The sequence below is a fragment of the Rhinolophus sinicus genome, linkage group LG07 (assembly GCF_036562045.2).
Source record: "Rhinolophus sinicus isolate RSC01 linkage group LG07, ASM3656204v1, whole genome shotgun sequence".
Taxonomy (NCBI): domain Eukaryota; kingdom Metazoa; phylum Chordata; class Mammalia; order Chiroptera; family Rhinolophidae; genus Rhinolophus; species Rhinolophus sinicus.
Window position 1 is genome coordinate 55,953,905 of NC_133757.1, and position 144,179 is coordinate 56,098,083.

At 44.9% G+C, this 144,179-nt stretch overlaps 1 protein-coding gene and 1 long non-coding RNA gene across 3 annotated transcripts; both read left to right on the forward strand.

Moving 5' to 3' along the window:
- Positions 1–13,412: 13,412 nt before the first annotated feature.
- LOC141572950 (uncharacterized) lies at positions 13,413–14,732 on the forward strand. The gene is made up of 2 exons (XR_012498538.1): positions 13,413–13,971; positions 14,192–14,732. It is a non-coding gene; the product is annotated as an uncharacterized LOC141572950 (long non-coding RNA).
- Positions 14,733–15,392: 660 nt separating this feature from the next.
- Positions 15,393–114,048, forward strand: SH2D4B (SH2 domain containing 4B). Of its 2 annotated transcripts, none has more exons than XM_074339693.1 (8): positions 15,393–15,659; positions 41,316–41,475; positions 42,954–43,101; positions 56,835–56,982; positions 77,570–77,786; positions 82,744–82,871; positions 109,607–109,827; positions 113,551–114,048. In XM_074339693.1, exons 1-8 carry the CDS (start codon positions 15,476–15,478, stop codon positions 113,641–113,643), a joined length of 1,299 nt encoding a protein of 432 aa, XP_074195794.1. In that variant the 5' UTR covers positions 15,393–15,475; the 3' UTR covers positions 113,644–114,048. The 2 variants fall into 2 exon arrangements, with proteins under 2 accessions (XP_074195794.1, XP_074195795.1); XM_074339694.1 differs by having other exon boundaries at positions 82,747–82,871.
- Positions 114,049–144,179: the final 30,131 nt, after the last annotated feature.

Sequence of the window (144,179 nt, forward strand, 5' to 3'; positions counted from 1 at the left end):
TCCTGTACCCTCCTGCCCATCACCTCCCAGGGCTTTGCTATATTATTTTTCCCACTTCCTCTCCATCTCACCCCATCACACACATCCCCATCCCCAAAAGCTTGCCTTGGCTCTCTTGCCTTCCCCACTTTCTTTCCCAGGCAGCTTCTGGTCTAGGCTCTCTGTACTCTTCTCACCACAACCCACCGCTTTCCTCACTTGACTGAAAGCTGCTCACTCCCGTCCCCAAACTCAGGGCCTTTCTTGACCTCTTCAGTGCCTGACACTTTGGGCCCTCCCCTCAGAATCTTCTGCCTCTTCGGCCCAGGCACACACATCCTTGTCGTGCCTCCAGCCATACCTGCCGCTACCTGGCTCACCAGTCTGCAGGGGCTCCCACTGCCCACAGGGCAGGGCTGGGAGCCTGGCAGGAGAACCATCAGCGCTGGTGCACGAGAAGCCGGGGCTTGGTTTCCCCACATAAATAACAAAAATGAATGGATACAGAACTTTTGGAACATAGGAAGAGCTCAAAATACCTAACGGTAAAATAAACTCATCCAGTCACCAGAACAGCTCCGAGGAAGCTATTTTTGTGCCCCAAAGCTGAGGCACTAGGAGAAAGGTAAGTTACTGTTGAGGATTTGGAAGACCGGGGTTGAAATTCTGGAAGCCTTGGCCCAGATCCTGTCCCTGAAAATAAAATAGAATGTTTGGTACCTGCCAACCCTGAATTCTGAATCTCTGATAGGCTCCTGCTGCACAAAACCACAGCAAAGGCAAGCCTGGGAGGAAGTGTTTTCCTGAAGATTGTCCTGTTAATTGGGCTCTGTGGCAGGTGACAGGCATTTAAAGAAAGCTGGAGGGTCCTGATCCCCACCTCTAGACCTGCATCTGGGTGCCGGGTTTTGTTTGACAGCCTGTGGGGGAGAGCATGGTGTGCTCCCTAAGGAACTCAGCCCCACGCTGCACGGGGGTCCTGGTCGGGACAGCACTCACTTCTCTGCAAGGCCAGAGGGCTTGGTGGTGGTGGCAGTGCTGGTGGGGCACTGAGGACTTGGAAATAGCCTTTTCTCTGGGAGATACTATGCAGGGGCTGCCACTGGGACAGTAATGGGTGTGCATGAGTGTAGGCCACTATGACCTTAGGGACCCCAGGGGAGAGCACCCCAAAAGAATCTGGGGAGGGCCTGAGTCCCGGCAGCAGGGGCCACCTGATTGCTTCTTGGCCAGCAGCCTCAGCCTGGACTGTAAAGGCACAGAGAAAGAGGAGGATCTGGTAGTAGTCCCAGCACCCAGGGACTGTCTTGGGAAGGGCCTGCCCAGGTGTCAGGCGCTTGACCCCACCCAGTGGTCTAGTGCTCTTAGCTATACCCAGTGAGTAGGATGGTTGTGTGACCTTCACGGGTCGGCCTTTCCAGCTCTAGGGTCATATGCGGGGTCTGTGTCCACAGGGCCACAGGGATTTTAGGTGATCTGCCCCTAAACTGTGGTAACCTGTCCCCAGGGATGGAGTTTGGTGGAGGTGCTCCCCTCCGCTTGTGTCTGTCATCCAAGAGGACGCTACCCGACCTTCCAGGGCACGCTGGTCTCTTGCAGCACTGCTCTCGTTCATTTGGGCATGCGCTCTCAAAATTGAGAGACCTGTACACTTTTAGGCCCTTTTTTGCTCCTCGTAAGTCAGCATGACCTGGCTTTTCCTCCTCGAAGACTGCAGTGAAGGTATGTTTATTCTCAAAATGCTTGTGGGGTCCCCAAGGTGCCTCAGAAAATCCTGAAGGTGAGCACTGTAGAGTGGGGACTGTTTACAACTTTAGGAGGAAGAAAAAGGTGAAGGGTACATTTAAGTGGATACTGTTCTGGTGAAGTTGACAATTTTAGAGATCCCAGTTTTGGAGAACAAGGAAGTAGTATTCCTGATGAGGTTCTGAGGCTATTATTTCTTCACTCTGATTTCTTCCTGTGCTCTGCATCTTATATTTTAGCAGGGGCCTCAAACGATGGTTTAATAACTACCAAAATAAATTATCACCTTGGACTATAATTTTATCACCTCAAATGACTTTTAAACTAGTCTCTTTTTGTAATTTGTAAGTAAAGGCAATGTAAGCATAGGAGAGTGTAAAGTAGGTCTTCTGTTCCCCAGCGGCAACCACCATTAAACACTCTTCCAGAAAATGTCGACGCATATTCAAATGGCTTTTTCGCACAAATGAGAATCATAGTTTACGTAGTATTCTGCAGTTAATTTCACTTAATGGATCTCAGAACTACTCCATTGGTGCGTACCTGCCCATGGGGCATTTTCATGGCCACGCTATCTATCGTGGGACTGCCACGAGTGAATGGACCCTGGTCTGTACAGGGGAGTATGTTTACAGTCCCAGGTAACAGAAACCAAGTTCAAACTGGTCTAAACAATGAGGGGAGGTTTTTGGCTCCTGAAACTGGAAAGTCCAGAGGTGGGGTGAGTTTCAGGGTTGGTTAGATCGGCGTCGCTCCGTGACATCAGCAGTATCCAATTTCCTTTGTGCTCTGCCTTCCCCAGTGTTCCCATCACCAAGGCAGCGGGAGGGAGACCCTCCACGGACAACCCCCGGCCTCACTCTGATGCGGATGGCGTGGTGCTGAAGCCATTGAGGGAGGGCCCCTCGCTTCCGCCCTGAAGCGCCTGTGCTTGTCCGTCCCACTGACACCCAGTCTCCTGGGGGAGGGGATGAGCACTGGGCAGGCCGCCAACACCCGTTACACTTCTGTAGATGGATGTTTTACTTGGTGTGGTGTTTTGCTCCTAGAAGGGCTTATGAAAACCCCACGGTATTTTATTATTTGAATTACTTCCTAGAAGGGTTTGTAAGAAAAACATGTTTTTTAAAGGAGTTCTCCAGGAAGGTGGGCTAATACGGTAATGAGTGGGCATTTGGGCCTGGGGTGTGCCCGATGCTGCCAGGCCATAGCTGGTGTGTGGGGAGGGTACCCCGAGCATCTGCAGTACAATAGCACGGAAGCTGTATAACAGCACAGGTTCTACAGGGAGCCCGAGCACCCCCCTGTGCCTGGGGACAAGGCTGGTCACGTGAGAACGGAATGATTTTGGGGAGCATCCTCGTGTGTAGGTAAGGACATGCACTTGAGATCCAGTGCAGCCCCCAGGGTTGCACAGGGAGTAAGCTGCAGAGCCTGGGCAGATGCCAGCTGGCTGTAGCTCTGGGATGTGGCACTTGTGATGTCAGGAGCAGCCTCATCTCACTGAATGCCCTGGTGCCCTGTGATGGGTGGGGCTCTGGGGTCCAGACAGCCCACTACCTGATTGCCGCCCCCAATGGCTGGGTTGTTTCTGCTTCTGGAGAAGGGCAGCACCCACTTGGGTGGGCTCTGCCTGCTTGCATGGCCACTTCCCCAGTGAGCCAGGTACATGTCACATGTCAGGTGGACCCAGGGTAAGTGGGGAGGGAGCAGGTCTCGGCTCTGGGGAGTGGCTCTGCGGTGGAGATGGGTAGGGCTGTGGTGGGATCTTCCATTTCCTGGTGCCAGGTCATTCCTGTGGGTTAGGACCTGTGCTGTGATGGGAACAGTACTGAGCCTGAGTTTGAGCTTGGGCCCAAAACAAAGGAAAAACCCCAATGCCTTAGTGCCTCAATTCCTTCATTTGTGAAGTGGAGATAATTTTCTTTATTTCACAGGGTTTCTGGGAGTATTGAATGAGTGTAGATGAAAGCTTGGGAAACTTGAAAGGCGCTATTGAAGCCCCAGTCACCATACCCACCAGCCCTATGGCCTTTGGCATGTTATTTAACTTCTCTGAACGCTTATTGTAAAATGGGGAGAATAATACCCCCATGTGGGGTTTCACGGATTAAATGAGATGAGGTGGGTCAAGCGTTCTAACACAGGACCAGATTACTTAGTACATATCCCTAACATTATCGCTTCCATAATTGTTAAAGACGTTTTATCAGTAGCTACTTGTCCCCACCAGGCTGAGTCTCCTGGGTTACATGTGGCAGCTCCATCTCCCAGCCAGGCTGAAATGAAACAACCCACTTCCTTCTCCTTTTAGGAACGAGGCTTTGAGGCCTTCGGGAGCCTCAGCAGGCATTTGGATTCAAGACCTATTCGCTTTCTCTGTCGTAGGGGTGGGGAGGCAGGAGAGGGTTGCTTCTTGCCTGGAGTTGGATCCTGCCAGAAACCAGCACAACCCAAGAAGTTGCCCTGGAGCCCCCAGAAGAAGCAAAGTGGGCTTGGCTGTCTATAGAGGCTGGCCCGAGAGAGCCGGCTGAAGGGCCACAGGCTGCCTTCGAGGAGCCCAAGAAGTGTGGTCTGTGGGAGAAACGGGGTTAGAGTATCTTGGAATGGAAAAGCATTGCAGGTGCTTTGAAAATGGCAGGACCTCATGTTTGGATGGGGTGGGTGGTGGTGGTGGTGGTAGAGTGTGTGTGTGTGTGTGTGTGTGCGCGCCCATCTGGTCCCACTGCTGGTAAGAAGAACAGGCCCAGGGAAGTGCTGGGACCCACCTGAGGCCTTTGAGTGAGAAGCTGAGGCCAGAGGGGAGGCCTGAAGCTGGCCAGAAGCTAAGACCAGGACGCTCTTTGTGCCCCTCCCATCACTGTAGTAGGGCGGCCTTAGCAGGACTGGGAGCCGGGTCAGTGCTGTGTGTGTGTGTGTGGTGCATGAAGTCCGCCACCACTGTGCTTGCCTGTGCCTCCCTCCACCTTCCAGGAAAAAATCTTTATGTCTAAAAAGTTGCTCAAGGTGAGGAAGGCAGCCAGGTTAACAGTTCTGTTCTAAGGCAGTGTGAGCCCAGCCATCGCCCCTTGGCTGCAGAGCTGCCCAGCCTGCGTGTCGTCTCCTCCTTGTGCCTGTGCAAGGAGCCCAGGGTTGTCGGCCCTGTTTGCAGGTGATTCTTTGGGCACAAGCAGTCATTCATCTGTCTTGGTGGTGAGGTGGGAGTGTTGTGTTTTATTTCACTTTTGGATCTGTTTTTCTTTTGTTCTGTTTTTTAAAATCTGCACAGCTGTGGTCCAGTATGGAAAGAGTTGGAGTGGCCCCTGGGTGTGCAAACCCAGGATACCCACCCTGTCCCTGGAGGTGTGCCAGACACCTCCTGCTGTGGGCGACATGGATGGGTCTGGGAGTGGGTTTTGAGCTGCATGGAGCACGGCAAATCTTTCCTTTTCTGAGACGCAGTGGTCCTTCCCATTCCTTGTTGGAGAAAATTTTCCGCAGAAAGCCATCGCTCATATAAATATTATACATGTACACATCAAAGATGTTATTTAAATCATTGATTAAATGATGGAGCTGGTAAGATTAACAACCAGCTTAAAGGAGAAATCACAATGAACTGTAAGTCTACATGGAGGAAAGGGGTGTTGAGATGGGCTTTTTTTTCAGGGGGAGCGGGTAAATTGAGCCTTATTTAGATGTACTATATGAAAGTCCATCGACAAAAATATTTTGCATGAATTCTGCAACTTAGAGAGTTGTAGGACAGCTCAAAGGCAACGACGGTTTAGAAGCAGAATCCGGTAAGTGGTGTGCTCAAATAATGCAAGTTTTCCACTAGAGACACTCAGAATCTTTGTGGCCTATCCAAATTTCCTTGCACCTCTTGTCCACTTAGCAGCGCTCACTTTTTAAAATAGGATTCAGGCAGGAGATCCAAAGGAGCCAACCTCATTGCAAAATGGAGCTTGGGGATTAGGGTATCTGCCAGGGATCCTAGGTAAGAAGTAGACACTGTGGGAGGCCTCCTGGGGTTATCGGCTGCCCTCTCAGTGAATGGATGGCTCAGGCTGCTGCCCAGAGGGCCCAGGTGTCAGCAAACCTGCTTTAGACTGTATCCCTGCCCATTCCTATGGACACTTCAGTCACCAGATCCAAAACAATTTGTCTTCCCTAACCCTAAATTCCACCCACACCCCAACCTGCTCCTCCCGGTCTTTCCCCATCTCAGTTGAGGGCACCATCATGCACCACCAGTGGCCAATCTAGGCGTGTGGGCATCACCTGGCCTCTGAGGATGAAATCAACTCCTCAATAGCTAGCAGAGCATTAGGTCACCTCTGCTAAAAGTTAAACCTCTCATCTGAGACCCTAAAGCTTCCCTCCCTATTACAACTGTCATGACGACTCCGTGTCATTCTCCCCTTTTTTCTTCTGAACAATTCCTGGGACTTCTCTTGTTTGCAATGTGTGCATTTGAATTTCTTTTCAAGCATAACTGCATTTTGAAGTGAGTTTGCCTCCCCTGTCTGGATATCTTAAGTGGTTCCAGGAAGCTACAGGGAGTAGGGGTACTTGGGTAGCATTCCCATATGAAAGAGAACCTATAACAGATATTCTAAGAAATGGGGGTGTGGGGTCCCAAGGCTGCACTAAGATAGTCAGCCACTGGTCTTGGAGGCAGCAATATGGGTGAATGTCACTGTGGTTCTCAGGGGTGAAGCTGGAACAGGGGCATTTGGGACCAGGATTTTTTCCTTCACTCAAGTAGCTGCTACTAAAGCGCAACAGCCTGACAGCGTCATAAAAATCCTCCTGTGGGCCCAGCATTGCTGGGCTGGTGGGATGTGTTTGGAATTGAGGGAGGGGAAGAGAACTAACCCTCTTTTCTCCGTTTTACATGGGCGGAAACTGAACTTGCCCAGTGTCAGAACAGAACTTACCTTGCCAGAATAGCTGCTGAGTGGCAGAGCTGGGTTTAGAGCTCACGATTTCCACCCCAAGGAATGTTCTCCCTCCCTCTGCTGACACTGATTCACAGGACACTGTGAGCAAGAAAGTGGGCAGGTGTGGGGCGTGCACTGACAGCACAGTGAAAGCAGCACAGTGCAAATGAAGGAGTCAAGAACTGGTACCGTTTCCTCAGTGATATGGGGATGGTAATTCCAACACTGCAGCTGAGGCAAAAAGTGCAGTGGTTTTCAAAGTGTGGTCTCTAGACCGAGCAGCCTGGTAACTTGGAAAACGTGCAAATTCTGTGGTCCCACCCCAAGCCTATGGAATCAGAAATTGTGGGATGGAGCCCAGCACTTTGTGTTAACCAGCCCTTAGGGGATTCTAATACATGCTCTAGTGTGAGGAGTATTGCATAAGGGCAGAGTCAGAATAGACTGACCACTATTGCAACACCCCCTAAATTTTGGTGGCTTTGAAAATTAAAGGTTTATTTCTTGCTCCTGTCACAGATCTGGTGGGTTGCAGGGGGGCTGAGGTGGGGAATGCTCTGCTCCACACAGTCTTTCAAGGACCCAGGATCCTTCTGTGTTGTGACTCCAGCCTCCTATAGGTCCTTGAAGTTGACTCTCGTCGGCTGGTGGTTAGGAAGAGGGTGAGGATCGAGGTAGAGAGAATCAGGCATGAGGCCTAGATGGCCTGCACACCACTTGTGCTCACATTCCATTGGTTAGAACTCAGAAGCCACACTGAACTACAACAGGCTAGCAAGTATCTAGCTGTGTGTCCAGGAAGAAGAAAAGAGGTCAAATGTTGGAGGACACCAGTGGTCTGTGCTGCAAGTCCCACAGCTTAGGGAATTGAAGATGAACTGGATTTTCTGACTTCCAGAATCTCGCTTTGTAGAAAAACTGAGGGTCCAATCTGCAGTGGGCTGGTTTGGCAGCTTACAGCCTTTGCTCAGCCTTCTCATGCTCCACAGAGCGAGCGGCATAGAGGTGGTAGGTAGCTTGTCATGTTGAGTGGAGGTGTGGGCTCCCACAGGGCCAGAGCTGTGGTCTGTGAGCAGTGGGGGGCAGATGCCACACTAATTCCTATCAGCACCTTCCAGGTTGGACATAGGGGAAGCGTGGGCAAAGCTGTGTGGCCCTGGAAGGACTGTCCAGATCAGAACAAGAGCCTGGGGGTTGGGGGGGGGCGGGGCGGGGTGCAGAAACCCATCAGGGCTCAGCAAGACCTGGGTTTAAGTCCTGGATTCATTAGCAGCTGTGTGACCTTGATAATAAAATTGACCTTGGGATAGTAAAATTGCCTCATAATTTTGTTCCGAGAATTAAATGAGATACAAAAAAAGAAAGCTCTTGGCACGGTGCCTACGACCACACAGTAGACAAGTCAGAAATATCCGCAGTTCTCTGGTTGTTTCCGTGAGGAGGGCATGGGGATGGGGGCCCAGGACGTCCCTGATGTTTGGGAACCGGGCTTACTTGGGTTCTCAGCTGCTTGTGAGGCCAGGGTACTGTTTCTCCCTTCTACTGGTCAGGACGGCCTTGGGGCCTGGTGGAGCCGGGCCTGTGGTGTAGCTGTGACTGCAGCTGAGAGGCAGCCAGCAGGGCTGACAGACCATGGTCTTTGGTAAGTACCAGAGGACCTTTGGAGGGCTTTGTGGGTGGCTGCCCCGCTTGCCCGCCTACCAGGGACTAAGCCTGTTTGCCACATAGGGCCCCAGAGTTGCCTCCCACCCTTTGAATTAATAAGACTCCTGGGCTGAGACAGTCAGTCTGCTAGACTGCTGAGCGGCCTCGTTCCAGGGGAATTTGGACGGAGTAGAGTGTCTTCTAATTAGTAGGACTGGGGATCCAGGAGAGGTTTACAGAGCCAGGGTGTGGGCAAGGGCAGGCCATCAGTGTCAGACGGAGGATGGAGAGGCGGCAGCGGCTCAGCGCTGCCTCGACCCTGAGGACCCAGAGCTTCCTACACCCCGAGTGTGTGCAGGCACAAGGGACTCAGCATGCTGTGAGCAGGGGACCCTCCTCTAGAAACTGCCTCTGTCTTCACTGTGTCACTGACTTCCCAGAGTGAAGCTGAGGAGGGGGCTGAGGCAGCGAGAAGGTGGCAGGGCGGCATTCAGAGAGAGGCGTGGGGCGTGGGAGGACTTCCTGTGGGAAAGGCCCTGAGAGGTGGTCTGGCCTGGGGGCTTCACCTTCTCAGGGTCCTGTCCTCTCCATCTCTGCAGCACCCTCGGCAAGATAAATAGAGCCAAGCCACGGGGTTGGTCAGGACACACCAGTTGGAATGACCTTAACTCAAACAAGTTTAAATGGAAGTGGGTGTACCTGCTCCTGTGACAGGGAGGGACAGTGGCAGATCACAGATGGCGGGAGGAGCCAGGCCTCGGGGGCTGTCAGGGTGTTTTCTCTCCTTTGGCATCTCTGCTTCTCTCTGCATGTTGGCCCTGTTCTCTCCTACTGCATGGGGACTCTTCGCTGTGGGGGAAACACTAGTGCCAGCAGCCCCAGGTTAGCAACTGTAGTAGAAAATTAGCTGATTTCTGCCAGTGTTTGTGTACAATGCCAGGCCCAAGTCACATGACTGTCTGGTATTCAGGACTTTTCCATTTAAACCAGAGGAGTCCAGAGAAGCTTACGGGGCAGGCAGAATTAGCTACCACAGCCCACCACCCCCACCTAATATTTTGATTGATCCAGTTAGTGAGGAACCAGGTCCCAGTTTAAAGGAGCTGGGAAACAGAACTCACCTACTGTGTTGCTGGCCCACGCTCACGTAACTTACTGCTTCCATTTACTGCTGACAAAAGCCCTGTGCAGCGAGCGTCCTGAAGACAATGCAAATACAGAAGAGGTAAACGAGTGGTGGAAACGCGGACTACCCTGGTGGTCAGGCCTGGCTGGCTTCAACCTTGGGCTCTGAAGCTGTAATTGTAAATGCGTGTGTCTGTGCTGTTGTCTTCTTCTTTACAAATGTCACCCTGCCCTTTAGAGTTACTCGGATCCCACCAATTCCACAGGGGTCAAAGCCCCGAACCCTCCCTATGAACTCTGCCGGTTCTGGGGACTCATGCCCCTCGCAGCCCATGTGCCTCCAACTCCTGTGCCCCTTAGCAGTCCGTTTTGTCCCTCCTCTGTTCTGGTAGAATTGGATAAAGTTCACTTTTTTTCCTCCCTAAATAAATCTACTCACAATAAGTGTTTTATGAGTTATATCACTTTGGTGAAGATTTGGTGGGAACTAAATTAGTGCAGCCACTATGGAAAGCAGTATGGAGGTTCCTCAAAAAATTAAGACTATAATTACCATATGACCCAACAATTCTACTTCTGGGTATTTATCCAAAGGATATGAAAACACTAATTCGAAAAGATAACATGCACCCTTATGCTCATTGCAGCCTTATTTATAATAGTCAAGATATGGAAGCAACATGGGTGTCCATCGACGGATGAGTGGATAAAGAAGATGTGATATGTATATATAAAATGAAATGCTACTTAGCCATAAAAAAGGTGAAATCCTACCATTTGCGACAACAGGGATGGATCTTGAAGGAATTATAGTACGTCAGATAGAAAAAGACAAATGCCATATGATTTTGATTACATGTGGAATATGAAAAAAAAACAACAGACAAAAAACCAAATTCAGAGGCAGACAACAGATTGGTGGTTACCAGAGGGATGGAGGGAGGACAAAATGGGTAAAGCAGATTTATTATATGGTGAAAGATGGAAACTAGACTTTTGGTAGTGCGCGCATGGCATGGTATACACAGATGTTGAATTATAATATTGCACATCTGAGACTTGTGTTACAAACCAAACGCCTTAATTAAAAAAATAAAAAAAGACTTGGGGCAGGGTGGTCCACAGCCTCAGGTTGTGTGGCTGTCTCCTGCTCTTCTTCCTCTTCTATCTCTGCACTCAGGAATCCTAACTTCCAGCCCTGTGTTTTGTGGAGCAGCTCAGCTCACCCCAGGTTGGCCTCCCAAAAGTGCGTATCCAAACCTAGCAAGGTTCCTAGGTCACAGGCCTTTCCTTTTTATAGTTTCAGTGAACTGTTGGCCAGGGCGGCAGCCTCACCTGACCAGACCCTCTGCCAATCTCACTCGTGGCTGTGGGTGGGAGGCTTCAGTTCCTCACCAGGTTGGAGTCTCACAATATGGTTCCCCAGAGTGAGTGATGAGAGGAAGAGAGAGAGAGTGAGAGAACGCAAATGGAAAGCAGGAATATCTTTTATCACCCAATCACAAAGTGACAGATCATCACTTCTGGCATATTCTATTGATCGCACAGACTAACTGATATGTTGGTCTGTGCGATCAACACAAGGTCATGAACACCAGGAGGCAGGGATCATGGGAATGTCTTGGAGGCTTACTAACACAGAGATGAACTGCACATTTGACAGTATTAAGTATTTCTGATAGTGAATGTGCTGTGTTCCTATACCCACTTAAATCTTAGGTATTTCTCCTTAGTGAAGATTTTTTTCCTTTTCTTCATATGGGTCCCCACACTGTTTATTGCATTAATTCCCAGTATTTCATATCCATTGTGAATGGGATCTTTTTCACATTGCATTTCCTAAGTAGTTTTTGCACTCATTCAGAGACACTATTGATTTTTATGGCCATGATTTTTCAGTAGAGCTTAACTGGTGACAATGCAGAAACTACTCTAGACTTTCACTGAGCCGTTGGATTACAAAACTGAGACCAGGTGAGATCCTAAATGTGCTCTTGGGAGGAGCTTCCCCAAGTGACTGCAGAGGAGGGGGTGAAACATAAGGAGAGGCTGCCTACAGCTGGTCCTTGCATGGTGGCTGTGCCCAGGCATTCCCAAAAATGAAATGATGGGGTTCTCTGGCCATCACGTGACCTTGCCTTTGAGGGAGCCTATGGTTAGGACATGGGGGACAGCCAGGGCAGGTAGCCCACGGCAGGGCCATCAGACCACCTAGTGCCTCACAGATTCAGCCCTTCTGCCCACGATTCCAGGTCCACGTCTCTAACCACGTCTCTCCAGAATCCTGTGCTGGATGCCTCCACAGCATTTGCACAGGCTCTAGTTAATTCCTCCTTGAAAAGTCCTTCCTTCCTTCTCGTTTCTAGTAGGTATTTTTCTAGCACCTGTTGCATGCCAAGCAGTGTTCTAGGCACCGAGGACATCAGAGAAGCCCCTGCCCTCGTGATATTTTACAAAGTAAGTAATACGGGGAAAAATTGAGCAGAATAAGGAGGGTCAGGAGTACAGAGGAGCTAAAAGTTTGAGCCAAGACGTGAAGGAGGTGATTGCGCTGTAGGGATTCCAGGCAGAGGGAACAGCCAGTGTAGGGCCCTGGGGAGGGAGGGTTCCCGGTGTGTCTGTGAAAAGCCAAGGTCAGCAGGATGAAGTGGTGATGGAGGGAGAGTGGCTATCTTAGGAGGGGTGTGTGTGTGTGTGTGTGTGTGTGTGTATGTATGTGTGATGGATAATGAAGGGCCTTGTGGGCCCCTGTAAGGACTTGATCTTTGAATAAAATGGAACCTATTGCAAGGTTAACAGCAGAGAATGGCATGATCTAAGTTTTAAAAGGGTTTTAGGTGGAAGCAGAGATACCTGATACGAGGCTCTGGGATGAGGAATATCTCCCAGTTCTGCCCTCCTTGGTCCCCACTGGCAGCTCCTGTACAGTCCTTATCACCTACCTCCTAGACTTTGGCCAAAGTCCACTGACTATTCTCCCTGCCTTCTGCTCTTCTGGTCTCTCCACACCAGCACCAGAGCTGCCTGAGAAATGCCTCCAGGCCCTTTTCCAGTGACAAGAACATGGACACTTGATCTCTCCCAAGTCCAGCCTTCCTGGTTAGGGAGGTCGGGCTTTGCCTGCGTGTGTCCTTTCATGGAGGTGGGTGCCCGTGTGGACAAGTCTGTGCACGCGGGCCCCTGCCCCACTAGCACTGACCTCCAGAGGCCAACTTTTGGGAGTCACATTTTTTTTTTTAGGATTTTTAAAATACACTTTATTTCAGAGTCATCTATAAGCGTATGTTACTCATTGTATCGAACAATCGCAATTTTCTAAAGTGCTTTTCCTGCCCCTTCCAAGAAAACCATGTGTGTTCGTCCATATTTTTTACTTTGTCTACACAAAAGTAATCAAACATACCGACTTAAAAAAATGCTTAACATTCTGCATGTCACCTTTTAATTTTATCTGCCGTGGGCATTTTGCCTCGTCAAACAGCCACATCGACCCCTTTCTGAGTGACAGGTGTAGTGTTCCACATTGCGCAGTTCCCCAACCCAGAAGGGACGTTCAGGTGGTTTCCAGTCACTTGCACAACACTGTGTGCGCGCACCCACCGCGCCAGAAGGAATTACGTTAGCATGCAAAGTTAAACATACCACATCAGCCAACGCAAAATGAAAACAAAACAGTCAGTTGGAAGGCGGCAGAAAATTGTGTTTGAATACCCCAGGTTCTCCCGGCTTTGTTTTCACCAGGTATTCCCCTGGCGGAACCACCGAGGTCTACTTTCGTGCGCTGCGCCTGCCACTGGGGCTGGGGCCATTAACAGCCGCTGTGTCCTCCTCGCACCTCGGGAAAGGGGTCCCCCTCCACCTAGTAGGTCCGGCAGCGTCCCGGCGAGCTTAGCCACCGTCTCCCCGCATGCTGTCCTCCTCGCGGCCGCCAGGGGGCGCCCCAGGCCGGACCGAGCGGCCTCCGCCCCCGGGGAGGGTGGGTTAGCTGGCGGCCGCCAGGCGGGAGGTGGCGCCTCGCGGGGCCGAGCAGCTCCCCGCCGCGCCGGCTCGATCGCCTCTCCGGAAACCGGATCCAGCGCGCGCCTGGCTACGCTGCGCGGCTTGGCCTCCTGCCCCACTGACCTGGGATTGCAAGGTAGCTGTAGCACAAAACGGAGCGCTAGCGGAGGCAGTTCGCGTCCAGCCTCCACCCACCCTCTGCCAACGGTGTCACTACCGCAAGGATGACACCATCCCCACTCCGCCAGAGAACCGGACCTCACTCCCGCAGGCAGCCTGCCCATTCCTGCTGCTCTGTACAGTGCTCTCTCCTCTTCTTCATGTAGGCGACCGGGGGACCCAAAAAGAAGAAAGCAAGCTGCCAGCAGGAGGCTAGCCTCCCTTCGTGTCCTTTCTACCCTTGTCTCCTCTCCGGCTCCGGGCTCCCTCCCAGCCGCAGTTAGGGCACCAAAGAGAATTGTGCGGGAGGCGAGAGGAGGCTGGGGAAGGCTCTGAGTCCAGGAACCCGAGGGGGCCAGGACACCGGATGGGGGAAGCCTCTGCAAGGCCTGAGGTGGGGAGGACAGAGAAGAGAGCGTGTGGGAGCCCAGGGTCACAGCACTGTGAGGCAGGAGCCTCTGTGTGGAGGCTCCAGGGTCTGGGTCACAGTGGGCCATGCCAGCTAGACCTGGGGGAGGGGCAGCCTGGCCCTCCCCAGTTCTTTTTCATGCTGTGGGCTTAAAGCTCATCTGAATCCACTTAATTCTCCTTCCTGCTGTGTATTAACCTTGCAGAGGGAGAAGCGCGCCCACTCACACCTGCGTTCCTTCACTCTTGGATGCCTGCTCCACCTTTGGTCCTCACCGGGAGGGAAGGGGACATGATCACCAGGCCACAGTGCCAAATCCTGCTTGTTTCTCCTGGTCAGGTTGCATTTTTAAAACATTAAAAGACTCAAAGTTGCAAGTGAATGTCAAATTTGAAAGCTGGGTAGTCCCAGTGTGGCAACATACCTTTTCCGAACCCCAATTTCCTTACCGGGGTACACGCGCAGCTGTGAGGAGCTCTGAGCACCCATGAGGCGGGGTTTTGGCCTCACAACAGCAGCTCCCAGGCAGCACCCCGCTCTGTCCAGGTTGCTTCAGATTCAGGGCACAGAGAAGACGCAGCTTCATTCTTTTTGGTCATCTCTAGACACCTGCAACAAACAACAAAAAGGTCACCAACAACCTAAATTGAGGATTACTCTGTCAGCACGTGCATAGCTTTAGAATCTCATTATAGGGAAAGGGGAGATGTGTCCTGAATTCTGCAATAAAGCCGCTTCAGTTATCCCTCCTGATTCTATTTTGTTTTCTTTCTTGGCTTTAACACAGTTAGAAGGAAAGCTCTTTTCCTACCCTCAGACAGAGTTCTAAAAACATTACCTGAGGGTGCCACGTGTTCTGGAAAAGAAGGTTGGAAACGTGGAGCAGGTGGAGGAAGAGGCTGAGGAGCCTACAAGCTGCTGGCTGGCTCTTCTGGCCTCTTTGAAATTGGCTCAAAAGACATGGAATTAGTAGGCAAAGCTGCCTTCTGCTCCTCTTCTTACCTGTGGAGGAGCGATCGGTTCCTGGCTGGCCGGGGCAGTGTCATCGATACAGCTGGTGTCATCGTTACCTTACACTGACAGATCACTTGACACCTGCGGCCCAGGCAGGGCTGGGCCTGGGCATTGCCCTGCAGAGCCAGAGGCTCTGACCCTTCCTATTGTCCCCGAACCCCAGGGGAGGCCAAGACACAGGCGCTGCTTGGATGCAGTGCTTGGTGACCCAGCGTGAAAACTAGATCGCTCCTGGTGCCTGTTCCACCTCGCAGGGTCCTGGCTGCCTCTTGGCTTCCTGCTGCCTGGCCCCTGGTGCTGTGCTGGGCAGAGGAGATGAGTTTATTGCTGGCTGTGAGCTGAGGCAGAGCTCTACAATGCTCCACAGAGAAGTGGCTCTGGGAGTGGCCCTGGAGTGAGGAGCCAGGGTGAGGAGTAGCCAGGGAGTGCTGCCCGGCTGGCTGCCCCCCTCTGGTGTGCACACCCAGGTGACACCATGCTGCAGCAGATCCTGCATGACATGTACATCGATCCCGAGCTCCTCGCTGAGCTCAGCGATGTGCAGAAGCACATCCTTTTCTACAAAATGCGAGAGGAGCAGCTGAGGCGCTGGAGGGAGCGTGAGGTTTGGGAGGCCCTGGCCCAGGCGGAGGGCCTCAGGCCCCCGAAGGTCAAGCGAGGTACGTGCTGGGGCGTCACTGAGGGGCCGGTTATTGGTGCCGGTCTGGGTTTCTTTAAAAATGGGCACTGGTGTGATGTGGGCTTGGGGCTCGAAACCCTTGTTCTATGAGTGTCCGGTCCTATTACCCCAGGCCTCTGTCTTTGGACCAGGGCTCCAAGGGACCGTGATGGGTCAGCGAATGGGGGCTTGTGTTATCTTGCTGTGGGAGGCCAAGTTCTGGAAAGATACCATTGGGCTCTCAGATTGTCTCAGACACAGTGGGTGATTGCCCGGGGAAGGAGGCTCTTTTTGACCTTTGCCAGTTCACCAGGGGTTCTGGGACAGAGGCCAGGGTACAATGAAGACATGCAGTTGTTCCCCCCTTGCGTGCGGCTCAGTGGTTCTCAGCGAGGGCCAGCACTGTGCACCAGGCACCTCCTTTCTATTGTCGTGTGAGAGGGTACCCCATTGGGCATCTGGAGAGAGGGTGTCAGGGAATTCCTGCACAATGAATGACCAGTCCCAAATGGCAGTAGCAACTACAGACAAGAAGCAAGGCCCCAACCTACTTTTCAAGTGGTGTCCATGCTGCCACGTGCCAGTCAAGCCCGAGGACTGGTGCACTGGTGAATGACGGTGCCCGGAAGCAGGCAGGCTGCTGAGGCTTGGGGCAGGAGTCAGGGTCCTGCTGGGCCTGGTCCTCGGGGGGGGGGGGGGGGGCTGCACATGAGGGTTTGCAGAGCCCGTTCATCTTCTCTCTCGTTTGCTCCCCACAACAAGCCCCCTCTCTCCTCCATCTGTTCTCCAGAGTGAAATGCAGACTTGATGTGTTTGAGGTTTTCAATCTGAGACAAAGTCCTGTGTCTGGACAGGGCTTCCTGGTCCCTTGGAGACCTGCTCCTGCTCTTCCCTCCAGGATCACTGCTGGACAGTCCCCACCGCGTGTCACCGGCCACACTCGCACCCATCTGGACATGCTCGCTCTAGCCTGTCTTTGCACATGTAGTTCCTCCTACTGCAATGTCCCCCTGCCTTCATCCTCCTGACAAACTCCTTTAGGACTAGCCCCCACCCCCTGGAGTATTTGGGGGTGCTCGTGGCACAGGGCAATACGGTACTTGCTCCTCTGCAGCTGCTTAACATGTGGGACCCAACCCGGCCCTACACTTGCCACACTGTCATTGTCACTCATCATCTGCTTGCCTGGCTGTCCCAGGGGACTCAAAGCCACTGGAGCATGAGACCATACTGCATTCTGTGTTCCATCCCTGCCTGGATCTCGCACAGAGCTGGCACAGAGTGTTAAATCAGGACACAGCTGGACCCCAAGGGGGCAGCGCGGTGACTTGGCTGTGTGTGGGGTGCAAAGGCTGGGGCCTTCCAGACCAGGCTGCCTGGCAGCTGCATCGCTGGCTGGTGAAGATGACAGGCTGCCTTTCCAGCCCCACCCAGCCTGAGCCCTGGGGCCTCGCATTGTCTGTACTGTGGCTCTTCTGGGAGGAAGACAGATGCCTGAAAATTTAACTGCAAAAATATTTTTACGGCGATTTGTCACACATTGACATCTACATTTTCATGTATAAATTATACATTAAACTCATTTGGGTTCTAGTGCAGATGACTCTTTTCCGGGTAATTAATTTTCTGATTTATAAAGAATGGAAAAGAGGAGGAAACACGCTGAGCAATATGTGTATTCCAGACCAGAATCCCATTCAGATCTCAGCTCTTTGCTTCAGTCTTGCAGGTGGAACAGTCTGGGCAGATAAGAGGAAGCCCTGGGGGGCTGGCTCTGCTCCAAAGGCTGACGAGCTTCTTACCGCGGGGTCCAGGATGCACAGTGCCTGCTTCCCATCTTTGGGTCATGATGAGGGGTTTCAACAACCCCTCACCTTGTCTGTGAGCTTCATATTTACCAGGCGCCTGTCCCCACTGAATGCTCCCAGAGCCCCATGACCCCACTGCAGACGAAGAAGCCTGGCTCACAGAAGTGACACAGTTTATCCAAAGTCACCTAGATGCTAAGAAATGGAGTCCGGACGCACACCCTGGCTTTGATCTTGGGTCCAGTGACTGATGTTTTCCATTTATTTACTTCTGAACTATCACTTCAAGTTAACAAATGATCTGGGTGTGCATTCATTTGTTTATTCATTCACTCTTATCCGACGTCACTAAGTGCTAACTTTGGTGAACTGGACAGAGCCTTGGCCCCCTTGAGACAGTGGGGAGACAGATCACAGGGAATGCAGCCGACCCGGATGCCAGGAGTGAGGCTTGGGGCAAAGCAGCTGCAGGGTGGCTAGGGCAGGAGTGTGTGGGCACAGGTTCCACTGGCTGGATGTTTTATATTCCTTTCCTTCAAAGGCACCCCTTTCCCAGTTTTCCCCCCTCCCCACCCAGTGTGTCCTGAAGGAAGCATCTGCTGTGCCCTGTTGAGCTGTGTGCCAGCCCCTTGGGGTCCCTGAGCACAGTTTCGTCCTGGTCAGCCTGGAATGGAGCCTCGCCTCCTCCTGCCCGTTGCCTCCAGTCCTGCTTGTGCCCTAAGGTTTCCCTCCTACCCTCTCTTTTCGGGGGACCTTTTCCAGCTCCTAGCAGGCCTGACCCTAGGATGTTCCCTGCCCTCAAGAATCTGTCTGCTTTCCAGCTGTGGCTGCAGAGGATAGGAGTAAACACTGATGACACAGGTTATCCCAGTTTACAGAACCTTGGGGCTTTTATTGGTCCTGGAACACACATTTGGGAGCCACACAGAAATAAACTGGGGTGACACACGTCACGCCCCTGAGGATGCAGGAATGTCTTTTCTTGTTTCCACTTGATACTTTGGTGAGAATCTTCTGCTGTTCTACCCTGTTGTGGAGACACAGACCTTCAGCTTAGGTGGTTTTCTCATCTGCCATCATGTCTGCTGTTTTGTCACATTTCTGACAACACTTGATGTTTGACAGGAATTGGTATTGTTATGTTGAGATTCTGGGAAGGTCTGTGACATGATGTTCCTGCTAGATTTAAGCCAAGCCTCCCCCATGACTATGACCTTGGCAATCTCTTTCTCGCTTACTGCCCACCCCACACGTCAGGAGTTGCTGCCTTCACAGCCTCCCATCCCCTTCTGTGCTTGCTCAGTTATCCCAGTTTCTTGGGGCTGGAGCTGGGTGTTGCCTGGGACTCAGGAGTCAGGACACATGTGTTCACGCTGCTGTCATGGTCCCGAAAGCTTCCCCACCTGGGGCTGTCAGTTCTGCCGTGATTGGCAATTTCTGTCAGTGTTAAATCGGATCCTCTGTAACCACCTCCTTATCCACTGGGACATTCTTTACCTGGAAACCAGACATCTTCCCCCCACCCCCTTCCCACTTTCTCCTTTAACGTCGCTGACGCAGGCCACACTGTGAACCAGGCCTGCACACTCAGGGAGCTGGCTTATTGTCCCCTCTGGTTTTTGCCCACACAAGCAGCCACACAGTCAGAATCCTCTCACGCCTCCTGTGCTGGCCCCCAGGCCTGCCCCTCACTGCAGCCTGTGGAGGGCTCCAGCCCGCGCTGCCTCCATTCCCCACAGCTGCGCTCAAGAAGTGGCTCCTACCTCCTAGAGCCAGTTCTCTCTGCCAGTTCAGCCTGTACAGCTCCCAGAAGCCCTGACATGGGGCTTGAGGGAACCACCCTCCTTAGCATCCTCTCTGTCCCAGCATTAAGCCCCTGCTGCTGCATACCTGCTCTGGTCTTGGTGCCTCAGGTGGGCCTGGTCCGTGCCCTAACGAAGCTGTGGGACAGTCTTTCTAACTGGGCATCTGCCTTCTCTCTCTTTCCTGGGAACGTTTAGTAACCATGGCAACCTTGCCTGGGGGCCTGAGCCTTCCTAGCCTCAGCGCGTTCCCTCTCCTGGCTTCGAAGTCCCAGAGTTGAACACCAACCCTGGCTGCAAACCTGTACTTGCCTGCAGACATGCCTAATGCAGCTGTGTTCTCAGTGGTCCCCTCCCTCACGCTCACCCTCTACATCCCTTTCTCCACACAGCAGCCCAGATGCCCCTTTAACACAGTAATTAGGTCATGCAGCTCCCTGCCTCATTGGCTTTCATTGCACTCAAAGAAAATACAGATGCTTTTCACTGGCCTCTGCCCACTCTCCAACCTAATTTCCACCCATCTGTGTCCCTCTGCGTGGAATGTTCTTTTCCCAAATCCTCATGAGGCTGGTTCCATCTCATCATTCATTGCTCAGTTAAATGTTGAGTTGGTAAAATCCACACAACATAAAAGTTATCATTTTAACCACTAAAAAGTGTGCAATCCAGTGATATTTACTCCATTCAAAATGTTGTGCAACCCCCGCCTCTATCTTATTGCAGAGCATTTTCATCACCCCAAAAGGAAAGCTTGCACCCATCGAGCAGCGCTCCCCATCGCTTCCTCCCCTCACCCCCTGGCAACCACTGATGTCCTTTCCATCTCCTCCTTCTCCTTTTGCTTCCTTCTGAATCTGTTTGCTGGGCTGTGGTTGGTTTCCTCCATTAGCTTGAAAGTGCCATGGGACTGACGGTGTTGCTTGCATTGCTCCATCATGACATCGGGAACAAGGTGTAGGGATACAGTGGGTATGTGTGGGGGGTGAGTCGCTGCTAAGACCGTTGCATGCGTGGTGTGTCAGAGGGCCTTGATTGACAGGGACAGGTGTGAACGGATTTCTTTTTGAGTGAAAGACTGCTGTGCAGCGTGACCCCTCCCCTCGACCTTGTAAATCTTCGGTGGAAGTATAAAAAATCACAATGTGCTTGTGTTTTGGGATATGTTGCAGAAGCCAAAATACAATCTATAATATGTAAGTAATGGCAAATCTGTCACCTTTTCAGTCTTATAACTCATTTCATGTTCATTTCTTGTTTTAGGATTTTGATGTAGGTTTTAGTTTCACCAGTCTTGCTCTTTGTCTTTGCATCTGCTTAATGTATATTAGCCTGAATCTTTTCTTCCCTCCGCCTTTTGTCACCATTTTGTTTTAGGAGTGTCTCTTAGAAAATGTATAGTACCTACTAATCTAAAGCGTATTTAAAAAAAGTGCTCAAATCCATTTTCTCTATCAGGAATGAAACATTATTTACTGAAGATGGGACACGTAAGGACTTCCTAAAGATTCTTCTTCGTGATTTTGTTGGCATAATCGAGGATTTTAGATTGATTTTCTTTCCATTACTTACTTCATCCTTCAAGGTTTATTAATACCAATAATTATTTGGACATTAACTCTACTTTGCGCAGGTTTCATGGCTCCCTACATTGTTTTCCCCTCTGAGGGGAAAGTGATAAATATTTTGTTCCCCCTTTGCCCCACTGTGGGGGCAGAGCCCCAGAAAGTAGTTTACAGGCTCTCGGCCTCACGTGGAGGGGTGCTGGCTCGGGTAGTAGATGGCCATCAGCTGGGGCTGGTTGGCCGTCAGCTGTAGCCATTGAGCCATTAGCCACTAATATAACTGCTGCGGCTACAAAGGAGAGCCGAGGAGAGTGGAGGAGAGTGAAAGAGAGTCGCCGGTGGGTTGCAGACAAAACGGACAGCAGGTCGCACGTCCAGTGAACCCAGCCTCCAGTGAGACCGTAGTGGTGTGGCTCCCCTACCTATGGCTTCGTGGGTGTTCCTTTTTGGCCTCACCATGTCCTGCGTTCTTGTGTGGGGAGCGGGAGCAGAGACCCCGCAGGCCTCCCTGCACGACAAATGGCGCAGCGAGCAGGGTATGGTGCCGGCCAAGGCTCTCCCAAGAGTGGTGGAGCAGTTTGTGTGTATGAACACTCAGTCTCAGGAAGACCAGGAGGAGCAGCTGCCGGAGAGCTGGACCCCCGTGGAGGGGTGGGAGGACGTGGACGGTTCTCCCACCAGCACAGGAAAAGCCATGCAGCTGCTGGAGAGATGGAGCCCCGTGGAGAGGTGGAAAGATGTGGACGGTTCCCCAACCAGCACAGGCCGGAGAAAGCGAAGGTTGTTGCAGCCCTGTGGGCCGGGGAAGTTCCTGCTCAGGCAGCCCGGATGCAGGACTTATAGTCCCAGGAGGTAACGCTGGCTGAGTCCTCCATGGGAGATAAGGGTGAGGTCAAGGTTGTCCTTCACCCCAGGACAGCCCTGGTGAATGACTATGGACTATGGGGAATTGCCTTCCATCCCTAATTTAATGGACCGCTTGACTGTTTGTTTGGGAACAGTTGTTAGTGGAACTGGGGGATATTTGCTTTTGTCTCTTGACTGGCCGCCATTGAGAGTATGTAAGCACCTTGATTGTGAGTCGCTGTTGTTCCAGCAGGGTACCCTGAGAGGCACAGAGAGTGGCAGTGCCCTGAGAGCCCTGGCTGTGTCCAGGAAGTGTGGCTGTGCCCACAGAGAGTGGCAGTGCCCTTAGAGTCCTGGCTGAGTCCAGGAAGTCTGGCTGAGCCCTGAAGATACCCTGGCTGTGCCCAGGAAGTCGGGCTGTTCCCAGAGAGAGTGGCAGTGCCCTGAGAAACCCTGGCTGTGTCCGGGAAGACAGGTGGTACCCTAAGAAGTCCAGGAAGTCTGGCTGTGCCCAGAAGTACTGGTGGTGCCCTGAGAAACCCTGGCTGTGCCCAGAGAGCCTGGCTGTGTCCAGGATATTGCATTCACCTTCAGGCTCCTCGCACAGGGACCCTCGCGGAAGACGCTTGTCACGTAGATTGTGAGGCGAGAGCCTGTAGGGGTGGAGTGTGGGGGCAGAGCCCCAGAAAGAAGTTTCCAGGCTCTCGGCCTCACATAGACAGGTGCCTGGCTCAGGTAGTAAATGGCCATCAATGTGATTAGATGGCCGTCAGCTGTGGCTGATTGGCCGTCAGCTGTAGCCAGTTAGCCAATTAGCCGCTAATATAACTGCTGCGGCTACGGAGGAGAGGGAGAGAGAGAAGAATGGGGGCTAGCAAGAAGATGGCGGCTGGGCTGGCTAAGCGTGGATGGCGGTTTGCGGACAGTGTGAATCCAGCCTCCATTGAAAGTATAGTGCCGCCAGAGAGAATATAGTGGTGTGACTCCCCTACCTATGGCTCCATGGGTGTTCCTTTTTGGCCTCACCATATCCTGCGTTCTTGTATGGGGAGCGGGACCAGAGACCCCGCAGGCCGCTCTGCATGACACCCCGCACGACAAATGGCGCTGTGAGCAGGGTCTCCCGCATGACACCCACTGTATAAGTGATTTGGCCAGCACACCCCACACTGTTAGGATTTTCAGCACGCCAAACAGAAGTCATCAAACACTAAGAGAAAGCCATGCTTGAAGCTGTCTTCTGCCCCAGCCCTATTCTTGCTGCCATAATGTGGTGGGGCACCACTGATTTTGGCGTGCTGATTTTCTTCAATGTCCTTCTTGAATTTTTCTGTTGGTTCCAACAGCTTTCCAGTAGATCGACTTGGATCTTCCAGTGGCCAATGACTGCATAGGAACACTGGGGAGTCAGGGGCGGGCGTGCCCCGATTTCTGGACTGTAGCTCTTTGGGCACTGGGGACAGTGCTTCTAGGACATGGCCATGTGGGGAGGGGTTGGGGGGGCACTAATAGAATCTCCCACCTTAGTTTATCTTGATGCCTTGCAGGCCTGGGTGTGTCCGAGGTGAGGGTACAGTTTTCTTGGCTATGTGGAGAGAGCAACCTTGTGTGGAGCCCTTAATTGCCAGCTCTGAGCATTCTGTATCTAGAAGGAGAGACTGAAGGCGTGGCCTCATCCAGCTGAAGGCTTTTGGTAGGGGGAGTCTGAAGGGGTTCTCAGAGAGGGGCCCCAGGTTCTGGATGCTAAGAGGAAGGGTCAGGGTGGCAGGAAGAGCGAGGCCCAGGAAGTCACTCAGATGGAATGCCCCTCTGCGCCTGGCCTTCCTGGGCCCTTTACGTGCCTTTGTTTATCTCTCCCCCTGAGGGACCTGGGAGTTGGGTCCTTTATAGTTCATAAAATCTAAGACACCATAGCTAGAAAGACACACTATTTTTATATACTACTAAAAGAACTGTAAATTAAACCCAATACACCATTGTTTTGTCAAATGAACTCAGAAAGGTCTGGAGGCTTTGGTTAGAGATAAGTGACAAAGATTTTTCCATGGGTCTTAGAGTTTGCAAACTGGAAATATAACTAGGAGCAAACCCAGGAATGTTCCAAGGAACAAAGGAAAATCATTTGTTTGTATAATGTAACTGAATCACAAGAGAGAAAGGAGCCCTGCATTCTTAGCTATTGGACTGGTCCAGGACAACGAGTTAACTCGTGTTGATAATTATGATGGATTTCAGGTGGTTGTCAAGTGGGGCATTGGGCAGTCTGGTCACACAGAGATTTTCTTTAAGGAGGTCTTACGCTTGACTGGAGTCCAGGTACCGATGCATAGCAGTCTGATGAGAAGGTGTGTAATGTCTAACGCAGGCCTGTAGAGTTACAGGAAAGTTTAAAAGTTTAAGTGCCAAGATGAATTTATTGTTTTTCCTTAAGCTCTAAGTTCTGTTCATAATTTAGGAGTAAGGCTGGGAAGAGACCCCATTATTTTCCCCTATCTTCACTCTTTTTTCATTTGTAAGACACATCCTGGTTTCAGAAACATTAAAATGTGTCTTCAAATCAATGAAATAAGTTATTATCTCCATTTGAGTTGAAAGATAAATGTGACTAGATTAAAAACATCCTCTTGATAAAGGACACCAAACTGAGTTTAAAAAAGAACAAAACAGGAGTTAAAAGAGAGAAAAACATTTGCAACACGTATCACAGACAAAGGATTACTACCTAGAGAACATGAGGACGCTCTGCAAGAGAGTTTGTGAAAGACGAACAACAGCAAAGCGGGGCGAAGAGATGAACCAGCAGTCCAGGGGAGTGAATTGTCAAATCACAGGAACCATGTGGAGAGGTGTTCCACTTCACTAGTAAACCACATCACTGCAATTAAAACAGTGAGATTGGCAAAGGTTAGAAAAGTTTGATGGTAGTAAGATTGACAACCATTGGGGGAGAGTCTCTCCTGCACTCCTGAGGGGGAGATGTGAGAGGGACAGAGTGCTTGTATTTTTCCCATGTTTCTGTAGGTTTATGAAAAGCTTGGGCACTTGGGGATGGAGTAGACAGCAAAGGCCTGTGCCTGGGGCCACACAGCTGGTCATTGGTCAGTGGCCCAGCCAAGAACTTGAGTTTCAGTGTGCGTAGTTCCTCCTTCCTCTCCTGTCCCCCACCCTGACTTTCTCCTGGCTGCTGCCCAAAGCCCAAGGGCTGTTTGAACAGACTGTGAGTTTTGCTCAGCTCCGGGTGGAGGGAAGTACCTCTCCTGCCTGCTGGATGGCCCCAGCTGGGGGATGCTGGGCTGAGCTGCCCAGGGTTAATGTCTCTCCCCTTGCTTCAGGGGAGGTCATGCCTGCCACCTCCCTGCTTCCCCTTCCAGCTGGGAGGTCAGCCGGGGCAGTTTCTGAGAAAGGCCACCAGCTGGTTATCTCCTGACTCCCTGTAACCCGACCCCAGGCCCCAGCTCCAGCTCAGAGTAGCTGGTCTGAGGTAACAGGTTGCAGACAGCTACCTGTCCCTCTGCTGTCTCTCCCACTGGCTAGTGTTACTGCTTTCCAGGTTTTTCTCACATAAAAATTAGCAAAGCTCCTTAGGATTTTCCCACTTGGAACCAGATTTTGCATTAGACTGGGGGGTCTAAAATCTTTGGGTCCATTTTCGCACCTATATCCCCCAGTTCCTTTCAAAATTACGTATCTTTAGGCCTCAGGGATCATTTAGTTTTAGCCTGTTATTTCACTGATGTGCTTATTTTCTGGCCACCATGATTGGGTCCTCACATTCAGACTCTGAGACGCTAAAGATTTCATACATCTGGTCCGTGCCCCCAGTGCATATGCAATCCCTTCGTTTTACAGATTAAGCTACTTGTGCTGCACATGTTCCAGATGAGAAAAGTGAGCTGGGAAAGAGCAGCAAGACTAGAGTCCAGAGGCCCTCACCGGCCCTCACACCGATTCTGCTGTCTCAGTACTGAAAGGAGTCAGGGTAGGAGGTGGGGTGCTGTGGGTTTCCCAGTGATAATTACAGCAAGTCCAGCATACGAATGCATGGGGCATTATGGCCCAGGTGGAAGACCTTGGGTTTTTCCCTGTTCTGTTCGTAAGAGAGGCAAGGCTTCTGCAAGAGATGTGGCCTTGAGCTTGGGGAGCTGTATCCAGAGCGTTGTACAGTCAGTGCTGGAAGGAGTGCTGGGAGGATGGTTAAGGTGATCAACCCCGTGTCTGTGAGCCGACGAGGGGTTCTGAATACAACAGAAAGCTGCCTGGCATTGCTGAAAATGTACCTTATGCCCACCCCAGGCCGGCATTCACATCCTTTGTGCCAGACGCAGTTTGTACGATGGTCAGAGAGTGCCTGGGTTCAAATGGTGGCTGCGCCCTCTCCCGAACTGTAGCCATTTTCCACTTACTAATTTGACCTTAGCAAGTTACTCAAGCCTCTCTGAACCTCAGTTTCCTCTTACGTAAATTGGGGATGATGATAATAGGACTTTATCCCAGATTTGTGGGGAAGATGAAGTGAGATTGTCTCTTCAGTAAAGCCTGGTATGTTGTAAGTACCTGATAAACATAAGCACATTTCTCATGCCCAGTTGAGTTTTTTTCTGTTTTTCTTTTCTTCCAGAAGATTAGGGTTCACAGCTTAGAACAAAAGGCACCTACGTTAAGAGAACACACCAGCTATTGGGGGCAGCCACCTCCCTGCAGGACTGGAGGGGGCACCATTACATCAGAAATGTCCCATCCCTTAGGAGATTATCTGTTCTCTCTCTCTCTCTCTCTCTCTCTCTCTCTCTCTCTCTCTCTCTCTCTCTCTCCATCTATCTCTATCTCTAGATTTATTTTAAGGAATTGGCTGTCATGATTGTGGAGACTGGCTACTTCATAATCTGTTGGGAGGGCTGCTGGCTGGAAACTCAGGCAGAACTCTGTGTGCCAGTCTTGAGGCAATTCCCTTTTGGGGAAATCTCAGTTTTTTGCTCTTAAGGCTTTTAACTAATTGGATGAGGTGCACCCACCCTATGGAGGGTCATCTGCTTTACTTAAAGTCAATTGATTCTAAATGTTAATCTTACCTACCAAATACCTTCCCAGCAACATCTAGATTGACCAGACAATTGGCCACCATAGTCTAGGCACAATGACACGTGAAGTGAATCATCACAGCCTGTGATTGATTCTACCCGCAAGTCGTGAGTGCCTGTTATGTGCGGTGTGCAGTGTGTGCTTCTACTGTGAGAGATGCTAGGAGTCCGCTCATTGGACTGCTACGATGTGGCTGGGGTGGCCAGACATTTCAGTGAGGACATGCCAGGCAAAGGCGGTTTCTTGTAAGCTGTCTCCCAGAATCCAAGAGCAGCAAGTACGGTCTGAAATCAGAGCGGTGTCTACAGCCAGAGTTGTTTTTGTCCTGGTTTCTTTTTGGTGCTTCTCTCTGTACCCTTGCTGCTGCAGGCCAGCTCTTAGCACTGTTCTTCTGCAAACACAGCCCCCCCCCCCCCCCAGTATTACCCCAGCTCTGAATCCGTGTGACCTTCCACCTCCAAAATCCATTACTGTCAAATGACCTCCACTTTTCCCTCCCTCAGTTTAGATTCCGTTCAGTGGGCATCTGATTGGCCCAGCTCTGGTTCATAGCTGCAAGCAGAGACTGGGTCATGAAGAAGGTAAGGCTGCCGCCTTGCAGAGTTATGAGCTATGGGAGGCAGAGCTAGAAGGGAGGTTGGATACAATGGGTAAACTGATAATATCTGTGCTCAGGGTGAAGCATCTTGTCTTGGTTGACCCAGACTATCCCAGTTTTAAAACTGAAAGTTGTGCGTCTTGAGAATCCCCTCAGTTCCAGACAAACTGGGACTGTGGCCTGGATCTCTGGTCCATTAAACACACTCACGTGGAAACTTCAAAAGAAAAAAGTGGGTTTAAGGAACAGGACACTTGGGGCCATATAAGTGCAGAGGAGGAGGTGTCAAAGCAAAGGGAAACCTTTCTGGGCTGTTTCTGGCCCATGTGTGGGTTTTTCTGGACTCTATTTGGTTTCACTGATGCACGTATCTACCTTTACACAAATACCATGCTAGCTGGAGCTTCATAGTAAATCTTGAAACTAAATTGTGTGAGTCATTCAAATTTGTTATTTTTTAATATTGTTTTGGCTATTCTAGAACCTTTGCATTTCCACATACATTTTAGAATCAGCTTGTTAATTTCTATAGAAAGCTTGCTAGGAATTTGAAGTTGCACTGAGTCTATAGATTAATCTGGGGTGAGTTGACATATTAATGTAGGTGAGTTTTTCCAATCCATGAAAAAGGTGTATTGCTCCATTTATTTTGGTCTTCATTTTCTCTCAGCAATGTTTTAGAAATGAGAGAGAACATTTTGTTTAGTTTATTTCTAAATTTTTAAATTTTTTTTGATGCTATTGTAAATGGTGTTTTAAATTTTAATTTTTACTTGTTTGTTAATAAAAGATAGAAAATACAATTGACCTTACCTCCTGTGACCTTGTTAAAAATCACCTATTAGTTCAAATAGGCATTTTTTTTGTAAATTCTTTGAGATTTTATATGTAGATGATTATGCCATATACACACAGAAATAATTTTATTACTTCCCTTCCAGCATGTATGCACCTTTTCCTTCTTTGCCTTTCCTTATTGCCTTGGTTAGAATCTCCAGTACAATATTGAGTAAACATGATGAGAGCAGACAACCTTGCCTTGTTCCCATCTTAAGGGGAAGTAGTCAATCTTTGATCATTAAATATAATGTTAACAAAAGATTTTTCATAGATGCACATTATCGGGATAAGGAACTTTCCCACTATTCCTAGTTTGCTGAGAATTTTTCTTAGGAATGGATATTGGATATGTTAAATGTTTTTCTGTATCTTTTGAGCTTATCATAGTTGTTTTCTTTTTTGTCTGCTGTTATGCTGAAAAGCTTTGATTTTTAAATTTTGAATAAACCTTGAATTCCTGGGATAAACTATATGTAGTCATGATACATTATCCTTTTTATATATTTCTGAATTCTAATTCTTTATTGAGAACTTTAAAAATCTGTGTTTGTGAGGGATTTTGGTCTGTAGGTTTCTTGAAATGTCTAATATCAGGGTAATATTGACCTCACAAAAATAAGTTGGAAAATAGTCACTCCTCTTCCATTTTCTGGAAGCGTTTGTGTAGAATTGATATTATTTCTTCCTTAAATATTTGATAGAATTCACCAGTAATGTCTTCTGGCCCCAGGTTTTTGTTGCAAGTTTTAAACTACAAATTTTAATTCTTTTGTAGAACAAAGCTATTCAGGTTGTGTATTTCTTCTTGAATAAGCTTTGGTATTTTGTGTTTTCAAAGAATTTGTTTATTTAATCTAAGTTACCAAATTATTGGAATGAAGTTGTTCATAAATTCCTTTGTCTGTAGGATCTGTAGTGTTACTGCTCTTTCATGCCTGATTTTGGTAAGTTGTATCTTCTCTTTTGCTATTTTGATGAGTCTGGGTGAAAAATTTATCTGTTTTTCTAATGGTTTCAGAGGACTAATTTTTGTTTCATTGAATTCTTCTCTGTTTTCTATTTTATTGATTTATTATCTTTATTCTTTCTTTCATTTTTGGATTTAATTGGTTTTTATTTTCTTATTTCTTAATGTAGAAGCTTAGACCATTGATTTGAGATGCTTCTTCTTTCTTAATATAAGCATTCAGTGCTATAAATTTCTCTCACTCCACTGCTTTAGCTACATCCTATGGATTTTGTGTGTTTTATTTTCAGTTTTCTTTAATTAAAATATTTTTAAATTCACCTTGTGATTTCTTATTTTATCCTTGGATTATTTAGAATTGTGTTGTTTTATTTCTGAATATGTGAAGGGATTTTTTTCCCCCAGGTATCTTTCTTTTATTGATTTCTAGGTTTATTCCATCATGGTCAGAGTACTTACCTGATATCAAACACTTTAAATTTGTTGAGATTTTTTTTTAATGACTGAGAATATGATCTATTTTTGTGAATGTTCTGTGTGCACTTGGAAAAAAAAAGTGTTCTGCTGTAGTGTGGAGTGTTCTATAAATATCAATTAGGTTAAGTTGGTTGATAGTATTATTTAGACCTTATATACCCTAACTGATCTCCCCCTCGCCACCCCACTGCCCTGCCACCCACTTATTCTATATATTACCAGGAGAGAATTAAAAAAAATAATAATTTTATTGAGATAATTTATATACCATGCAAGCCACCCATTTAAAGTGTACAATTAAGTGGTTTTTAGTATTTTCACAGGTACGTACAACCATCATTGCAGTCAATTTTAGAATATTTTCATCACCTCTGAAAAACCCCATATACTTTAACATCACCCCCCAGGCTCCTCTCTCCTTGCTCCAGACCTTAGCAGCCACTAATCTGCTTTATGTCTCTATAGATTTTCCTTTTCTGGACTTTCGTATGAATGGAATCATAATATGTGGACTTTTGTGACTGGGTTTTTCCCCACTTAGCACATTGTTTTCAAGGTCCATCCACATTGTAACATGTGTCAGTATACCATTCCTTTTTATGGCTGAATAATATTCCATTATACAGATATACCACATTTTGTTTATCCATTCATCTCTTAATGGGCATTTTGGTTCTTTTCACTTTTTGGCTATTACGAATAATGCTTCTATAAACATTCATATACAAGTTTTTGCATGGACATGTTTTCATTTCTCTTGGGTGTGTACCTAGGAGTGGAATTGCTGGGTCATTTGGTAATAACTTTATGTTTAATCATTTGAAGAACTGCCAGACGGTTTTCCAAAAACAGTCTCACCATTTTACATAGCACCAGCAGTATATGAGAGTTCCAATTTCTCCACATCTTCACCAACACTTGTTACTGTCTATGTTTTTGATTAAAGCCATCCTGGTGGGTGTGAAGTATTATGTCATTGTGGTTTTGATTTGCATTTCCTTTGTGAGTAACAATGCTGAGCATCTTTTCTTTTTTTTTTTTTTTAAGATTTTATTGGGGAAGGGGAACAGGACTTTATTGGGGAACAGTGTGCACTTTCAGGACTTTTCTCCAAGTCAAGTTGTTGTCTTTTCAATCTTAGTTGTGGAGGGTTCTGTTCATCTTCAAGTTGTTGTTCTTTCAGTCTTAGTTGTGGAGGGCTCAGCTCAGCTCCAGGTCCAGTTGCTGTTGCTAGTTGCAGGGGGCACAGCCCACCATCCCTTGCGGGAGTCAAACCGGCAACATTGTGGTTGAGAGGACATACTCCAACCAACTGAGCCATCCGGGAGCTCAGCAGCAGCTCAGCTCAAGGTGCCATGTTCAATTTTAGTTGCAGGGGGCGCTGCCCACCATCCCTTGCGGGACTCGAGGAATTGAACTGGCAACCTTGTGGTTGGGAGCCCGCGCTCCAACCAACTGAGCCATTTGGGAGGCAGCTCAGCTCAAGGTGCCGTGTTCAATCTTAGTTGCAGGGGGCAGAGCCCACTTCGAGGAATTGAACTGGCAACCTTGTGGTTGGGAGCCCACTGGCCCATGTGGGAATCGAACCGGCAGCCTTTGGAGTTAGGAGCATGGAGCTCTAACCGCCTGAGCCACCAGGCCGGCCCTGAGCATCTTTTCTTATGCTTATTAGCCACCTGTGTATCTTCTCTGGAGAAATATCCATTTAGATGCTTTGGCCATTTTTTCACTGGGTTGTCTTTTTATTATTGAGTTGTAAGAGTTTTTATATACTTCAGACACAAGTCCCTTATCAGATATACAATTTGAAAATATTTTCTTCCAGCCTTTGAGTTGCCTTTTTACTTTCTTGATGGAGTTCTTTGAAACACAAAAGTTTTCAATTTTGATAAAATCCAAATTATATATATTTTCTTTTGTTGTTTGTGCTTTTGGGGTCATATCTTAAAAAATAACCAATTATATAATTTAAGGTCATGAAGGTTTATGCCTATATTTAGGTCTATATTTTCAAATTTATTAATACATGATATTCTCGTGTAATCACTTTTGTTTTACATTGTGTTTATCATTCCTAATGTATACATTTTTGTTTTATTTCTTTTTCACTTAATTAGGCATGCCATGGTGGCTTTTATTACATTTTCAAAGAACAAATGTTTGGCTGTATTTATAATGTATATATGCATTGCATTTCACTCATACTAGATTTTTTCTTCATTAATTTTTTCCCTGTTTTCTTTTATCTGATTTTATTGTTCTTTTTTAATGTCTTAGATTGAAATCTTAGTTTATTCATGTTATATCATTTTTAAATAAAGCTTTAAAGTTTTCTCATTATAAAATATTGAAACATATAAGCAAAATAGAAGAGAATATAATACTAATGGACCCATAAAGTTTTTCTTAAATGTTCACATTGTGCTTTCTTCATTTCTACTTAAACACTTCATATACAGTTGAGACCCACTTTAATGCCTTTCTAAAATTTTACACCCTACTTCTCTCCCCATATGTAACCCTTATTATAAATCCAATGTGTATCATGCTTATATCTTTTTCATACTGTAATATATATTTTATAAGCAATGTGTTGCTTAATCATTATATGAATGACATTATACTATCTGCAAACTGAATTTAATTTAGTTTTGTGGTTCTGCATTTTAAAAGGAGATATATCTGTGTTGTTCAAACCTATTTATTTTTCTTGGGTATTTATGTTGTTTCTAATTTTTCATATTTTGAACAATGTTTCCATGAACCTTTTTGTTCAGGTTTCTTTGGGTACATGTGCAAGAGATTCTATAAATTATGTATTTGGAAGTGCTATTCCTTAGTAATAATGTATAGCATTTTCAACTTTATTAAATATTGCCAAACATCTTCAAAACAGTTGTATCAGTACCTTCTGCCATCAGCAATTTGCAAGAATTATTATTATTCCATATCTTTTCCAATACTTGCTCCATTATGCTTTTTCATTCTTTCCAATCCTATAGGGATGAAATGATAGTTCATTGTTGTAACGTGTTAGTTTAGTATTTATAATTCCTCTCCTGTTAAATGACTATTCATATTAATAATCTAACAGGAATGCGGTAAGCTGCAGTCAACAGGAAATCCAATTATGAGAGACTTCCATAAGTAGTTTTGTTTTTTTTAACCTAACCAAAAGAAATCTAGAAATAAGCAGTCCTGCAGTGGGATGGTGTCTCTATGATATCATCAATGTCTCTGTCTCTTCTTTCATGATCTTCAGATGATGGCTTAGTATTTTGGGTCTTCAGATGGTTATTGTACTTAGCATCACAACTGTGTTCCAATTGTGAAGAACAGAGGAAAGAAACACTCGGCAGTGTCTGTATCAGGACAGCAAACAATTTCTTACAACATTCTACTTATATTCATTGGCCAGAACTTTGGCCACCTTTACCTGGAAGGGAGACTGAGAAAATGAGAATTTTAAACAAGCATATTGCTGTCTTGATTAAATTCAGAGTACTGAAAGCAAGGAAGCTGTGCCAAGAGGGTGGAGAGATAACTGGTTGGTAACTAATAGCATTTGTAACACTATCTTTTGCTCTTTTTTCTATAGGGCTGTTCATCATTTTCTTATTGATTTATAAAGATTCTTTGTATATTCTAGATAATTTTTTTTCCAATCAAGATTCTGTGACAATTAAGCTCTGGTGTCTTAGCAGTGATTCTCAAATTGTGGTCCACGGATGCCTGGAGGTCTGAGACTGTATACATGTCCACAAGGTCAAAACCATTTTCAGGATAATACTAAGATGTTATTTGCCCTTTTCACCATGTTTACACTTGTACTGATGATGCAAAAATCAAGAGTGGATAAATCTGCTGCTATCTTAGTAGCAGGAGTCATTGTATTTTTTCACCGTCACACACTCACAGTAAAATTGACGTTGGTCTCTCTCCTTGATGAAACAGTAAACCTTATTCATTTTATTGTATGACAAGGTGGAAGATATGTATAAAGCATTTCTGCTGCATATTGAAGTATGATGAGTGTCTTGAAGAAAAACACTACGATTTTTTGAGTTGCATGCTAAGCTAGCTTCTTTATTCATGGAATACAATTCTTACTTGAAAGAAGACTGACAAAGTATGTCTTTTTTCAGACTTGGGTATTTGAAAATGATTAAGCAAATCTGTCACTTCAAGGAAAATAACTAATAGAATTTATGCCAGTGATAAAATTCCAGGTTTCAAGCAAAAATTAGAATTTTTGAAAAATTTGTGTTTGTCACACTGCACTTATTATAGTCCTAATACGTAAAGGTTTTTCTCATGAGATTCATAGTGACATTAAGAAACATGATTTCCTGATATTGTAAAATAAAATGGGTCAACATTGTGAAGATCTGCTTGACTCATGAGCCAGTATTTTCCAAAGAACCAATGAATGACATTGAAAAATCATGTATGAGTAAAAGATCCTTTCAAAGTGCAAAGTAAACCTATGGATTTTTATTTTATTTTGATTTTTCAAAATTTAAACTTTTTATTTTAAAGTAACTTTAAACTTATAGAAGAGTTGCAAAGTAGTTCAGAGAATTCCTGTATACACTTCATCCAGCTTCCCCTGATGGTAACATCTTATGTCACCGTGGTACGTTGGTCAAACCTAAGAAATGAACATGATCAATGAATTTTGATATAACAAAGTGCAATAAATTCATTGATATGGTTTCAGATTCGACATCACAACTAATCTTTAAGAAGATTAAACTCACTTGTTTGTTTGGTGTAGTATCAAAGAAGATTATTAATAAATATCTGAAAAACTATTAAATTTTCTCTTTTCTCCTCTTTCCCAATGCATATTTGTGTGAAGTCAATTTTTTTTAATAGACTTCAACTAACATTACATATTGCAACAGAGTGAATGTAGAAGCAGATACGAGAATACAGGTGCTTTCTATTAAGCTGGACATTAGATTTGCAAAAATGTAAAAAAAGGCAACTTTTCCAATTGAATATTTTTGTTTTGCAATATATAGCTATTTATCATTAAAATGTTATGTATGTTAATGTGTAATGGATTTGCCATTATTTCAAATGAATATTCAAAAATTTCTGAGTTTTAATTTTGAATATCCTTAATATTGCTACATAACCCACATAAACAAAACTCTTTGAGATGCTCAATATTTTTAAAGACTCTAAAGGGTCCTGAGAGCGAATTATTTGATAACCACTGCCCTAAAGGATACATTATATGTAATGAGTTAACTTTTCTACAGTCTAGGTTAGTGTTATCTATATATACTATCCTTGGGAGAACTGAGAAAAATCATCATTCACATTAGTTCTGTAGGGCTTATTCCTCTGCCAGGACCCCAATAAAGAAAGATTGTTCTAGACAGTAATAAGTTAATACATGTAAAGTGTGTTGACTGGGATTGGCAAATAAGCCCTCTGTAGATGTTAGCTGTTATAGCTTTGATTAATTATTACGATCATTTGACAGTTACATGTATTCAAATATCTTTTCTCACTTGCTCGATTTTAATTGTCTCTCTGGTGTGTTTTTCTGTGTAGAAATTTTAAGCTTCAATCTGTATTAAATTTATCAGCCTTGTCTCTTATAGTTTATTTGTTTTATGTCTTGTAGAACAAATACTCCCCTTCCACAAAGTTATAATGATATGCTTTTATATTTCCCTCTACATGTTCCCAAGCATCCCTTTTCACAAACTCATGCAACCAGTCTTGTCAACATCACCAGTGACCTCCATGTTGCTGAATCCAGTGATCACTTCTCAGGCTTCCTGCCATCCACCCATCAGCACCTTTGACAAGTTGGCCTCTCCTTTAATTTCTGAAATTCTGTCTCCCCTGGGCTTCTGGGATACTGCTCTCTTTTGGTTGTTCTCCTACCTCACAGGCTTTCTGCCCTTGTCTCTGGCAGGGTCCTCCTCCAGGCTAAGTATTGGAGTGTCCTGGCCTTCACCCTTGGGGCTCTTCTCTTGTTTATCTATTCTCACTCTCTACCTGCCTTCATCCAATTTTGTGGTTTTAAATATCCACACATTGATGACTCCAAAATTTTATGTCTTAGTTCCAGCCTCTCCTCTGAACTCTCTTTTATCTTTCCAGCCTATTGGATGTCTAATAAGCATCTCAAACTTCATTTTTTTTTTTTTTAACATTTAACCCGGTTCTGTGACTTGGTTTTGTTTTGGGGGGGAATACTGGGGAACAGTGTATTTCTCCAGGGCACATCAGCTCCAAGTCGTTGTCCTTCAATCTAGTTGTGGAGGGAGTAGCTCAGCTCTAAGTCCAGTCGCCATTTTCAATCTTTAGTTGCAGGGGGCGCAGCCCACCATCCCATGTGGGAATACTGGCCACCTTGTTGTTGAGAGCTTGCACTGTAACCAACTGAGCCATCTGGCCGTCCCTCCGGAAGCTAAGTGGCAGGTTGTTGTCTTCAATCTAGTTGTGGAGGGCTCAGCTCACTGGTCTATGTGGGAATCGAACTGGCAACCCTGTTGTTCAGAGCTCACGCTCTAACCAACTGAGCCATCCAGCTGCCCCTCAAACTTAATTTGACCAAAACAGAAACATTATTCATCTATTGCTTAAGTTGAAATGTTGCAGTCTTCTTGTTGTTTTCCTCTCACAATTCATATCCAGAATTTAAGTAAAAGTTGCTTTTCCCTTTAGAATATGTCCAAAATCTTGACCACTTTACACCTCCTCCACCAGTATCACCTTGATCTAAGAAATGGTTGTCCTTCACCTGGACTATTACAAATGCTAATTAGCCTGCAGGTTTTCCACCTCTCATTGTTTTCCCCACAACAGGGAGAGTGAGCATTTTGAGATGTAAATGAGAGTATGTCACTTTCCCCACTCTCCACTTCTGATGGCTTCCCATTTTACTCAGAGTAACATCCAAAGTCCTTATCAGGGCCAACAATGTCCAACGTGACTGGGTCTGTTGCTGTCCTTCCAACTTAATTTCCAGTTCTCTTTCTTGCTCACTCTACTCGTACTGCAGCTACCATGGCTCCTTGCTGTTTCTTGAACTTGCCAAGTATATTACCAGCACCTGGCTTCAGTAATGATCCTGTTCTGGTCACTTTATTCCCTTTTACACTGTAGAGGTCACAGTCCTGTTGACTGCTTGCTTTGGGACCCGTGTAGAAGCCTGGGGCTTCCACCATGCTCACTACTTCACACTCTGGTATAGATGCCATAGAGGTATTTCTTGTATATCTATGCATTTTTTAATTGGTGTTTTGTACCTACTATTGTTACTGTTTGGAAAAGAGAGGTATATCTTCATGGGACATCAAAAAGAAAAGCCCTTGAACCTATAGTTTTTCTTTTGAGCTCACTGTTACTTGTGCTCATATTTTTTCCTACATTTCCCCCCCTAGATAATTTCAATTTGTAGTTCCTGTAAGATTCATGGGCTATCGGGGAAGTATTTTCTTGATCAAAGAGCAGTGAAGATTTTAAATGGCTCTTTCCCCCCATTGATTTATAATTTTTGTATTATTATTAGAGAATATGGCCTATACATTTTTTCTCATAATTGCAAGATCAAAAGAACAAAGATATTCTCAGTGTTTAAAGAATAAAGCTTCTCTAGTTGTTAAACAAAATTTGTGGACCATATTATCTAAATCCTCTATATTATTAATTTTTAAAATCTATGTGATTCACAAACTTCCGAAATAAGTACAGTAAAACTCCCTGCCATAAGTAAATATACATTTTCAAATTCTCCTTGCCTTGTTAGGGATTTTTGTTTTATGCAGTTGTCTGCTGTGTTGTATGTTGTGTAAAGTTTTATGACTTTATATCTTTTTTGTGGGTTGCATCTTTTATTATCACATAATATTCTTCTTTGTTTTGTTTTACACATTTGTCCTTGATTTTGCTTTGTTTGACATTGTCACTTTCACTTTCTTTTTGCTTGCCTTTGCACCATCTATTGTCTGGCTCTTTATTTTTAAACTTTTTTCTTTTTTTTCTATGCGTGTTTTATTTAAATAATATACAGTTGGATTTTAGTTTTAGATCACATCTAACACTCTCAGATTTTTGTTCACATTTCTGTGTTAATGAATGTACTTAGGGTTTAGGGCCTCTCTGTTATTTTGTATTTATTATCTGTATCAGTTATGAATGTGCTTGACCACAAATAACAAAATACATGACTAATCATAGTTGCTTAATGAAATATATGTTTCATATTTATGTTATCATATAATAATTACAGAGCTTTATTCCTTGAAGTTCCTTATTTTTCTCAACTGAGACATCTGGAGGTGAACTGCGATGGGTAATACTGGTTTAGCTGCTCAACAAGGTTATCAGGCCCCATCTCCATCTGTCTTTCCATGTACCCATCTTAGCACGTGGCTTTCTTCCTCATGTTTGCAATAGTCTTCCAGCAACTCCTGGCATCACTTCTGCATTCGAGGGAGGAAGGAGATAAGGTAAAAGAGCAAAGGGTGAAGCGGTTTCTCCTAAGGAGTCTTCACCTTGGTTTGGAGGAAGAAGCCCCTTCAGTGGGACTTTGGCCTACATCTACTTTGTTGGAAATGGGAATATCTGGTCCTAGATGAATCACTTGCCAATGAGAATAACATTACATGATAGGTTTAGACCAATTTGATTTTCCTTTGAGGCTGGCATGGAAACTTGCCTCTCCTGAAACGGAGGGGGTCTCTGCTACTTCTTGAACAAATTGGGGTTTTCTGGTAAGGGAGGGAGGTAGACTGGAATGGTGAGTAGGTAATTGACAGTGTCTGCTGTAATAGCTACACATTTTTTGTTGTTTTCTCTTTACTTAGTTTTGCAAGATTGGTAAGCCTATTATCATTTACTTTCTCCCACTATTAATTTGGAAGTTTTATAATTCTTGTAGTGGTTGCCTCCCTGTTTCTATCCATCATAATTAAACTGGTGTTCCTCTGTTGTAATATTGCTTTTAACATGCTAAAATAACAATGCCTTCCTATATTAGTCAGGGAAATGAATGCTGCCTTCTGCAATAGATAAACTCTGAAATTCCAGTGGGTTAATACAATGGAGGTTTATTTCTTGAGTACATCAATTTGAGGTGGATTGGGTAGCTTTTCTGTGTGGCTTGCTTTCAACTATTGACTGGTGATTGCTTTTTTCTTACAATTCCACCATCTTGAAGTAATTTATTTCCAGCTGGGTAGATGAGATAGAGAATGTGGAAAAGGCACACCAGCTACAAACAGCCTCAGCCTGAAAGTGGCACAAATCACCCCCCTGACATTCGATAGACTATTAGGTTGGTGCAATAGTAATTGCGGTTTAAAAGGTTAAAAATAACTGCAAAAACTGCAATTACATGTGCACCAACCTAATAGAATTCTGTCATCTGACCTAAGGAACTGGAGGGAAGCTGAGAAGAGTTGTTGTCTGGCTCAGGAAGAGGTCATGGGGTGCTGGACATGGCAGGTCACTGCCACAAATTGTCATTCTAGTCACTTAGACATTTTGTTCTCCATATAAATACACTTACCACCTCGTTAAGGTGGTCATCCTGATGTCTCATCCAGTCACTGCACGCAGCCCAAGTCTGCAAGGGTTCTGCATGTGTCTCTATCAGGTTCAGATGTGGCTAAAAAGACATGTCACCTAAACACACCCTACGTTTAAGACACAGTATGCAGTGGTGGGGCAGGGTCAGGATATCCACTGGGGAGAAGGGGAGAATGTTGACTCCACTCGGTCAGTAGTCTATGGCCCTCCTTAAATCCTCTAGGGCAGGCTCTATGAAGTTCCCTGGCAGTGATGGGGTGGCTTGAGTGGACATTGACTGCCCTTGAGGAGGCTCCTCCTTGTTCATCGTTCCCCTCGGCCTCATTTGAAGTAGGTGTTGAGGATCACGCCATCCTTGGACCTGCATGGCTTTTGAAACCTGCCTCCTGCTTATTGGTTGAGTGCCCAAGACTTGCTGAAGTCTTGAACAATCAAAAGCTTTTCCAGTTCAGACTCAAAAACTTAGGCGGCTTCTGATCTGTTGGCTTCAATATCCTAGTAACAACATCCATAATTCATTTCTAGTCATTCTTCACAAATTGTCTGGACTTCTTTGCCACTTGACCTCTATGCCTCGCCTGTCCAACCTGAGAACATCCACCTTAGGGTCTTTGTAAAGATAAGTGTGAGAGATCACACTCTTACAGGGCCTGTGTTAGCCTGGCTCCTCTGAGGAGCAGAGACAAAGATGGGATTAAACACACACGAACGTTTTACTAAGGCAATGCCCGTGAGAGAAAAGGGCAGGAGCTGGAGGAGGCTGGCAGAGCTATCACGCAGCAATGCAGGTCTGACCTTGAGTGAAGGAGATGGAAAAGGTAGGCTGGGGGGCGGGGTATTCTAGGCAGCCATGAAATCCAAGGAAGGTTTGTCAAGGCTTCTGGGAAGTTGCCCATTGGAAGAGTCCAGTGTATCCTAGGAACGAGCCTGCCGTGCTTAGTCAAAGGCTGGGAGCTACCTCTGGGAAGCATGACCTTGGGCAAATGAGCACGGGAGATGGAGTGCTTCGTCAGTACGTTCCCTGTAGTTGGATGTCTGTGGAGCACATTCTCATGGCTGCCACAGCGCTGAGTGCCGAGGTCACTTTACTCACCTTAGAAGTTTTACTGCATTCTGTCATGCAAAACCTTTAAAAATCCCATCTCTTGCAATTTAGGTCCTAGAAGGAGCTGGTTTTTCCAATCCTACAGAGTCCCAAATTTCTGTATTCTCTTTATTCCCTTTCATTTCTACTCGCAAAGCTCTCAATTTTTTCTTGAACTCATTTTTTTCCCGTCGCACCTTGCCAAACACAGCTGCCAGGAACCAACACACACCACCGATGTTCTGCTTTCCAATCTCTTCCCTTAGAGTGACAAATTCAGAAGGCACAAGGGCCTGCTTTTTAAGTTACAGTGTCTGACAATTTTACCACATGTTTTACTCCTGTATAACGTGCAGCTCCAGCCGTTCAGCCTGCTCAACATCACTTGCCACCCAGTTGCTAAGGCAATGACACCAAGTTTATATTTCTGTTTCAGCACTACCATCTTTGGGATAGATTTCCATTTTAGTCATGGTAACCAATGGAATCTATTGCAATAGGTGAACTGAAAAATCTCAGCGGCTTATTTCTTGCTCACGAGGCAGGTGGATGTGTGTCAAGGAGACTCAGGGGCCTCGCGGCTTCATCTTGCAACTCCACCATCTCCAATTCCTTGTTTCCAGCCAGTGGACAGGAGAGAGACACACAGAGAGGAGGCGGCTCTCCGGCTCCTAACTGCCTTGGTCCAGGAGTCACACCAGTCACTTCCTTCAGAGAGTGTGGCACTGTCATCGGGTGTTTTCTGTGTTGCTGATGTCAGGGCCACTTGGCCTCAGACACTAGTCCCAGCCTCGGCTGCCCGCTTCAGGCCGCTGATTTGGCTGCTGTGTTGCTGCCTAGAGGGAGTGGGAAGAAGAGATGGCCGTGGGCCTCACTTGGGCCAACATCTCTCTGGAATCCTTGTGGGTCACAGTGTTCTGTAGAGTGATGTGATGGTCCTGCACCATCAGCCATCCTCGGTCGTTGCTCACTAATTACAACTCAGACCTGTTGCTTCTTTCTTCCTTCTTCTTTTTTTGTTGTGAGGCAGCGAGTAACAAGCACATCCAGTGGCTCCAGGGGGAAGATGGTGAGGTCTGGGTCTGGATCATGGGAGAAGGCCCTGGTGACAAACCCTATGAAGAGATCTCCGAGGAGCTGATTGCAGAGAGGGCGCGCCTACAGGCACAGAGGGAGGCCGAGTTGCTCTGGTGAGAGTTGCCATGGTGTCGGGTGGGGTCTGAACATGGGGCCTTGGTCCAAGCTAAGGATAATAGGTTGTGGGTGGGAGGAAGGAGGTGCCAGGTAGTTGGCTGGCTGTTTTGTGCTCTGTTGAGATTCCATGACCAAAGCATCAGTCTTATATCAGGTAGACCTTGTGGGTTCAAATCCTGGCTCCACCAGTTAGTGGTGAGCTAATCTGGGACCTCAGTTTTCACACCTGTGGTGTGGAAATAACAACACTGGTACAGATACAGCTTGGATTCACTGAGACAATGCATATGCCATGCTTTTGCTTTTACCCTCACTGAGTTGTCCCTGAGACAGTAGAGCAGTTTGGATTCACTTTTGTTATCTGTTTGTTCCTTTTCATGTTACCTACGTTTCTCACGCAAGATGGACAGTTGAGTCCCCAATGAGATTTGGAGTCAGACTTCTTTCATAAACAATTTTTAACATTTTTTTGCCAAACTTGGAAATCTGTATGAAGTTGACTTCAACATTTCCCCCCCAATTTTTAATGACAGTGTTTTAAGTGTAAAATTGTAACAACAAACCAACACCTACCACCTAAGGTAAGCATGGTGAACCTTTAGGTAAAAAGATGCCCCTCAACTAGGGATGGGGTTGCATCCTGATAAACCCATCATAAGTTGAAAATATCATAAGTCAAAATGCACTTAATATACCTAACCTACCGAACATCTTAGCTTAGTCTAGCCTACCTTAAACGTGTTCAAAAGACTTACATTAGCCTACAGTTGGGCACAATCTTCTAATACCATGAATACACTGTGGAGTATTGGTGTTTTACCCATATGACCTGGCGTGGCTGACTGGGAGCTGAGGCTCCCTGCTGCTGCCCAGAAGCACGAGAGAGTATTGTACAGCATGTTGCTAGCCCTGGAAAAGATCAAAATTCAAAATTTAAGGTACGGTTCCTATGAAATGCGTATCTCTTGCACCATCGTGAAGTCAAAAGATCGTGAGTCAGGGAGCATCTTTGCATACTTTGTAAACAGCTTTATTCACACCTCGATACATTCATTGATTAATGTAGATCCACGATGTTATTGAAGACTACTAATAATGCTATTCCGTTGCATGAGAACCTAACTGAATGGTTCTGTTTCTGGACATTTAGGTAATTTGCCTTTTTTTTTTTTTTTGGTTATTAAAACCCTCTGATGAACATCTCTACCTAAATCTTTGTAAACTTGAGTGAGAAATGAGATTTTGGAGTCTTTTTTTCCAGGCTTCCAGAACAATTCTGCTGCTCTCCACTCCTATCTCTACAGGAGAGTGTCTATATTTTCCCCACCTTTGCCAACATAGAGTTGTGTTGATTTTAGACATTTGTCATTCTGATAGAGTAAGAAATACTGGCCAGAGTTTTTGTTTGAAATTCTGCTATGTGGTCCTTCAATTTCCCACACAAGCTTTTTACCTGCTGGTCTTCTCTTGGAAGGAGACAGAAGGAGGCAGAGATCACCAAGAAATTCCGGGAGGCTCTGGCCAATGAGAAAGCCCGGATCCTGGCGGAGAAGTGGAAAGTGGAGATGGAGGACCGCAAGGCTGCCAAAGTCCTGGAGGAGCGCATTCAGGAGGAATTCAAGGTGAGCCAGTGCACGGGGCATTGGGTGCAGCCACCTACTCTAGCTCCCAGGCCACTGGGGCTGGTGTCGGGTTTGGACCAGTCCTTGGCCATTGGTTGGTACTGAATGCTTAATGAGAACAGAAATCTGGCATATCTGAGCAGGAAGGAACTTGACACAACATTTGGGCCAATCCACTTCTCACTGTACAGATGAGGAAACTGGGGGGTCAGACAGGGGAAAAGACATGCCAAAGCCAAGTGTGGTTGGGGGCAGAGCCATGATTAGAACTCAGGCCTTTTGCTTCCCAAACCAAGGGTCCTGAAATGAGGCCTGGAAAGAGCTGAATTTGTGGTCAGGCCAGACTGGGATGCAGTTCCCACTTTACTGCTTACTGCTGTATGACCTTGGGAAGCTTGCTGGACTTCTTTCTCTGAACCTGCACTTTCTTGTTCGTTATATTAGGGTAATAACAACACCCAAATGTGGTTTTGGGAAGAGTCAAGGAAATGAAAAACGTGCATTTTCTGGCCTTGGATAGGGAACTGTTGGTGACCTTACATGCCTACTCATTCTGGGAGAGTTTGGAGTTGGTAAAGGAGCTTTATAGTCCTTTGTAGGAAGTTTAGGTAGCCTAAAAAAATATTATTCCCTGATCCCTATTTTGAGATTTTTTTTTTTCTACAGGAATAATACCTTTTGGGGGGCAGGAGCTAGAAAATTTAGAAAATATGTATACACAAAAAGAAGAAAATAATAATTATGCTGAATCTCAACAATTAGATTATTTTTGTGAAGTGTAGATTAATGGAATTTGCCCATTAAAGACTTTTTTTTAAAACCCTTTTTTCCCATGATAATTAGATAGTGAGGACATTAGCCCCTTATGGTCATTTATGTTGCAAGTGTTTTTCTCAGTGTTGTGCTGTTTTTTTTTCTTAATTTTGGTTATAGTGCTTTTGGATGTAAAGAAGTTCAAAAATTTTATTACTCAACTATATCAATCTTTTTCTTTATTATTTGTTTCATGCTTAGAAAGATCTGTGCTTCCGCAAGCTTATAAAAATACTAATCTATGTCTTTATTTTATTTGTTTGCACTTAGTTTTCCTTCACTTTGGAGTGTGGTATGATATAAGGCTCTCACTTTGTTTTCTTCCAAGTGGTTAGCCAGTTGTCCCAACATCATTTGTTGTGTAATCTATCTCCTCTCCTCTCATTGGGCGTGGTGCCTTGATTCTTACTTCTTGATCTCTTTATGGATTTTTCTTCTTTGATCATTCCTGAGCCTGATTTACTTCTTTAATTATAGTAGCTTTAAAATACTAAATCTTAACATCTGTTAGAGTAAGAACCTATCATTTCTCTTCATCTCCAAAATGACCTTGACTAATCTAACCCACTTTTTTCTGCTAGAGATACATTTGAATTATTTTGTCCCTTTCCTCCTCTCATCAACAACAAAAAACCACATGGTGATTTTCACTGGAATTGCAACGTTATAGCTGTATTTGTGGAGGATGGACGTTTTTACAATTCTGAATCCCTGAATCTTCTTGTTCAGGAATGCGGTATGATTTTCCTGTTATTCAAAGCTTCTTCTTGTCTTTGATAACGATTGCTGTTTTTTTTTTTTTTTTTTTAAGGATGGCGCAGCTCACAGTGGCCCATGCGCTGGCCACCCCCATTTATTGTTGTTTTTTTAACACGTATTAATGCACTGGCCACCCAATACCAAACCCTTCACAAGAACATATGTACCTATGTGTTTCTATTTTTAGACTTTAGTAAAATTTATTATTTTATTTAAGTGCTTCACGTTTCTTTTTTAGTTAAACCTTAAGTTTAATATTTTTTGTTGCTACTGTGAATGAGATTGTTCTCATTACCTTAAAACCTACTACAATTGCTTATTATATATTTATATTGTTATTGGTCTTCTTATTCAATTTTCCTTTGAGTTACATATTTTTAGGAGATTCTCTTGAGTGTTTAAATGAAGCAATCTATGCTTTCAAAGCATTTTATTTAAAAAAATTTCAAACTTGCAGAAAAGTTGAAAGAAAAATAAAATGAATATTCACATAGTCTCCACTTAAATTCACCAATTATTACTATTTTGCCACATTTGCATTCTCTCCTCTTTCTCTACACACACAGGTGACCCTTGAACCACACAGGTTTGGATTGAGTGGGTCCACTTATATGTGGATTTTTTTTCAATAAATGCTGTAAATGTATTTTCTCTTCCTAATGATTTTCTTAATAACATGTTTTTCTCTAGCTTACTTTATTATAAGAATACAGTAGATAATAAATATAATATTAAAAAATGAGTTCATTGACTATTTATGTTATCAATAAGGCTTCCAGTCAACAGGGGGCTATTAGTAACTAAATTTTTGGGTAGTCAAAAGTTATCTGAGGATTTTTGACTGCGCAGGGTGTGGGTACTCCAACCCCACATTGTTCAAGGGTCCGCTGTATATGTGTTATACACATATATGTATAAAAAGGTATATACACTCACACACACATATACACATATACATTTTTTTGTTTCTGTTGTTTTGCTGAACAGTTTGAAAGGAAGTCGCAGATATCAAACACCCAGGGGTTAGCACTCTGTTTTCTATGAAGAGTCAGATAGTAGATAGTTTAGACTGTTTCTGTCACAGCTACCCAACAAGGCCATTGTGGCACAAAAGCAGCCATAGAGACCATGTAAACAAATGGGTGTGGCTGTGTTCCCATAAAACTTTACTTTAAATAATAGATGGAATCCAGATTTGGCCTGGGAGCCTCAGTTTGTTTACTCCTGATCAAACCTTAAGTTCTTCAGCAGCATCTCCTGTGAATAAGGACATTTTCCTGTACAGCCATGATAATCATTGTAACACCTGTTGAAATTAACAATAATTCCATAGTAGTATCTGAAATCCAATCCACAGTGGAGAGATGTTTATGTTGCTGGATTTTGCATGTGATTCCTTAAGTCTGCTGGGGAAGAAAACCAATACTTTTTATATATCTTCAACAGTGAGGGTCACCTGTTCCAATCTCTGGCTTCCCTCCTCCCCAGAAGAGGGCTGAGCCCCAGATGCTGGGAGGCTGGCTCCGTGGAGCTGGGGTGCTGAGATCAGTTCACAAGAAGATTACGGAGGGATTCAGTTCCCAGCGGAGATTTTCTGGTTGCTGGTCTCCTTCAGAATCTCAGTGCTGAGGGCTGAGGAATTGTGGGTCGCTCTGTGTCGGGATTCATAGAGGGTTTAGTAAAGCCATCTGGCCAGGCCCTCAGGTTCATGAGAGACCCAAATGCAGCCTTTTGGTATCATTTCCAAAGAAGGTTATGGTCACTCTGTGTTTGTTTCTGTTTTAAAAATTAATTTGCTAAATGTGAGTGTTCAAACTTTAGTACAATAGTAATCCTGATTTGATATGTATGTCTGCATTTGGGGGAGCCTCAGAAATGCAAGTAATGTCTGTGAGGCCCTGGAGGGGCTGATCAGGGCAGTGTCTGTCAGGGACATTAGATCGCGGACTCGAGTTGTGTGGTGCAGGGATATTTTCTGTCGGAGCGGTCTGTATACGAACTGCTCTTGTGTTGTGACGAGCCCTTCATCACAGGAAATAGTTAAGCATAGGCTAAACAGTATGTGAAAAGGTTTCTGTGGTGGATTAAATATGATGGGTGGCAAATTCTTTGCCACTCCTTCCTTTGAGAGGTGGGGTCTCTTTCCCCTCCTGGGAGTCTGTGTCGCCTTGTGGCTACTAGCTTTGATCTGTAGAAGGTACTTTGATCTGCAGAAGTGACTCTGTAACGTTTGAGGACAGGCTATAAGAGATTTGCAGCTTCTACTTTTGTCCCTCTGACAATGTTCACTTTTGGCAGCTGCACATAAGAAACCTTCTACATTAGATTACCATGCTGGAAGGAAACCCAAGCCAGCCAAGCCGAGAGAAAGAGGCTACGTGGAGGAGAACCAAGGCACCAGAAATGTGAGGGAAGCCTTCCTTTTTGGTTCTCCAAGTGAATGAGCTCAGCTAAGCGCTTGACCTCAGCCAACACCATGTGGAGAGGAGGACCCTCCGCCAAGCCCTGCCCAAATTATTAACTTACAAGCAAATGAAGAGTTGTTGTTTTAGAGCACTACATTTTCTGGTACTTTGCGAATCAGCAATAGATACCTGAGACAGCTTCACCAAAGGAATTTATGCTTCGGGTTAGAGATTGGCTTAGATCATTTTTATTGGGTCTTTCAACATCCAGATTCTAACAGAATGTCAGTCTTGCATACAGCAATGCACCAACAACATTAATTTAATACTTATTTTCCCCCTGAGAGACTTAGTGCAGGTTGTTTGGGGAGAGGATGGTGGTGGTAGCAATAGACTCCCTGATCTCCAAAGGCTTCCAGGGTGCCCGGGGAGAGAGGGACACCTCTCTGAGCAACGCTTAGCCCCAACCATGCCATGAGGATGGCAGCGGAGGGCAAATGAGTACCTCCAGGAGTCTGGATGCAGCAAAGGCAGGAAATGGAAGGAGATATGTGGAATGATGAATGGTCAGCTGCGGGGAGAGGAACAAGCACATAATGGCTGGGGCCAGACATAAGCCTCGAAAGCTTGGCTGTGAAACCCTTGGCTGCTACGTTAAGAAGTGGACTCTTCTCTGTGGACAAAACAGAGCTGTGGGGGTATCAATACAAAGAGGGTCATGGCGGGATCAAGTTTTATGAGGACAACTGGTAGTGGTGGTGTGACTCAACTGATGAAAGTTTAGGGGGAGGGAGAGACCAATTAAGAGATTTTTGCAGTGGTCAAGGTGGGAAATGATGAGCCGGTGACTATGGAAAGAGCTAGAAGGGGATGGACGTAGAGAAATGGTGGTGGTGAAATCAACAAGGCTTGACATCAATTAGATGTTGGGATGAGGGAAAGCAAAGAGCAAAAGCGACTGAGCCCCAGGCTGAGGGGTGGGTAGATGGTACCACTCTCCTGCCACGGGGAGCTGGGAAGGAGATGCAGACTTGGAGGAAAGAGAATGTGCTTGACTGGATGTGCTGGGGATTTTACCGCGCAGAAGTGGGAGATGGATGGGGGCTGGAGGAGAGGAGAGAAGCTGGTGAGAAGCTGGTCGTGTAGGGAGTTTGGCTGGGCAGCCTGTGTTGAGGATGTGAGTCTGTGAATTCTTAGTCATAGGCAAGATAACAGTGGGAATTCCTTTTAGGAAATGGGGGTGGGGGTGGGGGAGGGGCGAGGAGGGGAATTTTCAGAATCTTGTGTAGGATTAAAAAGGGAACTTCAAAATAGAAGACACAGACAGCTGGAAACCTGTTTTTAAAAACCATTCTGTTGTGGCTGGTGCTATTTGAATGCAATTTGCGTGCATATAAAAGTGTTTCTTTAGAAGAAAGGGGATCATGAGGCCAGATAAAATTTGCATTTTATTTTCCTGCTTTCTTAACTCATGAGACTGCTTTTGGGGGCTTTCTCCTCTGTGTAAGGGCACGGAACACAGACAGTAAGGGTCCTGGTCTCTCCCTCCACTCCAGGTCCTGTGACCTCCTTCCTCACCTCCTGGTTTCCCTCCTCCTTCCATCTCCTCCCAGTTTCCCCACAGTGGATACAGTTAAATTGTCCTTTGATTTTTCTCCATTTTCTCTTCAAAGACATTTTCTTTTTGCTTTTTCTCCTTTAAGGTTGGAGTTCATTTTGGCCACATAATGACATCCTTACAGCTATAGAAACTGTAGGGACTAAAATGAAATGAATACTTTTCCTCCCACCTTCTCAGTTCTTCTAGCTGGGCTAATAATCAAACTAACAGAGACAGATTAACAGGAGAAAAATCAAATGTTTAATAGATGAGCATGGGGAATTCACATAAGCATGAAAATTGCAAAGACAGTGAGGCAACACTGGGTATGTATGACATTTTTGGACAAAGGAGAAAGGGGGAGGATGGGATCTTAGATTTCAGAAGTAAGAATGGGCGATTTACAGGTAGTTGAGGAAGAGAGAAACATACATGGCAGGAAATTTCTTGCTGGGCATCTCAGAAACAATGGGAAACAGGTGATGGGCAGGAGGGTGTTGTATCTAGCTAACAGGCTTAAAGTCTTCCTGACTAATGCTGGGGTAAAGATTCTTAAGGTGATTCAGCCGAGGCTCCCTTCCTGAAGCAGGTTCTTCTGTCTGAATCTCTGTGGTAAGAAAGGGGTGGGTGGGGGATGCCAAAGGTTCTTTCTGACTCTTGCTTCTTATAAACAGCTTAAAATTATTGTCCCCAAAAGGCAGCTTCAGGGTGGCAAAATTTGGGTTTCCTTCAAAACTGCCATCTCTGCCTTATTCCCAATAGGATTATAAATGGTGGGAAAACTTTCCATGTTGTGATTTTCTCTTGAAAATTATAGACTTTATCTGAGCTTCTCTTGGACAAGACTGGCACCATCAAGACAACACGATGTGGTTTACCCTTTCCCTGGCGCGGATCGTCACAATCCCTGTCTTATCTTCATCTGTTCATGAATTCACTCAGTCCTCTGGGTGTGTTTACGGAGCGCCCACTATCTGCTAGGCCCTGCGCTGGGCACTGGCAATGAGGTATAAACATCTCGGGCCGGGCCCTGCCCTCTTAGAATGCGTCACCTCACAAAGCAGGGTGGTGTTACTGGGGCCAGGCTAACAACAAAAATGACTGTGCCTTCCAGAAAAAGCGTCTATGTCGGTGACATTTTCCACTGGGGTGAGGCAGACGCAGGCGTCTTGGGCCACTGCGGTGTGCTGTTACTGATGGGTTATCAGGAGAAGGGGGATTGGATAAGCTGGACAGCTCAGAGGGCTCCGGGCTTGCCAGAAAAAGGCGATTGATTCCTAGGGTAGAAGGGGCGTGTTTGCTGCCTTTTGGCTGCATTGGCCTTTGGCTGCTAAACGTAAGAAAGATGACTTTTCTTTAGTGATCACAGATGGGGCAAAGGATTCTGATTGTAGCAACAAAAATGAGAGTTTTCAGGCAATTTCACCTGTGAGGGTTGAGCATTTTAGCAAGACTGCGGAGAGTAAGAGGCAATGCTCTCTATTTGTAGTGGCAAAATGTGCGCTTTTGTCTTCCTCCTCCGTGTGAAGAGCTCCCTTTTGTCATCATAAGTGGGCAGTCATTGTCCTTTGAGATGAAAGTTGCTGGGGGTTCTGTCTCCCTGGGTGTTAGCCCAGTCTCAGGTGAAGAGGATTGAGTAGACACTGGCACTGCCAATTATTTATTTGTTTATATATTTGTTTGGGGGTAATCCCCCCCCCAACTTTATTGATCCACAAATAAAAATGGTATATATTTAAGGTATACAACATAATGTTTTGATATGTGTATACATTGTGAAATGATGGCCACCATCAAGCTAATTAACATATCCATCACCTCACCTACTTACCATTTGTGTGTGTGTGTGTGTGTGTGTGTGTGTGTGTGTTGAGAACACTTAAGATTTACTCTGTTAGCAAATTTCAAGTATACAATACAGAATTAACTATAGTCACGATGGTGCATGTTAAAGCTCCAGAATTTATTTATCCAGCATAACTGAAACTTTGCACCCTTTCACCAAATACAACCTAAGTGTCTGCTGACTGATGAATGGATAGAGAAAATGTGGTACATATACACACAATGGACTATTATTCAATCTTAAAAAAGAAGACAATTCTGCCTTTGCCACAACACAGATGAGCTTGGAGTATATTATGCTAAATGAAATAAACCAGAAACAGAAAGAAAATACATGATCTCCCTTATATGTTGAAACTAAAAAAGTTGAACTTGTAGAAGCAGAGCATAGCATGGTGGCTGCCATGGGTTGGGGGTGGGGGAAATGGGTGCTTCCATTTAACTCGCTGCTTCATGTTAACCACCGCTGGTGGGAATAGGAACACTGCGTAGTACTTTGAGGTGAGTGGTCGAATGCCACTTATCCACTGTCTGCTAGTCATGACCCTTCCCTGGGGCGTGGTCTTATTATGGGCTCAATATTACGTCCCTCTAAAATACTTACCTGTGTTAAAGTCCTAGTCCCTGGTATCTCAGAATGTAAGCATATTGGGAGATAAGATATTTAAAGAGGTAATTAAGTTAAAGTGAAGTCCTTAGGGTGGGCCCTAATTCATTGTGTCTGGTATCCTTATAAGAAGAGAACATTTGGACACAGACACGTGTGAGCACAGAGGAAAGACCATGTGAAGATATAAGAAGACAGTCTTCTACAAGCCAAGGAAAGAGGCCTCAGAATGAAACCGACCCTGCTGACACTGTGATCTTGGACTTCTGGCTTCCACAGCTGTGGGGCAATAAACATCTGTTGTTTAAGCCCCCTGGTCTGTGGTACATTGTTGTGGCAGCCTGAGCAAGCTGCTAGAACACTCCTTATCTGCACAAGGGTGTTGGACCAGGGGATAAAAGCCCCACTGGCTCTGACAAGTCTCGACTGTCTGGACTTTCCCTTACACGTGTACCTGCCCGAAAGACCCCTGAGGGCAGGTGATAAATGTGAAGTGCCTGGGTGGAAGCTGTTTTGGTTGGTGCCCTGTGTAATGAATGATACAGTGAGACAGCCAGAGATTAGGGAGCCCTGGGGGAGGAACGGAAACCCACCGCGTAACCTGAGGAATGCTGTACCAGTGTGAAGGGTGATCTCTGAGCTATTGAGATGCTAGTGACTGATGAAAGTAAATACAGTTTTGGGGAAAAACTCAACTGATTCAACTTTGGAGTCAGACTTTGGTTTTAATTTTGCAGTAGTCATTATCTTTCTGTTCTAGTATTTCCCATCTTAAAATCAACCAGCTTATCCCATTTTTATCTTCACCCCACATACTCCCCTGGCTGCCACTTCCTGTTTCTGTTCCTTTCCCCAGGAAATGTCAAAAGGGTTGTCTGCAGTGACTTCCACTATCCCTCCTCACCACGTGGTCAGCTGTCCCTCCACTCCACTAAGGCAGCTCTTGTCAAGTGCTGCCATCACGTCCTGTGGCCATGCCCCTCAGTCCTTTGTGGCTCCTTTGTCCTTATCTTTGCGATGTCTCAGTGGCCTGCAGCTAAGTTTACGCCCTTTTACTCAAAATGCTTTCTTCTCTTGGCTTCCTCTACAGACATCGTCCCTTCTAGGTTTTATCTTTCTTTGGCTTCCTTCTGAAGCTCCTTTTCTGACTCCAACTCTCTGTCAACTTTTAAATAGTGGAGTGTCCTCAGACACTCTGGGTGATTTCTCTTGATTTATGTTCTGTTTCTCAGTGACAGCATTAAGTCCCATGGCTGAGACACATCATCCTTATACAGATGCCTTCTCAGTCAGTATCTTAGCCTGAACTTGCCCTTAAACCCCAAGCTCACACATCCCCCTGCTAATGGCAGGTCTCTTGGCTGTCCGGTGGCATCTCCAACTCATCAAAAATAGAATTTCAACTTTTTCCCCTCCAGCCACAGTGGATAATTGTATACTTAAACATGCGAAACCTATTATAGTTCTGGGGACATTGCGCTTGTGGTTCCCTCTGCCTGGAATTTTCTTCTCCCTGATCTTCACTTACCGGTCTCCTTCTTATTGTTCAAGTCTTAAATCATGTCACCCTTTCTGAGAGGGCTTCTGGTCAAATAGCCCCAGTAGCCTCCCAGATTCTCTCTATCACTTACCTTGTTTGAATTCTCTGCACACTGTTTATTACTTTCTGATATTTCTTGATTTTTGTTTCAGTGTTTTTGCCCATTGGAATGTAGGCTTTGAGAGAGTGGAGCCTGTGTCTGTCTTGCTCACTGCTGTCTGTCCAGTGCCTAGAACAGGCTGAGACTCTAAATGCTCAATTAGTAGGCATTTAGTGAATGACTCGATGAGGCCACTTAACTTCTTTAGTCCTTAATCTCCCCCTCACCCCCAAGAGTGGGCCATTAGGAAGTTGGAATTTTGTTTTTTAGAATTAAAAATTAATCATTGAATGGAGAAAAATCCTCAATCTATGCCATTCCAAAAGAAAAAGAAACCTTGTCTTTTTTTTTTAATGAAGGATTAAAAACTCAGTTAGCTCCTCTTTTTGTTATTGATCTATTAAAATAGTGGCAAAGGACTGAAAAAGTTATAAGCCACCAGGAGGAGAAAATGAGAGGAGAGAAGAATAAATGGGAAAATGTCCACCAAAGTTTGGCAGCTGGGAGATAGAGGGGCTCAGTGGGGTGCCTGCAGAAAGGGGGCTGATGGTATTGAGCTGGCTGCACCCACAACCCCCACAGGCTCAGGACTGTGAAGGGTGGAGCTGAGATTGGCGACTGGGGACAAGTTACTACATGGAGTGATTGGACCCATATGTCCCCATTGTCACCTGTTTCTTCCAGGCTACTACACCCTCCCTCTGACCAGAAGGAGATGGAGAGTTGAAAGGGAAAGGTTTGAGGCTCAGTGAATCAAGCCCAGTGGTGAGAACAGGGGAGGGGCATGTGGGAAAGAGGAGTAAGTAAATGTCTGAACTCTGAACAGTGAGAACTGCAGCCAAAGTTGCCGCTGGGTGCACAAGGCTGGCAAGTATTTTTTTGTGGTACCTTTGTCAATAGCAAATTAACAGTTTGAGCCACATAAAAACCAGCCTGTTAGCTCCATTCTGGTGACTCAATCTCATGCGATCCTTCGATAAAGATGCTGTGCTGGCCAGTAGGATTCATCTGCTTGCTAGGCCACCCTTCCGGAACCATGGCCTGGCCACTGGGTCCCGGGATGACTCATAAATATGAGTTCTGGAGCTCCTTCAGGCATTTGGTTAACAGCTTGCATGGAGGAGAGGGTCCAAGAGCACCCTGCAGGGGAGAAACAGGGACGAGGGCTCATGTGGGGTCTGGTCTGGGCTTGGGATGTCTTACCTAGATAGCACTGCTGCCCCTACCAATCCTGGGAAGACTGTTTCTGGCCAGTATTGGGGGGGTGTGAGGGGGAAATTTGCAAGGAAGGCACTTCAAGGCATAGTGTTCCCAGAAAGGGGTCCTGTTTACTTGTGTCTACAGGCTGTCCCTCCTGCAGCCTGCCTCCACCACGGACTCCTGGAACGCTGGTGTCAGACGCCACCCACACTGAATAGTCTCAGAGACAGGACTTCTAGATTCTTCCATTTGAGTGTTCCTTAATGAAATTGCTGGCTCCTCAGCCAGTCACCCTAGAGTGAAGCCTGCCTTTCAAGGAAGCCCTATGTACACGGAAGCCCTCCTGTTCAGACACTTACTTTCTCTCTTGAACATGAACAGTCGGGCAACATCAGACAGGTGAGGAAAGCCTCCAACATGAATGACGGGCAGCAAATAAAAACAACTTTAACATAAAACCCAAAGGCAAAAAACAGACGCACTAGACCTGAATCAGAATATGAGGAAGAAAAAGACTCTAAAACCCTGAGAGATGAGCTATTGCATTCGTGAAAAAAGTATAGGGTACAATGAAGCAAAAAGGCACATCCAAAGGACAAGAAAGAGTGCTTGGGAATTACAAATGCAATAGCGGAAATAAAAAAATTCAGTAGAAAGTTTGGAAGATAAAGTCATAAAATCGACCAGGAAATAGAAAAAAAAAAAAGACAAATGATGGAAAATAAGAGAAAAATGATAAGGCTCTTAGAAGTCAATTCAAGAAGTCCCATATTTGACAAACAGGTGTTCCAGAAAGCAAAAAGAGAAATGAAAGGAAAATAAATTATCAAAGAAATCCTAAACCAAGACATATTAGACTGGAAAGACCTGGGATTCTAGGTCAAAAGCATTCTGAGTGCCTAAAACAATCAGTGGAAGAAAATCTACAGTAAGGCATATTATTTTAAAAAGTACAGAACATCAGTGATAAAGAGAAAAATTAGTGTCTTATGCAGAAGAATGAGAATCCTAGTGGCAGCAGTGGATGATAGAAGACAAGGAAGTAAGGTCTTTTACATTCTGCAGAAAAATGATTTTTAATCAAATTCTATGCTCAGCTAAATTAGGAGTTATTTGTGAAGGTAGCATATAGATGTTTTCAGACAAGACTCAGAAAGTGTCTCTGTACATCCTTACCTGAGAAGTACTGTAAGCTATGTTGCTGCAAAACGAGGAAGTAGCCAAAAAAGAAAACATGGAACAAAGAAACAAGGGCTTCAACTCTGGGAGGGCTAAGAGGTGCGTCCTGGGTAGATGGATGGACAGGAGACCCAGATAGTAACCAGTGGAGATTGGAGACAAAGGAAAGATGGCAGCTGGGGGCAGAGCGTCCCTTTGGAAAAGATAACTGCTGTATTACCTGGTATAATAGAAAGCACTTGGTTAAACACAGAGAAAGATTTACTACAGATATTAGATAAGTTTGGGAAAAGACAATCTCCAACTTTGAGATAAAACAATTATTAACTCAGGAAAAAGCAGCAAAAAAAAAAATTTTTTGAAAAATAAGCCACCATACTACCATACTTTATTAAATTTAAGATGACATTAATTGTAAAATGTATCATTATTTTAAGAAGAAAGAAAAAAACCTGTTGCCTATTTAAAAGGCAAGTTATAAGTTATGAGACATACCCGTAGTTCAGAGATTATGTTAGAAAGTTAAAAAAATGTACTTCTTAGAATTGGTAGAAATAGCACCCTATCTGGCTTTGTAGTGAGCTGTATTTACAATGATTATTGGTTTAACCACAAATTGTGATAGAAATTTGTTGTGCAGAGGAGGAGAGGAAAGGTACGGGCATGTATCTGTGTGGGAAATGTAAGTGCTAAATACTCATGTACCAAAAAAGAAAGGCAGTAGGTAACTTATCTAGAATTGATAAATCAAAATTAGCAGCATTACTCAGACATAGATATAACCACATGAAGGAACAGCTGAAATAATTGAAAATGGTGGCCTTTGGTCATCGACTAGGGTGGGGTCAGTGGGGATAAAGTAGTTTGGAGAGTTGTTTTTTTTTTATAACAAGTGTTTTATATTCCATGTTTAGCATGTGCTTGTTACTTTGATGTAAAATAAGGTAGCGGAAAATACACACACACACAAAACGACCTTTTTGGAGCTTAAAAATGGGACAAAAATTGGAGACTTGGGGCCCCCTAATCTGCTCTCTTTTTGAAATATCTTATCTGGACATAAGGTTAAGATATGATCATATCCTGCTAAATTGGCCTCCAGGAAGACCTGCCCCTCCCCCTCCCCCTGTACCTACCCTCCCTTTTCCCCCAGGATGGAAGTGTGGCCAAGGATGGCCCAGAGTCCTTTTATCTTTGCAGAAAGTTTTAGAGTTCACAGATTGTTCCACATATTTCAGCCCATTTGATTCTTACCACAGCCTGACTACTGTGTTTCCCCAAAAATAAGACCTAGCCAGACCATCAGCTCTAATACGTCTTTTGGAGCAAAAATTAATATAAGACCCGGTCTTTTTTAAATATAATATAAAACTGGGTATAATATAATATAATATAATATAATATAATATAATATAATATAATATAATATAGGGTCTTACATTAATTTTAGCTCCAAAAGACACATTAGAGCTGATGGTCTGGCTAGGTCTTATTTTCGGGGAAACACGGTAGGTGTAACTATTGTCATTTCACGTGTGTAGAGACTGAGACTGAAGTGGCCACTGCTGAGCCGACCCATCCTGAGACAACTCAGCCCTCCCCTGCTGCAGAATCACAGAGGCACTTCTTCTCCCTCATGAACTGTCACTGTCACCTAACATTATTCTGTCCCAATGATGTTTTAGAGGAAAGAGGAAGAGGAGAGGAAGCGAGGAGAAGAGCAGATTCGCCTCCAGGAAGAACAGAGAGCAAAGGAACTGTACTGGACCCTGAAGCAGGCCCAGCTGCAGAGTCACGCCAGTGAGAAGGAGGAGCGCGAATGGGAAGAACAGTGTGAGTACAGCTTGCTTCTCAGGCTCCCGGAGACCAGCCCACCTTCCCCAGCCACCCTCCTCCCACCTGTTTATTTGCTCAGTCATCATTCCAGTTCACTCACGCAGCCCAGAAGCCTTTACCCAGGGCCAGCGGTTGCTAAGGACCCAGAGGGGAAAGGCTCCCTCAAGGAGCTTCCATTCCTATAGGTGAGATTTCTTACACTAAAAAAAGAAAACCCTGCATTTCTGGAGTTACTGATAATATTCTGGCTCTATGCTAAGCCCTGGGGATCCAGAGATGAGGGATTATGGTGCTTCTCTTGGCGGCACTCACTGGCCAGGCAGGCCATAGACACACAGGGTAAGGGCTCTGTGGGAGATCGTACCATGCAGCATTGTAAAGTGAAGCTTGATGGTGGCATAAGAATAAGTGAGGCAAAGAGGCTGGAGAGGGCACTCTAGATGGAGTACCCAGCATGTGCAAAGGCAGATGACAAAGGAGTGTATTGTGCTTAGGAAATTGGAGATGTGTGGGGTGGCTGTAAAGCTCCAGCAGCATCAGCGGTGGTGAGAAGGTAGGTGGGAAAGGGAGGGTGGAACTAGGTTGGAAGGGTGGTGTTTTAATTCGTACTCAGGCTTGTTTTTATCAGGTATGATAAGACTTGCAGACGTGGAAATGACTGTCTTGAAGGAAGAAGTTTTTACTCCCATATTCCTGGAAATAGAGGGCATGGCATGCCACACAGGGCCAAATGGGGAAGTACCAGGGCCAGTCAGGGGGAAGAGGAAGTGAAGGGAAAATGTAGGCAAGAGCCTTCATTGTGGTTTCTGTGGGACAGGTAAGGCAAGGTAGGGTAATCAGGTTTAGGCTTGGCTAGTTAGAATAATTTCAGCAGGTTTTGGGATCCAGGGGCTGTCTCTCATTGTCTGATACCTGGCCCCGGGGTGATTAGGGCAGATGGATTGGGACACAGAGTATAAGAACTAGATAAAGGAGGTCGTTGGGATATGGGCTTTGGATTGGTTGGTTTGCATGTGAAAGACACACTTTCAGGAGAGTCCTTTATAATCTTAGGAATCAGCTAGCTCTGGGAGGGGCAGTCTCTCTAGGATCAGCAAAACATCAAAAAATATAGAAAATAAAAAGGCATGTAATACAGGTGGACAGTGGGAAAATTCTAAAGGTGAGTGACAGGATTCAGGCTGGGTTTGGAGTGTGGAGGAGGAGGAAGCTGTTGCAATGATTTACTTCAGATATAATTGGAATCAGTGCCACAGCCAGGACAGCAGAGATATGAGGTGACTTCTATGGCCAGCCTTTCTGATCCAGATGTCAGATTGATTAAACAGACTTTCAAAAAAGGTGAAATATAATACACACAATATAAAATTCATCCTTTTAAAGTGTACAATTCAGTGATTTTTAGTATACTTACAAAATGTGCAACCATCACCACTACCTAATTCCAGAACGTTTTCATTACTACAGAAAGAAAGCCTGTACCCACTGGTTTCTCCTTCTCCCGCCACACCTTTGGAAACCACTCATCTAATTTTGGTCCCTATGGATTTGCCTATTCTGGATATTTCATATAAATAGAATCATACATTATGTGGCCTTTTGTGACTGTCTTTTTTCATTTAGCATGTTTTTGGGTTCATCATGTTATAACATATATCAGCACTCACTTCCTTTTTATGGCTGAATAAAATTCTAATGCACTCACATATGCATGTGCCACATTTTTGTTTATCCATTCATAAGTTGATAGACCTTTGGGTTGTTTCCACTTTTGGTCTGTTATGAATAATGTTGCTTTGAACTTTTGTGTGTTTTTATGTAAACATATATTTCCAATTCACTTGGGAATATACCTAGGAATAGAATTTCTGGGTCATATGGTAACTCTAACATTTTGAGGAACTGCCATACTATTTTCCAAAGCAACTGACTGCACGATTTTACATTTCCACAGGCAGTATATGAAGGTTCCAATTCACATTCTTGCCAACACTTGTTATCTTTTATCTTTTCGATAATAGATATCCTAACATGTGTGAGGTGATAAATAATTGTGGTTTTGATTTGCATTTCCCTGATAGTTAAAGATGTTGAGCACTTTTTCGTGTGCCTATTGACCTGTTGTATATCTATTTAGGTCTTTTGTCCATTTTTGAAATAAAATTATTTGTTTTTTACTATTGAATTATATGGGTTCCTTATATATTGGGGGTGCCAAAAAAAGTACACACATGACTTGTATTCATCTTTTGTTATTGGTATATATTGAGTATTACAATTTTAATACAGTTGTTTTCCTTTCTTAAAATGTGTATACATTTTTTGGCACCTTCTCTATTTTGGATATTAACCCTTATTGGATATATAGTTTGCAAATATTTTCTCCTATTTTATAGGTTGCCTTTTTATTTTGTTGTTTCTTTTTCTATGGAGAAACATTTTAATTGGATGTAGTACCACCTGTTTATTTTTGCTTTTGGTGTCATATTAAAAACAATCATTGCCGGGGCCGGCCCGGTGGCTCAGGCGGTTAGAGCTCCGTGCTCCTAACTCCGAAGGCTGCCGGTTCGATTCCCACATGGGCCAGTGGGCTCTCAACCACAAGGTTGCCAGTTCAACTCCTCCAGTCCTGCAAGGGATGGTGGGCAGCGCCCCCTGCAACTAAAATTGAACACGGCACCTTGAGCTGAGCTGCCGCTGAGCTCCCGGATGGCTCAGTTGGTTGGAACGTGTCCTCTCAACCACAAGGTTGCCGGTTGACTCCCGCAAGGGATGGTGGGCTGTGCCCCCTGCAACTAGAAAACGGCAACTGGACCTGGAGCTGAGCTGCGCCCTCCACAACTAAGACTGAAACGACAACAACTTGAAGCTGAACAGAACCCTCCACAACTAAGATTGAAAGGACAACAACTTGACTCAGAAGAAAGTCCTGGAAGTACACACTGTTCCCCAATAAAGTCCTGTTAAAAAAAAAAAAAAAAGAAAAAGCCATCAATTTAAAAAACAACAACAACAAAAACAACAACAATCATTGCCAAGATAAAAGTGAAGGAGTTTCCCCCTATTTTTCTTCAAAGAGTTTTACATTTTCAGGTCTTACATTTAAATCTTTGAGTTTATTTTTGTATAGGCATGACATAGGATCCAATTTCATTGTTTTGCATGTAGATATCCAGTTTTCCTGTTACAGGTGTTTCGGTTCTTTTTGCTGATGCAGTGAAGAATCAAAGGTCAGCAAGCTGATTAATATGCAAGCAGGGTTTATTAGGTTTATTAGTGATATGTTCTCAGGGAAGAGAACAAGCCAGGCCGAGCTGAGGTGGGAGAGAGGGAGAGAGGGAGAGAGAACATGTGGGCGAGAGAGCTGGAGCAAAAAATGGTGAGAGAGCTATTGTCTCGAAGACTTAGAGTTTGCTGGGTGGGTTGAGGGAGTGACATATTGATTTGGCAGGAGAAGTGGTGCATGTTCTTCCACGGGAGGGTGTGACCTCCTAAGATGGGTGGATGTCAGTTGCGTTGACTCAGATCCTTATCTTGCTCCAGACCACCTCTTGTCATCTGTTGTTGTAAAAACAGATACGTGGCTGGAGGCAGTAAATTAAAGCTAGTTATGAGCTTTTTCTGTAGGCACTATGGACCCCCTCTCATCCCTTCTCCTTCTACGTTTTCTAACTTCTACCTAACATTCCCAACACCATTTATTGAAGAAATAATCCTTTCCTTATTCAGTATATTTAGTGCCTTTGTTGAAGTTTAGTTGACCATATATGCATGAGTTTATTACTGGGCTCTCTATCATGTTCCATTAGTCTATGTGTCTGTTTTTTATGCCAGTACCATACTGTTTTGGTTACTATAGCTTTGTAATATTATTTGAAATCAATAAGTGAGATGCCTCCAGTTTTGTTCATCTTGCTCAAGATTGCTTAAGCCATTCAGAATCTTTTGTGGTGCCATACGAATTTTAGGATTGTTTTTTCTATTTCTGTGAAAAATGCCATTGGAATTTTGACAGGGATTGCATTGAATCTGTAGATTGCTTTAAGTAGTATGGATATTTTAACAATATTAATTCTTCCAATCTGTAAACACAGGATATCTCTCCATTTATTTGTGGTTTCTTCAATTTCTGTCATCAGTGTCATGTAGTTTTCAGTGTATAGGTCCTTTACCTCCTTGGTTAGATATATTTCTAAGTATTTTATTCTTTTTGATGCTATTGTAAATGGAATTATTTTCTTAATTTCTTTTTTAAAGATTTTTTATTAAAAAATAGTTAGCATACAATATTTTATTAGTTTCAGGTGTACACAATAGTTATTCAACCTTTATATACCTAAAGAAGTGATCACCATGATAAGTCCAGCAACCATGTGACACCATACTACACTATTACAATATTATTGACTATATTCCCTATGCTGTATATTACATCCTCATGACTTATTTGTTTTATACCTGGAGATTTGGACCACTTATTGCCCTTCACTCCCCCCCCTTTTTAATTTTCCAGTTACAGTTGATATTCAATATTATTTTATATTAGTTTCAGGTGTACAGAATATGGTTAGACGTTTATATACTTTAAGAAGTGATTCCCCCTTATTAATTTATTATCCACTTGACACTATGCATAGTTATTACCTTATTATTGACTGTATTCTCTATGCTTTACTTTACATCCCCATGATTATTTTGTAACTACCAGTTTGTACTTCTTAATCCCTTCAACTTTTTCACCCACCCCCTCAACCTGGCAACCATCAAAATGTTCTCTGTATTAATGAGTCTGGTTTTGTTTTTGTTTTGTTTATTTTGTTCTTTAGATTCCACATATAAGTGAAATCACATTGCACCTGTCTTTCACTGTCTGACATACTCCACATGCCACCGTAGATGACAAGAACCCATTCCCTTCCATGACCACACAATATTCCACTGTATATATGTATCACCTCCTCTTTATCCATTCTTCCATCAACAGACACCCAGGCTGCCTCCACATCTTGGCCACTGTAAACAATGCTCAATGAACCTAGGAATGCACACATTCCCTCAAAGTAGCATTTTGGGTTTCTTTGGATAAATACCAGGAAGTGGGATTACTGGGTCCTTCTTTGCCTCTTGTTACAGCCTTTGTTTTAAAGTCTACGTATTTTGTCTGGTATAAGTATTGAAGTAAGTGTCTTGTAGGCAGCATACGCATGAGTCTTATTTTCTTATCCATTCAGCCACCCTGTGTTTCTGATTGGATCATTTAATCCACTTACATTGAAAGCAATTGTAGATATATAGTTATTGCCACTTTATTATTCATATACTTTTTAAAAAAAAGATTTTATTGGGGAAGGGGAACAAGACTTTATTGGGGAACAGTGTGTACTTCCAGGACTTTTTTCCAAGTCAAGCTGTTGTCCTTTCAATCTTAGTTGTGGAGGGTGCAGCTCAGCTGCGGGTCCAGTTGCCATTGCTAGTTGCAGGGGGCGCAGCCCACCATCCCTTGCGGGACTCGAGGAATTGAACTGGCAACCTTGTAATTGAGAGCCCACTGGCCCATGTGGGAATCGAACTGGCAGCCTTCGGCATTAGGAGTGCAGAGCTCCAACCTCCTGAGCCACCAGGCCGGCCCCTTCATATATTTTTTTGAATTTATTTTTATTTTATTTTTTTTTAAATAATACGACCACATTTTCTTTCTTTCTTTCTGCCTGACCCACTGGGCCGGCCAATTTTTTTTTTCCGTTTTAAAGTAGTCCCTCTCTGTGCTTTCTGGGCTTGTATATCTATTTTCTTCAACAGATTAGGAAAGTTTTCAGTCATTATTTCTTCAAATAGATTCTCAATCCCTTGTTTTCTCACTTCTCCTTCTGGTATGATGCGAATGTTGTTATGCTTGATGTTGTCCCTGAGGTCTCTTAAATTATCCTCATTTTTTTGGGATTTTTTTTTCCTTTTTGCTGTTCTGATTTGGGTGTTTTCTGCTACCTTAAAATCTAAATCGCTGATTCAGTCATTTGCTTCATCTAGTCTGCTGGTGATTTCTTCTAGTGCATGCTTCATTTCAGTTCTTATATTCTTCACTTCTGACTGGTTCTTTTTTATGGTTTCTGTGTTCTTTTCTTTGCTTGCTATCTCTTTGTTGAAGATCTCACTAAGTTCTTTGAGGATCCTTATAACCATTGTTTTGAACTCTGTATCTGGTAGGTTGCTTGCCTCCATTTTATTTAGTTCTTTTTTGGGAGTTTTCTCCTGTTCTTTTATTTGGGATGTATTTCTTTGTTTCCTCATTTTGGCTGCCTCTCTGTGTTTGTTTCTATGTATTACGTAGGCCTGCTATGTCTCCCAGTATTGCTGGGTAGCCTTACGTATTAGGGGTCCTTTGGGGCCCAGTGGCACAGTCTCCCTGGTCACCTGTGCCAGGTGCTCCAGGAATGTTCCTTGTGTGGGTTGTGTGTGCCCTCCTTTTGTAGTTGAGCCTTGATTGCTCCTGGCATGTCAGTGGGTGGTATTGATCCTCAGGCTGACTGGCTCTGGAGTTAGGCTATGTCCACAGCTTATGGGATTCTGTGCAGGGGCCTTACCCCTATGGAGTGGGATTTGCCCCAGCAGGCTCTGGTGCTTGTTGAGATCACCCTTTGTGTGTGCTGCTTATGGGACTAATTGAGTGGTGCTCTGCTGTGGTCTGAAGCCAACTTCCAAGTATGGTGGTTCTGGGGCTTCTTGGGAAGGGCTATGGGGCAGGCCCAGGTTAGCCAATGACTGTGGCTGGCTGGGGACTACCTCATAGGAGCTACAAATCGATCTACAGTTGGTCACTGCCTACAGTTGCTCACTGTACCTGGAGGTGCGTGGAAGAGGCCCCACTGTGAACTGAGGATCGCTGACCCCTGTACCAGGTCTAGGGTAGCCCTGCAAAAAGCCAGGACACTCTGAGGCCTGCTGCCACCTGCCAGCTCCTGTAAGATTCAGCCACTGATTAAGCCTTCTGAGGTGGGCAAGTTGGGTGAGGCAGGGTCTCAGTGAGTCAGCAGGATGGAGCAGTGTAGCTCACCAGGACAATGAAATTCAGATTTGGCCCACGGAGGTAGAATCAACATAGGAAAGATGGCGCCCACCTATTGGCTGCACAGGAGAAGAGCCCCATACAGGGAAAAGGAGGACTATCCCTCCAGTCCTAGCTTTGAAGTTACACAACTCAGTCTCTTCCCATGTGTCTCCAATGCATCTAGAGTCACCATCCCTCCACTGGAGCCCAGGGTGAGTGCCTGCTCGGGCCCTTTAAAAGGATGTCTGGATTTCCCGTAGCCTTCCATCCCACCTGGACAGTTGGAATCCCCACTGCTTTCAACAGCTAGAAGTTGAGGGGGCTCCTCTTCCCAGCACCAGTACTTTGGGCTTGGGAACCTGGTGTGGGGGTCTGGGGTCCCTTGCTCCTTCATGGAGAATATCTGTGGCTGAGATATCTTTCCCAATTTTCAACCACCACACTTGGGTGTGGGACCAGCCTATCCCATTTTGCATCTCCGTTCCTCCTACCAGTCTCGACATGGCTTCTTATTTATATCCTTAGTTATAAAGCTTCTGTTCAGCTAGACTTCAAATGGTTCTCAAGGTTGATTGTTCTATAATTAGTTGTAATTTTGATGTATTGATGAGATGAGGCAAGCACAGTGTTTATCTACTCTGCTGTCTTGGATCTCCTCGACCCTTAATATTTTTTTGGGCAGTTTGTTGGTAGTGCATAGGAAGACAACTGATTTTTGATGTTGTTTTTGTATCCTGCAACTTTACTGCATTTGTTCATTCTAACAATTTTTTGGTGTAATATTTGATTTGGATGTATGTTATTTCTTTTCCTTTCCTAATTGTCCTGTCTAGGACTTTCAGTATTATTTGAATGAAAGTGGAGAGAGTGAGCATTCTTGTCTTACTCCTGATTTTCAAGAAAAAGCTTTCACCCTTTCACTGTTGAGTATGTTAGCAGTAGGTTTGTCATATATGGCTTTTATTATATATTATATTGAGATACATTTTTCTTTACCTGATTTGTTTGAGAGTTTTTATCATGAAAGGATGTTGAATTTGTTAAATGCTTTTTTGGCATCTATTGAGATGATAATATAATTTATATTCTTCATTTTGTTTTAATGTGGTGTATCACATTGATTGATTTGCTAAACATTGATTGTTGAGCCATTCTTGCATCCCAGGAATAAATCCCACTTGTTTATGGTGTATAATTGTTTTAATGTACTGTTGACTTTGGTTTGCTAATATTTTGTTGAAGATTTTTTTAAATCTATGTTTATTAAGGATATTAGCTTACAATATTTTTTTTTCTTGTATTGTCTCTGGCTTTGGTATGAGAATAATGCTGGCCTCCTATAATGAGTTTGGAAGTGTTCTCTCTTCAATTTTTCAGAAGAGTTGAGAAGGACTTTTAAATATTCAATAGAATTCACTAGTGAAGCCATATGGTCTTGGACTTTTCTTTCTTGGGAGATTTTTGGTTACTGATTCAACTTCCTTACTAGTAATTATTCTGTGCAGATTTTCTACTTCTTCATGATTCAGTCTTTTTAGGTTGTATGTTTCTAGAAATTTATCCATTTCTTCTAGGTTACCTAATTTGTTGGTGAAGAATTGTTATAGTAGTTTCTTATGATATTTAGTGTTCTTGTGATACTAGTTGTAATTTCTCCTCTTTCATTTCTGATTTTATTTATTTGTGTCTTCTCTCTTTTTTCCTTAGTCTGACTAAAAGTTTTTCAATTTTTTTCATCTTTTCAAAAACACCAGCTTTTAGATTTGTTGATCTTTTCTATTGTTTTTCTAGTATCTATTTCATTAATTTCTACTCTGATCTTTATTATTTTCTTCCTTCTGCTAATTTTGAGCTTAATTTATTCTTCTTCTAGTTCTTTAGGGGCTAAAGTTAGGTTATTTGAGATATTTCTTTTTTATTTATGTAGGAATTATACTACAAGCTTCCTTCTTAGAACTGCTTTTGCTGCATTCTATGTTTTGGTATACTGTGTTTCCATTTTTATTTATCTCAAGGTATTTTTTAATTTCCCTTTTGATTTCTTCTTTGACTCATTTGGTGTTCAGGAGGTTTTAAAAAAATTAATGATTTAATTTAATTTTTTATTTTTCAGTGACAGTTGACATTCAATATTATTTTATATTAGTTTCAAGTGTACAACATAGTGGTTAGACATTTACATAATTTAATAAGTTCTCTCCCTGACTAGTCTAGTGCCCACCTGACACTATACACATTTATTACCATATTATTGACCATTTTCCCTATGCTGTACTTCACATCCCATGACTGTTTTGTAACTACCAATTTGTATTTCTTTTTTTTTTTTTGGGTGTTTGGTTTTTTTTAAATTTATTGGGGTGACAATTGTTAGTAAAATTACATAGTTTTCAGGTGTGCAATTCTGTATTACATCATCTATAAATCCCATTGTGTGTTCACCACCCAGAGTCAGTTCTCCTTCCATCACCATATATTTGATCCCCCTTACTCTCATCTCCCACCCTCCACCCACTTACCATCTGGTAACCAATTTGTATTTCTTAATCCCTTCACCTTTTTCACCCAGTCCTTCAAGTACCTCCCATCTGGCAGTCATAAGTTTATTTTCTGTATCCATGAGTTTGTTTCTGTTTCTGTTTTGTTTGTTTACTTTGTTTTTTAGATTCCAAATATAAGTATGATCATATAGCATTTGTCTTTCTTAGTCTGACTTATTTCACTTAGGATAGTACTCTCTAGGTTCATCTATGTTGTTGCACAGGAAATTGCTTTGTAACTTCTACATATTTTTGAATTATTTAATATTCTTCCTGTTATTGATTTCTAGTTTCACACCATTGTGGTCAGAAAAGATATTTCATATGATTTCAATCTTCTTAAAAATTTTGAGGCTTATTTTGTGACCTAACCTCTGATCTATACTGGAGAATATTCCATGTGGGTTTGAGAAGAATGTGTATTCTGCAGCTGCTGAATGGAATGTTTTGTAGGTGCATTTGATTTTAAGTGAAGTCATATCCAATGTTTCCTTGTTGATTTTCTGACTGGATGATTTATCCATTATTGAAAGTAGAGTAGTGACATCTCCTGCTATTATTGTACTGCTGGTTATTTCTCCCTTCAGATCTGTTAATATTTATGTCTTTAGTTGCTTCAATGTTGGGAGCATATATATTTATGTGTATGATTGTTATATCTTCTTAATGAATTGACCCCTTTATCATTATATAATGGCCTTCTTTTCCCTTATTACTGTTTTTGGCGTCATGTATGTTTTGTCTGAAATAAGTTTAGCGACTGCTGCTCTCTTTTTGTTTCCACCTGCATGGTTATCTTTTTCTATACAAGAAGGGGAGAGCATTTCCAAAGGCCCTGTGGAGGAAATGACATTTGGTTTGGGAAAAGTGGGGAGGTAAAAAAGGTGGGGAAGGGCATTATAGCAGAGGGAACAGCACTAAGCAAAAACAAAGTCTTTGTGTGCATAGTACATGGTATGTGTTTTGATGTGGCTGCAGCCTGAGATTCATGTGAACAATGAAAATGAGGCTAGAAAGATATGGCAGCAGGAGCTGAGGAAGGATTCATTCATTTAAATTCAGAATGGAATAAGAGATAGTAAAAAAAAGAAGGTAGGGTGTAGGTTTATACTAAAAGAACTAGTGACCAATTACAAAGTGAAGTCACGTGAGACTACTACAGTGGAGGGGAAGGAAGCCTGACTTGGGGTCCTGTCCTAGCTCTGCCACTTACTAGTGTGACCAGGAGCAAGTTCTTGCTTAGTTTCTTCATTTGTAAAATGGGGGTGGTCATGTTGAGTTGAGGCTTGTTGGAAAGGTAAAACGAGAGAAGAAGCAAGGTTCTTTCTATGTTGTGAAGAGCTATCATGCGTGAAGTGTTTCTCTTTTCGTAGATACACGATGAGATGGAAAGTTATGGGCTGGGCTGGTGTTTTGTTAGGGAAGGAGAATGGAAATCATTTGGCCCGAGTGCTGCCTGATTGCTAATTAATGTACTGTGTGGCAAGAGAAAATGGAAAAACCTCCAAAACACAGAGAAAAGATATGATAATTCAGGCCTCATGATTTTGGTTCCTCATTTTATGCTTTCTTAAAGAATGAGGAGCTAAACTCTGGAGCCTGTCATTCAAACCCAGCAAAGCCATTCTGCACTCAATTCATTTAATATGAAAGATATAGTAGGCCATTAATCTACTGAGAGCAGCAGTTTTTGATAAAACACCTAAATTAAATCCTCCAAGTTAGAAGAAAAGGAATTGTTCCCTTTAGTATCACTTGAATACAGACTTAGTTTTTCAGTTCAAACAGCAGAGCATGCTCTGGCTTCTGAGAAACTCTGACTATATTAGGCATTTAATTAAATTCATTTAATTATTTCTCAACTGTAAACCTGTCAGAGTGTGAAGTTAGGTAACATCTAGTTGCCCAGGGATTTAGAGATGAGCCAGCCTGACTTGGTCAGTGATATTATTTACAAAAACTAGAATGGTATTATTGTAAACCCCTTCCTTCCCTCCTTGAATTGTGTGATTCTGATTGTGGCTCCTCACTCATAATCGGAGAGGTAGTTGTCTCACCCCTTGCCGGGCAGTTGTCAGAGCTGAATGAAAAAAATGTGTGCTCAGGCCCAGTATGGAGCCCAGTTATGTGGGTTCCATTGTCTTCCTTCCTTAGAGAGGAGTGTGCTGTGGAGTCTGGGTTTAACATCAGTGATTCTAAAATGCTGTGTGCTTGAGATGGACAGACCCTGAAGGGGCCTGTGGAGATGAGGTGTGGTCTGGAGACAGGGCAGGGCAGAGCAGAATTTGGGCCTGGAAAGAAAGCTAAAGGATAACACAAAAGAAGGGCTTTCTATCCAGTGATGGGCTGGGAGATTGTGCAGTTTCTCCTTGGACATAACCTGTCTGAACTGCTCTTCAAACTCCAGGTGCCACATATCTTTGGTTTTACAACTCAGAACAATGGCAGGCTGAGTCGCCACATGCCCAGTTCATGTCCTGCTCAGCGTTCTCTCTCCTCTTGAACTGCTCAAGAATCCGCGGGGGCCCTATGTTGTCCCAAAGTGAAGTCGTTCCAAGGTTCACACTGGCGTGGGGAGCATTCTGGTTCTAAGTTGCTCCTTGTGGCCACAGGGGGTCGCTGTTTGTAGCCATAAGGAAATGCTGGCAGGACAAGGATGGCTGACGGGACTACAGAAGCCTTGGAGTCCCTGCCCTTGGCCTGCGTTTAGGTGTGGGTGCACTTCACTTGCTTTCCCTGAGGTGCATCTCTCAGGCTCACCATCTTGGTGCCAAACCCAGCCATTCCCCGGGTGATGGCTGCTCCAGCAAGCTGAGCTACCCGAGACCTGTGTGCACATCCTTCGATATCTAGTCTGTCTGTTTCCCTTTTCCAGGGGCCAGGAAACCTCCCCTTTTCACAAAGGTTTCATTTTTCCCATTCCCTGACAAGAACTTCTGACTCTACCCAGCCCCATCTGACACTTCTTCCCTGCCACCACTCCTTTGTGCCTTGACAGGGAGGGGCCCTTTCTAAAGGTGGCGTTCCGGTCCGCTTATCTCACAGCAGATATATTTAATGAATCTCTATCATGTGCCAGGAACTGTCCAAGCCCCTTCTATGTATGATCTTATTTATGTCTCAAAGCCACCTATGAGCTCCCATTTTACAGATGAGGAAATAGTGTAGCTATGGTGCTACAAGTTGCCCAAGGTCACATGGAGCAGGAAATGAAGCAGACTTTAAACACATCGGAACCTATATGCAATTTAAATCTTTATTGGTGCTTTTTCCTGTATATAGGATTATTCACTAATTTTCGGAAACATTATACTACTCATGCAAGGAGTTACTACAAATTGATACTGCTTTGAAGCATTTGGTTTCTCTGTAGGATGTAATTGGATCCTCTGAGTTCTGTAAAGCACTGAGTCTTTTCTGTCTGGGCAGAGGCAGGGGGAGGGCCAGGGGATGTGAGTACGTTCCCCGCTGTCATGAAAAGCAGCAATGAATGCTCTTCCAGGACCTTGTCCCCACTGGACCTTTCCTCCCGGCACCTCAAGGACACCTCTACCTCAACACGTCCAAACTCAATCCTTCTTTTCCTGTTCCTCCCAACCTGCGTTTCAACTGGTTGTTAAAGGCAGACACTTAGCTGTCATTCTGATCTCTTCCTTTTTGCTCACTATCAACCCCAAACTACCAAGTTATAAAGATTCAGCCTCCTTAATATTTTTTGCATTTACACCCCTCTACTCCATTCCCCTGGTGCTATCTTAACTTTGACTCCCATTGCTCTTTGCCTAGATTTCTCTTTTCCGAGCCTTCATGCTTGTTCCTGTCAGATTCATTCCCAACACAGGAGCCAAATCAGTCTTTGAAAAGTCTCAACAGCATCCCGCTCTCCAGCTTAAAACCTTTCAGTGGCTACCAATCACCATTTGGTAAAGCATTCACATTCATTAGCCAGTGTCTATTGGTCTCCTAAATTGCCCTTTTTGTTTCTACACTTCACCTCTTGCCCCTCCCTCTGAAAGCTTCCCTCCAGCCACACTGACCTATTCTAAGAGGGACACCTGAGCTACTGCTTGCTTCTTGGCCTCTATCCCTGAGCCTAGAATACTCTGTGCTCAAGCTCTCTTGGTTGAATCCTGTGTGTCCACCAGGCATCAGCTTAGAGATCCTTCTCCAGAGGATTTCTCTGCCTGATCAGGTGCCCCTTCTCTGGGGCCCCATAGCACCCCATGCACACCCAACCACAGCTCCATTCACCATTTGTTGGAATTTTCCCCTTACTAGACAGTAAGTTCTCTGAGGGCAGGGAATGTGTCTTGCTCATTGCTGTGTCCACATCCCCTAGCACCAGCCTGGTAGCCAGCTGATATGGTGCCCTTGTGAAAATTAGAAAAAGGTACTCATTCCTCAAGACCTGCACTGCCGTCTGCCAGAAAATTGTTACATCTGTGCAAATATATGATGATCGTGTGATTACCTCTGGACAAGTGTATGATGACCCTGCTGTGACTACGCCCCCTGCAGTTGTGCAATGCACAGCTTTGTCCTGCATGGCACAGAGCTGGCACAAAGTAGCCACTAAACACACCTGTGCTGAATAAATGTGCACACCTTTGCCGAGTGTGTTACTTAAACTGTTAAAAACCCTGCCTCTTGCAATGATGAGCCTGGCTATATTTCTGGAGCTATGTAAATGCTCACAGAGATTCTGCCAAGAGGAAAACCAACTCCTGTCATCCGTTCAGTGTTAGAGAACTGGGCGGGAGCCTTGAGTACAGATAAGGACATGATTCCAGAACAGTCTGGTAGTTTTGGCAGCCCTTAGACAAAGGATGGTAGTGTTTCTATTTTCCGTGGATGGAAAACTAAGACCCAGAGAGATGAAAACTTGTCCTAGGCTAGACAGAGAATTAGGAGCCAAGCCAACCAGAATGCTCAGCTTCACCCTGCCTCCCAACTCCTTTAGTGACTGGCTTATTGCACTCAGCATAATGCTCTCAGGGTTCGTTCATGTTGTGGCATGTGCCAGAACTTCCTTCCTTTTAAGGTTGAATAATATTCCACTGTATGTTCATACCATATTTTGTTTATCTGATGGATACTTTGGTTGTTTCCACATTTTGGCTCTTGTGAATAATGTGGCTATGAACATGGGTATACAAATATTTGTTCAAATTATTGCTTTCAGTTCTTTTGTGTATGAGGTATGATGAAAAACTATAGTGGATGTTTAATTAAAAAAATTATTACAGTAAAAGACACATTCCCATTAATCCCCCTCAAAATACTCCCCCTCGCTTTGAACACCCTTATCCCAGTGTACTTGCCACTTTCTGAAGCAGTTCTGGAAGTCCTCTTTTGTAAGTGTCTTTAGTTGTGCTGTTGTGGCTGTGTTGATATCCTGAATTGATTCAAAACGTTTACCTTTCATGGTTATTTTGACTTTGGGGAAGCACCAGAAGTCGCATGGTGCCAGATCTGGTGAATAAGGTGGATGAGGACACAGCATAATGTTTTTATTTGACAGAAATTGCTGTACCAGAAGCGATGTGTGACACAGTGTTGTCATGATGGAGGGTGATGTAAAGACACGAAAGAGGACTTCCAAAACTGCTTCAGAAAGTGGCAAGAATGATGGGATAAGTGTCTTTGAAGTGAGGGAGAGTATTTTGAGGGGGATATATCTTTAACTGTAATAAAAATTTTTTATTTAAACATTCGCTGTATCTTTTGATCACACCTCATATATATCTAGGAATTGAATTGCTGAGTCCTATGGTAATTGTATGTTTAATTTTTTTATGGAACTGCTATGCTGTTTTCCACAGCAGCTGCACCATTTTACATTCCCCACCAATGTTGCAAAAGGGTTCCAATTTCTCCACACCTTTGCCAACACTTGTTATTCTGTTTTTTTTTTTTTTTAATTAAATGCATTTTTAAAATAATAGCCATCCTAATGGATATGAAGTGGTATCTCATTGTGTTTGGTCCATTTTTTTCAATATCTAAATTCAGCCTTTCTTCTGAAGTCCTCAGTGTTTTCATGCTCTCTCAGTCGTCGTTAGAGTATTTCTGTGAGGTGAGGCTTATTCTCCTGTTAAGATATGAAGAAAGGATACCCCGGAAACTGCCTCAGAAGTGGGAGTGCCTGCCATCCTCCTTTGGTCGCTTGCGGTGCAGGCCCTCGCAGTGCCTGCTGGGTAGGACTGTGGGGAATTGTCTTGGGCCAGAGTGTGGGCTGTGGGAGGAAGCAGAGGTGAGTCAGTCTGAGCCCTCACCTTTGCAGTTGGTCCCCTGGGGTGTAAGGACCGTCCAGTACTTGCTGGTTCAGGGCAAAAGCTGCTTGTGGCTGCTTCCAGTATGGCTCTTAATGTTCGTTTTGGTTCTTTTTACTGGGTGAAATAAAAAACAAAACAAAGCAAAACTCCATGAATTCTGGCAGAGGGTTTCTCATGGAAGATTCATGGGATGAAGTCCAAATCCATCCCTGATTCTGAGAAAGAACTAAAGCAAACTTTTAAGATTTTGAGTGTCGTTTAGGAGAAGCTGCTCATAAATTGATCCAAGGCAGATTCCAAGTGATGGGCCAACAAGGGTGCCCCCTCCTGGACTGACTAAGAACTGTTCACGGCTCCCCTTTGGACCTGGCAATACCAAGGCTAGTGAAAATTAAAATTTTAACTAACACTTAACATGGTGTTTCGTGGTTCTAAGTGGTTTTTGTTATTAGCTTTCTTAATCTTCATAACAATTTTATGAGGTAGTGACTATTATTATCTCCAATTTACTTATGAGGAAATGGACACCCAGGGTGATTAAAGAACTTGTTCAGTGTCACACAGCTGATAATTGGATTGGGATCTGAACCCAGGCAGCCTGGCTTCAGATTCGGGCTTTGGGAACTTCGGGAAATTTGAAGAAAGGGTCAGGATCAGATGCCTGATTTAATAAGACATTGCTTTTCCAAAGTATGTCATAATTTCTAGTGTTTTTATTTTTATTTATCTATTATTACTATTTTTAAAGATTTTATTGGGGAAGGGGAACAGGACTTTATTGGGGAACAGTGTGTACTTCCAGGATTTTTTCCAAGTCAAGTTGTTACCTTTCAATAGTAATTGTGTAGGGCATAGTTCAGCTCCAGGTCCAGTTGCCTTTGTTGGTTGCAGGGGGCGGAGCCCACCATCCCTTGCAGGAGTTGAAGAGTCAAACTGGAAACCTTGTGGTTGAGAGCCCATTGGCTGATGTGGGAATTGAACCAGCAGCCTTTGGCGTTAGGAGCATGGAGCTCCAACCACCTGAGCCACCGGGCCAACCCCTCTAGTGTTTTTATATTTCATTTAATCTTCATAGTAACTCAGTGAGGCAGGCATTCATGTCATTGTCATTTTGACAGAGGTGGAAACTGAGGCCTAGAGACATTCAGGGACTTTCTTAGGAAAGTTGTGGGGTGTTGGTGAGGATGAGGAGAAAAGGTAAGCATTGTGCACTGTTGGTGGCATTGTATACTGGATAAGCTACTATAGAAAACAGTGTGGAGATTCCTCAAAAAATTAAAAATAGAACTACCACATGATTCAGCAGTCCTTCTGGGTATATATTCAAAGGAAACGAAAAAAGGATACTGAAAAGATATCTGCACTCATGTGTTTATTGCAGCATTATTCCAAATAGTCAAAATATGCAAGCAACCTAAGTGTCCATCACTGGATGAATTAAGTAAAGAATATGTGACACACACACACACACACACACACACACACACACACAGAGGAGTATTATTCAGCCACGAGAAGGACATCCTGCCATTTGCGACAACATGAATGGACTTTGAGGTCGTTATGCTAAGTGAGATAAGTCAGACAGAGAAAAACAAATACTGTACGTTCTCACTTATATATGGAATCTAAAAAAGCCACACTCATAGAAATAGAGACTAGAATGGTGGTTACCAGGGACTGTGGTGGGATGGAGAATGGGGAGGTTTAATCAAAGGGTAAAAAGCTTACAGTTAAAACTTGCAGGAATAAATCCCGGAGATCTAATACACAGCATAGTGATTACAGTCAACAATATTGTAGCAAAAAGTTGCTAAGAGACTAGATCTTAAATATTCTGACCACAAAAATGAAATGATAATTATGGGATGTGATGAAGATGTTAGCTAATGGTATGGTGGTAATCATTTACAACACGTAATTGTATGAGACCAACACATTGTACTCCTTAAACTTACACAATATGTCAATTATATCTCAATTATAATTGACATATAATTATATCTCAATTATATCTCAAACAAACAAACAAAAAGTAATGCCTGGGGAGGAAACAAAAGAAAAAAGAAAGCTGTCATGGAGCTGCTCTTGTCCCTTCTGACTCCAGGTTGGTCCCTTTTCCATCACCCAGGCTGGGCAGCAGGGTTGGCTTTGCTGATGCCCGGGCACAGACCCCACGTCCTGCTTGCAGCCTTGGCAGCATCCTCATCCCTGTGCCCTCAGTGCTGCCCCCTGGCATTTCTGAGCAGGTCCGGCTGCCTGGTCATCACGGTTGGTCGGAACTGGTGAACACAGCTGAACAGAGGAGAGTTCACAGAAGGGGAGGAGGGTTCCTGGGGCCAAAGCCAGAGTGTTGGAGGAGCTCAGAAGCCCACTGGGCTGGGAAAGAAAGTGGGGTGAGCAGGACCTTCTTATCCTGGGTGCAGGAGGAGTCACTGACAGCTTCTGAGGAAGAACACGGCAGGGTTAGAGCTGGGCTAGGAGGCTAGGTTTAGTTTTCGTGTGACCAATGGCTCAGGGCCTCACCTTGCTGAGTCCAAAGAACCTGTCTTCCTAGTCCGCATGTGACTTCCTTCTGCAAACTGTCTGCCTGTCACTGAGTGTTGCTATCTCTCAGCAGCTGTAAACTCTCCAAGGTCACTCCCTTGTAGGGCACCAGTTTCTATGTTTAGTTTGCAGCCCCGTGACTGCAGAGTCTATACTGGGCCATTTGCCTTGTTTGAGCCTCTGTCCACATGCGTGGCAGGCATCGAGGTGTCTTAGCATCTGGAACTTACAGATGAGCCGACTGGGCACCGAAACCTAGGTTTTCTCCCTAGATAACGTTTCCTCCCTCTTCTTTCTCTGGAAAACTCCTATTGACCTTCCCAGACCCAGCCAGGTGCTGCCTCTCCTGGGATGGCTCTGGCTCTCTGTCTGTACGTGAGTGCTGAAGCCATTAAACTCTGACCATACTTTATCCACACCTGTTTTCACTGTGTGAGAGATATTTGTCTTATTTTCCCAGCTAGGTTCTGAGTGCCTAGAGGGAAGGGTCTGGTTTTTGTTGTCTCTATAGCTCTGGCACAGGTTAAATATTTAATCGGGCACAGTCGTGCAAGAATATGTATCACCTGCTGATTGGTGCAAATGTATTCTAGGCACTGGAATACAGCAATGACTAGACCAGAGGCAGGCACTGGCGCCTCTGCACGTGACCCCCCACTTCTGTAATTACCATGTGAGGGGTAGACTTCATGCTGCCTTCCTCAGGTCTGGGGGATGTCATGTTTTGGGAAGGGGTCTTCAGTAATATGGGATCAGAAGTGCTTTCTTTCAGGACCAGGGCTATTGTTAGTATTCTCCAAATACTAACAGAACATAGTTCTCTGACATCGGTAGGTTGTAGGTGCTTGCTGCACATGGACTGAATGGAGTGGGAGTAGAAATAGCTTCTGGGTAAGATTTTACTCCAGTAGGGGAAGGTGCCCTGCTTGGGCGAGGGCTCACGAGTTGTGCACGATTGCAAGAACATGGCCAGCTTCCACGAGTTCTCTACAAAAGGATCAGATTTTAGAGGCAGAGGGGGGCCTGACAAGATGTGATCAGATGACAAAATAACTGGTTTTAATTTTAGACCTTGCCTCCAACAGGTGTTGTTGCTTCTCGGCATTTTCCCAGTTCCAGGATGCCCTTTGGTGTTTTGAAGCAACAACACACAGAAGTCTTTGGAAGGCCGCTTGGCTGGGCCAGGACCCCACCTTGAGGAACACAGAAAGCTGGGAGGCTGGGAAAGGGCGTCTTGGGGTTTTGTAACCTGTGGAGTGACAGAGCTATCAAAGGATCTTCTGCCCCTTCCCCAACACTCACCTACCGTCAAGGCTGCAGGAAACCAAAGAGAATGGAATCCAAACGGGAACACCAGTGTTTCCAGCAACTCATCCCAGGAGCAGAAAAGATGGCTCCTGGCCCAGCTTGGCCACCGACCCTGCTGGGCGAGTCACAGCCCTTCCTTGGGCCATAGCTTCCCATGAGTAACATTAGGAGGTTGGACTGGATTGTTTTAAATGCTTTGTTTTTGGTTTTTTGTGTGTAGGAAATAGCATGGGCTCTGGTATCAAATACACCTGGGTTGAAAATGAAGGCAGCTTGAGAGGTGGGGTCCATGTGGTAGGAAGTGCTGCATGGGTTTTAGAACCAGACACACCTGGGTTCCGGTCCTGGCTCTGCCCCTTATTAGCTCAAATAGTGTAGAAATAGTGATGTGCCCTCCTCTCTGGGTGTGTGGGTGAGTGTCTGTCATGAGACACTGCATGCAGCACTGGCTGGGCACAGAGAAAGCCTGCAGTCAGTGTGGTGGTGGTGGTGGTATTTGGAGAGGCGGGGCATGTGGACACAGAGGTCGAGAAGCTGCTCCTAAGCAGGGTCTGCCCAGAAAGAAATACACGTGGAGATGTCGATTTCCATCGAAAGGTCGATTGCTCATTCTGGACAGGAACACAGGAATAGCCTGACCACCCTAAACTGTCATGACTGTTATTACCCCCACGGGGACAGGCTAGCTCAAAGCGGTCGGCTAGGGCGGGCCTGCCCTGCCATTCCTGGCCCACGTGGGTGAATCCGGCTGAATCCGGCTGAATCCTGGGACTCTGGATGAGGCCTGGGGCTCCTGGCCCCGTCCTGGCTTGCTCAGTGTACGGCCTTGGCTGTGGGTCTGGGCGAACGTGCTCTCTATCCTTTTCCAGTGCGTCGGTCCAAGGCGGCTGATGAGGAGAGAAGCCGCCGAGCCCAGCACGCCCGGCACGAGTACCTGCGCCTTTTGCTCCGCCCCATCCAGAAGGGCACCGTCGCTGGCCTCAGCTCCATGTTCCAAGAGCTTGGACAGAGCCACGAGCAGGAAGCCAGACTCTACCACCACCTCCCAGGGCCAGAGCCGCCGCCACTCCACGGGGTGCCTGTCAGGTAGGTCGTGTGTGTGTGTGTGTGTGTGTGTGTGTGTGTGTGTGTGTGTGTTTGTGTGTATGGGGCGGGGGCTCCATATCGGGAGGTGTGGCTGGGGGGCAGGGCCTTGGATAGGGGCCGAGGACACCTGGGGTCCAGTTCTGGGTCTGCCTCCAACTTGCTATGAAATCTGTGAAATCTGGGCCTAATCATTTACCCTCTGTGGGCCTCAATGTCCCAGTCTGTGTAGAGGAGCAGGAGGAGGGGGTTAGGGATTTCTAATAACTCTGGAGTTCTGGGAGTCTTAACCTTTTCCGGGTCTAGGATCCCTTCGAGAATCTAAAGAAAGCTCTGTACCCTCTTCTTTCCAAAATGTGCATATATAAATACCCAACAATATTTTCATCTAATTTCAAGCTCTTAAAGATCCACAGATCCCAGGTTAAAAACTTGTAACATAAAAATTTGTAAAGTTTAACTCAAATGGGTTAAGTATGGTCCAGTGGCCTGGAAACCAGGGCTGACTGCTTTTTGTAACCAGCCATAGGCAGTGCTGGTCCATCCTGGGTTCTCATAGCAGGTTTGCAGGTGAGCGTAGTGGAATGCAGGAGGGTCACACACATTGGCATCACTGGAGGGGTTTAACAAGGGCACTTAGGTGACTGCCCGTGATTGCCACGATCAAGGGTAAAGAGATTACCTGCAGCCTCTCCACCTTCCGCCTGTGCCTACCTTAGGCCAGCCCAAGATTTGTGACCCCATCAGTGCTGAGCAACTACTGTGCCCAGTGAGGGCTCAGAGGCTGGATGGTGAGTGCCTGCTGGTTCTCCTAATTACAGTTAATCTGCAGAAGAGTCCATTCGCCACGGACGATGGTAGGCTGAGTTTTGCTTTGATTGGGATTTAGGATTATTCATAACTCCCTTCTTCTTCTCCCTGCAGTCTAGGGAAGAGCTGACCATGTATGAATTTTTTCCTTTCTTCCCTTCTTTCCTTTTTTCCTTCCTTGTCATTTATGTGATTCAGAAACCACAAAGTTTAAAAAACCAGAAAGGAGAAAAGACTGACTCCCATCCTTACCCTCCATCTGCTCAGTTCTCTCTTCCCCCAGCGGAACTACTGTTCTTAGTTTATGTATCCTTCCAGTTCCTTTTTGCAATTGCCAACATAAAAAGTCATATCTTCCCTGCCTTTTTTTTTTTGCATAGGTTGCATATTCTACATAGGGTTCTGCATCTTCCCCCCCCCATTTAACTATATTTTGGAAATCTTTTCATATCAATTCTTAACTATTTGTTTATTTAAATTTAGTTTTTTATAGCTGCATAGTATTCCACTGCAAGGATGTGCTATAATTTATCAAAAATTCTATTAATGGACAAAGGTGTTGTTTGAAATCTTTGGTTATTACCAGCAATGCCCTTAATGAATAATAACATTGTAGTCATTAATTTTATATGCATACAACTAATACCTACAAGAGAGATTCCCAAAAGTGGCATCATTGGGTTACGGGCTGTGTGTATTCACAGTAATGATAGTTATCACAACTTGCTCTTCACAAGGGTGGCACCAATGAACACTCTTATCCTTTAGCTGTGTCAACAGCATGTAGTCAAACTTTAGTTTTGTCTAAGAAGTAATATCTCAGTGAAAGTTTAAATTTGCACTTCTATTTATAAATAAGATTTAGTATTTTGTATATGTTTAAGGAACATTGGTATTTCCGTACCTGTCCATTCCTCTACCTGTTTTCATTGTGTTACAGTCTTTTCTTTATCTATTAGGTCTGATAAAAATATATGGTAAATATTTAAATAAAAAATTATTATAGTAATAGACATATTGCCGTTAATCCCACTTGAAATACTCCCCCTTGCTTTGAACACACTTATCCCATCATTCTTGCCACTTTCTGAAGCAGTTCTGGAAGTTCTCTTTTGTGAGTGTCTTTAGTTGCACTGTCATGGCTGCCTTGATGTCCTGAATTGATTCAAAACATTTTCCTTTCATGGTCATTTTGACTTTGGGGAAGAGCCAGAAGTCGCATGGTGAATAAGGTAGATGAGGACACACTGTAATGTTTTCATTTGACAGAAATTGCCGTACCAGAAGTGATGTGTGACATGGTGCCTTTCCGTTGTGATCACAAAATATGATGAATGCTGCTGCCAAGTGCCAACCGAGCAAAGGCAGGGATCTTCAATACAGGAAGTGGCACATCGAACCTTAGTAACAGTGTGTGACAAGTTACAACTCTTTTGGTGCAGTCAGTATGGTGTGAGCTACGGTTGAGAGAAGGTGTGTTTTAAAGTGTGACGTAATCATCCTCCATCATGACCGTGCTCTATATCACACATCGCTTCTGGTATATGGCAATTTCTGTCAAATAAACACATTATGGTGTGTCCTCATCCACCTTATTCACTGGATCTGGCACCGTGTGACTTCTGGCTCTTCCCAAAAGTCAAAATGATTCAGGACATCGTGGCAGCCATGGCAGCAACAGCGAAACGAGACACTCACGAAAGAGGACTTCCAGGATTGCTTCAGAAAGTGTGTTTGAAGCGAGGGGGAGTATTTTGAAGGGAATTAATGGCAATGTGTCTTTTACTGTAATAATTTTTTTTTATTTAAACATTTACCATATTGGTTGATTACACCTCATATTTCTAGGAACTCCTTAAGTATTAGAGAAGAGGATCCTTTTGTTTGTGATAAACACCTTTTGCTTTTCCTGTTTGTCTTTTGCAATGAATTTTATGTCATGCAGAAATTCTTGATTTTTATGAGGTCAGACTTTTTTTTTTTTAATGTTTCCTGGATTTGGAGACATATGAGTAGTTAGAAAAGCCTTCTTGGCATTTTCCCATGAAGACGATAATTTGTCATTTTAAAGGAAACAGATAATTTGTCCTTCAGGCCCATGTGATGGAGCTGCATGGATTGTGGTTCAGCCTGGCTCCAGACTGGCTGTGGGTAGTTGTCAGTTGGGGAGCAGTGACAGCCACAGTGAGCCATCATGTGACCAGGGGCCATGCAGATGGAGCAGCAGACCCAGGCACCGGAAAGGCCGTGCTTCAGCCTCCCTCCTGTGGCTGCCCCATGGGACTCAGGTCCCCATGGCCTCATTGCTCTCAGTTCTGTGGCACCAGCACTGGCCATCCCACCCTCATCTGGCTGTGCTGGGAGGCAGACGCACATTGTGGCTGGCAGAATGTTCCAGGTGCAGGATGGAGGCTTCTGGCCAGGTTGCTTCTTGGAGCACCATCCTAGCATTTACATTCTGATGAACCAGATTCCCTGCTTAGAAATAGAGGGACAAGAGTGAACAAATTTTTCTTGCTGTTATTTATAACCTTCTCTTGCCTTGTAAGGAAAAGGGGTCCTAGAAACCAGAAGAGGTTTTTCCCCCTGAGCGGTTTTTTTACTGGGCAATGTAAGTGTGAAGGAAGAGGCTGGGGCAGGGATACTGTGTGCTGCTTAATAAAGAAGAAAGACACCTGAGGTTGCTGAGATGGGGGGACCACAAAGGGTGGGTACGGGAGGAGCAAAGCCAGTTGTGGGGGGTGAAGAAGAGCCCAGGGAGCAGCGGTGGGAAAGAAGGCATTTAGAGAGCCAACTCCACAACTGATGGCTTCGAGCCATGCAATGGAACCTTGACATCTTTTCTAAAACCCACAGTTCACTACTGTGTGTCTCTGTGTATGTGTACATGGGTTCATTTTAGGGCAAGTCAAAATATGCACTAATGCCGGGGTTTGCAAGCAAGTGCTGAGCTCTACCTCTCAGTGTTGGTGCAAGGCAAATACGGAGACAACATGAGGGGCCAGCTGACATTGCTTTATGAAAAATGATGACAACAACAGTGGTGAATTCTAAATGCCATTACTATTAGGTAGATGCAGTAGCAAATTAAGAATGTACTAGGTTTCTGTCACTCAGATGGAAAGGTGAAAAGGCTGTGGTTATTGAAGCTGGGCCAAAGGCCTGCACTCCACATGCTGTACCTTCATGCCCTAAATTAATGCAACGTGATCTTGCTGCATATTAATTCAACAAATGGTGGGTGCGTCCTTGTTATATGTCATGTGCTGTTGAACTCTAACTGTGTTTCATGTTATTGTAGCTCCAATATAACAGGGGTCTTATGTGGCCCAGTCTCTGTATGCATTCAAGAACCACAGTTCAAACACAAAAACAATCAAAATCTTGGCTTCCTTGTGAGAAAATATCAAAAAATCTCTAATTCATTACCCATTCAAGCGCCTGTACCCATCTCATTCTCAGTATGTTCAATCCGTCACCAGCTCCCCCATCAAATCCATCAAAGGTCAACCAGTGCAGTGTTCCACTCCCTCCTTTCTCTCTTTCCTCTGTCCTTATCCTTTTGATTTTGTGGTGGCAAATCTCAGCCACCCCCAGAGCAAATCGAGGTTCTCTGATTTCTCTCTGGTCGCTGTCCTGATTTCTGCCTCACCCAAGTACGGAAGGAAACTAGCCGGCAAAGGCCTGTGTCTCCTTAGGAGGCCAGGGAAGGGACCACACCGAGGGGCCACACCGAGGGACAAAAAGAATTCTCTTTAGTGGGGGTGTGGGGCAGTTACGTTACAGTCCTGCTTCCTGGGTACTGATGTCAATGCCCTGGTCATTCTAGAGGGAAAATGTACCTTTTCTTTCCCTCAAATATCCCTTCCTACTCTCTTTTCTACTCCTACCTGTGGGCTCTTTTTCAAAGCAAGTGATAACAGTTTTCTTCTGGGAGAAATAATAACAGCTGGTGCATTATAGTCTGCAAAGTGCCTCCGAGTACCTGGACTCGTTTAATCCTCTCCACAGGCACGAGTGTGGGCGCCATCCTTATTCATTCTCACAGTGGCCTCCCTCCCTCCCTCCCTTCCCCCATCTTCCCCTCCCACCCCTTCCTTTTCCTCTTCCTCCTCCCTCCCTGACTCTCCCACACTCCGTCTCTTCTCAGCAGGACTTGGGAGCGCCCCGTGCGTCCTGTCTCCAGAGAAGTCATAGTCCGCTGGTTTAAGGAGGAGCAGCTACCTCGCCGAGCTGGCTTCGAGAGGAACACCAAGTCCATTGCCCCCTGGTTCCATGGTAAGATGGCTGTCTGGGTCGCTGGGGCAGATAATGCCCACCTGTGCACCTCTTCTGGGGCTAGGAAGGAGGTCCTGAAGGATGGTTATCATCAGGGGAGTAGAGGATGTTTGACTCTGCTAATTCTGCTCTGTCCCATAAAGACTGGCCAATCTCCCAGGGTTATAGAGCAGCTTTCCTGGCTCACCTGGGTGAGCCTAGAGTGGCCAAATGTCCCATGCCTGTCATGTCCTTGCTCATTCAGTGTGCTGAGTTCAAGGCACAAGTTTTGATTCCCTTGGGGAATGTGCTGAAATATGGAGTGACCTTTATCGAAGCCCTTGGAGATCAAGGCATGACATCTCTGAGCAGGAGCCCAGAAGATGGGAGGAACCAGGGATTCTGAATGTGTATTCTCTCTTTCTGTTGGGAAGGGATGAACATGACTCTCACCTCTCAGCCTCCTTGGCCATCAAGGGCTACTCAGAGGCATCTTCTCTATACTCACAAGACAGTGAGCTCTCAGTGGACCATAAGCTCCTGGTGTGCAGGGCCACATCTTGTTGTCTGAGCCTGTCTCCCCATATCCTGGCCAAAGCCTGCCACACAGCAGGCTCTGAGCAAATACTTGTTGATTAGATGACAGAATGTTTGCATGAAGAGGTCAGAGTTATCCAAACATAGAACCTTAGAGTCTGGGAGGCTCTCTGGAAGTATCTTATTGCTTCATTTTTACAGGTAAGAAAACAGGCCCAGAGAGGGGAGGAAGTATTCCTAAGGTCATCAAGAGACTTGCAAAGTCAAGTTCAAGAATGCATCTCAGGGCTCATGACCTAAGTCCGGTGATCTGAACAAGTAGAGGCCTCAAACAGGGAAACAGGATTGTAATTGCAGCAGAGACATGCTACAGGGAAGTAGGAGGGGCTACTGGCCATCACACCCTTCTGTATCAGTTAGTGATTGCTATGTAATACATCACCCCAAATCTCAGGGGCTTAAAACAAATAAGCATTTATTATTTATTCATGAGTTTCTGAATCAACTAGGCAGTTCTTTTGGAATGGGCCAGCCTCAGGTGATCTGAGCTGAGCTTGCTCATGTGTCACCAGACAGCTGGCAGGTCAACTGGGGCTGGCTTATCCAGGACAGACTTGGCTGAGACATCTCCTCTCTGCTCCATATGGTCTCTCATTCTCCAGCAGCCTGGCCAGACTGTCAGGTTTCTCTGGATAAGCTGTATCTTGGCCTTGCTCTCTGAATCTCCCTCCCTCATCAGTGTCAAGTCCAGGTTTGCCTGAGGACTCCACTGGTCAGAGTTGATCTCTCTTACTACAGTTAGCACCCATCTGACCCTTACCTGTCTGTTTCCCTTCTGTGGGCCTCCTGGGAGCTTGACTGGCCTCCACCATGGCCTGTATTTCCCCCACATTTGCCCTGGTGATGTGAACTGCCCACCTGCTTCCTGGCCAGCTTCCAGGTGTTCTCAGTTCATCCAGAGGGAGAGGTGAATCCAGTGTCATGGTGGGCACTGGAGACTCTGGGATCTTGAGGACTGATTGGGCCAGTCTTGGGCATGGCGCTAGTCCCCGCACACCTTTATCCCCACCTCCAGGAGCCCAGAGTGTTTGTGAACTATGTATGAAGTGCAGGTAGTAGGCATACTCTACAGGTGGGATGGCAGAGACATAGCACTGGTAAGGCACTGTCCAAGGTTGCAAAGGTCACAGAGGCACCACCCAGTCCAGGCTGCAGGAGCGTCCTCACTGGTCTCTCTTGCACTCTGTCCCCTGTACAGTTCTTACTCCACTTGAAACCTGAGAATCTTTTAAATATAAATCCGATCCTGTTGAACTCCCCTGTTCAATACCCCCTGCTTTCCTTTATACGTACAATGAACTTCAAACTCCATGCCAGGGCCCATTAGGCCCAGGTGATGGGTCCTGCTTCCAGCCTCATGCCATGGTTCTTCCCTTGCCCACCTTGCTTCCATAGCTCTGCCTTTTTACCCTGTTCCTCAAACAAGCCATTTCCTTTTCTGCCTCAATTCCTTTGCACTTGCTATTGCTTTTCCCCTACCTTTTTTCATCTAAAATATCTTCTCAGAGAGACCTTTCCTGAATCTCTTACCTAAAGTAGCCTTCACCAGTTTCTCTCCCTTCACCATGTTTATTTCTTTAAGAGTACTCACCCAGTTGGTGTTTATCTTATATGTTGAATGTCTATTCTCCTACCTGAATATAAGCCTGTGAAACTAAGGCCCTTGTCCATTTCCCCCAGTGCCTACCACAATAAGTCTCCATGGGAAGAATGGATGAAAGCAGAAATGAAGTGTCAGTGTTGGGATCAGACCCCAGTCTTTCTGATTCCAAAGAATAACCATTGCTTCTCTGCACTGGTCCCTGGTGGGTGTCTGAGTGCCCTCAGGGCCTGATGAGTGAGGTTGAGCTGGGAGCAATCAGCAAACCCAGAGCCATACATGGGAGGTTAGGGTTGCCTTCCCAGTTGGTCCTGTGCCCCCAGTGGGGCTAGTGCTGTATGCTTTAGGCATTTCTGTAGTCACCACTCACCTCTGCTTTTCACCTGCCCAGGGATTCAGTGCAGAAACACATCCAAGACAAACTCAACGTCTTTCCGTGTGGCCACTGTTGTTGTGCTCTTCACCTGAATTAATCGCATCCCCACTGTGTCAGTCAGATTATGCTTAGTGATGCCCCAGTGATAAACGATCCCTAAGTCTTAGTGACTTTCACCAATCGAGACTTATTTCTTACCCATGTTACATACCCACAGGGGGTTGGATCTTCATCTGGGCCTTAGACAGAAGGAGCTGCCCCTATTGGAAACCCTAGTGGTCTCATGACAGAGGGAAAAGAGAGGCATGGCCAGCCATACACTGGCTCCTGAAGCTTCTGCCTGGAACTAACACATACTCAGTTCTCACATTTCCCTGTTCAGAGGCAGCCTGGCATCTGTGGCATGGGTGGGTAGTTTTGAATGATAGTAGGGCCTATTATAACTACCATCTATTATAGACCCCTTCCTATTCCCCAGCCTCCGCATATCCAAAGGAAGATGGAGTGGCTCTTTATGGCTCAGAAAGAAGGCAGTCACCACCATTCCTGGGAACTGAGCCATGTGTCCCTGGAGCTGGTCCCAGGGATTCCCTCTGCCTTTCGCTTCTGTCCCAATTGTGTGTCCCTGGAGCCTCTGAGAGAGCTTCCGTGTGTACCACTGCTTTCTTTTTCATTTATACATTAATACAGTCATGGGAGCATAGCACTAGCATCTCAGGCACCTGTGCAGTGCCACCCAAAATTTGTGTAGAGATGTGGTTTTGGCAGGGGATGTGTTGCTCTGCCATGCTTGTGGCAGCCAATGAGACAGCACACCAGAAGTGCTCAAATTTATCTTTAGCGTCTATCCTTGTGGGGAAAAAAACACCACACACACAAAAAACACCTAAGTTTTATATTGTCACAGAACAAACAGAACCATGATTTCAGTCTTGCAATTTATGTAACTGATATTATGTTCTTTTGATAGTTCTACCATAAAGCACGCTGAAAAGTTGCTAATACATGGACAGGAGCTATTTAATGACAAAGTTTTCATTGATCTGTGACTGAATGAAAGAAAAAGGCTCACATATGGAGGGTGGCCAACTGTCTTTGCTTGGAAAGGGCCGTGTCATATTCTAAGATGATATCCTTTTCTCAGTTTTAGTGTCAAACTGTCCTATCTTTCAGGACGTAATGGTGATAGTAAGCAGTAGTTATTTTTATATATTGCCTTTGCTCAGAAAAGCAAAACGGTAGCATTTCCATGTTGGTTTCCAAACTCTTTAAAGTAACTTTACTCATACCTAAAATCCCAATGTCTGGAATGACAGGTGCGATCCAACTTCTTTCCCAACATAGGCATTCCCAGACAGCGTTCCTGGTAGGACTGCTCTATACTAATCCCCATGGTGAGACGGAGCTCCCTGCCCCCCAGGCAGCCTGCACCAGTCTAATTGTTAGGGAGTCTTTGCTGCAGGTTGCCTGGGAGCTCTGCTGCCAGCTGGGCTTGGTGGCTGGACATCTAGGTTGGGGCAGCTGCTTCGCGTATCTCTCGTGCTCTCCTGGGAACAGCAGGCTAGCCCAGGCATGCTCTTCTCAGGGACCAGAGAGCAAGTGGCAGCATGCTAGCTTCTTGCAGTCTAGTCTTTCAACAAGCACATTGTCACTTTCACCTCACCCATTGGCTACGATATGTCACAGAGTTGGGAGCAGGGGGATATATTCTGCTCCCTTCGTATGAGGAACTGCGAAACCGAATGTCACAAGGTGTGAAGACAGAGAGGAGAGGAGACTTTGAGCCAATAATGCAATCTATCACAATCCTAATATCAATCTTTTTATTTCTCCTGCGTAAAAAAAAATTCCTAATTAATTAGCTGGATTTTAGATGCGGGTTAGAAATGAACTGTGACTGCTATTTCCTTCCCTTCCCTCAAACACATTTGGATGCATTGTGGTCAAGGGCAAGGTGAACAAGGAGGCAGAAGATATATATCTAGAATTGAGCAGCTCTGTGACCTTGGGTGTGTCCTTTAAACTCCCCATGTGTGAAATTGGGATTATAACGTTGACTTCACAGGATATGTATGAAAATCAAGCCAACAAACGTGCTTTGCCACCATAACGAGCCACGTCGAAGTGACTGCTGATGTCTTCTGGGGTCTGAGATCAACACCAGAGAAAGAGAGTTTAGGGAGACGAGCTCAGAGCACGGAGGAGCTGGCTTCTTTCTGCTACCACGGGGTTCCTGATAAAGTCTCTTTTGTTAACAAGAGAGATGACGTGGTAAAGTCATTCTTCCTTTCTCCTCTGTTCATTGTTAAGTTTCAGGGGTTACAAGAGACTTCTAGTTATCCAAAAATACTTCTGAGGAAAGCTAGTGCATATAAGCTTGGCTGTGAGAGAAAATATCTATTTTTGGACTTTGACATGTATCTAAAATTGTTCTGAACACCTTTGGTCTGCACATTGGCTCGTTTAGAACCTGTTTCTCTTCCTGAGCTTTACTTTTAGAAAACAGTCACAATGTGGTTACTCTCCTGGCAACGACCCGCTGGCTGTCTTGTGGCTGGCTTGCCCGTAGGGCTTGGTGGAGAATGGGGCCGCCCCGTGGATGATGTGGTTGGCATTGATAAACTTGCTCAGGTGCTGGGAGTGGACCTCAAGCATGGCCTCACCCGCACACAGGTGAGGTGGGATTGTCATGCTCTTTCTGACGAACATGAAGGGGGAGCTTAATCAGGGAGAAGGCACTCCCCCTCCACACAGACCGTGAGATCAGCCGGGACCCCAGCAACTGAGGGTTACTTTCCATGCAAAGCGAGAGCTCCCACGTGGCATGGACACTGCTTCCTGCCTTCCCACACTGCGACTTCAGAGCATATTTACACAGACTGGTGTTGAAGGTCACAGAGCTGTGAGGTTCTAGAACGGGCCCATACCTTCCGACTCCTTGTCCACCTTGCTCTTGACCACAATACATCCAAATGTGTTTTTTTGGGGAAGGAAATAGACATCGGAATAGTCGTCTTTAGTGATTACTTGGGAAATATTTCTCTTGGACAAGAGGAGCCTTGCGGTGGGGTGCATGGGGGAGCAGAGCCACTAATTCTCAATCTCTGGAGTCCTATCTTGAGAAGGGGAGATTGTTAAAGAGGATAGAATCAGGGTTCAGGGCTGGGAGTTCTGAAGGGACACATTTCACTACAGTAGAATGAAGGGCTTTTTGATGGTTGCAGCTTACCGTTTCACAGTCTGGATGGCTCGTGGACTCTCCAGATGGGAGAGTGGGGGCCTTGAAGCTTTGTCCCTGGCACCTGTGATGCAGTGGGACTCCGAGAACATGTTCTACTGTCATCGTTCCAGGGTTACTGGCACTGCCTTTGCCGAGCCTCCAAGGTTTTCTCAGGGGTCAGGAGCAAGGGAAAGTTTGGCCAGGGTATGGAAGTCTGTGGGCTGAGGATTGAGGGTATTCCTCTCCTGACAACTGTTGGGCTTCTCCCCCTTGCTAGTTTTTCTATTGCTGGAGGTGGTTTTGGTCCAGGAGCTGAGGTACAATGGCGAACCACACTGGATGGCCCTTCCAGGAGTCCTGCAGGTGAGGGTCAGACACCAGGCTGTTTTGCAGGGAGGCAGCTCTTGGAGAGGTGGCAAGGAGTGTGTCCTGGGAGGCAGAGGCTGTGCGGGAATGGAGTCCAGGCTCCGCCCCTCTAACTGCATGCACTGGGAGGTCACCTCTTCTCTTGGCTGTGCAGAACGGGAAGGGGTTGGACTGGCTGGCCAGTACTGACCATTGGTGATTCTTCCACATGACGCTGCCATGCAGTCTTGTGTTTACCTGGCTGTGTGGATGTAGAGTGGTTTTATGTGCACCATCCCATAGGCACTCCCCGCTGCTGCCGGAGCTGGGCATGGCTGGCCCTTTATAGGTCACCATACTGGGGCCCAGGGAGCTTGAGAAGCCAACCCCTGTTCACCTGCAGTAAGATTGGGAGCTGGGACAAGACACAGGGCTTCTGACTCCTAGTTTTCCCTGTTTCTTTCTGGTGCCTCCTGGAATACATGACTATCTAGGAGGGAAATAAGGACAAAAAATTATCCTCTCTGGATTCACAATCCCCTATTGTATATGCATTTGAACTTCTTTTATGCACAGCGTGAGTTCTTTGTTTTAAACTCAGCCCTCCTTGTTCGGTGACCTTGCAGTGCAGAGCTGCCCCTGGGTTCCTGGCCCAGCTGGAGCTGAAACTCTGGGAATGCCCTGTTTGGTCTTTGGGATGACTCGCAGGAGCTAGGGTGTCTGGGGCTGAGTTGGAGAGAGTGACCCGGCTCAGGCCCCTGTCCTTGGCTTCCCAGGTCAGTGGGAAGGTAGCAAACTATGGTGAGGCTTTGGAACGTGTGAAGAGGTGGTAGCCAGAATGGGGGACCTGGCAGTGTGGACGCAGGCCTAAATCCATGCACAGCAAGGAATAGCTGAGGAAACCAGAGATAGAGAAAGTAATAATATCAACTTTGTAGTGGTGTTATGAAGATTAAACATATTAGTAAAATGTTTAGAACATGCCTGGCATGCAATAAGAGCTTCCATTTATTACATGGAATAAATAAATACGGTAGCCCTTGGAGACGCATATCAGGATGTGAAGCTTGTGAATTGTGGTTTAATGCACTGCTCTCACTTGGAAGTAAAGAAAAAGTCAACTTCAAATGACTCTCCATAAAAGGAGGATGACACTTATTTAGCCTTTCAAACCAAGTGCAAGTCTGAATTTTCTTTCATTATGAACATGATGCTCATCTTGAAATGTTTCTTAAAAGCTGTGAGGAGTAACACAGGGGTCACTTGGAAGGGTGGTTGGCATGTCACAATCCATCATGTCAAGTCAGATTGCTAATTTTCCTCTCCTGAGCAGAATTTGGAATGGAAAATTTCCACCAGCTTTGATCCCAAATGCAAAAAATGTCTAAAGAAGTAAAAAGTAGGTCAGTTGACCTACTTTCTTCTTAAGCTCTTGCTTAAGCTGTTCCAAGTGAAAAATAAAGAAACCTTTTACCTTCTCTTTAAAAAATCGTGCACTGGCTGTAAAGTCTCAAGTAAGGATTACAAAGAAGAGCGAAATTATTTTTTGCTTTGAGAAAGTATCGATGGTAATGATGTTTGCAAGATTTTAACTCTTTCCTTTCAGCTGGCTATAGTTCTGTGTTCTTGATTTCAGGCCCTCTGTCTCCTGTCTACCTAGCACTTGTACTTCGGATGTTCTCATGACATCATCTTGATTTCTGACCACAGTTTAGGTGTGGGTAACTAAAACGTGGGGTAAGGCACAAGGGTTGGGGAACCTAGATGACTTGGATTTGATAGAACTGATTTTTTATTTTCTACCTGGATGTTAAAAAGCACAGGGTAACAATAAACAAAACTGTGATTTCTGATGATGTAATTGATTCAGTCATCTTCTGATAATCCCATCATATTTCTGGTGATTACAAAAGACTCTTTCTATCTCCAGGGTTCCAGGAAGTTTGTATCATAGGTTGGACCCTCCTTCCACTCCAGGAAGCTGCCTTTGGGTTTTCTTTGTTCCAGGCCCTGGAGTCTAGTTTCCTATGGATGCCTAGCCCCAAGCCCATCCCAGCCCTGGCACCCAGGGCCTCAGCGGGTCCAGAGCCGTTGGCCTCATGATTTCATGAGGGCAGGCATGGGGTAGAGAAGGAAGACTTGGGATGGGGGCCATAGCCACTGTCTTCAAATCCCTAGTGTCCCCCAATCTGTAAGGGGCCTCAAGGCTAGGACACGGAGCGCTTGGTTAATAAGCACGAGGGGCTGACTTTGTTTAGTGGGACTTTCTAGTAGCTGGTTATCCTGAGATGGAATAAGCTCTCTCTAGGAGTTGTGAGCACCCACCGCTGGGTGTGTAAACGGAGGCCAGGCAGACGCCGAGTCAGGACTGTGAATGTGTGGATGGTCCTGTCTGATGGGATTCAATCAGGTTACGTGATTTTTCTCCCCAGCTTCCCACCACAAGCCATTCTTTCTCTGTTTATCTGAGAAACAAATAGGGTGGCTTTGACATTTTCTAGGGAAAAAGTCCAGTCACTATAGCAGTTGAGAAGCCTTTCTGAAAATGAAGACTCATGAAATATTTATACTTAATTATTAAATGTTTGTCAGACTCAAATTACCTTCTGTTTAGTAATTAAGTTCTTCACAGATTCACATGCCAGAGCCACTCGCTTACAGGCTTCATGTACAATAATGATGCTTTGGAGATGCCTTATGAGTGATAATCCCTCTCACCAGCCCCCAGGGATACACAAGGTAGGAGGGAGTGCCCTCCCCTGCGGTGCTTCCTGCAGGGGGTCAACATGGCTTACATATGCAATTTCTCCTCTAGGCATCACAAATGCATTGTCTGCCTCCTGCACTATCAACATTTGTGCAGCCATGTTTCAAACTTATTTAAGGGCACACAGAAAAATGCAGTTCTACAATTTTTCTACAATTTCTCCAATCTCATGAAGTTATTACCACCCTTCTGTCCCCTCCAGTTAGTGGAGGAAAAAATAAACCCGAGTCCATTTTAACTTCTTCCTGTTCAATGGTTTAGTCTTTTTAGTTAACTCAGTCCCATTGGGGAAGACTAGGTCTTTAGGATTTCCTCCCCTCTGCCTCCGCTTCTCTCCAAGAAGGCATCTGAGTATGTGGGGTTCCCCTTCACTTATGGGGAGATGGTCAGGGGCAGGGCTGCCATGCAGACGTGCAGACTTCATTCTGCATGAGGGGAGGAGAGAGGCTGAGATCCGGGTCCCTGTTCTGCTTCCAAGTCCTGCACCCTACCTGGGGCTGTGTCCGTCTGGCGGTGCACACTCAGATTGGTGGCATCTCTGGGCAGGAGTCACCTGACCTTGTTCCACTCCTCAGGTGTACACTGGTTGGTATCCATGAGCTGTGCTTGGTGGGCCTCACCTGTGGGGGTCAGCCTGGCTTTTATGTTTTAACTGATCATTTATTAAACATTACTTTGTGCTGTTTTTTGTGTGTCATGTAAACATCAAATATCCAGTATTTTATTTACTCCTCACACCACTCCCTGGAAGAGATCATGATACTAGCAATTAAGTACCCAGTGCTTATAGTATGTGGGCACTCTTCTACGCACTTCACATAAGTTAACTTATGTCATTGTGCTCTTGCTACTAGCATTAGCCCCATTTCACAGATGAAGAAGCTGAGGCACAGAGAAGTGAGGCCACTTGCCTGTTAATAGGCGGGGGTGATGGGATTCAAAACCTGGTGGTCTGGCTCTAGAGTCCATGTTCTCATCCGAGCCGCAACGCAGCCCCAAAGGTTAGGTGACTGCGGTGGGGCATGCAGCGCTCAGGCAGGTCAGTTTCTTTCAGTCCAGGACGTCTTGGGGATGATGAGATGGCTGTTCCTTTAGGAGACATCCAGCCATCTCTAGATCATTCACGGCTGGGGCAAGTGTCTGCTCCTCCTGAGGCCGGCCCCACCTTCCCATGGAATTCCTGAAGGTCTCCATATAGTCTGCAAAGCCCTCGATCAATAAATGGAGTAAAACAGGAAGTGGTCAGTGTTTGGGCTTGTTGAGTTACCTGGGCAGGGATATTAGGAAGCAGCCTCCCTATGTAAGGTATTTAAACAATGAATTTGCTGATTATTAATGTTACACTGTGTTGTGTGCTAGGTACTGTGTTAAGTACAGGGCCTGTGATGGTGAACAAAACTGACAAATTCCCTGCTCTCATGGAACTTATATTCACTTGCAATTAACAGAAAAACCAAACCAACATAGCAAAAAAGATAATTTACTGGCTCATAGGACTGAAAAACCCTCCAAGCAGTGCCAGCTTCAGGCTTTGCTTGATCCACGTACAGGACCTGGCCTCTCTTCATCTATCAGCTCTGTTGCTCTCCATGTTGTTTTCATTCTCAAGCAACACATCAGCTGTGGCTGTATGCCTGCATTCTCCTAGCTCCAATCCAGCAGAAGAGAGGGCACACTTTTCTCTCAAGAGTCCTAATATTAATTCCAATAGTCTGCCTTATAGGGTCTGGTTTGGTCACATGCCCATCCCTGAACCAATTACTACAGTCAGAGGGATGAACTCTCTGATTGGCTAGGCTTGAGTCACATGACCAACCCTGGAGTGGGGTAGAATCTATTCCATTGCAACTGCATAGACTGAATGAGAGCATGTGGCTTCCCCAAAGAAATGCAAATGGTCCTGAGTGAACAAGACCGATCAGTGTCCACCATACAGAGGAAAATAACCTGTCCTCTCTCCTAGTGAAACTGTCATCACAGTCAGCATGACTGGCATGGATCAAATAATAGATTTGTACTTCTGGTTGAGGTTAGTGCTACATAGGATCTTGCGTAGCCGGTTTCAGAAATCATTTTGCTGTGCGGTTACAGCCCTCTGTCATGAACTGCAGCATTAGATAGATACCATGTCAGCTTGGAGCAGACAGCCGTGGGCATGGGCTATCCTCTTGTGCATAAATATATCTGGAACCAAGAAGCTGGTCCAGTCAAACCCTTATCTCAGCCGTTAGCCGTGGTTAAATTTCATTTGGAGTTATAAAAAATGAAGGCGTTTGAACTCATTCATCACAATCTCTGTGGCTTTAGGATGCTTTGAGAAACTCGAGAATGAAGAACTTAATAATGCCAGCCTCCTTAATGATGTCATCTGGAAAGCATGGCAATAAGAAAGGGAAGTCACAAAAAGGAATGAGAAATAGCTAAGCGGTAATGGAGGAGTTGTCAGCTGGTGAGGCGTAACTGCAGTGAAAGCTTGAAGAAATATGCACATCAAATAAATTGAGACCCATAAAAAGTAAAAGGTCATGTCTGGCCTGCCTGCATTTTTTTCTTTTCAGGGAGAAGCCCTAACAGAAATAAAAGGAGCCCACTTAGTTACTCAGGTTCGATTCTGAGCTAATGATTTCAGGAACTGGTATGGAGTTGGAGGAGGGGCCGGAAACTGAATCGTGGGTTTGCTGTAGGGTTTATTAACACGTGGATTTATGGATCCATTATAGCAGAATATCTTTTGAAAGAATGCTTAGAGTGCCTTTTCTTTCCTGGGGCTGCTGCTGATTAGCACTGATGAAATAAATATTTTGATAGCAAACGTGAAGCTGTTGGCGGTGTTTGAGAGCATCTGCATGGAACGCAGGGGGATGAACAGGCAAGGTGTCAGGAAGAACACACCGTGGCTTTGTGCTCACGGTGCAGAACGGAGAGGAGTCGGGAGCTGCTGGCTGCAAGCAGCCTGCCCGTGATATTAATGTGCAATATTGGGGGAGTGAAAGCAAACCTGGACTTCTTTGCTATGCTGGCGTACATCTTCCCTTCTGTGTCCCCTGCCCCCTTACCCTCACCCAGTGCTACCATGTGGACGGGGGCTGCTGCCCTGAAGGGCCTCTGTCCTCTGACCTTGGCCTTGTCTTTTTCTTCAGAGGCCCACTAGGGGGTGTGCTGCATTATTGCCTGTGACACTCAGTGCCCAGGGCTCCTCTGTGGGCTAGCTTAGGTGCAAACCCTCCCCATTGCTTTAGTCCTTCAGGGGCCCTGATCTGTGTGCTGGCCTTCTGCCTCAGTTTCCAGGTTATGGCTCTCTTTGCTTCTGCCTCTGACCTGCGACTTTTGTGGCTTAGGCCAGACTGGGCTCTGTTTGTGCCTAGCCTGGCAGTAGTAGCCACCCTGGTTGCAGCCGCCACTGTTTTCCTGGCATTGTTTCACTTGATATGGCCAATAACTTTGGATAATACTAATGTGAATCCATTTTACCTATCAAAGAAAGAAAGTCCAAACCTAGAGAAACGTTTAAAGAGTTTATTTGAGCCAAAGGCCGAGGACCTAGCCCAGAAGCAAAGTCTTAAAGGATTGCGAAAACGCTCCAAGGAATAGCAGTGTTGCAGTTCTTTTTATATATTTAGAATCAAAGGAGAAAATGTAAGGAAACATGAAATCTGTTGGTGGACTAATGAGGCAGGCAGGAGAAAGCAAAGTGTTGAAATATCTAGGACTGGATAAAAAAGAAAATGGAGAGCGATGCATACTTTTTATTTTTTTGATAATTTTATATTTTTCAATTACAGTTGATTATATTAGTTTCAGTTGTACAGCATAGCAATTAGGCATCTATATAACTTAAAAAGTGATCACCTGATAAATCTAGTAGTCATCTTAAACCATACATAGTTATTACAATATTATTGATTATATTCCCTATGCTGTACTTTACATCCACATGACTATTTTGTAACTACCAATTTGTATTTCTTAATCTTTTCCCCTTTTTCACCCAGGCCCCCAATCCCCCTTCCAGCTGGCAACTATCAAAATGTTCTCCGTATCTATGAGTTTGTTTCTGTTTTGTTTCTTTCTTTATTTTGTTCTTTAGATTTCCCATATAAGTGAAATCATATGGCATTTGTCCTTCTCTGTCTGACTTACTCCACTCAGCAAAATACCCTCTAGGTCCATCCATGTTGTTATACATGGCAAGATTTCATTCTTTTTTATAGCTGAGTAATATTCCATTGTAGTATGTACCACCTCTTCTTCATCCATTCATCCATTGATAAATACCTAGGCTGCCTCCATATCTTGGCCACTGTAAATAACGCTGCCGTGAAAATGTTGATGCACATGTCTCTTTGAAATAGTGTTTTTGGGTTTCTTTGGCTAGATACCCAGACGTGGGTTACTGAGTCCTTCTTTGTCTCTTGTTACAGCCTTTGATTTAAAATCTATTTTGTCTGGGATAAGTATTGCTACTCCAGCTTTTTTGTTTGTTTCCATTTTCATGAAATATCTTTTTCCAATTCTTCTACTTTCTGTCTGTGTGTGTCTTTCAATCTGAAGTGAGACTCTTGTAGGCAGCATATGTATGGGTCTTGTTTTCTTATTGATTCAGCCACCCCGTCTTTTGACTGGCATTTAATCCATTTACATTGAAAGTAATTGTTGATAGATATGTAATTATTGCCATTTTATTATTTATATTTTTGATCTTCCTCAACTTAAAGGAGTCCCTCTAAGATTTCTTGTAATTCTGGTTTGGTGGTGATGCACTCTTTTAGCTTTTTATTGTTGGGGAAGCTATATTTCCTTTGATTATAAATGATAGCTTTGCTGGATAGAGTAATCTCAATTGTAGGTCCTTGCTTTTCATCACTTTGAATATTTCCTGCCAATCCCTTCTGGCCTGCAAAGTTTCTGTTGAGAAATCAGCTGACAGTCTTATGGGAACTCCCTTATAAGTAACTAACTTCTTTTCTCTTGCTGCTTTTAAAATTCTTTGTCTTTAACAATTGACATTTTAATTATGATGGGTATTGGTGTGGGCTTCTATGGGTTCATCTTGTTTGGGATTCTCTGGGCTTCCCGGGCTTGTATATTTATTTCCTTAGCCAGGTTAGGGAAGCTTTCCATCTTTATTTCTTCAAATAGGTTTTCAATCTCTTCTGGTACCCCTATGATACAAATGTTGTTATGCTTCATGTTGTTCCAGAGGTCCCATAAACTATCCTCATATTTTTGGGATTTTTTTTTTCTGTTCTAATTGGGTGTTTTCTGCTACCTTATCTTCTAAATTGCTGATTTGATACTCTGCTTCATCTTATCTACTGTTGATTCTTTCTAATGTACTCTTTTTTTTTTTTTTTAAAGATTTTATTGGGGAAGGGGAACAGGACTTTATTGGGGAACAGTGTGTACTTCCAGGACTTTTTTCCAAGTCAAGTTGTTGTCCTTTCAATCTCAGTTGTGGAGGGTGCTGTTCAGCTTCAAGTTGTTGTTCTTTCAGTCTTAGTTGTGGAGGGCACAGCTCAGCTCCAGGTCCAGTTGCCATTGCTAGTTGCCGGGGGCACAGCCCACCATCCCTTGCGGGAGTCGAACCAGCAACCTTGTGGTTGAGAGGATGCGCTCCAACCAACTGAGTCATCTGGGAGCTTAGCGGCAGCTCAGCTCAAGGTGCCGTGTTCAATTTTAGTTGCAGGGGGGGCTGCCCATCATCCCTTGCGGGACTCGAGGAGTTGAACCGGCAGCCTTGTGGTTGAGAGCCCACTGGCCCATGTGGGAATCGAACCGGCAGCCTTCAGAGTTAGGAGCATGGAGCTCTAACCACCGGCCCCTCTCTAATGTATTCTTCATTTCAGTTATTGTATTCTTCATTCTGACTGGTTCTTTTTATGTTTTCTATCTCCATTTTTGTGTTTCCTATCTCTTTGTTGAAGTTCTCTCTGAGATCACTGAACAGTCTTATAATCAGTGTTTTGAACTCTGTGTCTGCTACATTGCTTGTCTCTGTTTTGTTTAGTTATTTTTCTGAAGCTTTGTTCTGTTCTTTCATTTAAGACATGTATTTTTTTTTTTTTGTCTTTCCATTTTTGCTGCCTCCTGGTTTGTTTCTATTTATTAGGTAGGGTTTCTGTGTCTCTTGGTTTTAGTAGCGTGACCTTATGTAGTAGGTGTCCTGTTGGTACCAGTGGCGCAGTCTCCCTGATCACCTGGGCTGGGTGCTCCAGGTGTGTCCCTTATGGGGATTGTGCATGCCCCCCTGTTGTAGTTGAGCCTTTTTTGCTGTTTGCACATCATTGTGAAGGATTGACCTAAGGCTGATTGGTTGTGAGGACTGGCGGTGACTACAGAGGAGAAGCTGTTGGGCAGGAGCTGACCCTACAGAGCAGGATTCACTGTCCTGGGAGGTGACCAGGTGGGACGCTGAAACAGGAAATCAGGTGCGCCCGCCTTGGGGCTTCCTGAGAGGGGGCCCACCTCAGGCCAAGATCAGCTGCAGCCTGTCACTGCCCAGGGCCACCTAGCTTGAGCCACAAAGCAACCTGCAGATGGTCACCACTTGCACTGGGCTTGAAGATGCCTTGAGAGGCCAAGCCACGAACCACTGAGGTCAACTGCCACTGGTGCCAGGCTTGGGACTACTCATCAAGAGGTACAGGGCACACTGAGGCCAGATGCTTCTTGTCTGGGGTTTGTGAACCTTTGAGATATTTTAGAAAAGTCCACAGCATGAGCCAAAACAGGCTATTTGTATGGAAAAGCCACTGGAAACAGCTTGGGTGGGCCTGAAAGTTGGATGGGGCAGGGTCTCAGGCAATCACCAGGGCAGGGAGACCATTCTTGGCTAGGCTGATAGAGACTCAGATACGGACTGCTCTGCACATAGAGGGGGGGAGGGTTCAACAAAGAAATAGTAGATTCTGCTAGCACTTTTGTCCGGGAGAAAGATTCCCCTCTAGCCTTTGCCCTGAAGCCAGACGATTCAGTTCCTTCCTGTAAGTACCTGGCGCCTTTCAAGCTTCTGCCGCAGCACTGGAGCTCAGAGGATGTGAGTCTGTCAGCAAGGAAATCCCTTTGCAGGCCCTTTAAGAGGAGCACCTGGGACTCTAGCTGCCTTCCATCTCACTCAGCCACCATCTCCACTGGTTGTCATAGCCAGAAGTTGTGGGGATTTCTCTTCCTGGCACCAGAACCCTGGGCTGGAGAGCCTGGTGTGGGGCTGGGACCCCTCACTCCTCCTGGGGGGGCCTTCACAGACAAGATTTTCCTTCTGATTTGTAATCACCACATGTGGGTGTGAGACTAGCCCATTTTGCATCTCTGCTCCTCCTACAACTCTCCATGTGATCTATTCTGTATGTCGTTAGTTGTGTGACTTCTTTTCAGCTGGATTTCAGGCAATTCTCAATGATAGTTATTCTGTAGTTTAGTTGTAATTTTGATGTGGTCATGAGAGAAAGTAAGCATAGCGTTTACCTACTCTGCCATCTTGACTGGAAATTGATACATCTTTTACATTGGTGGGTGCAGGACATTTAATATTGAACAACTACAACAAATAGAGATTGTATGTGGGAAACAAGATAACAATGCGAAGTTTTAGTGTTGTGCTCTGTTGCCAGTGGATCTGTTTCTGAGGGGTCTGGAAAAGAAAACTACTCTGAGATTTTGAATGTATGTTATTCTAGATGCCCAAGAACAATGGATAGGTCTCCCTTAAGTTAAAGATTAACTTTTTACTAAGGAAGATATTGGCCTGTGATGTGACCACTCACCATGATCTACCCAGGTAGGAATTAATGATCAGAGTGTCTTGTGTGGTTACTTTTGGTCATTGAGCTTGTCAGGTATCCCTCTTTTTGGTCACATACTGTTGAGAAATTTACTTCCTCAAGATCAGGCCATAAGTGGCAGACATCTGAGTGGAAATTCAGATTTGTCTGATTTGGTGTTGCTTTCAACAGGATAGTATACTAAATCTTTCAGCCCCTGGAGACAGGCCTATCCAAACGGAAAGGTCCCTGCACTGGAGACTGGGCACAGTTTCTGTTTGCAGAGGTTTGTGATTATTCCCACCCTCATGCCATGTTGGGTACAGTGCTTGACAAAATCGGACATTCTGGGCATTGCTTTTCCCGCTCTGCCACTTACTAGTGTGAAACCTTGGGCAAGTAACTCAATCTCTTTTGGCCTAATTTTCAATTCTGTAAAATAGGAAGAATAAAAGTGCCTGCATCAAAGGATTATTGTGAAGTTTGAATGAACTAGTGTGTGTGAAGCCCTTAGCACAGTGGTTGGCATAATGTCAGCATTCCCTAAATGCTAGCTATAGGATTATAGTTCTAGTTAATTAGTGATTTATTCAACAATATTGAGGGCCTAGTGAGCTCCAGACATAAGAATATAGTAGGAACAAATTAGACAAAGTTCTTGCACTCATAGATCTTATGTTTACAAAATTATGATAATTTATATATAAACTATTGTAGAAGCTACCTTTCTTGCATAAATTACATTATACACTACTATTTTTCTACAACTTTTTTCCCCCAGTTACCAGTTAGAGATCTTTCAGGTCTATCTCCTTGTCAGTGGTTCTCAAGGTGGGAGTGATTGTTCCCCAGAGGACAGTTGACAATATTTGGAGACAATTTAGGTTGTGAAAGCTGTGAGGTGCTATTGGCGTCTGGTGGGTAGAGGTCAGGGGTACTGCTAAGCATCCTGCAATGCACAGAACAGCCTTCATGACAAATACTTATTTGGCTCAAAATGTCAATAGTGCCCAGGTTGAGAAACCTGGGTCTGGTCTGGATGTATATCTATATCTCATTTAAACTTTAACTTGTTACTAGAAGGATATGCAAAAGATATAACTTTATTCATTTTTATAAGTGATTTCATCTTACTCTTGATCTCTATTTCCTGTTAATGCTTTAAACAACAACAACAACAAAAATCAGAACAAACCTTAAAACTTTCAGTTAAAGATAATCCTGCCTTCTCTGGTTTAAGTCTGTTTCAGATTAACTTGGTTACTTTCTAGCAAATATTCAAGCATTTTAAGCTCAAAGTCCAGCCTCTCCCTGCTTGAAGTTTCTTTCCTTTCCCCTAACTCATGTCTGGGTGCAGGGAAAGCTCATGACCTTGGGAGGAACCTTAGGAAGACGCTGGTCTGTAGCTCATCTCTGGACCTTGTCCTCTGTTTTTGCTAATCCCCCGATGGTCATGGCTGCTGGGACCACCTGTGACTTTTAGATACTAGGCACAGCTGGGGTCTGGGGGGCCCTTCACCCACATTGATCATCCCCCGAATTTGACTTGGCCCTACCTTGACTCCTGCTGGGGCTTCCGAGTTTCAGCAACTCCTATCAAATACTGTTAGCTGAGGCTGCCCACCCCTCAAGCCTAGATTCTGGGGTCACCTTGCCTCTTAGGGAGCTGGACCATACTCTTAAAGATCTCTACTTGTTAAAAACAAAACAAAACCCTAAGTCCTGAGGGTTGAGTTAACTGGTCACCTCGTCCCTTCCCTGCCTCCATAGTTTATTATCATTATTGGAATAAATAAGGCTATCCCTTGTTTCTTTATTTACTTACCCTCCTTCATCTCTACTCTCCACTCACATTCGCCTTCCTCCTTAATAAGCAGCCTTTCTGATAAGTTTCACCTGTATCTGTTGAAAGGGTTCTTGTGTATTTATTTATAGGAGATATATATCGTATATGTACCTCCCATAGGGACGTTATTCTGCGCTTTCTTTTCTTTTTTTTTTTCCCTCTTGAAAATGTTTCATGTGATTTGACCTTGATGCTTTTCTGTGGCTAATTTTTATGTGAAAGTAGTTTTCCTGAACTCTTCAAAGAAACAAGGGCCTGGAAAGTATTTTACTCCATAGAGCCTCCTCCTCTATTGTGGTTGGGACGTCTTCACAAATCCAGCAGCCTGCCTCTTGGGACAGCCAGGCTTGGTCCCCTCCCACACGTGGGTCTGGAACTTCTTTCTTCTTGTTGCCCCTGTCTTGCTCAATTAAGATTCCATTCCCAACAGTAAAGGTGCCCTGGAGGGTCTCACCATGGGCTTCTCATACTAACCAAGGGTTGGGGAGGGCACATCCCTCCTTCATTTCAGGTGCCGTTCTCACGTTGGTCCTCTGCTTTCCAGCCAATTCCTGTTCACTGCTCTCAGGTCCATTGGTCACCCTTGTTTCTTCTTCGTCCTGTGTACACACAATACCAGGGAGGTCTTGTACTAATCGTTTGTTCCCACCACGATTTGTATTTGGGGTTCATGGGGATACCTTGGCACCTCGTTTTGTTGTAAACATAGTCTGCACTATTGGTTTTCCTCTTTAGTTGCTCAGCTTGTTTTCATTGGGGAATTTGGAAAGATTGATAAATGCTGCCGCTGATCCCAGAATCTAGCTCTCCTGCCCTGTACTTACATGCAGGTGATTGAAAGGTGAGGTGCTCTAAGTGCCACTGGTGTTTCTAACTGTATCTCAGTGAACACTGTGCTATGAGACCCATGCTCTGTGTACTTCTGGTCTATTCTTTCAAATTGCTGCACAGTCCTCCCTGGGGTGTAGCCACCTGATTTTGCCCATTCACTCCCTGAGTCATGGACCTCCAGTTTGCTTCCAACTCATCACCACACAAATTAATCTAAGAATCAATTAACTTCCTTGCACTGGACTCTTATGGGCCTGCGTAAGGATTTCTTTATAATGTATCTCAGGATTGGAACTGAGTCAGAGGATACACATGCACTGAATTTGACTAGGGGTGCTGATGGCTCTCCAGAAGGCTGATCTGGCCTCTGTTCTCAGCAGCCAGATGTGAGGGCTGCTCCACCTCCATGTTCCAAATCCCACATGAGATCGTGGTGGAGGTCCTGGATCCCCTCCATGCCTCACAGGAACTCAGAGGCTGGAAGCCACCAGCTTCAGACTGGTCTCTCTCCAAACACGCTGTTTCTGCCTGGCTGTGGCTACATGATACAGATGCACAGCACCTGCTAATTCTCTGCAAACATTGGGGTACAGGACTCCTGTACTTTCAGCTACCTTCTCAATCTCTCTGGGCTATGGGGTGCAGAAGAGTACATGAGGGCATTCCCTTCCGTCCTTGCCCTCTACCCCAGCCCCAGCCCAGGCAAAGCTCTTTCTTGTCTGACAGGGACGCCTCATAGGATCTATCCTATATCCCTCTAGAGTAGGTCTATAAAACTCTGTGTTCAAACCTCTGACTATTACTCTGAATAGACAGAGAGTTTCTAGAATGTGAAAATCACTGTGTACTTCTTTGCCAGTCCTGGCTTGTAAGACTGCTCTCTAGCTCAGTGAGTCTCAAATCTCGCTACATATTAGAATTACATGAGAAGATTTTAAATATTACTGATGCTCGGTGTACCCAAAATGATTTAAACCAGACTCTTTTGGAGTGCACCAGTGCTTAGAGTCATGCTATAGAGACTCAAGACAGCCAACTTTGACAGTTAAAGCTTATTAGTGACCATTTATTTCTTGGTGATAATCTCCCAGTCCCCCAAAGGACTTTGACCAATCTTGAGTGAATGTCATAGCAGTGATATGTGGGGAGCTGCAGCACAATAATATTAAAATATTTTAAAATATTAAACATTGAATATATTCAGTGTATGCTCATACATATGTGAAGGGCGTAAAAAGCTTAGGAAGTGAAAACACTACCAATCCTTGAAAGGCCCTGTGTGCTTCTCACCATTGTAGCCCTCTCCTTCCACCAGGTATGATCCCTATCCTGAACATTTTGTCCATCATTTCCTTGCTTTATTTATTGTTTATATATTAATGTCCAAATACCATAGTGTTTAGCTTTGTGGGCTTTTCAATTTAATATAAATGGAACCGTAGTGTATTTATTTTTCAGTTATTAGCTTGTTTCATGCTTCATTGAAAAATTTTTTTTCTCATTGTGTTTTCCACCTCTGTTGCTTGGAGTTTATACCACTCTCAATGCCTATTTTTTAGAGGTTTATTTAGATGATATAGCGTGCATAATTAACATATTCTAAAGTTAATATATATATCTTTACCATCTTCCTAAATGAATAGAATTTTTTAAACTCCAATCATCTTTCTCTTGATAAGATGTTATCCTGTGTTATGGTTCTACTTTTGTAAACGCTCAAATTATTCATTATTATTATTATTTTATAAGTCAATATATATATTTTAAAGTTAACCTATAGTATCTATGCTCATCATTCCTTCTAGCATCTCAAATTCTCTATCCACGATCATATTTCATCTACCTAGAAGTGCATCCTTTAGAATTTCCTTAATCGTCAACTCTGAAAATTTTTTCTGAAGATGTCTTTATTTTTCCTTTCTCCTTGAAAGGGTTTTATTAAGCACTGTTATTTTTCTCTAGGCACACTGAAAATATTATCTCATTGTCCTCTGGCTTCAGTTGTTGCAACTGAGAAGTCAACCATTAGTTTAATTGTTTCTTCTTTGTAGGTAAACTGCCTTTTCTGTCTCCTTGGCAAAATGAGACATTGAGTAGCTTTGCGCAGTTACACTGTTACGTGTCTGTGATTAATTCTCCGCCATTCACTCTTTAAGTACTCCTTCCTCTCCATTCTCCTCTCCTCATTGAGATTCAGATTATACATGTGTTAGACCTTTCATTCCATCCTCCATGTCTTTTAACCTCCTGAGACTAAGATTAAACTTCTCTTATGCTACGTTTATATAAATGTCCCATGGATGAATCATTCTTCGTCCTCACTGTTTCACTCATCGCATCTCTTCTTCTCTCCTTTGCCTGCATCAGCACTCCTTGCTGCTCACACAGAGTCTACCCCGCCTTCAAGGTCCACTTCACACCCCCTTCATTGTCTGTACAAAGCTTGTCCTGACTTATACAGGCCTCATCTGTCTCCTCCTTCTTGTGTCTTTCACAGCACTTACTGTCCTCTGCATGAGATAATGTGGTATAGAGCAAAGAGCACTGAACTTGGATTCTGAGGACCTGAGTTCAAATTCTGGCTCCACCACTTACTAGCTCTGTGAACTTGGGTAAGTTACTTCTCTTGCTGACCCTCAGTGTCTTCAGTTATGAGAGTTGTTAGGAAGACTGATGAGATGGTGCCCAGTGTTGGCTCTGGCATAAAGCTTCCCCTGTGGCCCTCACTGTGTCCTTTTGCCTCTCTGCCTCACAATGGAGGCCATTTCTGGCAGCCTGGTGGCTTGGGGGCTGGATTTCAAAGCTATAACTGTGGAAATATAGCTGCGAAGCAATTCTTAGAAGAGGAAGCCCTCATTGGGTTGAAATCCTTGGCTTATATGCCTCCAATTTATACCCCTTGAATCCATTTTCTATCCTTGAACATTCACATATTCTATTTAGGAAACATCAGTAGCTCCTGATGGCCCTCAGAATTAAATCTATAATTCTTTTCATGGTATGGCGAGTGCTTTGGGGCCTGACCTCTGCCTACCTCTGTGCCTCATGCCACTGCCCAGCTGCTACTTTAGCCCTCCCTCTGGCCACAAAGAACCATGTGCTAATTTCTTTTGCAAACTGACCTTCTTGCCTTATCCATTTGTTCTAACCTTTCTGTTCTCAGTCTAACTGTCACTTCCATCCCTGGGCTCCAGAGCTGTGTGGGCACCTTCCTTAGGTGTGACCACAGCAGCTGAGGCCATACCCCATGTGGCCTTTATTACAACTGGTTGCAGTGAGCCTTTTTAAAAAAACTTATGCCAATCTTTATTTCTGTCCAGAGTCAGAGCTTTTGGAAGGCAGCAACTATTTCTCATTCAGTGCCGACTTTCAGATGCCCGGCATGGGGCCTGGCTCCCAGAGAGTGCTTAATAAATATTTCTTAAAGGGAAGAAAGAAAAAAGGAAGAAATAAAGGAAGGAGAGAAACTATAGGAAAAACTACATTTCCCATTGTGAGGGGTGAGAATTGGCTTAGAAAGAGTCTGTGGTTACATTCTCCAGTCATCATTCTAGAACGACAGCCCTGGACGGCCTTCTGGTAAGGCCATGCCTCAGCCAACACTGCTCATTAGCGGAATTAGAGAGTTTTCATGGTCCCAACATGTGGTCTCTTCCCAGCCAGAAGGGGTGACATGAGGCCTTCTCCTCTCTCTTTAGCCAGGAGATTATAGAGTGTTTAGAAGGGGCAGGTGGGACGGGGTGGGGTATGATTAGTGCTATGTTCCCAGAATACTTGGCTTAGAGGCTATCCAGGGGGAGAGAGAGAGAGAAGGGGAGGGCAGAGTGAATGGGGAAGGAAAACATAACAGCTTCTTGCAAGCATTCTGTATGTCCCACAGCCATGAATCAATTCTCTTGGGGGCTGGGTTTTCTGTGAAATGGTCTTTGCCATCCTGAACTGTGAGAATGTATCATCTTTGGTCTTGGGCCAAATAGCAATTTTGATTTCTAGGTAAGTTTCAAAGAGGGGGCAGAATACATGAATGCTTACTATGGAGACTCTTAAGACTGGTGCAGGCTGGGGCCCAGGGACAGTCCCATTCAGAGGAAGCCACCCTCAGCAGCCTGTGTTTGAGAGGACTGGGTGTGCAGGGTGTGGGTAACATAGCCTGGAGGTACTGTGACCGTTACTGCTACCAGCAGAAGGTAGCACCTACCACTCGGAAGTGGGCAATGCTTAGTATATTCAATGCAGACGACTTACATTGTGTTAGACGTTATGTTCTCAGACACTGTGACGAGCACATTCATGCATTAATTTAATGAATTCTCAAACAACCTTATGATGTAGGTGTATTTTCAGTACGTCTTAATAGATGAGGACATTGAACTGACTTTCAGAGGGACTTATGTACCCTGCCCAAGGCCACCTACTGATCAAGTCTCTGAGCTGTGATTTTAGTCCATGCACTTGATCTCTGCTCCAAACAAGCCCCACGACATCCCAGGCACTTAGGGTACTACCAAAGATACAGTTTTGGTGTCCATTTGGGTCTTAAGGAAGCAGCAGTGCAAGAGATTTATTGGAGTAAATGCCTGTGAAGGATAAAGGGGAGATAGAGCAGAGGAAGGCGGGAGAGACTTCAGATGGGTTGGAGGTCTGACACCTGTGAAGGGAGAGAGGGAAGGAAGGATGGTTGGGAGGAAGAGCCTGGTACTGGAGTGCAGCTCGGAGAAAATCTCTGTCAGGCTGATGAGAAGCCCCTGAGCAAGAGCTGCTTACTAGAGGAGCCCCACATTGGGTAGGAACGGTGGCTCTCATGCCCCGTGCTCAGTCATAGAACCCCCTGTGCTCTGAGTCAGGGGGTACTCAGTCTAGCACTCCCTGCACTGGAAGCAGCCTGAGGAGAGAGAGCATCCCGCAGCAATGGATCCCGAAGGTGCAGCAGCTGGAGGCTGTCTGCTCCCCACACTCCTCCTTGCAGTGGGGGGTCTCTCTTGAATGGAGGCTTGAGCAGCACGCGCTCGCATGGCTGCCACAGGCTCCGTCCTTGAGCTGTTCACAGCCAGTTTACTAATATACTGTAGAGTTCGGGCAGGATGCTATGAAAGCCCCAAGGTGGGATATCCCCTGTAGCCTCCTGGGATAAAAACCATTTCCTGGTAGGGTTGAGCGGGTTGTACACTGAAGAAAGGGACCCTGCCAAGAAGGCTACTTGGGGGCGGGGGGAGGGAATGACATGCAGAAATGTGAGCTTTGCCAATTTGGCCCAGAGAGGCACCCTTTTCTAGTTCAACCACTCAGAGGGACATCTTTTTCTAACTTGCGCAGAGGTGGAGTATAGGCGACTAGCAGCCTGTGATTCCCGGGAGAAAAGAGGAATCCTTCAGTGAGCATTCAGGGCCAGCTGAGACAAAGGGGGCTGGGAATGAGGGTGGGGCTTCTGCACAGGGAGGCTTGTGGAGAGCAGGTGGTAAGGGTGCATGAGGTGAGCCTAGACAGGTGGGTGGGGCGGGGCGGGGCCCAGTGCCATCATTCCTAAGGCAGACTCTGCCGCAGGTCAGTGGGAGCCCATTGGAGGGATTTAGATGGTGGAGAGACATGACGTTGTCATTTTGGTGTTACTGGTCACTTTTAGATACTAAAAAATCGAGTCACATTGAAATTTGACTGTTTAGTCTCCCACCCAATGTAACACTCAACTTCTCTCCCACTCCCAGTCTATGCCGGGCTTCAGCTTGAGGTGCATAGGGTGGGGACGGGGTGACCTCTTCTGGTCCTTCTTCCTCCCACCCCTACTCTTATCTCCCCACCCCAGCCACCTTTAAGGTCTTGGTCCTCTGGTGTTGAGGCAGGGAGGTGGGTGAGGGACAGTGCTGAATCTTTTGACAGAGGCCTGATGTACCCTTTCGTCCTCTTTTGTCTGTCATGGTCTCTCTGGCTAAAGCCACTATGGCCCTCCAGCGGGCAGCTCCAGGGTACATCCTGACTCCTACGTGTGTGATTCTTCATGTGTGCTGTCGCGGGAGGGCTCCCCTTTCCTTCCTTCCCTCTCTCTGCCTATGTAAGTTTTCTCCTTATGTATTATAGCCTGGATGGGGAGGGGTTGGCTGCCTCGATTGTCCCGTGGTAAGTCCTGGTCAAGGAGGAAGGAGATGCTTCCAGTTGTGCTGGCTGTCTTTAAAAGGGGCACAAGTGACAGAACAGTTGCCTCTGTCTTCCGCTTTGGGCACAAGGAAAGTCCTGTTGCGCCTCCTGTTAAGGGGAGGAATGAGAGGGGAATGTGCCAGCAGATAGTTGGGGGGGGCATGGGGGATGCAGCGGGGGCGGACTCCCACGTGTGTGGTGCCTTTCAAAGTCATGGGGATGAGCAGCCCAGCTTCCTTCTACCCCTCTGTTACCTCACTGGCTATAAATAATACCACTGGATGTATCTAGAGGGTAAACAAGTGAGTGTGTAAAAGGACAATTTGTTGCAATTCACCTCTCCCCCTAAAAGAACAGATGATAACAGTAGCCAGCTTTACAACAGCTCTTCTCAGTTTACGAAATGATTTTCAATTCTTTATCTGACTTGAGAGTTGTACTGTACCTTTGAAGTGAATGGGTTAAGATTACCATTGGAAAAGTTGAGTGCTTGGCTGAAGACCATATAGGCAGGTCAGGGCAGAGCTAGGCAGGTCGTCTGAGTCGTCTGACTATGCCCGTCTTCCCACTGCCCTGGCCTCCAGAGCCCATCCACTAAATGTACACTGCCCAGATGAGGGTGGTACCCTAATAGCCTTTGGGGGAGCGCCACTGACATTAACCACTCCAAGGTCAGACCTGAAACCACATTGTGTAGGACTGCAGAACCTGAGAAAGTTTTGTTCTTTGAGCTCAGGTGAAGCTTAGTTACATGCCTTTATTAAGAAACTGTCTGCCTAGTGTCCACAGGTTGACAGAGGAAGTCTTGTTACTTCTTAAGAGGAAATGCTGTTTTCAGGTGCTCCTTTATGGGTACCAGAGAGATACAGAGGCAGGAATCTTAAGTCACCCTGGTCTCGTCGTTAAAGCAAGTCTCTTAAGGCTCTACACAGGGCAATGGTTGTTGACTTCTATTTGTAATCGATAAATGCTAGAATTCCAGCTCATTCCTATTTCTTTGGTTACCCAATTAATCCAAATTAGTGTGGCGTAATTTAGAGGAAACATGCTGAATTCAAGTCCTAGTAGAAACTCTGCCCCCAGGCTCACAGCTGGTTGCTTTGGGCCAAGATGGCCCCTCAGTGGACTGAGGCAAATGCTGGCTGGCCCCTTAGACCCCACCCTTCCTTGGACAGAGGCTGAGGGGCAGGAATGAGTATGGATGGGGGTGAGTGGGGGCAGGGGCATAGGGAAAGAGTGGCAGAACCTTCTGCAACTGACATTTCTTTTTTCTTTTTGAAACCAGGAATTATTAGCCGAGAAGATGCAGAAGACCTCCTTGAGAACATGACCGAGGGAGCATTTCTAGTCCGGGTCAGTGAGAAAATCTGGGGTTACACCCTCTCTTACCGTCTGCAGAAAGGGTTCAAGCACTTTCTTGTGGATGCCTCCGGGGATTTCTACAGCTTCCTGGGAGTGGACCCCAATCGCCATGCAACGCTCACCGATCTCATTGATTTCCACAAGGTATCACTCTTAGAGGTGCTGCTCGGGGTGAAACTGGTATTGGAGAAACTTGAGCTCCAAAGGGAGAGCCAGGCTGCTGGCATCCTAAGAGATGGGGGTGGAGAGTGAGCAGGTGGTCCTAGGAGGTCCTTAGGGTCACAGGACGTGGAACATTGGGGTAGAAGAGACAGAGGTTGTGTAGATCTAGTCTTCTCTCTGGCTTACCCTCTGACCCATGTGGGCACCTCTAACCCTGGTCCCCAGCCCTCCTCTCACCTCGAGTACCTGAGTATTTCCTACTGTCAGCGCTTAGGGACTGATTGAGCAGTTTTCTGTCCAAGCCCATGTCTCACCTCCAACTCATCCTGGATGTCCCTCTTGAGGACGTTCTGGGCAGGCTTCTGGCTGCTTCGTAGAATAAGCTAAAGCCTCGCAAGCAACCTCGTGGTTAGAGGAGCTTTTCTCGTGGCTAACTCTGTCTCTTGTTCCAACTACAGCTTTACCACTTACTACATGTGTGACGTTGGACAGGTTCCATAGTCTCACTGAGCTTTAGTTTCCTACCAGGCCAATGGATGTAAATACTGCCTGGTTCAGATCCTATGAGCATTAAATGAGAGGACGTGTATAACAGTACTCTGTACCTGTAAAGTGGTTTGGAAGGTCTCGATTCCCAGAACTCTTTGTTGTTTGTTCCCTTGCCGTGGACCTCACATTGAGAAAGATGTTGCCTTCTAAATAATATAGGTAGAAAGAGGCAATTTCTGTATTAATCGCCATGCGACGCTCACCGATCTCACTGATTTCCACAAGGTATCACTCTTAGAGGTGCTGCTTGGGGTGAAACTGGTATTGGAGAAACTTGAGCTCCAAAGGGAGAGCTGTTGGTAGGAGTAGTAAGTGGGAGAAAGACAAAGTAGGACTCGGTGACCTGGAAGGATGGGACCCCAGGATTCTGAAAGACAGCTCGGTGGTCCACCATCTGTCTGAGCTTTGCAGGTGTAGAAAGTTCCACAGAATTACTTGACTGTCTCACTGGGCTTTTGCTATGATAGGGACTCTCGGATTTTTCTTCATGGATGTCCCCAGGGCTGTAGGGACCGTAAGCTCTTAACCGGATCTTATACGTAAAGTACACAGAAAATCACCCCTTTACAAATACCCAGTCACTGGGAGAAGAGGACCTGCTCAGAAAGCTAGATGAACCAAGTTCAAGGCAGATTTCTCCTTGTGTGGGTAAGAGCTTTCAAACAACTATAGGAAAGAGAAAGGGAGGGGACATGTGGACATTGGCACCTTCTCTGTGTCAGACTCTGTGCCTGTTGCTCTTACGTCCAGGTTTTCATTCAGTCGTCACTATAGCTCCGTGCGGGTGGCAGATCAGGCCCATTTCACAGATCAGGAAAGGGAGCTTGTGTAACTTGTCTAAGTGTTCATGGCTGGTCCAGGAGTTAAGCCTCAGGCTGTGTGCCTCTAAGGCTTGTGCTTTTTCCCTAAACCACATTGTTTGCTTTCCCTGTCCTAGATAAGCTGCTGTGAGCATTGATGAGCTCCCTGTCCCAGGAAGTATCCAAGCAAAGGGTAAATGTCCATCTCTCAGAGATGCTGTGACACGTTCCTGCATAGAAAGGCTAGACCATTTGTCTTTGAAGGTCTTTACTCTCTCCCAAATCTAAGGGATTTGAGATTGCCAGTTTCATTTCTAACACTAAAGAGAGAGCTCATCTATGCCCATGTGGACGGAGATCTGGTGGCCAGTTTTATAAGTTAAATTTTTAATTGCACAATTAATTTATGATTACATTTCAAGAAAAATCAAATACAATATAAAGCGAAAGCCTTGTTCATATCAACTCCCCGTTTCCATCCACCTTGAATTATCAGTTTGTACTGTACCTATCTAAGTATTTCCTGGGTGTTAACATAAAAAATGTGTGTACATAAAGAAATACACAGTTTTATTATTTTTCACATAAGTTGGACAATCCTTTACCAACAGCTCAGCAATTTGATTTTTTAAACATGCTTAATATATCATAGAATGTATTTTATAAATGCATGGTCTCTACAATCAGGCTGCCCTGTTTTAAATCCTACCTTCCTTGCTGTGTGTGACTTTGGGCAACTACTCAAACTTTTGTGCTTTAGTTTCCCCCTCAGTGAGATGGGTTTAACAATAGCACTCACCTCTTTAGGGTCACTGTGAGATTTCGGTGAGACATCACTGTAAAGTGCTAAAACAATATACCTGGCATCTGGAAGTTGTCAGGACTTGGCTGTTGCTGAAATATGTCTATGAGATCTTCGTACGTCAGCACTTGTGCTGCAGCCTTGTAAATGCCTATGGTGTCCCATGGTATGGATGTATATTACAGTTTCGTTATCCATCCTCCTTTTGATGGCCACTTACATAGCTTCTGGGTTTTCACAATCACAAACAGTGCTGCAGAGACTTCTTGCATAGTCACCTTGGGCACATGTACGAGTATTTCTCTCGGATGGATCCCTCACACTGGAATTGCTGGATAGAAGACTATGCATATTTTAATTTGAGAAGATCTGCCAGATTGCCCTCTAAAAATGTAGCGCCGATTCATACTCCTGCCAAAACTATATGAGGCTGTTTCCCCGAACACTGCTGCCAACACTGGGGATTATGAGTCATTTTAATTTTTTCCCATCAGATGGGCAGACACTGAATCTCAGTGTTGTTTAGCGTGCATGTCTCTGATTACCACTGATGCTGAGTCTCTTTTCGTATGTTTAATGGCTACTTGGATTTCTTCTGTGAATTGTCTGTTGATATCTTTTGTCCTTTTTTCCACTTAGATGTTGCTTTCTTACTGATGTATCAATTCTTCCGCGGCTAAATTACTCTTCAGCCATGTCCATTCTGCTCTTCAGTTCTTCCGTTGAATTTTTTCTTGTAATTTAAATGGGCATCCTTTTCATTTCCAGCTCCTTTATTGTTTTTCTTTTTTCCCTCTTCATAATAGCCCTTTCTTGTTTCATGGGCGATTTATCATCTTATTCCACTGAGGAGATTCATTCATGTCTTTTAAAGGCTATTTCTGTTTTAGAAACTTGGTATTTGCTTGGGAGTCAGTTCTGTTGTTGAGTTTGGCATCTTTCTTTTGTGGTAATGATTTTTCTTAAATACTTACAAATTTTGAGCTAGGAAGTGATTTGAGCTTTGAATTTCCTATTTATCCATCAGTGCATACGGTTCTTGTTCCCCAAATCCAGTCTCTTTGTGCTGCTGGGGTTGGGATTGATAGTGGGAATGGGAGCGTCTGAACTTTGTGGGTCTCTTTGGCTTTCCAAGGAACTGTGTGCCTCTCCTTACTTTCTGACATGCCTGAGGCAGACCTCTGCTGTCTGGGGCTCCCCAACCTGTCTCACTGATAAGCTCTAGCACCCCCGCCCCACATTAACTCCTCTGAAAATCTCATCCTGTGTGTCTTTTGGGGTTCAAGTATTGCTCTGTTGACAGCCTTTCTTCTTATTCTCCCATGTTTTTATGGGAGAATTGTTATTTTTATCAATTTATTTGTTAGATTGTCATTGTTATTTTTATCAATTTATTTTTAAAAGCATATTTTTTTTGGCATTTCTGGAAATTTGAGTAAGGATGAGGCAGACGCATATTCTTAGTCTTTCTGTCTTGAACTGGTCTCTCTCTGGTGGATGCTTGTTTCCCTTTCTTGATTGTAAGTAAATGTTTCTTTTTTTTTTTCTTTTTAGGAGGAAATTATCACTGTTTCAGGGGGAGAGTTGCTGCAGACACCCTGTGGACAGAGAGACAGCCCGCCAGACTACCATTTGTTGTTTGAATGACGTTTATTTCCTTATCAATTGAACTCCTTTGGGTATCCCTTTTTTTTTTTTTTTTTTTTTAACTCAACTTAAGAACTTCCAAGCTCAAGTCCTTATGGCCTTCTGGAAGATTCACCCCCATCCAGAGGATTAAATAGATTAGTACATCTCAAGGGATATGAAATATATGGCGTGTTTGCTACTGGTCTTCAACCCAGGGCCCAGGACAGAAATTGCTGATAACTGATGCAATTCTTTCGTGAAGAGTTTAGACGTGACCTCAGAAGATGAAGCCTGCTTGTCATGGCTGCTCTAAACTCAGCTTCTAGAGCCCATGGATCATATTTTTATAATCCAGAATAATTCCAGTGCCGAACTCAGAGTTTAACATATGGTAGACAGTCAATAAAATGTCTGTTGACTGAATGCACTTCTGAAATTTTTCCAACACCACTGACCATTAGTGATTTCTAGTAAGTTATTTCCTACCTGTCACTGTTTATAAAGTCAAGGAGATTATAGAAGAAATATTGTAAAGGATTTATATGAAAAACATAGAAGCTGCATCTCTAATGATGTTCATTATCACCCTCATTGGTATTTATCATTGGAATTACTAAGGCTTCTGACCCCCAGCTTCCAGAACAGGTGACTGATACTGCCATTCCTTCCTCGTTTGCCTCATCTTCTGCCACCCCTCCTCTGTCTTGAAATCACATCTTGGCCTTCATTTTGCAGTACTGAGGCAGGGGTTTCATGTATCCCTATAGATGTGCCCCAGACCTGGGGTGAATTATAAATCCAAGGATGGTTTGTAGACATCTGATAAGTCCTTTGCTCTCTAGGATTTGGCCCTCTTTATGCAGGTTACTCAAATGATTTCCTCTGCCTTCATAGGCCTTTGATTTTGATTCTACTATCCTTCTGAGTATGTTCTTCTTAAGAAGAAGGCTGTCCCACTAACTCTCAGTGACTCTCAGGAATGGTGTCTATTTGTGCACACTCATGTTTCACATTTATGGACATATACGAGTACATAAGAGACAGCTTGTGATGACAAAAATAGTATAGGCTGTAGGATCAAACAGACTTGCTTGCAACCCCCCACACGGAACTTACTAGTATTTGAATGCTAGCAGCGCTGTATGTGGTGAGAGTAAAAGTATGAATGGACTCTGGGATGTCAACGAACTTACGTGAGTTGTATCAAACGTCTCTTACGCTCTACTTTACCTCTGTGTCACCTGTTCTCAGATCTTTGGCCACTTGTTTCACCCCCGTCACCACCACTACAACCAGTTTTGCATGGGCTCTGCTCTTTCTCACTGTGTTGATCAGCTTCATGGGAGCATATCCCAATGACACCTGGCCACGTGTGGTGCTCTGCGCCTCACATCTCCTGTTGGTACAAAGGCATAAGATACCATGTAACCAAGAAGAGCTGGGAAGTGAACTCCCCATGCCGTGAACCTTTGATCAATGGGAGACAGTGGCTGGTAGATCAATTCTTCTCTCTTTCTCCTCCTGGAGGGACTTCTCTGAGAGGCAGTTCTTCACATGGCCTCTTATAGGATAGTCCTGCACGATAAAGCATCTAGTCATAATGAAACCAAGCATAACGGTCCATCAGATCAGCTCCTACTCCTGTATGTTCTTCCTCCTTCTTTGCCTCACTCCCCTCTCTGTTCTCCTGCTCCCCCGGGATTGCACTCCTTATTAAAGCAGCAGCAGGCAAGCATTTGCCACAGGCTCTGCCTTTTGGGGAAGCCAGGGTAAGGGACACATCATACAAATGTGCTCAATAATATCAAGTTTGCCACCTGCCTCCATGGCTTCCCTCCTGTCTGCCTGTCTCCCAGCACCCCTGTATGGATAAAACGCAATGATGTAGGAAACCTGCTTTCTGAACTCTAAAGTGCTTTAAAACCACAACCAATTATTATTAAAATTACCTTCTGTCTTTTGGCCTCAGAGAAACCAAATTTTAGCGTTGGCTGTGCTACTTACAAACGACATGACTTCATCCAAGTCATTTAACTGCATTAAAGCTCTGAGAAGAGAATTTTCTGTATGGCCACCACTAGGTTTTTTGGCAGGTCAGTTAAATGATAAGTGTGAAATCTCTGTCCAAGTGAAAGGTATTGCTAACAACAACCACAACAACAGCAACGAGTATTTTGTGCTTTGCAGTCACATGATGTGATGATTTTTCACAGTGTTAGAAAAAAACTTTTAATTCCTGGAACTCGCAGCAGCTTTGAAAGCAGACAAGATGGGTTGAGAACCTGAATCCCTGAGCTGTTGTCCCTGACCCTAATGAATATGTGAGAGACAACAGCTGAGGTTTCAACGCCTAACACATGCATTTTATTTGGGGCCTGCGCTTTCTGCATGTCTCATGTATTGTAGGTGTTACCTGGCCTTAAAATAAATTCCTTGTAAGTTGTCCTGTGAATGAAATTACTGTCTGGAAAACTGCAATTTCATCTTGAGAATTTTATTATGCTAATAAATGTCAGGATTCTCAAATAAAGGAATTGCCTTTTTTTTTTCTTTTTTTTTTTTCTGAGCCCTACAAATATAATGAAAAACAGCCAGTCAGCTACAAGACTCAGCAGAGGGAAAATTTACAATTAAAACTAGAAAGAAGTTGTGAAAAACACTACACAGCTTAATGGAAGATAAATTTCAAGGGATGAACGTGTAGTTTGGGGTACAGATTCAGGGAGACCCCTGTAGCAGAGGTGGGGAGCTGTGCGCTTGGGAGTGGGGGACTGTCTCAGGAATGTAGCCACAAGAGGCTACTTGGAGTGGACCATTAGAAGGAAGACGTGGACATGAAGACCTGGGCTCCTGGGGACTGGGTCCCCTTTTGTACTCTTGAACCTTTCCTTAGAAAGACCTACCTTCATTCTGTCACCCTAGGCAAGTGTCCCCAATTCACTGGGCCACAGCTTCTTCTGTGAAATAGGGTAAACAGTGCCTGTCTAGTGGGTGGCTATGGAAATAGCATAATGTGAAGTTTTGTGATAGTACTGACAAATATTGTTTCAGCTGTGTGTGTGTGTGTGTGTGTGTGTGTGTGTGTGTAATTCTCACAGCCATGCTGAAGGAGACAATGCTGTCCACTCCATCTGGCTCATGGGGAAACCAAGGCACAGAGAAGTTCAAACATTTTTCAGGGCTGCTTTTCTGAGAAGTTGTATTATAGCCCTGGGACTCACCAGTCTGGCTTCGGCGTCTGCGTAGACCTTAAACCAGTTTTTCTCAAATGGGCATGGGCAGCTCAAACACAAGATGATGTTCTTACAATGCAGATTCTCCTTCTGTGGACCTGGGCGGAGCTTGAGGTGCTGGATTTGTAACAAGCTCCTGGGTGCTGCTGGATGGCCGCCACTCTGAGAAGCAAGACTTGAAAACAGGGCTTCGGCAAATGATAGCTGCAGGCTAGTTCAGCCTGCTGCCTGGGCTTCTGAGCCAAGAATGGTTTTTACATTTTCAAATGACTGGAAGGAATTAAAAAAGAGAATGCTGTTTATGACCTGTGAAAATTACATTCAAATTTCAGTGTTCATAAATAAAGTTTTATTGGAATACAGCCACGCTCATCTGTTTGTGTAGTATCTTTGGCTGTGTATGGCCTGCAAAGCCTAAAATATTTATTAACTTGCTTTTTACAGAAAAAATTGGCTGACCCTCACTTTAGATGTACATGTATTAGGAAGCATTTTGGTTTCTTTTTCTGTTTTTTCTAAATCTAGTCTTAGGAAAGATTCTAACACCATCATTTATACGTCAGAGAAACCTCAGTAAATGTGTTACATTTTCTAGCAGTGTCCCTATTTTAAATTTGAATCTCATCTCATTTCATTTCTAGCAACCAAAAAGGAGGCTTGTTTCTTTGTCAGGGGATTTTAACCAAATGTAAGCAAGTACCATCACACATACAGACACTTTACCTGGGCATATAGACACTTTACCGGGCCATCATTTGCTTTCTAGAATTTATCATACTTTCCTACAATTAACTGTGTATGTATCTGTTGCCCTTCATTTTCTAAGGTCCTGACGGTCAGATGATGCCATGTTTACCTTCGTGTTTTATGGTGCCAACAGCAGTCCATGTTGAATTGCATTTGTTATAGATTAGGGACAAATGGACTGCGCAGATTTCAAGGACCTGCTTTAACCTTTAGAGGAGCCCTGCAATCGAAAAGCCCAGGCTGAACATACAGCTGTTTTGGGTTGGAATCCCAAATCCACTATGTTTAGTTGTTAAGTAAGTGGAATAAACTAACAAATGAACAAATAAACAAGTGAGATTGAAAAAGTCAAAGATAGCTCTGCTAACAGCTAGTTTGAGATGGGCAGAAAACTACGAATTGAAACAGAAATCACATCTTGACAAAACTAGCAAAACAGATACAGTTAGCTCCCCCACTCCCCATGCTCTTATCCAAGGGTTTTGTTTTCCATATTGTCAGTTACCAGTGGCCAACTGTGGTAAAACCGAAAATACTAAATGGAAAATTCCAGAGATAAACAATGCATAAGTTTTAAATTTCACGCTGTTCTGAGTCGCGTGATGAAATCTCGCCTGCGCAGGATGTGACTCATCCTTTTGTCCAGCGTCTCCACACTTGTACGTGCTCCTTGCCTGTTAGTCACTTAGCTGGCTCGGTTATCAGACCACTGTCATGGTACCACAGTTGCTTGTGTTCAGGTAACCCTGTTTTACTTAATGCCTTGATCACATAATTTTTGTTACAGTGTATTGTCATAATTATTCTATTTTTATTATTAGGTATTGTTAATCTCTTACTGTTCCTAATTTATAAATTAAACTTTATCATACATATGTATGGATAGGAAAAAAACAGAGCATATGTAGGGTTTGGTACTATCTGTGGTTTCAGGCATCCACTGGGAGTCTTGAAATGTATCCTTCCAGGATTGGGGGGGCTTCTGGAAAGTGAACTAAGCCTTCAGGAGAAACTGTCTAAGCTGAAGCCTTTTTAACCAGCTACATATGCAGACCCATAGGTTATAATAGTACAGATAAACTGATCTAATAGTAACTCTGCATGACATTTTTATTGTGGTAAAATATACATAACATAAAATAGACCATTTTAACATTTGTAAGTGTACAGATCAGTGGTATTAAGTGCATTTGCATTGTTGTGCAACCATCACCACCATCCTTCCACAGAACTCATCTTGTGAAACTTTATACCTATATTAAACAGTAATTCCCCATCTTCCCTTCCCAAAACCTGGAACCAGTATTCTACTTTCTGCCTGCATGAATGACTCTAGGCACCTCTTATAAATGGAATCATACAGTGTTTGTGTTTTTGTCCCTGGCTTATTTCACTTCGCATAATTTCTTCAAGGTTCCTCCATGTTGTAGCATGTGTCAGAACTTTTTATCCTTTTTAAGGCTGTATAACATTCCATTGTATTTACAAGAGTACAGCATATTTTGTTGATCCAGGCATGTGACAATGAACATTTGGGTTGCTTCTATCGTTTGGCCACTGTGACTGATGCTGCTATGAACACAGGTGTATGATCTGTATGACTTGTGTTCTACAAAGAGCTCCTGGGTGCTCCAGCAACGCCCTACTTTACAGATGCTGACCAATCCTGCTGAGGCCATTCTGTGGTCAACTCCAGCTCCCCAGGCTCAGTAAGTAACTTTTCCTAACTACCACCCTCTGAGTGTTCCGTGATTCCCCTGGTATACGCTCTCCCTTGCTGTGACAAGCCAATAAACCTAATTTTGGTTACATGTGTGTTCCAGGTGGGCTTTAACTGGTGGGCTTTAAAAAGATGGTATCTGTAAAGCAAGGGGTCCGTGATAACCACTATGGAGGAGCTGAATGTCTCCTCTCCATTGGCCATTCACAGCAGCTGTAAGTCTCTATAGTAAGTCGTATTCTGTGCCCACTTATGTCCTCATCTCAGAGAATATGTTCACAAACCTGCTGGGCTGTACGCTCATTCCTCAGGAGACTGTATGAGGTGGAGGATGATGAGGTTGCAGAGCCAGAGGCAGACTTGAAAATGGTTTAGGCAAGTGCCCTTCTGGAGGGAAATTTCTTATCCCAGGGGCACCCAATGTCAGAGGCCCAGCAATCAAAGGGACCCCCAGAGAGAAGCTGCAGGAGAGGGGCTGTCAGGAGCATCCATGCTCTGTAGAATGAAGGGGCTGGCAGAGCTTGTGTATGGTGGACCCTTCATACACTGGTCACGGGCTCCTGTCCTTCAAGAGAGCCCTCCTGCTCTCCCCCAAGGCAGGAGGAGGCAGCAGACTATAGTGGGAAGAGTCATTCTTTGGGATCACTAATATAAATCTGAATTTAAATGGCAGAAAGAGAATAGAAGAGGCTTCTAGGAAGAGGAAAAGACTGGCATAAGTAAAGGTATGGAAGCAAGAAGGTGCATGAGTGTCTGTGTGTGTAAGTTCCAGGGCAAAAAGCTTTCAATATGATCCACAGGGCTCATTCAGGTCCAATACGGGCTGTGTGTGTGTGTGCGCATGCGTGTGTGTGTGCGCGCATATGTGTGTGTGTGTGTATGATTTGTACAACTCGATTCATCACAAGGGACACGTTCTGCCCAGATTCTCAGCCATCAGCCAAGCATCTGGGACTCTTCCACAAGCCTATGGTGCTACAGCAATTTGTGCTCATAACTTGGGCGTTGACCAAAATTCAGCCTAGACATTCCATAGTTTGTTTCTCACACATCTTTTCCTGACTACCTTTTATATCTTTTTTAAAAAGATTTTTATTAAGAATATAGCTAGCATGCAATATTGTTAGTTTTAGGTGTATACAATAGTTGTTTACCTAAAGAAGTAATCACCATGACAAGTCCAGCAACCATCTGACACTGTACCATGCTATCAGAATATTATTGACTATGCTGTACATTACCTCCCCCTGACTTATTTGTTTTATACCTGGGAATTTGGACCACTTATTGCCCTTCACCTCCCCCACCTTTTTAATTTTTCAGTTACAGTTGACATTCAATATTATTTTATGTTAATTTCAGGTGTATAGCATATGGTTAGACATTTATATAGTTTAAGAAGTGATATCCCTGACTAGTCTAGTACCTACCTGGCACTATACATAGTTATTACCATATCACTAACTATATTCCATTTACTTTACATCCCCATGACTATTTTGTAACTACCAATTTGTTCTTCTTAATCCCTTTTTTCACCCTGCTCTCCAACCCTCCTCCGACCTATCAACTTGAACAATCTAGTACCCATCAGACACCATACATAGTTATTATAATAGTATTGACTATAATTCTTATGCTATACCCTACATCCCCACAACTATTTTGTAACAACCAGTTTGTGCCTCTTAATCCTTTTAGCTTAGCCTGGAAAAGAGAAGGATTGGAAGTGATTCAATAGCTGGCTTGTATTTAAGGCACTATTAGCATCACTGTCATGGTTCTCTACCTCAACAGAAGTTTGACTAAGGGGAAATAAACTTCAACCCCCTCAACTCCCCTCCATCTGGCAACTATCAAAATGTTCTCTGTATCTATGAGTGTTTTGTTTCTTGTTTTGTTTTTTAGATTCCACATATAAGTGAAATCACATTCATCTGTCTTTCACTGTCTAATACTCCACTCATCACAGTATCTTCCAGGTCCATCCATGCTGCTGCAGATGGCAAGAACCCATTCCCTTCCCTGGCTGAGCAATATCCCATTGTATGTATGTACCACCTCCTCTTATCCATTCTTCTATTGATGGACACCAAGGCTGCCTCTGAGCACTGTAAACAATGCTCAATGAACATATGGATGCACATGTCACCTCAAAGTAGCATTTTGGGCTTCTTCGGATAAATACCCAGAAGTGGGATTGCTAGGTCTTTCTTTGTCTCTTGTTATATAGCCTTTGTTTTAAAGTCTATTTCTTCTGGTATAAGTATTGCTACCCTAGCCTTTTTTCCCCCTTCCATTTCCTTTTTCATGAAATAACGTTTCCCATCCATTTACTTTCAGTTTGTGTGTGTCTTTCAATCTGAAGTGAGACTCTTGGAGGCAGCATATGTAAGGGTTTTGTTGTTATCCATTCAGCCACCTGTTTTTGATTGGAGGATTTAATCCACTTACATTAAAAGCAGTTGTTAATAGAAATGTAGTTATTGTAATTTTTTTATTTATATTTTTGTCCTTGCTTTTCATCATTTGAATATTTCATGCCAATTCCTTCTGGCCTGCAAAGTTTCTGTTGATAAATCAGCTGACAGTCTTATGGGGGGCCCCCTTGTAAGTAACTTACTGCTTTTCTCTCTCGGCTTTTAGGATTCTCTCTTTGTCTTTAACCTTTGCCATTTTAATTGGGATGTGTCTTGGTGTGGGCCTGTTTGGGTTCATCTTTTTTGGGACTCTGCCCTTCCTGGGCTTGTATGTCTATTTCCTTTGCCAGGTTAGGAAGGTTTTCAGTCATTATTTCTTCAAATAGATTCTCAATCCCTTGCTTTCATTCTTCTCCTTCTGGTACCCCAATGAAGCGAATGTTGTTATGCTTGATGTTATCCCAGAGGTCTCTTAAACTATCCTCATTTTTTTTTTTTTTTGATTCGTTTTTCTTTTTGCTGTTCTGATTGAGTGTTTTCTGCTACATTGTTTTCCAAATCGCTGATTCCATCCTCTGCTTCATCTAGTATGCTGGTGATTTCCTCTAGTGCATTCTTCATTTCATTATTGTAGTCGTTACTTCCCACTGATTCTTTTTTGTGGTTTCTATGTCATTTTTTATGCTTATTATTTCTTTGTTGAAGTTCTCATTAAGTTTCTTGAGCATCCTTATAACCACTGTTCTGAACTCTGTACCTGGTAAGTTGCTTGCCTCCTTTTTGTTTTCTTTTTCTAAAGTTTCCTCCTGTTCTTTCATTTGGGATGTATTTCTTTGTTTCCTCATTGTGGTATTTCTTTGTTTCCTCATTGTGGTATTTCTTTGTTTTCCTCATTTGGTTCTAATACATAGAACCTCATTTTGGTTCTATGTATTAGGTAGGGCTGCTATGTCTACCAGTCTCACTGGGTAGCCTTAAGTAGTAGGGGTCCTGTGGGTCCCACTGGTACTGCCTCCCTGGTCACCTGTGCTGGGTGCTCTTGGAGTGTCCCTTGTGTGGGTTGTGTGTGCCCTCCTTTTGTAGTTGAACCTTGATTGCTGTTGGCATGTCAGTGGGTGGTATTAACCCTCAGGTGGACTGGCGGTGGGGTTTGGCCACATGCACAGCTTATGGGCTGCTGTGCGGGGGACTTATCCCACAGAGTGGGATTTGCCCCAGTGGGTTCTGGTGCCTGTTGAGACCGCCCTTTTGTTGTGCCACTTGTGGGACTAATTGGGTGGTGCTCTGCTGTGGTCTGAAGCCAACCTTAAAGTATGTTGGTTTTGGGGCCTCTTGGGAGGGCCTCTGGGGCAGACCCATGTCAGCTACTGCCTGTGACTAGCCAGGGAGTACCTCGTAGGAGCTACAAAGTGATCCATGGTTGGTGGATGCCTGTGCTGTACCAGAAGGTACGTGGGAGAGGCCAGGTTGTGAACCAAGGAAAGCTGTCACCAGTACCAGTTCTGGAGTAGCTCTGCAAAAAACCAGGACACTCTGAGTCCTGCTGCCACCTATTGGCTCCTGTAAAGTTCAGCTGCTGATCAAGCCTCATGTGGTTGCAAGTCGGGTGAGGCTCGGTCTCAGTGAGTCAGCAGGGTGGAGTGACTGCAGCTCACCAGACCAATCAAATTCAGATTTGGCCTGTGGGGGTGGGCTCAATACAGGAAAGATGGCACCCACTTGCTGGCTGCATGGGAGGGGGAAGGGGAACTGTCCCTGTAGTCCTCACCCAGAAGTTACACAACTCCTTCTCTCCCCGTATATCACCTCCAGAGTCACCGTTCCTCTACCGGAGCCCAGGGTGAGTGCCTGCATGGGCCCTTTAAGAGGATGTCTGGGTTTCCCGCAGCCTTCTGTCTCACCCGGGTGGTCAAAATTCCCACTGTTTTTCACAAGCAGAAGTTGTGGGGGCTCCTCTTCTCAGCACCAGTACTCTGGGATGGGGAGCCTGTTGTGGGGGGCTGTGGTCCCTTGTTCCTTTGTGGGGAACCTCTGTGACTGATTTTCTATCACCACACGTGGGTGTGGGACCAGCTTGTTTTGTGTCTCCACCCCTCCTACCAGTCTCAGGGTATTCTTCTTCTTTATATCCTTAGTTATAAAACTTCTGTTCAGCTAGACTTCAGATGGTTTTCAAAGTTGATTATTCTATAGTTTAGTTGTAATTTTGATGTATTCATGGTTAAAGGCAAGCAAAGTGTTTATCTACTCCGCCATCTTGGATCTACCTTTCATATCTTATGCTGGCATGTCTTATTAATTCCCTTTTATTCTCACATTTTCATGAGTTTTTGGTGGATTTTACTTTTGGCTACTGCTGATTGGCTATAATTATTTCCTTTCATTTTGCCATTCTTAAACAATTCTTTTCCCTCTGGGCAGCTGCTCGGCAATTTGACAAGGGGGGAACCACCCCCCCTGTATGTGGCATGTATGTTTTTTTCAGCCTTATATGTCTACTGGTAGTTGGTTTTTGAACAAAACTCCAGAAAGTTCTTGGGGATAATTAAGCTTCTCTCCTCATTTCTTGTTTCTAAGGATTTATGAAAAATAAGAAGCACTTGTGGCTTATAAGCAAACAAAATGAACAGCATAACCAAAATATTGTATAGAAATACACAAATTAGTACTCTAATAAGTAACTAAGTACATAAAAACATCTATGAGCCAGTAGACCAGAGTCTGACTCTAGCACACTGTTTGAGGAACAAATCAGACACCTCCCCAAATCTGCCTAACAAATATCGTTTTCCATTAACAGCTTAGCAATTTGTTCAAGAGGCATGGAATCCCTGAACAAATGGGCCATCGGGAAACGAATTAATGACACTTTGCACTAGAAACATTCTTAACCTCAAAAAGCAGATGCTAACTCATAGCTGTTAAAACAGAAATAGAAAATCATTTTAGGAACAACTTAACTTTTATTACTTAGTACATACCAAGGGAGGAATACTTTGTATTATAAGCGCTTACCTGATGCGTCTATAAAACAATAGAGCCCAGGCTGCACAGAATACTTAAAGAGAAACCGTCAGTATTCACAATAGAGATTTATGTTCTCAATTAAGCAATTCAGTTATTGGTTTAAGGGAGGTACTATTTCTCCCGGCAATTTTAAAAGCCCCTGACCACTAATTTTCAACCGATTGTACTCAAAAGTACAATGGTGACTCAAACAGGAGAAAAAGTTAGAGAAACATTTCATAGATTCTTATAAGCTTTTCCTCTTGTCTTTGTTTCTTAGTTCTTCAGATGGAATAGTGTTTCTGTCCTATTGAATATATATTCTGTCTTTTCCCACAGATACCCGAGAAGGCCAGGAAAAGGTCCTGAGGCTTTGGTGTCTGTACTTATTAGTTAGGGCCCTAATGGAAAGGGAAGGGGTCCTCAGCAAAGGGCAGTTTGATGAGGTTTCATTCATAAAGGTGGGGTATGGGAGCCACCGTGAAAAGTGCAGTGGCCTGTGGCCTCGCAGCATCCCAGCTGTGACTCCTGAGGCCCTAATGACAGGGAGGGAGCAGTAATGGTGTGAGGACACACATACAGCTTGTCATTCTGAGAGGGGCAGGACTGTGTCTAGGGACAGAGCCAGTGGGAGGTGATCTTGCAGGGAGGCAGCCAGGGCAATAAATAAATAAATATCCTGACCTCACCCACCTCCCTCCTTCTAATCTCTGCTGGATGCTCCAGTGGCTGAACTAGCCGTAAGCCCGACAGTCCATGACTCTTGTGTGACCTGCACAGGTCATCCTCCCAAGATGGAGGGGGCTAAGGGTACATCTGGCAGGGGTGGAGGGGCCAAGTTAGTCTGATGGTACCCCAGCTTTTCTTGACAAACTTGAATCCTCTCACATATTCAGAGACAGTGTCTCTGCCTGTGCCCCTGTTTCATCCACCACTTTCTAGCTCCCTGGTAAAGTCTGTTAATGGGCCTTTCTATCTAGCTTTGATGGCAGAAGCCATATCTCATTACTATACCTCCCGGGCTGTGGTGTTTCGGTGCTCCCACCATGAGGTGACCCTCTCCTTTCCATCCGTACCTGAGGAGACAGACAGCATGGCTGTGATCACTGGACCCTGAGATGGCAGGCGGCCTCATCCTTTACACTCTGACATCACTGTGATATGCCAATTTTAATCAATTTTCCAGTATCCCACTTAGTTTCATTGTTAGGAATGAAACCATTCTTGGGACATTTCTACTCTGGCTGTGACTATTTGAACAGTCTCTAGTTAAAGGTTTATTTCACTTCTTCTTTCTTTACTTGTTCCATGGAGCAGATTCTCTCCTTTTTTTTTTGGAAGGGGGGTGTCTCCAAAGACAAAGTAACAATTGGAAACTTGTGAGATTCATCAGAAAAGGACACAATTAAAATCAGCACTCAGCATCCCAGAGGTTCTTTATCTGAATCTATGGCTCAGGGTTCCTGCATGGGTCCTTTGGGGCCTGAACGTCAGAGCTCTGCTGCTGGGAGAACATGGAGACACTGGGTCCCCACCTCCAGGCAGCAACCCTGCCAGGCAGCTCCATGTCATTGCTTTATGGTTGTGGCAGAATGAGGGGATGGCCATTCAAAATGGCTATTGTCATTTCCTCACTGGTTCATCTGAGAGCAGGATGAAATTACTAGTGTAATCTCTGACAAATTAGAAGGGAGAGGCCAACTTTAACTACAGTTTGAATTTGAGGCTGAGTCTAATATGGCTACATTTGTAACTTTGCAAAAACAGAACAGAAACCAAACTAGCAAAGAAAGGAAAGAGCCTCAATTTTCTGCTGATGTCAGTCCAGGCAGTAATCATTTATACACAGGATTACGTGGCAGCCATGAACAGGAAGATCTAAAGTAGTTTCTGATTATACTCACATGAAAATCATCCGGGGACCTTACAAACAATGTTCCTGCTCTAGAGAGGCGGATACCGTTGGTCTGGGCTGGAGCCTCTGCATGTATTTTAAGGTCACAGGGACTGTGTTTTGGGGATTGTGTCCCCTCTGTGGGGCATAGGATAGTGTGAACATTCTGTCTTTGCAGGGATGATGACATACAATCTTCATAATTCAGGTAGCTGTGCAAGAAATGCAACTTTAATTTTCTGTGATTGAACCTAATTTGTATCAAGTTCCCATTCTGCTGAATAAAACTTGGTTAGTTCAGATTAAAGTCAGTCTATTCACAATCCCTTCTTCTCCCCAGGGTGGATTTACAGCAATGGGGGCTTTGTGACTTATCCTGGTGTGTGATTGGTTGGGCTGGGGTCTACTTTTCAGGAGATAGATGTTCTATCCTAGCCAATAGCCACTGGTACCTGTAGACCTTTCTGATCTTTGGGGTCTGTCCTGCTTTCCTGCTGGACCCTGGGAGACGTTCCCAGCCATAAGATTCACACTGTGCCCTGGTTTCAAAGGCCCTGCACGTTCACTCTCTGTCAAAGTCATGCAGAAAAAGTTTTGTCTGTTTTCTGAGCTCTCTCTAGCCACATGTGTGGGGACACTGTGACACCACTGAGTCCATCCTTCTGGGCACCTCCATGTATCCATGCAGTCTCTCTCTCTCTCCATATATATATATATATATATATATATATATATATATATATATATATATTATATAAACACACACACAGGATGTCAAAAAATGTATACACACTTTAAGAAAGGAAAAAACTGTATTAAAATTGTAATATTCAATATATACCGATAACAAAAGATGAATACAAGTCACAAATGACTTCTGCAATTACAAGAGGTGCTCAAAGTGGTTACCATCAGCCAAATTTCAACACAGATTTCTCTTTTCTTAAAATGTGTATACATTTTTTTTGCACCCTCTGTGTGTGTGTGTGTGTGTGTGTGTGTGTGTATGTAAATCTGCAGGGTGGGCCATCAGGTTGGAGGCTCAGAAAGAAACTGGTGTTCTGGAGTTGCAGGTCAAGTGCAAAGACTTTCTGCAGCAGAATTCCCTTTGCTCAGGGGATGTCAGTATTGTTCTATCCAGGCCTTCCCCTGATTGGGTGAGGCCCACCCACATTACAGCGGGTGTTCTGCTTTATTCAAAGTCCACCAATATAAACGTTTATCGTCCGAAAACACCCTCACAGAAAGATCCAGAATAATGTTTATATATGGGCACTGTGACACTGCCAAGTTGCCACAAAACAATGAGCCATCATAGTGGCCCTTAGCTCCCGAGAGGCCAATGGCGGTGTTAAGCGCTGACCTGCTGATGACTCGACCTGGGCCACAGTGATGCTCAGGGGGGCCTTACTCAGCGGTCCCTACTCTTGGTGTCTGCACTATTCCTGCGGCTACCATGTATGCCGCGAACTGGAAGGACCCAGATCTCTCTTGCATCCCAAATCAAACCTTTGCTAAATCATGTCACCCTGCGTCTTCATCCTAAAATGGTAGAGGGTGATTGCCCCCAGGCTCTGCTCTTTCCCTGAGTTTGGCCAATACAAAGGCATAGAATTAAAAATAGCCTCCTCTACAGAGTCAGCCTGGATGAATATTTCTGGGGGTTCTCCCGTGAAAGCACATCCATCAAGGGCTTAAAAGCCTGTCCAGTCCTGCCTTCCACTTGCTAGTAGGTGAAAAGAAGTGAACTGCTGTCGCAAATCGCCTGTGTCCTTGGCTATTTGCTGTGACTTCTGAGAGCTATCGTATTATCTCCAGCTTCTGTCCTCTTCCCAATGGGATGGGAAGTTGTAGGTCGGCTGTGTCTAAGAACTCCAAACGTTTGTGCACCTAGAGACAAGTGTTCACTTCACACTGGATCCCTTCTGATACCTTGGAAACTCCACAAACTCTTTCCATTGATGGAGACAGTGAAGCCAGGACTTGCAAGATAATACAAGGAATTGAAATCCAGATCGAAATTCCCTGACCCTTGCTTGTGTGCCTCCTGTTTGGGTCTGCACTTGTTCCTTTGCTTCATTTTGCACCCGGGAGCAATATGTTCCTTCTAGCCAGTGTTTATTCACTTTTTGGACATTTCCTGGATGCCTATGAAGCTCCTGCCCTGTGTTGAGAGCTGGGAAGCTGGGGACAAATCAGCCATAGGCAGTGCTTTCCAGGGGCTCCCAGTCTAGCGGGGTCACGAGCAGACAATGTCAGAGCTTATACCGTCTGCTGGGCCCCACTTTCCCATCGCTGCTCAGTGTCATGCTCTCAGTAGCTTGCACCTCCGCTCTTCTTGGAGGAGTGTGCTGGGGCGACTAGAGCCACTTCGCAAAGCTGTGTCTTGGAGTTTATGTTTCCACTCTCCTCCTCCAACCCTGGCTGCCTGCTGGGCATGGAGCACGGGAGCTCAGCCCCGAGCCTTAGGTTGGAGCGATTCTGAGGTGTAGTTGCCCTGTGGTGTCAGCCGGAAGCCACCTCTGCGGCACTTTTGTCCGAGGTCCCCTCCTTGCTCTGCTTCTTTGCTCTCTCACTCTCTTCCTGGAACATTTCCTTCCTAAATCACTGTATGTGACTCCTCCTCTCCAGGTCTGCTTTTGAGAAGTCTGTCCTAAGGCAGTCACACACACACACACACACACACACACACACACACACACGCATACACACAGAGAAGTGTGTCAGAGAAGTTTTGACACCACCGTGGTGCTCATGTAGAGTTGTACTGTCGGTCTGTTATCTTTCTGACTGCTTGGCATCAGAGCCCTTTACCCAAGTCAGTTTGGCTGGAATGCAGGCTTCATGTCTCACTACGGATGTTGACAAGCCCGATTTTCCCATTCTGCGGCCCCTTGTAAGAAGGGCAAAGTCCCCTAGACTTCTCCAACTGGACAGACCCATCTGGGACTTGGTACTGCAGCTGATAAATCTCTTTTCCCAGGTCAGTGACTGCAGCAGTGTGGGGGCAGGGTCAGCCTGCAGAGCTGCTGGCACCGGCGTACACACACCTATGGCTTCTAGTGCTTGCTGGTGGCAGCAGAGGGGTTGTGCCTGAAATGTTTTGCACTGTGGCTCTGACTGCGCTTTCCTTCATTCCTATCCTGCTGCCCGGCTTCTTTCTCCAGCCTTCCTGGTGATTCTATGAGCCCCCTGGTATCCTCTGATGTACTATTTTACTGCTCAGATCACTCAGAGACAGATTCCGCTGCAATAAAGAGGCTTGACTGGTCCTTGAGTCCAAAGTTTGGGGAGGATTGCCGGAAGACGTGTGTGAAAAAGTACCGGGGTGTTCAGGGCACCAGGATCTGGGGAGCTCCGGGACTTTGCTGTTATCGGGAGCAGAGTCAGGGGGAGCTGGAGAGAGCCAGTGTGGAAGGGTCTTCTGGGCTCTGCTACAGAGATGGGACTTATGTTGTTCTACTAATTCTTTGCTTCAAAACGTAACCCATGTGGGGAGACGGGTCTGCAACACTTAGTGACCTAAACTCTTTGACCATAAAGTAAGTTGCAGTATATTTTATTTACAAACATTTCTGTAGCATCCACTGCCTGTAACTTCCTGGATCCTTGGGTCCAGAACTACCTGCGGAGAAAGGGTCCCAATTGATCTGAAATTCTAACCCCTCTCACACAAGTGGAGCCCAGGCAAGCGCTGCACATTCTACATCTAATTTGGATGCATTATTTTCACCATCTCATTTTACAGGTGGGAAAACCAAAGCTCAGATAACTTACAAGGTTTGTGGAGGTGGCTCAATGACGACACCGGTACTGCTTTGTAAACCCCGACCTTTTAGCTCCACAGCAGCAAATCTCTCACCGTGTACTCTGAAGATTTTATTTGCAGGTCACGTTCCAGTGTCTGCCTAGAGCACATGTGAAATACAGCTCGCCTCCAGTGTGGTGATGAGACATCAATCTTATTTCTTCTTTGTCTTTCCAGTGTAGATGTGAAAGAATATGTACATTCATCAGGGCTGCCTGGGACCAGTGTGACGGATGCAGTTACAACTGACCAAAAGCCTCAGGGTTCACAGTTACAGGTGGATCTAACCTTGGCAGTGAGGGGCTAATAAGTGAAACTATGACATCCATAGGTTTGAGATGCTATGATTTACATATTTGAGTAAATCAGAATCTTTTACTAGTATCCATGAGCAGTGAACTGCTAAGAACACAAGCCTATTGGGAGAAAATTCACATGACGTTTAATAGTCACCATTTACTGTGTGTCCATTCCACGCTGTATAACATCTTAGGTACTTGTATGTGTAACTACAATCCACGCAGAATGCAGTGAAGGAGATGTGGACGTGCTCATTTTACAGACTTGGAATTCAAGGTTCAGGATGGTTAAGTCCTTTGTCTGAGATCATACAAGCTGGTAGTGAAGTTGGGGTTCAGACTAACTTCTGTCTCTAAAGTCCATACACTTTCTTTCTTTTTCTTTCTGATTTTTTAAAATTAGTTTCAGATGTACAAAACAACATAATGATTAGATATTTACACCCCTCACAAAGTGATAACCCCCTCAAGTATACTACCCACGTGACACCGTACATAGCTATGATAATCCTAGTGACTCTATTCCCTGTGCTGTACTTTACATCCTGTGACTATACATATATATGCTCATATATATACACACTCGTATTCAGGCGCTTCTATTTTAGGTGCATAAATGTTTACTAGGGTGATGTCTTCTTTTTAGATTGATCCCTTTATTATTATGTAATATCCTTCTTTGTCTCTTATAGTCGTCATTTTAAAGTCTGTTTTTGTCCAATATAAGTATTGCTATCCCAGCTTTGTTTTTCATTTCTATTTGTGAGAAATAACTTTTTCCATGCCTTTACTTTCAGTCTGTGTGTGTCTTTCGATCTGAGGGGGGTCTCTTGTAGACAGCATATGAATGGGTCGTGTTTTCTTATCCATTCAGCTACCCTGTGTCTTTTGATTGGAGCATTTAATCTATTTACATTTAAAGTGGTTTCAATGGATACATAGTTATTGCCATTTTATTATTCATATTTTTGATTTTGTTTGTTTCTCCTTTCTTCTGCTTAAAGAAATCGTTTTAACATTTCTTGTAATACTGGCTTGGTGGTAATGAACTCCTTTAGCTTTTTCTTATCTGAGAAGCTCCTTATCTCTCCTTCAATTTTAAATGATAGCCTTGTGGTAGAGTAGTTTTAGTTGTAGGCTCTTATTTTTCATCACTTTGAATATTTCCTGACAGCCCCTTCTGGCCTGCAAAATTTCTGTTGAGAAATCATCTGATAGTTTTATGGGGGTTCCCTTGTAAGTAATTAGTTGTCTTTTTCTTGCTACTTTTAGAATTCTCTCTTTGTCTTTAACCTTTGCCATTTTAATTATAATGTGCCTTGGTGTGGGCCTGTTTCGGTTCATCTTGTTTGGGACTCTCTGCACTTCCTGGATTTGTATGTCTATTTCCTTCTCCAGGTTAGGGAAGTGTTCTGTCATTATTTCTTCACATAGATTCTCAATCCCTTGCTCCCCTTCTTTTGGTACTCCTATGATGCAAATGTTTGTACGCTTGATATTGTCCCACAGGTCTCTTAAACTATCTTCATTGTTTTTTTCTTTTTTTCTTTTTGTTCTTCCAATTGAGTGTTTTTTGCTACTTTGTTTTCTAAATCACTGATTCGATACTCTGCTTCATCTAATCTGCTGTTGATTCCTTCTAGTGCATTCTTCATTTCAATTATTATATTCTTTATGTCTGACTGGTTCTTTTTTATGGTTCTGTGTCCTTTTTTATGCTTGTTATTCCTTTGTGGAAGTTCTCATTAAGTTTCTTAAGCATTCTTAGAATATTTAAACTCTGTTTCTGGTAGGTTGGTTGCCTCCCTTTCATTTAGTTATATTGTGGAGGTTTCTCCTGTTTTCATTTGGGACATGACTCTTTATCTCCCCATTTTGGCTGCCTCCCTGTGTTTGTTTCAATGTATTAGGTAGGGCTGCTATGCCTCCCAGTCTTAGTAGAGTGGCTTTGTGTAGCTGTGTCCTGTGTGGTCCAATGGAACCTCCCTGGTCTCCTGTGTGTGTGTTACAGGAGTGTCTCTTGAGTATTTTCTGTGTGTTCTGTTGTAGTTGAGACTTGATTGCTTTTGGAGCATCAGTGGGTGGGTTTGAGTCTCAGGCTGACTGACTGTGAGGATTGGCTATGCCCACAGTGTAAGAGCTCCTGTGGGTGGGCTGACCCCTCAGAGGAAGATTTGCCTCAGTGGGCTCTTGTGCCTGTTGAGACTCCCCTCTGGGTGTGCCACTGTGGGGTTAATCAGACTGTACTGGTGTGGTCTGAAGCTGGCCTCTGAGTGTGTTGCTTCTGGTGTCACCTGGGCGGAGATCCCTTGCAGGCTAATTTCACTCTTCTCTGTTACCAGCTTGCAGTTACCTGGTAGGAGCCTCAAAGCTATATTTGGTTGGCTGCTGCCTGTGCTGGACCTGAAGGCATGTGTGGATGGCTTCGCTGTGAACTGAGGTTGGCTGCCACAAGTAGTGGGCCTGAGGCAGCCTTGCAAAAGGCTCAGGCCCCCCTTGGCCTATTGCCACTTGCTGGCTGCCTGTAAAGCACAACCATAGAAAGAGCCTCCTTAGTTGTGAGGGCTGAGCTGGTTGAGAGTGCCCTCGGCAAAGCAGCACTAGCTGGGTGAGGTGGAGTCCCAGGGAGTCATGAGATGTGGCCAGTGATTTTTACAATGTTAATGCAGATTCAGTTCTTATGTGAGTGCCCGGCCTGTGACCACTTTGCCCAGTGCCCCAGGAATACCGCAGCTCCTTGCTGCAAGAATACTCCTCGCCTCGGATTGGTACCTGGCCTGTGACTACTTCACACAATGCCCTTAGAACACTGCAGCCAGCCACCAGTTGCCTTAGGCTCACATATTCCCAAGAGCTGCCCAAGAGATGCTGTGGCACAGGTCTTGGGTTACTGCCCAGCAGCAAACCTCTCCTGGGCTGCTGAGGGCCCACAGCTGCAGCAAAAAGGCTTTTACACTCTGTGGGGTGGGGCCAGCAGTCGCGCAGTCAAGAGTGTCCCAGGTGATATAGCACCAACTGTGCGGGAGCAGGGACCCAGGGCATTAACAAGGCAGTGCGCACACACCGATTCCACCAGGCCAATGCAGTCTCAGACTTGGCCCTCGGGGGGAGGGCTTAACACTAAAAAGATGGCACCTTCCTGTGGGCCACACGTGTGTCAGTCTCCACAGGGACAACAATGGCTTCTGTCCCTCCAGCTTCCACCCTGAATCCACACAACCCAGTTCTTTCCCTCACATCCCTGGGATTTCTGAGCTGCCATCCTTCTACCAGAGACCAGGTGAGTGTTTGCAAGCGGGTGAGTCTGTGTGCGGGCTCTATAAAAGGGCGTCTGGGTTTCCAGCTCCCTTCTGTCTCACCGGGATGGGCAGACAGAGTCCTTGCTGACTTTCACTACCAGCTGCCAAGGGAACTGCTCTTCCCAGCACAGGACCCCTGGGCTGGGGAGCCCAGTGTGGGGCTGAAACCCCTCCCTCTTCAGGGGGTCCTCTGCCACCCAGATGTCCCTCTTGGCATTTAACCAGCAACCGTGTGCTTGGGGTCAGGCCACTTCATGTCTTCCCTACCCCCTTATTAATCTCCATGTGGCCTCTTTTTTATATCCTTAGTTATAGGGGTTCTGTTCAGCTAATCTTCAGGTGATTCTTGAGACGAATTGTTCTATAATTTGTTTGTGATTTTGGTGTGCCCCTGGGGTGCAGTAGGCTTAGTGTTTACCTAATCCACCATCTTGGCAAGTTCCCGAAGTCCATGCACTTTCATGTAGAATGTTTTTCCTCAAGGTGTGGTCCTTAAACCAGCAGCATCACATCACATGAGCCCTTGTTAGTAACACACGATCCCAGGATCCACTCTAAACCCAGATAATCAGAATTTGCATTTGAACAAGATCCCCAGGTAATGTTTATTCACATTAAATTTCAAGGCACTGCTCTGGGCTACAAAACCCAGGCGTCATCCTTTCTAGATCTTATGGATGGAATTCTGATTGTCATAGTTAATTGAGCATGAACAGAACAAATCTCACGGAACATTTCCTTTCCTTTCTATGTGCAGAATTGTTCCACTTTAGCTCCGTGTCTTATGTACAGGGTTTAAACCTCCGGAGACCAGGCCAGAAATCTGTAAAAGTGAGGGCAGCCAGACCTGTGATATCCTGTTTGGCCAGCAGGGGGCACCTGCAGCATCTACTGGCAGCAGCTTCTCTAGCCTCAGGAAAGATATATGGGAAGTTGAGACCCTGGAGATATGGAGTGTGCATTGTAGGGAGTAAATCACACCATGATGAAAAAGCCCTGCTCTCTGCTTGCTCGACTTGGGAAACCTGGCTTTGTAGGGCTGTGGTACAGAAGTGGAGGGGGCTTTTATCTCTGCTGTGTTTCAGTCTAAGTGATGGGACTAACTTGTAAAAACAAATGCAGCTCTCCAGTACTTGGAGGCAGGAGCGTGTCGACAGGGGGCAAGGGGCCTGGATTTTAATTCTGCCGTTGCCACAAACTCACAGTGTAATTTTGAGACTTGATTCCTTTTCTTGACCTTCGTTCCCTCAGCTATCTTAGGACTAAGGAGCATATAATCACCTCCAAAGTCTTTTCAAGCTGTAACATTCTATGAAGTCATAATTAAAATGCCCTGGGAGAACACTCTATTTAAAAGAATTTTTTGTTAAATCCAACTATGCAGAGCTAATTATAACTTCTTAATTCATCTATTCTGTAACTTCCACTTTTTTTCTGCCTAAGTTTTTTAGGTACAAAAGTGAATATTTAAAATGTGAAAAGAAATCACAACAAAACACAAATGTGAATAAATTGCCAAGTACCACAAACATCCTCCAATCCAGAAAGATGGCATAATATGTTTACTAAATAATTGCCTAACACATCTCTATAATACTTTCATCTTCCTACTTTTTGGCTTTATTCTCTTCGGTCATCTCTCCATATAACTGTCATTTTATAATATTTTCCATACAAACAGTTAAAAAGTTAAGCTATTGTTTCCTGTAACAGGTTGATCAAAATTTATGTTTTATTCTTGATATTTGGGATGTATAAACTGTATGACTCCAGACACAGACGTACTCATTGTTTGTCATATTGCTAAAGGATTGTGCTTTTCAAATGGGAAATCTGGAAAAAAAGATTGTATTTCACCCAATCCCCATCAACACAGAGAAAATATATGGTGCATTTGTAACTTTATTGCATTCTTCAGTATACTCTTGAGAAGAGAAAACTTCCATTTTGACTAAATGTCAATGAGAATTCTGGCTTCCACCATCAATTGTATACACTTGATGATTTGAAGGCTTTTTTCACAGACTGGCTTCTGGCTGAGTACATTTTACACCTTGTTTCTCTTCCATTCTCAATTTACTTCTGGTGCCAGGTGCAGTCGGACATGTTTCTAGGGTGATAGAACTGATGGTCCTATCCGTTCATGAGAGGATTTCAAATGAGTCAGCATGTAGAGTATTCCTGGAAGCCACTCTTACACTCTTGCTTTCTCCAAAGCTCTGAAGGAAACCCAGGCTCCATTGCTGCCGCTGAAGGATTTTCACCTGAAGGGGCAATGCAGGCAGGTGAGCTTTGATCTTCCCCAGGGGCAACTGGAAAAACTACTTTCACTGTCTCAATTTTTCATCACCTCTTCTGAGCTGGTTCAAACCTCAGTGTAATTTCCCTCCTATCTGATGTGTTCTTTCTTCTCATTAACAATTTTTTCACCACATTCCAAAAGTCTGGAACTATGAGTATGTTTGGGATGAAAACAGTTGTATCCTACTTCTCCCTCATACTTCAAACCACAAATTGAAAGATTAGTATAAAAGGAAGTTAATGTTTTGGTGATTCTATTCAACTAGAGAATATATCTCAGGCAGGTCTCCTGGACTGTCACCTGTGCTGGTGACTCTCTGCCTATTTTTTTTTTTTTAATTAAACCTCATATCATGGTGTAGTGAGCCAAATTCAGAATGAGGAAAACTCTGTAGGAGAATGACCTGATTTCTTCAAAAATTAAAAGGTATGAAATAAAAAAATAGGGGTGGGGAAGTAATGCTTACGATGAAAAGAAACATAAGAGACAGATCAACCCAATGCAATGTGTGGACAGTGTTTGTATTTAGATTTGAACAAATCACCTATAATTAGGACATTCGTGAAACATGTAGGGGTGTTTGAACTTTTCTGGAAATTAATTGATACTGAAGAATTTTTGTTAATTTGGCTCAGTCTGATATGGTGAAAGTTTGGATTATGGTTCATCCCTCTACTTCCTACTACTCATGTCCCTCAACTGTAGGGACATACGGGGGAGGAGGAGATGACAGCAGCCCCAGTCAAGGGGGTGATGATAGGGTTAGTGAGAAGGGATGAGCCACAGAACATTTTAATCTTCCCATTTCTCCCATCAGCTTCTTTCCATACAGTTATACCTTTTCTTTTCCTTTTATACATGATAGCCACAAAGGTATAAGAGTTATACATACGCTGTTGCTTCTTCCTAGAAAGCCTTCCCTTTGACCTAACGTTTCTCTGCATTCCATCATGCCTTTGGCCTGCGTCCTCCAGGAAGCTGTCTCTACCACAGCTCACATTGTCAGCCCTTCTCTGAAAGCCACTGTATACCCTGAATTTACAGGCATTAGTGTACAGGTCAGCCTTTGCTCACCTGCTCATCTCCCCAGTTGAACAAGGGGCTCTTTGAGGAAGGGCCAGGGCTGGGTATCTCGTGTGCTGTACCCCTCTTATCCTATGTGCTTAGAAAAGGTTTGCTGATTGAAAAGAACACTAGACAGAGATAATTTATCCCGAGAAATGTATTTACGTAGAGACGGGTGGCCCCAGCAGGTCCTGTACCAACTGGAGGTGAGTTTGGAGGCAGCAAGAGCACCAGGTGGGAACTTGCAGATTCCCCATAAGATAATGAGTGATGTGGCATTATTTCATCATGTCCCATACTGGATCATGGCACTTCAGAGATGCTCTCCTGAATGAGGAGGCAAGGCTCCTGGCCGAGAAGATATTCGTTGATCTGCTCCATTGCAGTGCTTCTCAACCCTGTCTCTGTAACCTGTGCAGAAGGGAGTCTCCCAGGGCAGAGACACCTGGGAGCTGGTGGGGGCAGGTGAGAGGTGGCTGTTGTCAGCTCCTGTCCTGACCTGGTCACCCATTCGAATTACCTGGGGGTTAGTATAATGGGGCTTAAAAGCCAATCCTCATGCATGGCTCTTCCCATCCCTTGCAGACTAATTAAAACAAAATCTCTGGGTGTTGGGGACCCAGGCATCAGGAGGCTGGAGCATGGGGTGGGAAGGCCAGAGGCCAGAGGCCAGGAGGAAGGTGGGCCTGAGGAAGTGTACCCCTCCTCCAGGTTCAGAGTCAAAGGAAGACCGCTGATGTTTGAGGAGGGCTTGGCTGCCTGGAGCCCAATGTCTCCACCTCCCACCTCCCTCCACCTTGAGGTTAAAGTGTCCCTCTCCCTGGGGGCCCTGGTGAGGGCTCTGTACCACCAGCAGCCCTTGCCAAGGAGACACGACCTGGTGGGGTGTGGCTGGGAGCTGAGCGGGGTAGATGTGAATGATTGAGGGTGCTGATAAGAGAAGTATTAGCCAGCTTGAGGACCCTCTGTGCTCCCGCAGCAGGGGTCTCTCTCCCTTTTAGCACTTGCTGCCTTGTATGATCGCTGAGTGGGTAAAAGGTATGAATTACTTACATGATACTTGTACAAAAATGGACACATTTCCTAATTTTTTGAAATAACACAAAATCCAGCTCTGAGATGCAGCTCATGAGGAAGCCAGGTCCAGTCATTTTGGGGCTCTGCTTAGACAAATGCTCGGAGGCTAACACGATCCACAGCGGCTTCCTTTTCTATGTTGCGTCTGCTAACAATGTAACTACTTCCCTGGGAAGGTCACTGTGCTGATATTCTGGTTCCAGGAGGAACAGAAACCCAAACCCTTCCCTCTGCAGCTGATCCCAGGGCTGGAATAACAGCCCTTCAGTCCCCCATGCTTGACGCTGCAAACTCCTCACCTTAGACCATTCTCACCTTGGGAACTTCAAAAACTATGACTGGCTCTCATTTCTAGATTTTCCGATTTAATTGGCCTGAATGTAGTCTAGGATACCGGTAGTGACTTCTAAAAGTTCTAGGTGATTCTAACCCACAGCCAAGCCTGAGAGCTACTGCCAGTCCAATTCCTCATCATCGGACAAAGAGAAGCTTCACAAACCCAGCTGCCTGCAGAGGGTGAGTGGTTAATACCAACACAGGATGCCAAGTGTCCCCCCTTCCCAGATACAGTGTCTTTAAAAGCCTTATGCAGGCTGAAGACAGTGGCTAGAGGGTGGCCCTCAGTGGCCAGTGTGGGACCTCTTGCTCGGATTTTTGAAAACAAAAGGTTATTCATGGACTCACCTAGCGGGTGGAGGAAGCCCAAGCCTTCAGGACTGAAAGCCCTGGCTGTCTCTTTGGGGAAAGAAGACACAGTTATTTCTAAGCCAGGTTATAGCATATCTCTAACAAATCATCCTGCTGCATTAGTTGATTCGCCTCTATCCACCTTGCATGTGAGTTCCACGAGACCAGGGACCATGCCTGTGAGTTTACTGCTGTATCCCTACTTTACAGAACAGAATCTGGCACTCAAGCAATTGTTGGTGCAAGAACAGATGAATGCCTATATGGATGGATGGATGGATGGATGGATGGATGGATGGGTGGATGGATACATGATGAGTGCATGGATGGGTGAACCAGAATCACTGCCTTCTGAGACACTCTGGAAAAGCAGCCTCTCACTTGGGGTTTATGGTTCTTTTCAAAAGCCAGAATTGACAAAGGACATCTGAAAGCAGAGCAGCCTATAAATTCAATTTTTATAAAGGCCAGAACCCTAGAGCCCTGGGGAGTTTTATTTTAGCTATTCACGTGGTTGCAATTTAAGATGTTATGAGAGTAGCCACCGCGGCAGCCTCTCTATCTTGTGACATGCAGACCCTACAACTGAGGAGCAGACTGAAAGTGCATCCTAAGAAAGCCATCAACCTTGAAGCGTGACCTTTCAGATACAATGACTTTAAGAGAAGAAAAAAGTGGTGCAGTGAAAAGAATATGATTTCTTCTTTCTTTTCCAGCTACCTTTATTCCTGGAGGAAATATCTTTGAGCTGCGTTTTATCCCATCACTGCGTAGGCCCTGTCTCTGTAACCTGTGCAGAAGGGAGTCTCCCAGGGCAGAGATGCCTGGGAGCTGGTGGGGGCAGGTGGGAGATGGCTGTTGTCAGCTCCTGTCCTGACCTGGTTTCATTCTAGCTGTGTCCAATCAGCATGCAGACCCAAGGCATCCTATAAGCGCGTGTCCTTGCAGCACAGGCCACCTCCGGCCAGGACCCAGGGCTGTCTGTGGGACCAAGTCGTAGGTGGTCCCAGGTTCTCTTGCTTGTCCTGTGGAAGCTTTCGGAACCTGATGTTAGTTAGGCCTAGAGGACAGAGAGGTGAAGAGTTCAGTAAGAACTCCTGGGTCAGCAGTCTGTTCCACAGTCTGAGCAGCAATCACTCCTCATCCCTGATTCTTGCCCAGGCAGGGATTGAACCCACCAAACCCTGTTTTTATATGTTGTCATAAAATGTAAGCCCATTACTGGAGGGGAGTTGGTGCTCTACTGTGTAAGGTAGTGAGTGCATGAGATGACGGTTGAGGTGTGCTCCACATGGAACCTTTCTAAGGGGGAGGTGTGTGGCAGTTAGCTGTCCTTCCTCAACCTGCACCATACAGGACCTGGTGAACCCATTGGGGGTGTATTATTCTGAGGATGTGAACTTCCCTTGTCGGAGTCCCGCTCTGTGCCAAGCTCTGTGCTTTACATACCTTATCTTCTTTGCTCCTCACAATAGCCCTGCAGATGAGCACGATCACCCCATCATACAGAAGAGGAAACAGAGGCCCAGAGTCATATGACTAGCATGTTTGAAATCTTGGTGTGTTTGAGGCAAAGCCCAGGAACTGACACCAGAAGCCCCCATAGAGATTTGTGAGGCTCCACAGGGCACGTGTGGGAGGAGGAACACATCGGCAGGGCACCGGCCTTGCCAGGCAATGAGAGGAAGAACAAAGCCCCTGGGAATCTGAGACTCACAAGGGATGCAAGGACAGCTGGGCTCGAGGCCTATCTAATTTTGTCTGGAGTTAGTTGAACAAGGAAAAGTTCTGCCTGTTTGTTTGAGGCAAGGCTGACAAAGCTGAAAGAACCCTATTTTCTGTGGGGGGGCACCAATTCATGTATTGACCCCATTTGGGAAGGAGAACCAATACATTGGTGGTTGAATAGACCCTGATAGACAAACTATATCCTTTAAATAAAAATAAAATGAATTTTAACAGGAACAACTCCCAAATTCACCATCTGGTCTATAACATCAACTAGACAGGTACAAGTTAGAAGAGGCAGAACTGCATGAGCTCTACTAGGCGAAACAGCAGAACCAGAGGAAAGACGGGCGTTTTGCTCTGTGATCTCATTGGAGGGCTGGGTTGCACTGTTCAGATGATGTTTGATCAATTACAGCATGTATAGAAAAGCATTCATTCATTCATTCAAAAATATTAGCATCTGCCAGTGTTAGGCCCTAATGGATTTCCTAATCTAATGTAGAGACTGAAAATGAGTGCAGAAATAACAAGACTGATTCAGACACTGATGTAAGTGCCTGACTAAATTGAAACAGTGGGTATGTCAGAAAGTAACTGGTGAGTGGAGGCCATTTTAGATTGGGTGGCCAGGAAAGCCCTCTTCGAGGAGGTGACATTTGAGCTGAGGTCTGAGTGGATACATTAGGTTTGAGCTGCCTGTTGGACACCCACAAGAGTTTGCCCACTGTGAAGTTAAAACCCACACAGGCTATGAGACCACTCTGACTGCTGACACCACCTGCAATTTTTGGGACTTTTAAAACCACCTTCATGTTTGATAGTAATTCACTGGAAGGACTCACAGAATGCGCTGGAAGCTATCATACTCATGTTTATGGTTTATTATAAGGAAAGGATACAGATGAAAATCAGCCAACCAAAGAAGTTTATAGCAGGATCCAGAAGTACCATATGTGGAGTTTCTACTGTCCTCTCTCCATGGAGTCAGGAGAGCATCACTCTCCTTGGATGGCTGTGTGACAATGTGCATGGACTATTGCCACCCAGAGAGGCACATCCAAGCCTCGGTGTCTGGATTTTTTTACTGGGGCTCCGTCACGTAGGCACGGCTGATTTTAATTTCCAGTCCCTCTAGGTGCACTGATACCGCATAATTTAAACCCCCCACCACAGATCTCATCGTTAGGCTATTTGGTGTGATGCAAGGCTCTCAGACAAATAAAGACACACCTATTAGGCACGACATTCTGAGGCCTTAGAAATTACCTCCTAGAAATCAAGTGCAAAGAATAGACCTTTTTTTGGTCAAGGTCAATTTCTTCACTGCATAGCATCTAATGCAAATGTGAAGTAAACAGTTAGATTTGAGTTTGGAGCTCAACGAAAATATTTGAGCTAGAGTTAAAATGGTTGGAGGGTATTAGACCTAGCCAGCAGGAGACAGAGAAGGTTTGAGGGCCTAGTACAAAGCCCAGGCACCCCACCATTTGGAAACATCCAAAGAACCTGAATTAACAAAAGACACTGAGTGGTATTAGCCAGCGATGAAGGAGGGAACTAGACACTTTCAGAGAGCTTCTGAGGTATATAGACATATATGTGGCTAACGGTGTCAGAATCATAAATATAAGAGTGTTTGAAGGAAGAATAATTACTAGTATTTAATGGAGTTAATATGCATTAAAACATATTTGCTTGCATTGTACACAACACTATGAGCTATCGTCTAAATTCTCCATTTTATATAAATTGCTAACATTTAGTAAGTGCTTAATATGAGTTAAGACTTGTGTTGACATTATGCACAAGACTCTGTGAGGCATCTTCTCTATTAAATTCTCCATATTGTAGAAGAGGAATTAAGTCTTGAGAGGGTAAAAGTCTTGAACAAACTAGTTTCATTCTATGTCCATCTGCTTTCAGAGCCTTTGCAGTGAAGAACTACAGTTTCAGTCTGGGCACTGGGCACTGAGGAAGGAATAAGGGGTCCTTACGTGGTACTTTCTGCAGGGCCACCATTTGGAAGCAGATGTAGAACTGCTCTATGCAGCAACAGAGGGCAGACCTAGGGCCTCGCCTGGGCTATGGAGAAGATTTCATTTGACACAGAGAAGGCTTCCCAGTAGCAGGGGCTCTGAGTCAGGCACAGGTGGTGCAGGTGGTGTTCAGGCTGGTGAGCCATGGCCAGGAAGGGTGGACCTGTGTCCTCCTAGATCACCCTGCTGCTCCTCATATGTGAGAGACTACTACTGGGTCAAAGCTTTGTTTCCTTCCCTGCTTTCTGGGCCATTAAGTGTAATGCAAATACCTCAACTCCTACTCCCATCCAGTTTTCCTTCCTGTGTCTTCAGTTTTCTTAAATGGAAACCAGCCAATAAATAAGCTGCAGTTGGGTGCATGCCTCGTGTTAGATACATCTCAACAAGCCAACCAGGCAGGTGCTATTATTCCCATTTAAAGGTGGGGAAATTTCAGAAAGGAGATGTTGCAGAACCAGAATTCAAACTCCAGCTGGCCTGGCCCCAGAGCTTGTCCTCTTAACCCCTGGGTATGACTGTCCAGATGCTGGGTGACATCCCCTTGAGGTTGTCCAGGGTAATGTGTGAGCTGTCTTGTCAACGTCATTGGTGAAATATGGGATTGCTGTGTTTCCTCCCTTAAGCCATTAGAGATAACCCACTAGGTTTTCATGTTTTGGTGAAGCTCAAGAGCAGACACATGAGCTGTTGCTGAGAAATAACAGCTGAGGAATAACGTGGGTGTGGGGACAGAGTCCCAGGGAGCAGTTTCCAGGCTCTTGACCTCACGTGGAAAGGTGCTGGCTCGGGTAGTAGATGGTCATCAGCTGTGACTAATTAGCCATTAGCCACTAATATAACTGCTGTGGCTAAGCTAGCAAGTGCGGATTGCAGTTAGTCGGGGGTTGGTTGGTAGGTTGGTAGGTTGGTAGGTAGAGAAGCAGATGGCAGATTGCTACTAGCAAGTGCGGTTAGCAAGCGGATTGCAGCTAGTAAGCACGGATTGCGGCTAGCAAGTGGGGTTGGCAAGTGTGGATGGCAGATTGTGGATAGTGTGGATCCTACTTCCTGTGTCTCACCTGGCTGCCAGCGAGACAAGAGTGCGGGAAGATGCCTCATTGAGGTACTGGCGGATGTTTGCTTTTGTGTTTCAACCAGCTGCCATTGAGAATGTAGTGGTATGACTCCCCTATCTATGGCTCCGTTGTTCCCTTTTGGCCTCACCATGTCCTGCGTTCTGGTGCGGGG

What these genes read in the sequence shown, in the direction of transcription:
- SH2D4B (XM_074339693.1), top strand. Translation starts at nt 15,476, where the DNA reads ATGCTGCAGCAGATCCTGCATGACATGTACATCGATCCCGAGCTCCTC. An exon ending in AGGGAGGCCGAGTTGCTCTG is followed by an intron (nt 41,476 to 42,953) that starts GTGAGAGTTGCC and finishes TTCTCTTGGAAG; the next exon opens with GAGACAGAAGGAGGCAGAGA. An exon ending in ATCTCATTGATTTCCACAAG is followed by an intron (nt 109,828 to 113,550) that starts GTATCACTCTTA and finishes TTTTCTTTTTAG; the next exon opens with GAGGAAATTATCACTGTTTC.